At 41.4% G+C, this 109,481-nt stretch overlaps 9 protein-coding genes across 13 annotated transcripts; 4 read left to right on the plus strand and 5 right to left on the minus strand.

The window, feature by feature from the left end:
- Positions 1-648: 648 nt before the first annotated feature.
- Positions 649-7,004, minus strand: btc (betacellulin, epidermal growth factor family member). 3 transcript variants are annotated; one of them, XM_079178668.1, is made up of 5 exons: positions 6,781-7,004; positions 5,909-6,016; positions 4,396-4,516; positions 4,218-4,244; positions 649-3,015 (listed from the first exon to the last, which is right to left on the minus strand). In XM_079178668.1, exons 1-5 carry the CDS (start codon positions 6,818-6,820, stop codon positions 2,868-2,870), a joined length of 444 nt encoding a protein of 147 aa, XP_079034794.1. In that variant the 5' UTR covers positions 6,821-7,004; the 3' UTR covers positions 649-2,867. The 3 variants fall into 3 exon arrangements, with proteins under 3 accessions (XP_079034794.1, XP_079034793.1, XP_079034795.1); XM_079178667.1 differs by having other exon boundaries at positions 4,098-4,244; XM_079178669.1 differs by lacking the exon at positions 4,218-4,244.
- A 2,098-nt stretch (positions 7,005-9,102) lies between these two features.
- Positions 9,103-10,690, minus strand: gng10 (guanine nucleotide binding protein (G protein), gamma 10). The gene is made up of 3 exons (XM_079179535.1): positions 10,540-10,690; positions 9,381-9,508; positions 9,103-9,291 (listed from the first exon to the last, which is right to left on the minus strand). The coding sequence occupies exons 1-2, from the start codon at positions 10,618-10,620 to the stop codon at positions 9,383-9,385; spliced, it is 207 nt and encodes a 68-aa protein (XP_079035661.1). The 5' UTR covers positions 10,621-10,690; the 3' UTR covers positions 9,103-9,291; positions 9,381-9,382.
- A 1,165-nt stretch (positions 10,691-11,855) lies between these two features.
- On the plus strand, positions 11,856-14,493 carry nxnl2 (nucleoredoxin like 2). Its single transcript, XM_079178593.1, has 2 exons — positions 11,856-12,518; positions 13,573-14,493. Exons 1-2 carry the CDS (start codon positions 12,217-12,219, stop codon positions 13,739-13,741), a joined length of 471 nt encoding a protein of 156 aa, XP_079034719.1. The 5' UTR covers positions 11,856-12,216; the 3' UTR covers positions 13,742-14,493.
- Positions 14,494-17,283: 2,790 nt separating this feature from the next.
- On the plus strand, positions 17,284-43,718 carry csgalnact1a (chondroitin sulfate N-acetylgalactosaminyltransferase 1a). The gene is made up of 8 exons (XM_079178997.1): positions 17,284-17,419; positions 26,312-27,618; positions 29,997-30,213; positions 32,219-32,320; positions 39,586-39,764; positions 40,051-40,145; positions 40,392-40,473; positions 41,716-43,718. Exons 2-8 carry the CDS (start codon positions 26,799-26,801, stop codon positions 42,009-42,011), a joined length of 1,791 nt encoding a protein of 596 aa, XP_079035123.1. The 5' UTR covers positions 17,284-17,419; positions 26,312-26,798; the 3' UTR covers positions 42,012-43,718.
- A 1,708-nt stretch (positions 43,719-45,426) lies between these two features.
- Positions 45,427-57,637, plus strand: plpp1a (phospholipid phosphatase 1a). 2 transcript variants are annotated; one of them, XM_079179017.1, is made up of 6 exons: positions 45,427-45,863; positions 49,830-49,981; positions 51,471-51,751; positions 53,965-54,022; positions 55,212-55,388; positions 56,296-57,637. In XM_079179017.1, the coding sequence occupies exons 1-6, from the start codon at positions 45,806-45,808 to the stop codon at positions 56,410-56,412; spliced, it is 843 nt and encodes a 280-aa protein (XP_079035143.1). In that variant the 5' UTR covers positions 45,427-45,805; the 3' UTR covers positions 56,413-57,637. The 2 variants fall into 2 exon arrangements, with proteins under 2 accessions (XP_079035143.1, XP_079035142.1); XM_079179016.1 differs by lacking the exon at positions 49,830-49,981 and adding an exon at positions 48,239-48,393 and having other exon boundaries at positions 45,430-45,863.
- A 1,276-nt stretch (positions 57,638-58,913) lies between these two features.
- On the minus strand, positions 58,914-74,939 carry mtrex (Mtr4 exosome RNA helicase). The gene is made up of 27 exons (XM_079178694.1): positions 74,825-74,939; positions 74,326-74,460; positions 74,176-74,239; positions 74,014-74,076; positions 73,767-73,879; positions 73,170-73,344; positions 72,930-73,020; positions 72,585-72,709; positions 72,022-72,120; positions 71,741-71,855; positions 71,506-71,637; positions 68,754-68,833; positions 68,223-68,333; positions 67,536-67,637; positions 66,159-66,284; positions 65,382-65,532; positions 64,863-65,035; positions 64,707-64,775; positions 64,487-64,612; positions 64,283-64,393; positions 63,984-64,172; positions 62,614-62,777; positions 61,697-61,802; positions 61,245-61,301; positions 60,989-61,151; positions 59,896-60,000; positions 58,914-59,546 (listed from the first exon to the last, which is right to left on the minus strand). Exons 1-27 carry the CDS (start codon positions 74,923-74,925, stop codon positions 59,494-59,496), a joined length of 3,099 nt encoding a protein of 1,032 aa, XP_079034820.1. The 5' UTR covers positions 74,926-74,939; the 3' UTR covers positions 58,914-59,493.
- A 97-nt stretch (positions 74,940-75,036) lies between these two features.
- dhx29 (DEAH (Asp-Glu-Ala-His) box polypeptide 29) lies at positions 75,037-84,936 on the plus strand. The gene is made up of 28 exons (XM_079178496.1): positions 75,037-75,325; positions 75,966-76,039; positions 76,215-76,328; positions 76,435-76,564; positions 76,657-76,796; positions 76,878-77,021; positions 77,130-77,256; positions 77,353-77,511; positions 77,869-78,043; positions 78,297-78,417; positions 78,506-78,889; positions 78,981-79,247; positions 79,402-79,545; positions 79,733-79,909; positions 80,106-80,246; positions 80,338-80,479; positions 80,582-80,702; positions 80,842-80,926; positions 81,092-81,180; positions 81,388-81,516; positions 81,673-81,748; positions 81,878-82,102; positions 82,251-82,387; positions 83,173-83,263; positions 83,361-83,645; positions 83,719-83,850; positions 83,963-84,059; positions 84,317-84,936. The coding sequence occupies exons 1-28, from the start codon at positions 75,163-75,165 to the stop codon at positions 84,361-84,363; spliced, it is 4,116 nt and encodes a 1,371-aa protein (XP_079034622.1). The 5' UTR covers positions 75,037-75,162; the 3' UTR covers positions 84,364-84,936.
- On the minus strand, positions 84,777-93,541 carry pstpip2 (proline-serine-threonine phosphatase interacting protein 2). Of its 2 annotated transcripts, XM_079178497.1 has the most exons (14): positions 93,480-93,541; positions 92,434-92,534; positions 90,315-90,389; positions 89,417-89,451; positions 89,198-89,304; positions 89,048-89,110; positions 88,391-88,489; positions 87,780-87,825; positions 87,480-87,559; positions 87,303-87,401; positions 86,269-86,365; positions 86,017-86,101; positions 85,855-85,892; positions 84,777-85,673 (listed from the first exon to the last, which is right to left on the minus strand). In XM_079178497.1, the coding sequence occupies exons 1-14, from the start codon at positions 93,510-93,512 to the stop codon at positions 85,621-85,623; spliced, it is 1,011 nt and encodes a 336-aa protein (XP_079034623.1). In that variant the 5' UTR covers positions 93,513-93,541; the 3' UTR covers positions 84,777-85,620. The 2 variants fall into 2 exon arrangements, with proteins under 2 accessions (XP_079034623.1, XP_079034624.1); XM_079178498.1 differs by lacking the exon at positions 88,391-88,489.
- A 4,779-nt stretch (positions 93,542-98,320) lies between these two features.
- On the minus strand, positions 98,321-103,232 carry LOC306710112 (Golgi phosphoprotein 3-like). The gene is made up of 5 exons (XM_079178502.1): positions 102,846-103,232; positions 102,192-102,323; positions 101,796-101,910; positions 101,307-101,467; positions 98,321-100,739 (listed from the first exon to the last, which is right to left on the minus strand). The coding sequence occupies exons 1-5, from the start codon at positions 103,041-103,043 to the stop codon at positions 100,476-100,478; spliced, it is 870 nt and encodes a 289-aa protein (XP_079034628.1). The 5' UTR covers positions 103,044-103,232; the 3' UTR covers positions 98,321-100,475.
- Positions 103,233-109,481: the final 6,249 nt, after the last annotated feature.

Below are 109,481 nucleotides of genomic sequence, written 5' to 3' on the forward strand. Positions count from 1 at the left end.
TTCAATAAAAGTATACAGGGTAACATTTACTTAAAGTATCAAAGGTAAACGTTCTCATTATGCAAGCAGCTCAATTATTATTACTTCAACATGAAAATAGCAGATGTTTTAATGTCATGTCTGGTTGAGGTGGAACTAATTAAGTTTAGTTACAGTAAGTCACAGTAGTTAGCCACAGTAACTCAGATTTACTGTGTCATAAATGATGTGCTCATTTTAGGTTTCTGAAACCTTTAATTAGTATAGTATTAGTAAGTATTTAGAACCTATAGCTGCTGGATAAATGGAGTAAAAAGTAAAATATTTGATAGTATACATTAGAAATAACTCTCGTACCTTCAAATTGTGTTATGTTACGTTCCTGTCTGTGTTCAGCATTATAGAAGTTGTAATAGGTGTTCTACTGGCCTCCAGTGTTACTCATGCAAACTACAAAACCTGCACACATAATCACGTATTGATTTGATGCAGCACACATACCCACAGTGAGTTTATGAAAGAGTTTTTTTTACTATGTCTCAGCTCCAAATCAAACATCTACATCAGCCTGGTATCTGTTGTTCTTATCAGCCTTCAGACACACCCCTCATATAGAAACTCCGGCATTCCTCAGCTGTCACTCTTTTGAAGACAGCCAGCACACAGGCCACCTGAAATTGGGTCAAAGATCCTGACACCTTTATTGTAAACAGAGCAGAGAATAGATGTCCTTCAGTACAAAGCTGTAGGCTTTTGTTTCCCAGTTGTGAGGAAAAAAAGATATATAACTTATTCAAGGTGTTTTCAGTATAATAGGTGCATTTCAATCCATTCTCCTCCTCCTCCTCGTGTCATTGTTGCCTTGGCAAATATTTTTGAAATGAGCTGACTCTTTCAGGCATTTTGAGGCAAAGCAAATCACGATAGCAGAAGCCGAGCACACATCAGTCTGGTCTTAGCTTCTGTCAAATTAATTAAGGTTGAAGCACTAAACAAACACATAGAGCCAAGTGCCTTTTAGGATTCAATTCTAGCAGTGACCAAAACAATACTTAACGAGGTTTTTGAAAGGGACTCAGAAAATATAAATGCAGCTAAGCCAATACTGAAACCCTGAAAAGTAAAGCAACAGCCAGCAGGTACATTAGCAGGAAGAACAACATTAAGTTTGACCTTTACCAACTGCTTCCACCTGTTCACTTTCCATTGTGATGCTATGAATCTCATGCATTCACATCTTCCCGTATTGAATAAGATACATTTGAAACAGTGTTAGAACCAAGGACAAGGTCAGAGAGAAGATAATTCCCTTGTACCAACAGGGAATCAGTCACAATATGTAGCAGGACGATACTGCATAATGTTCACACCCTCACACTGGAATGTGTTGGCTCCTGCGACACTAGCTGGTAGTACAGCACCATAGCAACACAACAACTGTAACCAAAGTATGATCACGTGAGAGGGAGCCTAATCGTTTCTTAATCTCAGCATGTCTTGCTCATTTGTTTCAATTATAATTTTTGCAAATACTGCAGTTTAAAACTGACACTAGAACCAGGTTGTCAGTAGTTCATGGAGACGTTTACGTGTGACGAAGTACGAGTCTGTGGTGGTCTTCTGATCTTGAGCTCATGGGTCTGTGATGAGATGAAAACAGTCTGCAGACTGAGTAACGTTTCTTAGAAATCGCCACGTAGCCTTGAGTTAGAAACACTACGTAATGTGGGTCTCACTGCAATAGAGTTGAACTGTTTTATGTTGATCTTTTTCCGGACAAATTATTTAAATGGTCAGCACATATACGGTCAACATATTTATTGATAGGTGGCGTATAGACAGCGGGAGCAGACTTCACTGAGTCTGCCTTCTTCCTTCTACATTTAGATGCAATTGATACACATACATACACGGTTAAAACAACCCTGTGAAAGGCTGACAGTTTGGAAAGTGTCTCATACAGTGGAGCACTTTCACCTCAGTTGAGCCTCCACACACAGGCTCGGCTGTTCTGCCTCTGTAGCTCGGAGGCTGCTCGGCTCCAAATATACAGTTCAAAAAAGCCTCCGGCACAAGTTCTCCTTGTCCTCCTCCAACCCAGGAGTCCAGTACTGCAACCGTGTAGTATCCAGAAGGCTCTGCTTGCATTTGTAATGTTGATGAGTAACAATATTCTGTGTGGGTTCACATGGAGACGTTGTGGATAGAGGAATAAATAATGATGTTTGTGATGTAGATCAATAGTTTACCGGTGTGCTAGCGTTGAACTAAGTAGAAACAACATGACACATAGATACAGCATACTGAAACAGTATTCTGTAGCTGCTGGGACTTGTAATATTGCACATTTCTATACATTAAATGATCTATCTATGTGACAGTGGAGTGGAGTGTCCTTACACAGTCCCATTCCTCTCTTTTTTCAGTCTAAGTGTCTCCCACGCAAGCTAATAACCTGATCACCTGTTATTGCCGGCTGGCAGCTGGTGCCACAGCTTTTTTCAACAGAGCAACAACTGATTGAGCGCTATGCAGTCAGCAGCTACAAGCGCCTGTTGCTGCACAAGCATCGGGGAAAAAAACGTCCAGCTCAACGCTCGCCTCCAACTTGTGTTTATCGTCTTCTTTGTTCTGAAGCTTCATCAAATATCCAGACAAGGCTGCCATTTAAGAGGAGGGTGCAGACTCCTGTTCTCCAGCTGGATCTAACACAGCCTTTATCCACAAAATGTCCCTTCTCCATTGTGCAGGATTCAGTCCTGTCCTGCACAGAGGCACCTCCTATGGCACGCTGCCGTCACTGTGAGACAAAAGGCAGCAGCTGTCACATGAAGGACAAAATCCCTCATTGTCTAAACAATTCCCAGACTTGTGGTCGCGCACACTTCTCATACAGTGTTGGTGTGTGGTGGCTCTGCGGAGTCTGCCGTTAAGGTCGTGTGTGTCGTGCCGGTGTCCATCATGCGGAGCTTCTCTGTCCCGTTCCTTGGTTCTTCCCTCCGTCTTCCCCTCCGCCAACACAATCTGCACCTGCGACTGACAGAGGCCTCATTTATATGCAGCAGTAATGGCAAAAGCTGTTCAATAATCATGCCTCTGTTTTAAATGAACAACTCAACGACACTGGGAAATATGCTCATTCACTTTCTTGCCGAGAGTTAGACGAGAAGATTGATACCCCTCTCATATCTGTGCACTAAATATAAAGCTGGAGCCAGCAGCTGGTTAGCTTAGCTTAGCATTAAGACTGAAATTAGGGGGAAACAGCTAGGTAAGAAAATCCACCTGCCAGCACCTCGAAAGCTCACTAATTAGAATGTTATATCTAGTTTTTTTAATAGATAAAAACATACAAAACCAAAATATAAAAACCCGATTGAACAATAATTTGACAAAAGACTAACAAATATCTTTTCTTTGCTAAAAAGTTGAAGCCTGAAATCTTGAAGGAAAGGTTAACTACAAATTACGATGTGCATTTTGGCAACAAACATCCAGCCACCTAGCTTAACATTCTGTGACGTGCGCTGCTAACGAAGGATGAAAGCCAAAGATTATGTTATTAAGAAAACCAATTTTACAATCAGTTTATAGCAATTCACTTTTGGATTCTGGGTCAATTTCTGATGAATTTGCCAACTATGACACCGAGTCTCGTTCACAAATTCAACAAAGAAAGGCATTTTGAATTTGATACCGTGCGGATTCGAGCCTCTGACTGGCCTCTTCTAAGTGGCGACCCTTGCCGAGGCTCAAAGTTATTGTAGTATTTAGACCCATTTGCCCAAAAAACTGCATTGTTTTGTTCAGAAACAGAAACTAAGGAGAGTCTTGTGTTTTTATGTTTTTTAGAGGTGCTGGTGTGTAGATTTTTATTAACTTTGGACATAGCCAGGCAAACTGTTTACCTCCGTTTCCAGTCTTTATGCTAAGCTAAGCTAACCGTCTCCTGGCTCTGGCTGCATCTTTGACAGGAAAGAGTGCGGTATTAATATTTCTCATCTAACTCTCGTCAAGACAGCGAATAAGCACATTTCCCCAAAAAGTCAAACTATTCCTTTTGTATACATTGGTAAATCACTTTTTTTCCGCAAAAGCACAAAAGCACAAAAGCTTACTGTGAACAAAAGCAGATGAATACAATGACGAGAATGAGGAAAACGAGCCCTGCGACGATGCAGGCAATTATGATTTGTCGTTTCTCTCCTATCTGCCAGTCTAGGTCCAGATATTCACACCTTGAGCCAATGTAACCCTGCTGACACCTGGCACAAATAAAGGGGGAAAAAATACTTTAATTTATTTTATGCAACAGACAATAAAACAATGCTACAGCCTCTTTCATCTGTGCTGTTATAACTCTAGTTACAGTTTCACTCTTCTTGATCACCATTATCTCCAGCAGACGTCTCTGACCTGCATGACGGTGTCTTCTGTTCTTCAACGTAACGACACTCCCCGTGGATGCAGTAGGTTGTTAGTTCCTCGGGACATTTTGAAAAGTGGCCGGTCCACTGCTCTGTATCTATTGTGCCAGCTGGAGAAATGAAATGACAACATTTACAATTAGCTTCAGAATGATTGTGTTCAGACATTTCAGTCTAACAACATTCCATCATCTGCATATAAACTAATTAACAGTGAAAGTACGACTTATAAAAGGAATAGTTAAGCTTAAATGTCAAACTATTTCTATTTCTATTTCGGTGTGTCACGTTCTGTCAGCTCGCTTCCTTTTACACCCTCACTTCTGGCATGGCTTGGTGGTATAAATAGACCGTTTGCAATACGATCCTGAGAGAAGTCCTGGTGAATCATTGCCGAGAAAGGCCTAGTGTCATCAAATTCTCATTAACCATGTGTCTCAAATATTACAATTCCTCACTAAGTGAAACACATGCTGAGGTGGGATACAGTTACAAAACAATATCCATTCTCTCTGACTATCTCTTCTCTCTAACTTGCTCCACAAAACACACCCTAACACAGCTACTAGGCCATAATGCTGAACTTCTGACCCCGACATTACACATAGTGCTTCTTATGCTAGAGGCTGCTGCTATCTTTACAGCCCATTATCGGCTGTTCAGGCTCCCTCATCAATGAGAGCGCTCCAGTTGTTCGCTGAAACAGGAGATGAGGCTGCCATGGCCTCATTGTTGAAAAGGAAAATATCCAGTTTCAAAGTTCAAAGGAATAGTTTGGAATACGTGTTTATTTGCGTTCTTGGTGAGACGTTGATGACACTCCGATGTCTGTTTGCTAAATATGAAGCTAAAGCCAGCAGAACTTGGTTAGTTTAGCTTTTCTTAACGGGAGAGGAATAAACACGTCCACCAGCACCTAAAATAACAAACTAACACGTTATATTTAATTTGTTTAATCTCTACAAAAAATATACTACTCCAAAAATGACAAGCTGTGGCTTTAGAAGAGGATTGAGGGATGAGTTGCCACTGTCTTATTGTGAAGTTAACCCGCTGTTCATATTTAGCATACGGACATGCGAGTGGTATCAATCTTAAAGAAAGCAAAGAAGCACATGTCTCAAAATGTTGAACTAGCCTTTTTATATTATTATTGTTTTGATAAAGCAGCTCCTAAATCATTTGTTCACTTGTAACAAACATTTTATTGATTTTTCCTAACAAAGGCAAAAAAACTGAATTACAAGACCAATTTGTTGAAATTGGAGTGAATACTTAGAGTCAGTGCCTCTGCGGAGGAGAAGTTGCTAACTTTAATTATTCCTCTGCTCTCCTCCACAGTTAGCTGCCTTGTTTCTTTCCCCCCTTTTAAGTGTTTCAATGCGTAGGTGTGTTTGTGTATCTGTGCTTTGCCCATCTTGCAATAAAACATCCACTTTAAAACCTCAAAGCAATCCTTTATGACACGGCCCTGCTCCCCCTCACCACCTGTCTATATCTACCTGTGCAATTGTCTCCGTCGCCATGATGATGACAGAGGGACTCAGTTCGATTGGCAGACTCGTCGGTGGCATTCCCTTCTGCCAGGGAGCATTTGCATAAGGCCAGAGCTGCAGCCAGAAACACAAACAAAAAGCCGATCACTCACACACATAGGCTGCACAATCACAACAAACAAATACATGCACGTGCACAATTGTGCAAACAAATTGTAACCAATTTGTGACCACATTGCACATAAATAATAGGATCTACAGAAGAGATGACGGGGAGAAACCCATGATCACAATCACAGTTATTAAAGAATAGCTACTGAGTCACGATGACAGCCTTTTAGGGTTGGAGGTTTCTCTCGTTCACACCCACTTTTGTCTCTCTCTCTCACACACACACACACACACACACACTTTGACTGCTCTAAACAAAAAGCATATAAACTGCCCTGGCCACTCTTCGAGCAGACATAAAGTTTACCACAGACTGTAGATCTACGTATACATATATGAGGATATTGTAACGTCATATTTAATTCCACGTTGGGGACGACTGTTTTGACAATGACTACTAATCACAGGCGAATTATTGCTGGTGTATTCATTCAATCATTAACCAACACTGAAGTCTATTGTACAAATATAGCTCATGGGAAGAGCACTGTATTTAAATCCGCATTACTTTGAAGACACATGGATGATGAAAAGGTGCGGCAACGATCAAAACAAGATAAAACAAACCATATGTCCCTTGAGAAGAACACCATCACTAGAGGCAGATGTTAAAAATAACAATTATATGTAATTGCCAGTCTGCCAGTCCTGTGTTTACAACCAACAAGAGGCGAAAGGGAACATGATGAAAGAACGGTCGATCGTACCTGTTACTATCACTGCGTAGAGTCTGTAGACCTTCGCCATCTCCTCACTTGATAAAAGCGCTCGTCCGGAACATGAAAGTTCAGTGTCATTGACAAATAGAGATGAAGCTGGATTAATCCTTCCTCAGAGGTCGATGACCTTTGAAAAAGGTGTGGACAAGCTGTGGAAGTTCCCCAGTGCTGTTTCGTGTTGTGGTCCTTCATTGATGGCAGTTAGGCTCATAGTCATCCAGGAGAGCTTGAGGCTATATGACCAGAGCACACACACACAGCCCAAAGTGTCTGTCTGGACTGTGAGTGGACTGCACCACCGTGTGTGTGTGTGTGTATGTGTGTGGGTGTGTGTGTGTGTGTGTGTGTGTATGTGTGGGAATGGATTCAAAAAAGGGGTGGCACTGAAACCCAACTCTGCTCTCTGCTCCCCGCCCACACCTTTAAAGGAGAATATGACTCCATTGAAGCTACGCAGGTTATTTCCTCTTCAAAGGACTACTGCACCTTTATACCTGCTTTCCTTTTCTTAAGAATGAGGCGGCAGGAGAGAAAAGCTCATTGACAATGAACAACAGCCAGTTTAACAGCAGAGCAGTTCAGGGTCCATTTTTATTTTCCGTTGTGCTGTCATCTGGGGGAACGTGCACATGCATATGAAGTTTACTGGTCCAGAATCTGGACTTCTTGATCTAGACTGATTCCTGCAGGGTATGAGTCAACTGATTTAATGTGAAAGTTCAAATGGTTACAACTAATACTTGTACTTTACTTGAGTATTTCTATTTCCTTCTACTTTATACTTCACTACATTGCAGAAGGAAGTATTGTACTTTTTACTCCTCTGCTTTTTTACAGCTGTAGTTATTAATTACTTCTGCAAATTTGGATTTTTACAAACAAAACATATGATTAGCTTATAAAATATTAGGCATTAATATGATATAGTATAAAAATTCTTGAAATGGTCTCTCAATAAATCAGTGATAAAGATCTTATAATATCACGTTATAGCGTTTCACTCACATGGATTTTTTTCTAAATCGAGTTCTTTAACTTGTAATAGTTAAAGTACATTTAGCTGATAATGCTTTACTCATAAGTAGCATTTTCAATGCAGGAATTTAACTTGTAATGGGGTTTTCTACATTATTGTATCGCTTCTTTTAGTGTAGTAAAGTATCTGAATACTTCTTCCTGGCTGGGGCTGTTTTGGGAGAAATGAAGCGTGACCAGCAGATGGCATAAGTTGACACTTTCCTTTAATAATTTAATAACTAATTTGAATTTTGATGATTTTAATGTGGATATGAGAAAAAGGCCACTCATTTAGGGGAATAGAAAACATGAGAAACAACAGCATAGGCAGTGGAAAACAAGTTTTGAAGGAATCAATTGATGTGTTAAAATGCAGTTTTACACTCAGGTAATTTATCTAAAGCTCCAGAACAGAATCTAGTGCAGCCAATGTAGATATGGAACACTTTTGTCTTTCAAACTTCATGCATTTTGCATGTTATTCAGGGTTAAAATGTACAAAATTGATGTGCAAAAGATTGCTCTCTGGTTTCTCAGATAATGTTAAGTTTCTGCATCCTGTTCTGTTTCTGCTCATTCTCATGCGAGAACTTCTAAAAAGCAGGAACATGTGATGCACTCAGTGTGGTGTAGGCTACGTTTAAACAAAGGTTGTTAGGAAAGGAGGCTTTAACAAAGGAAAACTATTGAGACTCGTCCGAGAAGAGTACCGAGAGGAAAAGGAAATGACAAAGTAGAGAGCTGTCTCATGACTGGCTCGACCTCTTTAAGGCTCATGGAAACTGTTTGTGGGGCAATTGCCTACATCTACAAATATATGTTGAATTTGATACAGAATATATGCAAATGAATAATATTAACAGACACATGACTAAAGATCTATAAATAAAACATGATTCATATCCTATTCCCACACTCTGATTCATGTCTTATATATAACCATGGCCTTGAGCTCGTAAATAAGGTCCAAAGTCTCTAAAGGTTCAAAGTGAAGTGAAGTGTGACTCTCTGCTGAGTGTCTTTGCAGTTTTGAACAGGAAGACGCCGTTTCCTCTCTCTGGCTGTGCTCCCAACTTAGACTGGACATCAGGAAGCTACAACGCCGAGAGATTCCAAGGCGTGATTTAAAGCCCGGCTATAAACATCCGCTTTGTAAAATCCACAGATAATTACTTTTAAACTATGCCACTGTCCACTGTGTGAAAGGTAGAACACACTTGTTCAGCATTAGCTCCCAAAAGGTATCTAAATAAAGACTAAGATGCCGTTTCTGTAATGCTCTTTAATGGGTTAAAAAAAAAAAAGCTAATTCTATTGCTGTAGCAAAAAAAGACATTTATTTAAAAAACAATTTGTAAAAGCTTATCTTTCATGTGCTTTTCTTAAAAAAGAAACACACATGAATAAAAATGGTTACAAACAAAATGGAATTTATTTTCTTCTGTGAGTGAGACGCCACAGTTCTGTCTACATCCTCTTCCTCTGCAAAAAAAAGTGCAAATCTTTTTATTCCTCATTTCAAATTCCGACATATTACAAACATATGTTACCTAGAAATCATGTAAACTGACCGTCACACCACAGCACAGGAGCGTGGCTCTCTGAAGGGGTTGCTGCCTGTGGGGACTCCCACCAGCAGGGCGTCTTTGCCTGCGTTCTGCAGACAGTACTGCTGGAGCTCTGCAGCCGCCTGGGACACCTGGGGAAACAATCAGGGACAAATGTATTTATATGGTACCACTTACTGATATATTTCTGTATAAAGGATTTAGAGTTATTAATTAATGGCTTTGTTTAATGGCTAATGAATAATTTACTAATGCTTTATGCCAAATAAGAACAGAGTTTCCTAATGTTTTGATGCTGCAGCATTTGTATTTCTAACTAGCGGTTTAGTTCATTTGCTGTAGGCTTATTATAGCTTATTACCTTTTATTAACGATAGTATACTAACGAGGGGTCTCCCTAATGAACTAACGAGCTGAAAGCATGATTGATGCTTGAGGAGGATTTCCCCCAACCCCAAAAGTTTTCATAGGATTTTAAATCATCTATAAAGCATCAGTAAATTACTCATTAACCATTAATACATTCATGAATTAATGCTTTTAAATCCCTTATAATAGCTTTCCATGTTGTACATTTGGCCGGTTGTTAAATTAGCATTTGAAACAACAATAAAACAAACAGAAGATAAAAGCTATAAGGAGTAAAGAAAGCGACTGTAGAACATGTGAAGTAAGTAATAAAACAAAGAAATTATAGCAACAGTGAGAGCAACATAAAATCACATTACAATAAGTAAAATAAGATTATTTACAATTACTTTATACAAAACACACATTTTGACATCGTACACATATTTAGGCTCTGTGAGATGCTATTTTATTGTTTTCTACAAATAGCTAAATCTGACATTTGTCACAATTCTAATGTATCAAAGTGTATTTTGAAATGTTTCATTGGTAACATAGTATGAGGTGCATGTGCGGAATGAATAAGAGTACAAAAACAAATAGTTTAAGACAGTGTTGGACGACCGTGCTGTCACAAGACAAGTTGGTGGCTGATAAATGAATACATTTTATAAAACAAAAGCAAAAGATGATACTCTAATGTGTCGAATCTAATACAAGCACGGAGACAAAACGAAGTCAAACAAATGAAGAAAAGCTCATTAAACCTTTAACCCTCCCGATCTTTAGATTTATAATCTTTTCCCGTCTTTACCTTGATTCTCTCCACACTGGCCTCGAGCTTCAGTTGTTCGACCAGCCGTCGCATGTTGGATAAATTGGAATTAGAGGTCATGTTGGAGGAAATTGTTTTTCGGGAGAGAAGAATTCCTGACAAAAAAAAAAAGTCCCCTTCAGTCTTTCAACACAGGAGCTGACTGCACTAATGGGAAGCGAAACGCTGGAGGAGAAAGGCTGGATGGGTTTCTTTCCAAATGACCTCAGTCCACTTCAGTATAGAAACAAGGAAAGGTGGAAGTAAACACTGGCCTCCAAATCCAGATACACTTATTCAAGTATTTAGGCATATTCATCTTGTAATGTAGACATAGTAGTGTACTTGCTCTACATTGCTGTTTTCCCAGTGAAGAAATATACAGTTTAACTTTAAACTGCACCACAGATACAGAGAAAGAGTTTGAGAGAGGGGGGAGACATAGACAAGTAAGGAGAACCAGACAAGGAGGACGGGAGAGAGAGGAAGTTTTGTTAAAGGAGCGTCAAAGGAGGTGGGAAAAGGGGGAAAAGGGGGAAAAGAGAGAGGGGAGATGAAGGAAAATAGCAGGAAGCATAGAGGACAAGAGTATGCAAAGGAGGAGGAAATGAAGGAGGAGGAAAAAGGGGGAGAGAAAGGATAAAGGGGAGACTTTCGATTCCCCTCCTCTCTCTTGTTTTACTTCCACAAATGGGAGGATGTGAGAAAGATGAGGAGGATGTTAAGAGAGCAAAGTAGGAAGAGGAGGCTGGTTGGAACAAAAAGGAGGCAGAGAAGAAGGTCTTGATTAGGAATGATAATAATTTTAAGAATTGAATTAAACCAAAATAACAAAAGGATTGAGCTTCAGCCTGATAAACTATATGTTTACTGTAGGTTGTACATTTCAAGTTCTTAAGCTTAAACCTATGTTTCAAATAGTCTAAGTTACACATTAGGATTTAGGTTATTCAAACATTACAAATCGGTCAATATTGAATAGGTAATATAGTAACTCATAACATGAAACATGGCAATCTTACAAGCACACTAGTTAGCAATGAGGTTCAGGTTACATCCCACAACCTTCCTGTCTGTTACTGCTAGCTGGGAACACAATCAAGACTCAGATATGTGTTTGAAATACATGTTTAAAAGTTGCTTTTATTGTTTCAAATACAGATTAAACCAGAGATAATGAGAAAGGAAAATGCTTTCATTTGTTCTTAGTAACATATTTAAACAAAGTTTGTGTTTCAGCTTTTAAAAAGCCAAAACATGTAACACTTCCAGTTGATATCACGAGAAATCTTGTATGACGTCTACTCCGTCCTGCAGTTAGTATGTTCGTTAGCTCTGCGCATGCGCATGTCTGGGCTGCCTGAAAGTGCTGCGAGATGTCGTGCTGCAGCTGAACTGTAAATTACTAGCATACGAGCTGCGTTTGAATGCAGCTCCCCCCCCCCTACTGAGACCCACATGGCTAATGAACTACAACACGGTCCGCTTGTGTCCTCATTGGTCCGCGGGTGATTTATCAACAGGATTGGCTGTAAGTAGCTTTTGCCTAAAGGTAAACATTACAGGCCAGTAGGAGAACCAACGTCCGAGGTGTTGAAACGAGGAAAGAATGAGCTACAGCGACACAGGGTGCTGTCACACTCTTTGATTCAACGCGAGTCTGAGGCTGTCGCAGACATGGTGGAGGTATTCACCGGGCGGACACTCGTGAATAAAGACGGGGAGTTCGTGGATCCCGACGAGGCGCTGAGGAATAAAGTGGTGGGGATCTACTTTTCTGCAGGATGGTGTCCGCCGTGTCGGGACTTCACGCCCATCCTGTGCGACTTCTACACGGAGCTGGTGGAAGAGAGCGACCCTCCGGCTCAGTTTGAGATTGTTTTCGTCTCCTCCGACAAGTCGACCGACGACATGGTTGAATACTATCACGACATGCACGGAGACTGGCTGGCTCTGCCCTGGACAGACGAGTACAAGCAGTGAGTTTCACAATCTGATGCAAAGGTTGACGTTGGTGAATGGTTCCCTTGACTCTTCTCTTGTTTTACGTCAAAAAAGCACACTTTGCTGCACTCGCTTTTGCTTTGTTTGTCTTTATATTGTTCTGAGGATTTCACTGTGTTGCCTGAACAGCTGATTAGTCAGTGCTGCAGCTTATGTAAAATGCTTACATGGGTCAGCCTCTCAGGGATTAGGGTCAACTAGCACTACAGACTGTCTCCGTTGGTCTGTTTAACTTCAAGTTCGTGGTTAGTTTTTATTCATTTTGTATTGTTTGTCTCAAGTGTCGCGTAACATTTAGTCTATCTCGTTTGTTTTTGTTTTCATATGGTGTTATTTACACATGTTTAGGGGTTGAGGAATCATTTACTTCAGTAAAAGTATAAATACCACAATGAAAGTCCTAGTTAGTGAAAGTGTTACCAGCTAAAAGTACTCACTTTGAAGGCAGCAATGGCCTGACAGTGATATGTTATTGTGTATTATTTACTCTTGTGTGAAGCTGGTCAAGTTAACTTCTTCATAAATCTGAATAGATTAGAAAATGTCAGGAGATGGTGAAACAATTCCAGGCGCCCGAGGTGATGTCCTCAGATGTCTCATTTTGTCCGACCCAACGACTAAAATCCCCCAAATATTCAGCTTCAAATCGTATTCGAGTAGAAACCTTCAAGAAAGTACATTTGAGATGCTGGAACCAAAAACGTGTGAAACAGTAAATTCTACAAATCGATCAATCCACTAATATATTCAGTATTTAAATATTAGAGTTGTTCAGGGGGAAGCTCATTTTATACGTTTTCTTTCTTTATTACAGGCATTTTTCACTATAGGTGTCAAATACATAAAGTAAAAACTGTATATAATGGAAGTATTAAGTTAAAGTAGAAGTATTTGTACTTGTATTCCGTACCTGATCTGCTTTAATACGTTCCATCGTCGTCCATATCATGTTTTGTCCACCAAGCAGAAGACGTTTGCAGTTGTCACAGGTGTTTGTTTGTAATGAAGTCCTTTCTTTGTCTCCCGCAGTGAGTTGAAGCAGCGCTACACGATCACAGCAGTTCCCAAACTGGTGATCGTGAAGGAGAACGGCGACGTGATCACAGACAAGGGCCGCAAACAGATCAGGGACCAGGGCCTGGCGAGCTTCAGGTCCTGGCTGGACGCTGCAGAAATCTTCCAGAACTTTAAGGGTTAGAAAGCAAAGACGAGGAGAACGTCGGACCTTCTTCTCACGACGGGCTACTGTAGCCACCAGAGAGTTGAGCAAAACCAAAATATGATAACTCCATGTTAGCTCAGTGGTCCTTAATGTGGGGAAGAAGGGTCAGAAGATGATGTGAAAGAGTAAATTACATTTCTGTTACACAAAATGTGTTTATTTATTCAGATTTTAACACTATTTTTCTGCTTTTTTTCCGTCAAAGACTGAATATCATTTACTTCTTAAGCACTCTTAAAATCCTTTGAATGAAACGATGTGAGAAGGAGAAATCTAACTTTGGTTGGGTTGCTCATAAATCCTGCTTTAATGAGTTGTTTACGAGCAGATATGGGTTAGCTTTAAGGGTTCAAAAGGGTTGGAAACACTTCTTTTAAACATCCTATGCATTAAAGACAAACCTCAGGCATATCCACTATGGTTCATATGTTAAAATGAAAATGATTTGCTTTTAAGGAAATTGTGCATTTACTTTGAATAATACAAGCCAGCTACTGTAGTTCCTTCAGAAATCTATTCAAACGTTCTTGCTTGTGCACTAACGAAACATACAGGCCGACCTTGCTTTATTAAAGAGCTATCTTAATATGCTTTTGTACAGTTAAGGTTTGACTTGTAGTTCTACTTTGAGCTGCCCGTGTATTTTTGTATATTTTATTTTATATGAGTTGTTTAGATGGTTGTTGTTATTATTACAAAATATATAAATAAATATATATATTCTGAGATGTATTGTCCTCTGTTTTATCCCACACCTCTCTTCTGATGTCTAATGTGTTCGTCCCGTGTTTTAGGAACAAACCGAATGATTCCCCGTTGCCTCGTTAAGAAGCCGAAAGCCCGCGGGACGTTGTTTCCAACACGCTGGCACATCCACATCCTCGGTCCTAATTGCTCCCCACACCCCCTCCACCCCCACACCCCTTGTGCTCGCTGACAAGGCTTTTATCACTTTGTATATGAAACATCCCAACAGGCATGATGCCATTATGATGAGCGTGCAAAGGCCAGTCTCTCAAGTGCCGGTCTGCTTTTGTATTACATCAAATGCTGCGAGTCATCAAAGACTCAAAGAACAGCGCGCTGCGCCAGGTAGACGCCCCGAGGCTTCATCCAGGATTCACCTCGTCGGGGGACTGGTGCTTCTCCTCGGGTCGGTTCAGGTGTGTTTTACGCCCTCGCCCTCGATCACAGGTCTCACAGGACTTCCACGCCTCACAGTCCATCACTGAATGAAATGATGCAACTCTTCAAAGTGAAGGAGATATGGTGGGAAATGAAGCCGAACATTTGCCAAAGACAACCTATAACCGACTTAATAACTCTATTGATTGACTTAGCGTCGTTATTTCTCTGGTGCACTTTTGTGGACGCTGCAGTTCCATAGTGGACCACGTGGGGTCACTGCTGTGTCACATATGAGAATAAATAGACTTTTCACAATTGAACCTGTGTTGAGGACAGTTTGCTCTCATCAGCCACAAGTTATTATTCAAAGCAGAGTGTTATTATATTTCTTAAAATGTATTCAGAGAGGATCTTTAATTCTCCGGTATTGTGGTCAGTCATAATCTGGTCATATAGAACTATCGGTCTGTCTATCTTATGATAACTTCTTATGAATAGAAGTTACATTATCCTGTTGGGTGTAAGGGTGTGTGTGTGTTTGCATTATCATATTAGCTTCAAGAGTACGTGGTGTGTCTTGATGTCCGGCTCTATAGAACAAAAACATGAATGTGGCCGAGGGGGTCTTATTAGAAAGTGTTACCAAATTAAATACTGCCCATATAATATGAATATAAGAGAGCTCATAGAGGCTGACTGTGTGTCCTATAATGGAAATGTTAGAATGTAAAGCGAGTACATTTACTCAAGTACTACGCTTAAGTGCTTTTTTGAGGTACTTTATACTTCTGTGCAGATTCAAATTGATAATACAAAATGTAAACAACAGATACATTATATTAAGATAACATGTTATTGGTCCCTATAGGGGGAATTCAACATTACAGTGATGAGCACATTCATGTTTCACTTACAATCCAATAATATGATAAGCCTACCTATTCTGAAATGGGCCTTTTGGTACGTTTAATGTATTTTAATGCAAATTCTTTTGTTCTTTTACTTCTAATAGAGTATTTTCAAGCTATTGCAACTTTTACCTAATAATTAAAATAACTAAGTAACGACTTCCTCCGCCACCGTGTGATGGTAATAATGTAATTGAATGAGATGATATATTAGTATGAGACTACAATAAGGAAGAAAAAAAAAAGTGTTGTTTTTTTATGCTTCCTGTCTTTTGACAGAGAACCTCTCAGTTTAGAATAGGATGGATCTTTTTGTCGACTTCACATTAATTGGAGTCAGTCGGACTTCGTGTAGTCTTTAGAAATGAAAGGCAGCAGTGTTTCCTGCCGCTGTAACGGCGTCTTGAATCAACTAACAAGGCTGTCTTTATGTGAGAGCGGGGCGGAGGGAGGAGGAGAGCTGGTTGGACCGGCGGACCCTTCACTGAGAGAGAGCGCTACCATCAAGTTCACCACTTTAACATAGAGAACTTCCGCTCAAAACCTTCAAAATAAGACGCATATTTGTTGACACATTGATGACTGGTTTATCTCTAATTGAGCTCAAACCAATAACCAATATCTCTAGGACAACACAATATTGTACATTTATATGTCTGTGAATTACATATTGGCAACAAACAAGTTATAGCCACATCAAATATTAAACATGAACTATTTCCTTACTTGGTGTAGTTTTCGCACCTTGTCCCCTTCATCAAATGCCCCAGCATTAAGCAGTTGTTGATCAGTTTGGACCCTGATTAAAAGTAATAAATAGTCAGTCTATAAAACAGGTTTTTCCAAAATTGTGATTCACACAACCATTGATGTCCTTGAGCACATGGTCATAAAAGTGCACTAAACATATTAGGCTGATCAGTCCAGTTGTATACAGTAGGCCTAGAGTTCACCATCCTCCTTAATCACAGGTGAGCACTCATCTAGAGACACAATTCAGTGTCAAAACAAATGATAAATGCAAGTAATACCTTTAACGAATTTACATAACTCTTCTTTTAAGGATAAATGCAATACATTTTTTTGTAGATTATTGTATGTTAAAAAGCTATATATTAGTGCTGATTAGTCATTTACATAAATTACATCAACTGAAGATGATGCGTGTGTTAATGGTAATTTCTACAGGTATTATAGACTATAAGACTACAATAGGTTGTAGAGTTATAAGTCAATAGCACTGATTGGAATAGTTCAACATTTTGTGATACACATTCATTAGCGTTCTTTCTGAGAAAGAAAAGCCCAGCATCATGAACAGGCTGTCAAAAAAAATCCATTTAAGCCTCTTAACTTAATAACTGTGTTCCAGAATTGTAGCCAGTAGATGTCTTTTATTTTGAAGGCAGCACTCCTCATGTTCCGGCGATCGTCCGCTTCTCTCCTGCGGGCTTCACGACACTCGGCGGTACAAGCGCTCACACCCGCTCCCGCGCTCCGCATGTGTCGGCTGTGGACCGGTGGAGGACTGCAAGACCCCGACGGGACCACCGCAACCGGGACAAAGACAAAAAGCTCCGCGCATGATGAACTGAAGCAACGGCTGCTGGAACAAGAGGTAAGTTGACCGGGTGAGAGTGCACGTTAACACTATGAAGCAACGCTGATAGCCACGAGGAAATAAAACAATAATAATGATCACAACATCGTAATAGTTCGCGTGTGATTAGTTTGTAGTCATCATGCTCACCCTGCTCAATGTTAACTTTATGTGTATTTATAGCACATATCCAGCTACTTTTTGTGACTAATCATGAAAAAAACAGTTATCAATCATAGCCAAATTATATCAAGGATGTTTTCCATAATGCACTTAATAGACACGCTTTGACTATGAAGGCAAACAAATTGTCTAAATATGAATAGGCCTATAATTTACTTTTTTTGTGTGTTTCAGTTGCTTGCTTGTTTTCACTGAGAGAGGTTTTGTTCATCCATCGAGTGGATAGCCTATACACGTTGTTCTGACATATTTAATATAAATGAAACCGTGCTTATATGCAAATATGATTAAAGACCAGCCAGGTTATCCATCTGTGAGTCATGTTTTAGGTCACTTCAAAGCAAAATCGCATGGAGGAATTAACACAAAAAACAGAAAAAACGCCCACAATAATTTCTGGTGGGTAGACCCAGATAATAAAATTACATGCACTCAGTGAAAGTGCAGGCTTCTTTTCTGCATCACACACACACACACACACACACACACACACACACACACACACACACACACACACACACACACACACACACACACACAAACACATGCACACTAGCTGGGGGTTTTATCAGGGAAATGGTTCTAATCCTGCTTAGCGCATTCACTAACAGGCACCTAGCACCCTGAAATATTTGGTTTGCAAGCTGGCAGAGTTGTTTTGCTCATATTGGAAGAATGAAACTGGAGATTATGTGGGATTTGAGGTTTGTTAGCAAGCAGAGAGGAGAAAGACTGGGGAGTGCACACATGCTGTTATGCTCAGGGTAAATTACTGTATAATGCTTTACCCTGTATTAGTGATCAACTGGGAAATTAATGTAATACTCAATGACATGTGCGTCCTGTGCCTGGACGATGAAGTTGCCCCCTTTTATTAGATGCTCGATACATGTGTGTCCTACATGTGTGTGTGTGTGTGTGTAGTGCATGTCTATGGGGGTCTGGGAGTGTGCGTGTGTGTGTGTGTTGCCGTGCAGACTGCATGTACTCTCATGTTTCACAGATCAGATAACGGCGATCCTGCTGGACATTTTAACGGTGCTGATGTAACGTCCCTGCAGCGTATTGAACAAATTACCTCTGATGATATTACAGTTGCCCTTGCTCAGTCAGATAATGCCGGTTGATGAAATTCGATTAAATTGAATGGAGAGCTTATGAACGACACTGAAGGGTTTATTGCCTCCAGGAGCACACTGTCAGTTTCACTCACGTAAACCAGTATCAGCAGCAGAGGTGGAGCTGGTTCAGTCACAAGTATTCCCGTAAACAAAACCTGTTTAACTGCTCAGAGCATAAGCTACACCTTTTGCATGCAGAGTTGAGAAATGCCTCAGTTCAGCGTGGTAGTAATGTCTGTGTGGCGGTTAACTGTCCAGGGGGAAGGGGGAAGTAATGAGCTCTGGCCCTCGCTGAACTTGGCTCGCACTTGCTAACGTCTTTCACCACTCATTTGCCAAACACCTCCGTCGGATAATGTTGCACCAGTGGCGAGAATATTGCAATTACGATGGTGCGTTGCAGGTGAATGGCTGAGGAAAAACAGAAGCGATTTTGTATATACACACTGGATTCAATTTGTTTGCTCCACCTCTATTATCAGCTCTTTATACATTTCCACTTGTAAAATCAGTGTCAGCAACTGTGAGGCTAGTGGCACAGGGAGTGTCTTACTATACAAACTGAGATTTATTATATTGCACCATAATTACGCGGAGATGAGCTGTGCCCTATCAGAAATGCATTGTGGTCTGTCATTGTGTTTTGCTGAACGAGGGAGTGCCCAACAATTTGCACCCTCGGCGCAGACATATATATATAGCGCACTGGAGAACGGGGTTGTGGCTGTTATTGTGTTATGGGTTCATGGAGGAGATCAATCTGTTCTTCTGACTCCTGCAGGCACTCAAATTCATGTTTGTGTTCATTTTGAGTACAATTCAGAGCATATGACTGACAGATACTTCTGTCTTTAAATGCTGACAAAGCACATTTTCATATTCTTAATAAGAGAATACTCCGCTCCGCTATCCTCTTCTTCTTGCTATTCATCGGCCGACATATACACAATATATCTGTGATTAAACGCATGATATATAGTATTATATTATATTATATATATATATATTTCTTCACCCTAACACCTAACATAAACAACTATCATATAATGCACTTTTATATTAAAATCCATCTCTTTTCCCTTACGGCTACCAGAAATGAAATGTGATTTGGTTGGTGACTGGCAAACTCCATCCTCTTTATCTAACGTCAATGAACATGTACAACAGCACTGAAGATTATATTCACTATTGATAAATTGTCTATTAAATGTCAGAAAGTAGTAGCATCGATCTATCATCCATCCATATATCTGTCTGTCTGTCTACATTCGCTGCTGCTGCAATGACCCATTTTCCCCATGAGGCCCATTAAAGTTTCATCTGATACCGTCTAACGTAACTGGGAAGAAATGGGAGCACTTTGAGGACCAACGCAGAGAAAGGGAGAAGGGATGAGGAGGAGGTGGAGGAGGAGGGCGGTGGATGTTAACACAGGGCTCTTGTAGTGAAGTAGAGGAGTGTAATGTGGGTTTTTTTTTAAGGGCCCTCCAGATGGCACGTCGTCAGGAAGGTTCCGGGGGAAACCGGCCCCTAATGAATGGTAGGGAGAATCACCTGAGGGGACAGGACACATCAAAGAAACCTTTCTCCGCTCCTCTCTCCTTCGTTCTCCTCCCACAAGCTCACTTTATACTGACTTCTTCGTTTTCTGCTCTCACACCAAGTATCTGATCTACCCAGTTAATAATTACCCCCAAGTCGTCCGTGGGCATATCTCTCACCAGCCTTTTTTTTTCCCCCCACTCATTTTTAAAATGTATCTTAATTAATCTCTCGTCTCCTCTCCTCTCCTCTCCTAGTTTTCCTCCCTCGAGGACATTCCTCATTTTTACGGTGAGATAGCTGCAGGGCAGGTTCAGACAGAGCTGTCTGAGAAGGAGCCCCGACATTCACCGAGGCCTGAACGTACACAAGCGCACTTCAACATCCTTGACCTGTAACGAACACACAACCCAGCAGAGGCTGTAAGGAGGCAGGGTGGAGAGACATGAGACGGGCAGCACGGCGCTGTGGTTTATCAGGTTGTTTGTGACGATCGCGAGAGAGAGAGTGGATGTGTATGGGAAGTTACATCATTGTGAGGTGACGTGTGGTGACTGTTCAAATCAGTCAACTCCTTTAATTTCACACATCAAGATCAGTTCACTCATCATTGTTGAGTACGGAAGCAGATGCATCACGTCTCTGGTGTGCTCCGTCTCTGATGATGTGAAAATGTTCGGCTTTGTTTCATGTATCATAACAACGGCTTGTAAATCAGCAGTACTAGATGTTCCGGTAACCCTTTTTTAAATGAAAAATATATGACCACCACCTGCTGGTAGAGGCGCAACCCGTGCGTGATGTCGGCCGTTAGCTAGCCAAGACACGGGCGACTGTGAAGTGACAGTCGGCCTTCATCGCTGCTAGTTCTCTGATGGCGGTTTGGTGTGTGTGGACCTTCAAACTAAAATGTGTGGAAATCTGGTGGTCATGGAGTTTAAAAGACCTGGGCCTTTTATCAGTCAGGGATGGTCTAACAAAGAAACGCCGTTGGTCGCATGATGTTAAAAGTTGGATTGAGTTTGACTGCTGTCAGGGACTGATATCTTAATTTCTACAGTGGGGTACAAGGGGTTATTAACGAGAGTCCCGCCATGTATTGATTTATAGTTCAGCATCACATTTCTCTACAAGCACCACCACAACACTAGACAGATTTATAGTGCATGATCAGGCTGTAATGGGCTTTAGTTGTTTCTCTACTGCGATATGACGTCCCCCCTCAGTGCATCACTCACCATGAGTCCATGCAGCCAGCGCATGCATCGTGTTCCGTTTGCCCTGACAGCCGTTAGCTGTGCAGAGATCGAGCAGGTGAGCAGGATGTTTGCAGTGGAAATGGCTTTGCTAGATCTATGCACAACTATTAATCCCGCATTCCTATTTGTATTTTTCCCTCTCAAGTGTGACACTAAATCAATGGAGTGGTCCTTTTAAACGGATTAACCTTGCATTGCAAAGATTATTTAACGTTGGCAAACGCTAATGCAGAGTGGATGTTCACTGTGACGGATTGCTCAAATAAAGAAAGTTTCATGAGTCTGCTAATAGATTTTCATACCCCTGCAGAAATGAATGGGGATAAAATGGAAAACAATACTATTAAAAAACGTCTTGAAGATGAGGTCAGCAAATTTGCAATATGGAAACACACTGATAAGATCCTTTACAGCAGATACAGCCGCTTTGTGGTTTGTGGTCTTGTGGTCTGTTTTCTCTTTTTTCCTGTAATTTCTCTCCCACAGTCATAGACACATACACAGAGACACACACACACGTATACACACTCACATCCTCTCAATTAATGCATCTGCAAAGTGTGTCTGCCTCTGAAAAGAACATAGACTGAACGGTGGACTCAGTGCCTACATTATTCTTTATATATCTGAATATATTAAATAGCAGCAGAGCACAGAGAGAATGGGCTATTTAAATCCAACGGCCGGCCTTAGATGCTACATTTGCCATGATGAGAGGGTCACAAGGTTGCTTCTCAAATGCCTCAGACGTTTAAAAGTCAACCCGTGTAGACTGTAGTGCAGAGAGGAGCACAAACACACAGTGATAATCTGTCACCTGAGTGGGAGTTCTGCTGCTCTAGTGTGACCGACAACCAGAAGAAGTCTTTCTGTTTTTTCCGACAGCAAACTTCTGCAGTTCCTCTTTTCTCACAGCCTCTTATTTTCACAAAGATAAGCACATATAACAGTTGTTAAGAGTTAATATTTCCTTCTGCAAATGGAACAGATAAGGGCATACACATAGAGACACTCTAATTGATGCACACACAAATGCCCCACGGGCTGGAAGTTGCAGCAGGAGGGGAGGAAGTGATGTCGGAGGCTGAAACAGATGCTGCAGAGCTCTGTTTTGGAAACATCTCCGGCCACCAAACGCTAAATCACTCTCTTTTTCTTTATGACAGCCTGATCGTTCGTTTCATCTCTCTGTCTCTGGCCCTCTTCCCCCTCTCGTCCCTGCATCTCTGTTCCTATTTCTAGATGAGAGAATGAAATATGTGATAGGGGAGGTGAAGTGCATTTATCAGTTGTGTCCTCTCAGAAAGTGGAGGAAATGTATCCTCTGCCTTGTTTGTCTGTTGGTAAGAAAGTCTGGCAGCGTTTATGTTGCATGTAGATTCATTAGTTCTGTTATGCAAAGAGGGTTCTGGTAAATAGAGATCTTATCTTTTATAGCGGATGTACCATAAACAGGTTGAAACACCAGAAAACCGTATGGTGCAAAGTTAGAGAGGGAAGTCACAGCTTCAAATAGCGGGAACTGTTCAATTCGTATGTCAAGTTGGCTCCAAGTTCTGTTTCTGTTGATATTTGCTACTGAGAATATTCTGTGAAATTGTAATAATATATTGTTGGGGGAAGTCAGGCAGGATGTTGTGTTAACGTGCAAACCGCAAAGTTACACATTTAAATGACGTAATTTCCTCTCAGTTTGGGTTTACTGGAAATCTTGACTCGCGAGGCTTTAGTATCTCATCAACAAAGTGTAATATTCAGATAACACAGAAATAAACTGTCACTAAAGTGGAACACTGTGACTGGGAAACTGCTTCACAGTGATAAGAAGACTCATCGTATTGTTTTGTGGATTTCTTAATCATTTATAATTGTTTTACACAATGTGTAAATGAAATATCACATAATAAACACGTGTTCTTTCAGTACATACTTAAAAGATAAGCATGAGCACTAGTACGGTAACACAAAGCAGGAAATGACTGTTTCGACAGCGCACCACCAATGAAATCAAACATGATTATTCAGCTGCCAGTGTTCCTGTGCTGCTGCCATGCCTATCCCCACGGGGAGTCAAATAACCAGGACTGAATCAACTCATTCATTCCCGCTGAGACTCAGTGGTTTGACTGTGACTCTCTGCTCATAAATCTTAGTCACACCGGCCGCTTTTTAAGTGATGAATCTTTCTCTTGTACCTTTACAACGGGGGTGACTGCTTTGCCACAGAGCATCTGTACTTCTTTTGTGCTTGTGATGCATTTGGCGTTTGTTTCTATTAAGTAACACATGTTTCAGCAGCAACACAAGGGAATAAACATAATGCTGTCAAATGCAGATACGCATCGTTGTTGTTTTCAGGATCATGATGTGACTTTAGCATATTTAATAGAACATCAATCATTTAAAGGAATTATTCGTTATTTTGGTAAATATCCTTCGTTTATAATTATAATAATTCGTTTTCTTGCATATCGGTACGCTAAATATGAAGCTACAACCAGGAGACAGTTAGCTTAGCTTAGCATAAAGACTGGAAGCAGGGGGAAACAGCTAGCCAGGCTCTGTCCAAAGGTAACAAGTTTTTGTACGCACTAAACAACTCTCATATAACGTGTTAATTCGTGAGCGTTAGGTTCTGGTTGGTGGATTTGTTTTAGCTTTATTTTTTTGATATTTTTCGTTGTGAGAGACGTCTTAGCATGAAAGAGATTTTAACAAAATGTGTTAAATTACTTTTATCATTAGTTGTTGTGTGAAGATAAGCATGTTGCCCTGCCCCTAACTGAGGCTTACTTTAGTCAAAAACGCAAAGTAGTGCATTTCTTGCCCAATAAAAGACAATATGACCTTCACATTGTCAGAATTGAATGCACACTTTAATTAGTTTGAATGTCTTGTGGTTCATGGCATCAGTTCCAAGGTGTAGCGTGTTACAGTAAGTCATAAAACCAGGAAAGTCAAAGTCATCTAAGTGATGTAATTATTCTAATGTTCCCAGCTGGGAAACAAGACTAACAAGCTGCTTGTGAACCAACCAAAAAAAGTGATTAAACTGTCACCACACCATTAGTGTGATGCCATATTTAAGGACTCATATAATGACATCACGAATGATTTCCTGTAATTGAAAGGATGATCCTCCATCACTGTAGCCATATTTTGCTCTCCAGCTTTCGCTCACCCACTTTTTCCCCGAGCACCCTCTGCTCAAACATTTCCTAAGTCTGCTGTAGAGGTCCTGTTGGAGAGACGCCCTGCCTCCCCGATTCAGCCGTCTGTTAGAGCACAGTCCAGTATTCACTCCTTCCACATACTAATCCTTTCATTAGGCTCGGCTTCAGGCGGCCCTGTCAAAGAGCTGACTGTGTGGGGAGTGAAGGGAGACTGATTCCGATACACACAGATATATTTACAGATATGTACTCTAACGCAAACACTGAAACACCTTCCCACAAAAACACATATATACTCAGTATATGCAGACTCACATTCACACATCTAAATACACATAGGGGAACTCCTCTTTTCTGTACTGGTCTGGGGTGTAAGACAGCGTCTATACCTTCTTATATTTGTGGTTTGTTAATGATCAGATCATGATCACATTTCTGGCTTCGGACCCCTTAAAATGAAGCAACATCGACTCTTTTTTCATCTGGGATTAAGGGTTTTTAGAGGCCTGAAGAGAGGCCTGAAGTATTTTGCAAGACAAAAGCAAAAGAAAGAAAAACATGATGCTGTGAATCAGAAATATTATGTTATTTATACATTTTTTCTTATTCCCTTAATAAAGGAATAATAGAACATTTGGAAATTATTTTGTGGTTTCTGAGAGTTAGATGAAGAGATTGATTCCACTCGTCTCCACACTAAATAGAGTGCTTAGCTTAGCATAAAGACTGAAAACAGGGGTAAGCAGCTAGCACGGCTCTGTCCAAAGGCAACAGAACTTGTCATAGTGAGATTTTGATGTGACTCTGTATTTTCTTATCTTCGGACAGAGCCGGGCTCGCTGATTACCCCTGTTTCCAGTCTTTATGCTAAGCTATGCTAACATGCAACTGGCTGTAGTCTTATATTTAAAGTAATAGTTTGACAGAACAGAAATGACACAAAAAAACTCCAGCCAGGATGGGAACCACTGATGTAGCCTTAGCAGTCATTCGAACACCACATAAACATGCTTCATGATGAGTGTAATGGTTTTAAGTACGCAAGGGTGTCATTTAAGAAGAGATAATGTATCTCAAGAGATGCTGTGTTCAATGAAAATTTCTTGTGGACAGGTGTTGTAAATTAGCATTTTGCTACAAACACTTAACACAGTGCATCTGGGCTTTGTGCATAAATGTATGTTACAATTCTAATGCTACTGTGATGTCCATATCAAATAAAGAGAAATTGAAATTGAAATTGAATTGAAATAAATTAAAAATAGTTGGCTGTGTGGCATAAAAAAGTCTCCCGCTGTACGCTGTAGGTATATATAGATAGACAGATGTGTCCCAGTGACTTTCCTCTGTATCCACTGAACACACACTCACAATAACAAACACTCATCTGTTCACTTCTAAGCCCACACCCTTGCACTCTGCCACATATTCTCAAACCTCGGTGACAACATTGTTTTCCAGGAGCTGCAGTCCTGAAGGAATGCTTAATTTGCCACCCTAAAGTTGCATGTCAGCGTGGTTTGGCGTGTTTCTGACTTTTAAATGACACAAGCAATGTTGATGTGATGGGAGTTTGTTGGAGATCAAGACGTGAAGAATGACAAACCTCTCTCTTTCTGTTTTCTCTGTCAGGAAAACGACATGAGGAAACCACGGCTCACCGCAGAGGATTTGCTTTCTCATAAAACGTAGCATTATTGCTCCATCCGTCACAACCGCTTCATCTGGGCCGACGCGAAGTGGACGTTATGGACTGACTTAGGGAGTCAGCGAAAAAGATGAGTCACATATGAGTCACATGTGAGTGATAGATGATGTAACAATGCGAGTCTTCCAGCTGACCATGGAGCTAATTGGACCGACGGAAAGGGAGAAACTGCTTTTTCTCGTACGCTGACTTTGCCAATGTCAAAACAAGTTACGATCTCAGGCAGTGGAGAGGCAATGACCTAATTCAGATGAAATGACCTCATACTGATAAGTAGCCGGCCTCGTCACTGGGTGATGGAACATAATCACAAATGGACTCTTATCTTCGTGGCTGGAGTGTGTGAGGTTACATGATATTTCTTTGTGTGTGTGTGCGTGTGTGTGTTTAACTCAGATGAGTGAGTTTTGAATGCTACATGCAGCGATGTTGCGGCGTGGCCTGCTAGCCTGGGTCTCCCGTGTCGGAGGCGTGCTGGTGCTCCTCTGCTGCTCCCTGTCGCTCCTCTATGTGATGACCTGCAGTCCACCGCACTCTGACGACCCCCTGCTGAGCCACGCTCTCCCCCGTGCCGGACCCAACCACCCCAGCCTGGGGGGCACGGGGCCGGGGATCGGAGCGGGAGCCGTTGGGACAGGAGGAGCCCGAGCTGGGGCTGCTCAGAGCGGTGGACCCCCCGGTGTTCAATCTTATCAGGTGCTCCTCCAAGAGCGTGAGGAGCAGCACCGCCTCCACATCTCCTCCTTGAAGAAGCAGATAGCTCAGCTGAAGGAGGCTTTGCAGGAGCGTAGCCAGCAGCTGAAAGGAGTGCAGGAGAGCCTGAAGAGAGCCACTGGGGGCCCAGCGGGGGGACAGGAAGCTGGGGCTGGGTCACAGGGAGGTGATCTCGGGGAGTCTCAGGGAGCCAGGAGCCAGCAGGCAGACCTCCAGGATTTCCTGCGGAGCCAGCTGTCGAAGGCCGAAGTGACCGCTGGAACTCGATTGCCCAGCGAGTACGCGGTGGTGCCCTTTGAGAGTTTCACCCTGCAGAGGGTGTACCAGCTGGAGATGGGGCTGACGCGTCACCCCGAGGAGAAGCCCGTGAGGAAGGACAAGAGAGAGGCCCTGGGGGAGGTGCTGGAGACGGCCCTGCACAGCCTCAACACGCCGTCATCCCAGCAAGACAGCAGGAGCGCAGCAGAACAAAACACTCAAACAAGCAAAGTGTACACACCATCTGACTTCGTAGAAGGTGAGAACACATCAGATGTCTCCAGGAAGTTATGTTTATGGACCTCTCTGTTGCAACAGTAAATATGTTTTGAAGGACATTTTTTGTCCAATCTTGCAATAGAATATTATCTCTACAACATTATTACACTTTTGTATAGTTATTTTTAGGCACTCGTCTCACTTGGTTAAGGTTAAGGAAAGATATCGGTCTGGTTTAAAACTCTTTTAGTACGAGACACGTGTTTATTTATGTTTAACTGAACCTTAACCAAAGTGATTTTGTTGCCTAAAGATTTAACCATCATGAAATTCCTTAGCCAATCAGAGTACATGTTCGGAAAATACAGATGTTTATGTTGGACTGTGTGTTAACGGCAACCTCACTCTGTCTACCTTGTAAATCATATCACACAACGTAACTCAGAAAACAAATTACAAACGTCCTGAACTACACTCAACCTTCTTCTTCAACCTTGGGTTGCTCTGATCTTTTATTTTTTCCGTACATGAATCCCTGGAAGATCAGAAATATGTGTGTGTTTGTGTACAAGTACAGCCGGGATATCCTCCTTGTTTGTTCTGCTCAGCTCTGATCCCAACCTCAGGAAATTAACTCAGATGCTCCTCATTCATAGTGGAGCATCTCTTCAAACATGGCATTTTAGTGTGTGTGTGTGTGTGTGTGTGTGTGTCTGTCTGTCTGCTCTTCTTGAGGACACCACCTTCAGTGTGTGTGTGTGTGTGTGTGTGTGTGGGGGGGGGGGGGGTGTTAAAGTGAGCAATATGGGCACCTGGCTTGTAGGAAATGAGCCATAAGTCACTGTATGCAGCTGTTGTGTGGTCCTGGTTAATGTGACAGTGTGTGTTTACGTGACAGTGAGTTTTATAGATACATTTGTGTGTAAACAGCCTCCACAATTCCTCCACAGAACAGCAGGAGAGTGCAGCTAGCTTTTAATGAAATAGCTAGCTCCTGCTCATATTTTTGGCTCTTAATGCTCCTTAATGGACTCCCGACATTGATTTTACGCAGATCTTGAACAAGCAGCGATTTATCCAACCCTAGGCGGTCTAGATGGCCGCACTGACAAAGGCATCTTCAGGGAGCCTTCAGGGCAGCATTGGCAAGCTAGTGAGCTGAAACTGAACACAAATAGAGGAGGTATGCAAAATGAACTTGCCAGCCACTGAGTTCTTTCCTTAGAAAGGGACAGAATAAGTGCAGTTAGACGGAAGGACAGAGACAGGAAGTGAAGGCATTTAGTCTAAATTGCTCAGCCTATTTACTAAATGACTGCTTATCGTGTCCCATCACAGGACGTTTGCTAATTTAACAGGAAGGCCTTAATCCAAGTTGCTGTTGTTGCCCACAGACATCTTTCTGTTTTTCTGACTTGCTTTCACTTTTTTTTCTTTTCTGTCTGCTCTTTTCATGTCATCCCAGCTCTCTCTGATGGTACTTTCCAGTAATGTGTTTTCTTCCTCTTTCCTCTTCTTTTCTCTCAGGTCTCACTTCTCACTTTCATTTCCCTTTTCTTTTTTCCCCCACAGACCTCAGTAGGTCCATTTTCAAGTAATAATGCTTTTAATAGCAGAGTAATTGAAAAAACAACTTCTCTCTGGAGGAACAAGCTGACGTAAGGCCTGCAACAACAAAATTGGATGACCGGAATAGCCTCTGTGTGTGTGTGTGTGTGTGTGTGTGTGTGTGTGTGTGTGTGTGTGTGTGTGTGTGTGTGTGTGTGATTGTGTGTGTGTTTGTGTGTATGTGTGTTACGTATGTGCAGTTATGTCTCTTTGCCAAACAGCAGCAGAGTGCATGGACAGTGGCTCCTGTGGCATGCTAAAAATGATGTTCCCTTAGAGAATGCTTATTTTTCAGCTATCTGGGAACAACATGATCCATGGCATAAACACAGAAATTCTCAAGGGATTTAAATAAAAGCTGCACCCTGGCAAAAACAAGAAAACCCAAATCACTGCGATAAAGAAAGAGTCAGAGAAACTTCAGGCACAGAGACTAAAATCGGACTTTAAAACTCACCAGGTGCAACAAAAATCAAGTCACACTGTTGAGACATCGTTGAAAGTTAATTTTGGTATGTAGGCGAATGTTATTATACATGATATTTTTTCTCTCAAAGTTACTAGAAGTTAAATTTATAGTAGTTGTTTGTTTGCAGCTGCAAGATTTAAAGGAATAGTTTTGAATTTTGTGAAATACACTTTCTTGCCAGTACTTAGATGAGAAGATTGATACCATGCTAAATAGATTTATATTTTTTCTTTTAAACAGGCTTGTACACTGAATATACTGAAAACGATCACTGGCGCTAATGTTTACGCTATTTAAGGTTTTTTGGTCATGAGTTTGTGTCGCTGTCTCTCACCCATCAGGTATCACCCGCACAGAGAAGGACAAAGGGACACTGTACGAGCTGACCTTCAGAGGGGAGTCAAGTAATGAATTCAGACGCCTGGTCCTCTTCCGTCCCTTTGGACCGCTGATGAAGGCGAAAAGCGAGAGGGTGAACACAGCCAACATCCCGATCAACATCATCGTGCCGCTGTCCAGACGCACAGACAAGTTCAAACATTTCATGCAGAACTTCAGGTGAGACTCGATGATTGAACCTCTTCTCAGGATTTTGATTTTGTTATTCTGTTGCCAGCTGTTGATTGCAAAGTCACACAAACAATGAGGCATAAACAGAAGCACCACAATGAATTATTCAGGACGGTTTGTTGTGTCACACGAAACTCAGGAAAGTGTGATACTGTGTTATTCAAACCCAGCTTCTATTTCAGTTTTACATTTTAATTGGGGTAAAGAGGGCGATATTAGAGGACAGAAGATGAACATCAGAGAGACTTATAATTCCTGTTTTGGGACTGCACACGCAGTGTTATCAGTTCATTTATTCAGGTGCCGGTAGGCATAATTAGAATGTAAACAAAACTGATTGATTTAAATGATTCATACAAGAGAGCATGAATAAAGATACCCTCACAGATCCCAGCCCACTTTTCATCAGTTACCACATGACCTAAGGACATGTAATTTCACACATTATTACATTTTAATGCATAGAGCAATTACGCATCTCAAATAAACCACATTATATCACATCCAGGCGAGTATGTATGTGATTAAACCAAGGACATTGGAAGAATAAAAACTATAAAGGACTAATTCTCTGCAAAGTGAAATTAAATATGAAAAAGTAACTGCTATCATTGAAAAAAAAAAAATCCTATTTTGACTAGCAGTCAAAACATCATCAGCTAACAGCAAAGCCTGCTTTTCTCATCTCCGCAGTCCATCACCGTCAGTTGGAAACATCTTTCTTAATGTCTGTGAGTTATTGGACAGCTGCTGCATGCTTATCACAGCTCTTTTTACATGGTAAATCCTGCTTAGTAGCAGTGTAGCAACCCATTAAAATGGCCCCCTGGGCAGACCAGCAGCAGTTGATATACAGCATGGCAAGAAGTGTACTTACTTGAAAGACTCGGCGAGTCGCTGAGCAAACACTTTACCCTCATCCATATTAAAGGGGTACTGGGAGAAATTGTGTGTGTGTGTGTTTGTGTTTAGGAGGTGATAACGGTGAGTAACTGCGAATATATCAAATATTCTTTATTCACACTGATATACAGTATTTCCCAAGTGCATAATATAGAGATACAATGAAATGATGCAAACTGCAAACACTTGCAAATGAGCATTCTGCAGTTTAAAGAGCAATATTGCTACTGATTCATTATGAAATAACTATCTACTTTGTGGTGCCAGTGACACAAATCTATAAGCATATAAAGAAAGGATTTAACACAACAGCATCTATAGTGTCCTTAAACATTTTGTTACCCATGACTATTTAATATCCTCTGCATATATTTAGTCATCTTTAGGTATCTAGTTGAGTTTTATGAGACAGTTTTCCCCATGTGCTCCTGGGCAAAACTCTAACAAATGTGTGTGTGTGCTGTGGGAGAGGAGGTGAATTATCTTCAGCATATGTGTGATATATTTGACATTTCTCCATCAAAGTGCCCGCAGGCATCTCCCACCTGGTCTCTCTTTTGCTCACGCACAATCTCTCCCCTGTGCTTTAACACAGTGTAAGAATGAGTACAGAGTCAGGATTATAACTGAGAATGAAGATTATTGCCATTAGCAATTCAATTATTTATTTGTATCATTATAAATTAAGTACCAGAACCGTAGGTGGTGTTGTTGTAATGCATGCTTTGTCCAACTAACCCAGACAGATCAAATTCATAGAGATATGAAACGGAGAAAAAGTAGTAAACCGTCACATTTTAGAGGCTGAAACCTGTTAATACTGGACATTTTTTCTTGCTTCATAAACGATTAATCAGTCAATTATCTCAGTTCTTGTTGGACTGAGCCAGTGTCAGCACTTGAAAGAATAAAACCTCTAAACCAAGGCCTTCTCTTTTACAAACCCTCATTTATCCACAGTGCTCTTCCTTCCTGCTGAGTTTGAGAAGGCATTCATCTATAATGTCTCTTCCTGTGTGTGTGTGTGTGTGTGTGTGTGTGTGTGTGTGTGTGTGTGTGTGTGTGTGTGTGTTTTTGTGTATACCTACAGGGAAGTCTGTGTGCGTCAGGACGGCCGGGTCCATCTGACGGTGGTGTATTTTGGGAACGAGCAGATGAGCGAAGTCCGCAGCACTCTGGAGAACACATCCAGGTGGGTCGGAAGCACAGCCAAGATCAGTTCTTTGTGTTACAGGCCAAACACACAATACGGGAGGCAATTCATGTAATTAAATAAACACTGCCGCAGTCACGCGCCCGCTCTCAGAAGCAGACACTGTAAAAAATATTTCCACATCAGAAACCTCTTTTCTTCACATTTTTCTAATCTGTCCCTCTCTCTCTCATGACACACACACACACACACACACACACACACACACGCGCACACCTCCTGGCTCGGCGTCCTGCCACAGCCAGTCATCTGTCTGATGAATAATGGAGCAGCGCTCCACCCACGCTGCGGAGCTGAGAGCCACCAGCCAACACAGATGAATTACAACATGCCTGTGATCATCCCTGACTCATGCCAAACCTCTCACATGGACCTCTCGACACTCGCACCTCTGCAGACGATCGCTGCCGGCTGATCAGCAGTCAGATCCACTGTGGCCGTAGTTTCCCCCGAGGGGGTTACTATGGTGATGCTTGTCGATTTCTCAGCCCCGAAGGTTTTTGTTGCGGCCTTGATACAGTCGGGCTGTCTCTGGTGTCACACAGCGCCTCTTTATCCCTCTGTGTGTGTCTGCCTGCTACTGTCGCTGAGGGGGGGGGGGGGGGGGGCTGTGAAGATGAAAAAGAGGCAGCGTTAAATACACTTGAAGTGAAGCAGATGGCAAATTCAAAAAAGAAGGAAAGAAGAACACAGAAACAATAAATCTTACGGATTTTAGTGTGGAAGAAAGTGGAGGTACAGTCAGTGTCCGTTAAAGCACACTCGGCACTTATTCTGCCTTGAACTCTGTGAGGCTTTTTGTATTCCTCTCACAGCCTAACAATGCATTCCCCAGAAATGCAGCAGCTAATCTGGGTGTGAATCAGGGCCTGTAATCATCTCTGTACTCCTACTTTTAGTCTATCTGGCTTCCAGACTGTGGATAAAATGAATGGGAATCATCACTGGAAGAAGAAGTATCTGTGGTTCCATTATGTTGGACCCAGAAACACACACACATACATATATATCGGCGTATGGAGGAAGATGCATGCATGTGTCCAAACGTGCAATTGGGCTGCAACTGAGTATTATTTTCTTAACTGAGTTCTCTAACTTTATGTTTTTATGAAAGACTTGATTGTGTAGTCTATAAAGTGTCAGAAAACACGATGTACAAACTAGTTATTTTTTAGCATAACACAGCTTACACCCAGCAGTGCTTTGAGCTAACGCTAACCACAGCATGCTAACATACTGCACTCACAATTAACAGGCTGATGTTTAGCAGGCATAACGTTCACCGTTTTAGTTTAGTACTAAACATAAAGTACAGCTGGGATATGTCCTATATAAGTTTAGGACATATTGACCTTTTGGAAAGGTCAGAGATCACCAAAGTTGTGACGATCCATCCTCTGGGGGATATGAATAGATGAACCAAATTTCATGTCAATACATCTTTTAGTTGTCAATAAACTTCATGGGGGTGCTAGAGGCAAAGCCATTAGGATTCAACACCAAGCACAAACCAATCTTTGCATTTGTGAAGTTGTATTGAACCCAGTTTGGGTAATTTTACTTGATAAATGAATCAATTACAACAGTTGTCTTTTATCGACCAACTAATCAGTCACACCAAATGACCGATCGTCTCAGTGATATGCATGCAAATAATATCAAATGATCATTTCATTCAGCTCTTGATCCAAAGAAAACAAGGGTTGAGGTCAGACAAAACGTCCTCACTGTGAAGGTTTAAAACTCAAATTGGGTCACACAGAGATGCAGTTCAAGTGCAAGAACACACACATACAGACACACACACACATACAACCACACCCACACACCCACTTCACTCACAAACAAGTCAATATCTTTTCCCAGCAGTGATGGCATCATTAGTGGCTGATCTGATTCTGCGCTGCCCTTCCTACAAATGTAATTCACCTCTAGAAACCGGTTTGATCAGCGTCTCCTCCCAAACAACCTCAAGCTATTTGTTGTTGTTTTTTTTAACCTTATGCAGTCACACTTCACCGCTGAAATCCTTTCAAAAGAGCATTAATACGACTAACACCAGCCAATGTTAACTACTCAATGCAAATTCCTAACAAGAATCTGAATTGTCCTGGATCTCAGCCATCTTTCTAGCCCACATCAGCCCCTCTTCAGGGATTAAATGACGATACAACATGTGTGGGTTTTCAATCGTGCTAATTATTTGGGAGTATAAATCAAAAGCCAAACCAGTTCTACTGTAACAAAAGCCAAAACAGCGCAGAGCAGAATATAGGAGATAGAAAAGCACCAGAACAACGTCTTCAAGCATTCTGCCAGACACCGTGGCTCGTTTAAAATAGATAGGATCAGCTGCTGAACTTTCAAGTATATCGCTTACACATCCATACTTCAAAGACTGAACTCGGGCTCAAACCGTCGGGGGAAATGTACGTTTCTCAGCCTTACATGCTCAAGAATAATGATCGAGAACAACGTTAGATAAAGAGGAAGAGCAGATGGAAAAAAGAGGGAGGGAGACTGTGTGTAACAGGGAGAAGAATGAGTGATCTGTTTTAAAGAGATACCAGTCGATACATATGAATAAGTACTGTGTGTGTCAGCCGCGGATGAGAGACGAAACTGTGAGAAAGGAAGTCAGAGGAGTAGTGTTGAAGATATGATAGGAGAGCAAGTCGGACAAAAAAAGTCAGATTTTCCGAGGATGGAAATAGAGCTTCGACAAGGATATCAAAGGAAGTAGAAGGTTACGATAAAAGAGAAGGAGTATGAGATCATTCTGTCACTCATTCAGCTCGAACCTTTACCTCAACTTGTGCCAAGCCTTTCATGTTATCGTGGCATTTCTCGCAGTTCCCAGACGGGAAACCAAACCGTCTGACAAGGAAGCGAGCGGGAAATACCCAGCAGAAGGTGATTGAGAGATTATGAGTTGTTGAAATGATAAACAAATCATATAGGAGTTTTGAAGGCTGTCAAATATTCATTTTAAAGAGAATCTTTACAAATTGCCAGTACCCATTCTGCAAATGTCTCACTGTTAATATAACTGGATTAACTTACTTGCCTGAGGGCTGAGCCTGAGAGTGATCCCAACAAGTCTACATTTTTTATAGCTTGCACTTACTTCTTTCATTTCATGCACTGACTGCTGATTTCCCAGCTCACTGTAAAGTTTTTTTTTTTCTTCTGCACTGTAGCCCAAATACATTAGCCTCCCTGCTCTGTGAACACCAGACAGGTGACAGACAAACGGGGAAAATTTGTTGTTTAAAATTGATTTTAGGAATTAAAAAAATGACAGGTAGAAGAGCGCTACCAGCTGACATCGCTGCATCAGAAAGGGATGTTGAAGAAGTGAAAACAGTTTTGCCTCTTTAATTGAAATGTATTCATGAGGCTTCAAGACTTGACTGAAGGCGACACAATGCAACGTCATTTGCATAAAGTTGAACATTTTTCAACTTCTATGCAATTTTGTGCTCCCACAAAGAAGAAACAAAAAAGAAATGCAGTGGAGTATGAGGAAGTTCAGCCTTTAGTCTTGAGCTAAATGATAACGCCAGCATGCTGACATGCAGACTTTAAGCAGGTGCAATGTTTACCATGTTCACCATCTTTGTTTAGTACTGTAGGTCAGCATGATCACATTTGCTAAAGTCCAGCTGAAGCAGATGGGTTTGTCATTGGTTTTGCATGTATTTCATCATAGACAAATTCTGACTAAATGATGACTAGAGGAAAGATTAAAGATCAACAAATTGACTAATGTTCATCCGGAGGGGAACATGAATGTCTGCACCAAATCAGTCCAACAGTAGTTGAGACATGTCCCCCAAAACCACAGACCTACTTCATGGTGGTGCTATAGAGGAATATCCTCTGGGGGAAAAGAATGTGTTTACAAACGTCTGGGCCAACCCATCCAGTATGTTCAGATATTTCACTGGATAAACCTGCTGGTGACGCCAAAGTAAAAGTCAGGGGATTACCAAAGTCATTAAGAGCTATCCTCTGGGGAAAACAAAAATGTTTTACTAACATTTGTGCCAATCCAAGAAGCCTGGACATGGCCACAGACATAGAGGCTTACAGCCAAGACTTTTCAAGTTCAGTGAGAACCGTGTCGGCGATCAGTCTTTAAGCTATAAGCACACACAACCAAATACATGCAAACGGTTACAAAGAGGCACATATTTACAGAGAAAGAAAATCTGGTCTCCCCTTCCTGTCCTTAGCAGAACTAACAGGATAAGGACTGCTGCTGTGACACAACATGACGGCTCTTAACAGGCTTCTCCCTCTGACACAATTTCAACAGTTTAGCTCCTTCTAGGTACCAGCCATCACGCCCACAGTAAACACATTGGACTTTTTCTGGCTATAATAATAAGGGAGCTGATGCCTGTGATGGAAGAGGGAAGAAAAAGTAATTTAGAAAACAAGGATGTTCCAGGATTTAAGCAGACCTTTTCACTTGGCACACCATAGTGCCCATGTTCATATTCTTGGTTTTACATTTTAGAGACATACAAACGTCTGAGAGGGAAAGATATAATTACATTTTCCCCTAACAAATATCTAAAGTATTTAGGAGAATAGCATTTAATGAATTGTTTACAACTACATGTCCCTTGAAATGTAAATATGCACAGCCGAATTTGTAAGTCATTGCAGGAGATTCACGTACGCTCAAATGTGAGGCTACCACCAGGAGACGGTTAGCTTAGCTTAGCATGAAGACTGGAAACAGGCAGGTAAAGACCTAGCCTGAGTCAGTCCAAAGGTTACAAAATCAATTTACATTAATCAGTATCTTTTTTGTTAAATGTATAAAAAAATCAAGATGGAAATACAACTTTAGCTGCGGGCAGGTTTTTATTTATACCTTTGAACAGAACCAAGCTACATGTTTCCCTGCGCTTCCTGTCTTTAAGAGATATATCTCTTAAAGACAGGCCATATCTCGCAGCCACTTGTCCTCTGTATCTGCTCGTCAATTTAGTTTCCCTCCAAAGTGAAATCAATTAAAGGGTTCAGTGAAATTCAAAGTGACACAAGCATGAAAATGATCCCACTTAACTGTGCCAAAATGTAAAACGAGACCCCAAGTAGACCATAAATCTGTTTTAAAGGAACAGTTGGACATTTTGAGAACTCAACTTATTCTCTTTGTTGCTAATCAATGCCATCCCTCTCATGTCTGGAAATGTGATGCTACTACAGCCAGCAGCTGGTTGGCTTATGTAGACTGAAAACAGCAAAGTTAACAAAATCTGCATACCAGCACCTCTAAAGTTAATTTGCAAGAAATAAGCAATATATTTATGCCACTGAGGCACCCCTCTCTTCAGCTCTGACCGATGAGCTTCCCGCCCTGTTAAAGTTGAGACTGAATCAACACGTGAATGTAGCTGCTACAGCATCAACATTGTCTGAGACAAACAGAGCTATTGTTCCCTGTCTCTCTGCCATCTGTGGACAGTTTAATGCCAGCAGGTGGGTCAGCCTCTCCTGGGACTCAGACTGTGCCGACTGTGAAACAGATTGACTCTGCAGACAGACGTGGAGAATTGACTGTAGACTTGTTGACTGACAGCACATAAACACATATTGACATGTACAAAGATGTTGTTATTGTTTCTAGATATTTCACCCAAAGTTGTTCGAACAGATAAATAAGACGCCCACATGTTTATGTCTCTCTGCTCTGACCAGGATCAAAAGGGTTTATTATGCATTTTTAAAGGGAGAAGCTGAGAGGGTAGCAGTGAGACGAAGGCTTTTTACACAGTATTACACATGAATAAATATGCTGATACAAACTATTCACGCAGACATCCACACTCACACACACACAGAGCAGTCAAATGGAAATGTGGGAAGCATGATTCAAGCTGCCTCCGGCAAAAACAAAGCGAGACCATGTTTCCTCTGGTCATCCTGGTTTCCTGTGACAAAGCTGTGTATGTCTACCTGCTCTCTCTCATGTGTTATGTCACCCGGCATCACATGAATGCAGGAGGAGGTTAAATCCTGTTTGTTCTGCCTCGAACACGAGATGTGTGAACCAGTTTTTTCTCAGTATCTTCTATCTGAATGTGAGTCTGTGTATGTTGTGCATGCGTGAGTAACGGATTAGTCACTAGCAGTTTGAATTTTTATGGTTTAGGGGGGGGGGGGGGGGGGGGGAGGACATCTGGATCCAGCTGTTTCTCTTTGCTCTCACCACATCCTTGGAACACTTCAGGCCTGTGAAGGAGGAAGCTTTGTTGTCCCGTGCAATTTATTTTTGGTTTGAGTTTTAAGTTGTTCGGGTTTTTTTGTATATCATGATCAGAATCCTGGAGAAAGGAGCAGGAGTTTAGAACGGGGAACATGTTTTGAGGAGTGAAATGAAGTCAGTCCACAAATATTTTATGACATAATAATTGGGTGGAAAAGACTAAAGGCATGAAAGCCACGAAACCAAGGATTACCAGGGCCAAATCAACCCATCAGAGAATCCAGGGGCATATATGTACTGTGGGCCCCTGTGGACCCTCAGGTTCCTCCCACTTTGTGTACTCCGTAGATCCAGTATATATGGCAGCGTCATTATATTTAGGCCCTCAACTCCTATTCTCAATAACTATCCGGCCTAATGTGTGCCGCGCTGTGCTAGTTTGTGGTAATTTGATTCAACACATATTTATTTAGGAATATACACAGCATCAACTGAAATAATAAAGATATTTAAACCGGATTTTGGCACAAGACTGAGCCTCAGGATTTTGTAATAATGCAGGAGCCAGCTTAAGGCCCACATCATTTCATTTATTAGCTGGTGCATATTACAAAACAAATTAACTGACAAATGTAATAAAATGCAATTAGAAGAACAGGAGAACATCTGAGTTTTTAGTTTAGATTTGATATTCAGTATAGACATAAACTATTGGTGAATGTAATAAATACATTAAAAAAGTAGTAAAAGGACAAGGAATTAAGTTTCTGAGAAATACTAAGAATTATCTAATAGTATGAAAAGTTATCCTCCATGACATCCTCCAGTTTATTCTCTTTCCAGTTCTGCCAGTTTAACCAAGGACAGTTTGAAGGATTTATTTTTATTTTGAATACACTTGACAAAAATGTATTTTAATGTATTGATATATTCATTCTGTGTACGTTCTATAAACAAATTGACTGCTGGTTCTCTATCTAACCTCTCTCTCTCTCTCTCTCTCTCTTTCTCTCTACAGGGAAGTTAATTTTAAGAACTTCACTCTGCTGCAGCTGGACGAGGAGTTTTCTCGGGGACGGGGTCTAGACGTCGGGGCCCGAGCCTGGAAGGGAGGCAACGTGCTGCTTTTCTTCTGTGACGTGGACATCTACTTCACCGCTGACTTCCTCAATACCTGTCGACTCAACACGCAGCCCGGTGAGACATACTTTTGCCTTTTTAACATATACAAGAATGCAATGGCAGCTATCTTGAATTATAATTCCAAAGGATCAAATTGTTGTTATGACTGGTCAAAATGCATTGGTAGATGTCTAGGTGAATGGGTGAATGACATGTAGTATAAAAGCACTTTGAGTGGTCGGAAGACTAGAAAGGCGCTATACAAGTACAAGTCCACTTACCATTCATTAAGTCTTAAAAGGGTTTGCCATTCACATCAAATCACTGCCTCGTCTGACTCCTCTGTTTCGCTCCATTTCAGGGAAAAAGGTGTTCTACCCGGTGTTATTCAGCCAGTACAACCCCACTCTGATCTACGGAAGTAAAGAACACGTCCCACCTGTGGAGCAACAGCTGGTAACACACCAATAAAATCCGTAGTCTACCTTTTTCTTTTTCGAACACTCAGCAAGCCACTTGTGGAAAATATCATGATCAGTGCTGTGTTACATGGCTGGGAGGTTTAGAAATATTCCCCCTCTCCAGCTGTTACAAATCCACAGAAGCATGCTCCTGTCGATGTGCCTCTTGTGTGTGTGTGTGTGTGTGTGTGTGTGTTGAGCTGAGATATTTCTGGCCATAAACTCTCTTTTTCCCCTGCAGGTGATCAAGAAAGACACAGGGTTCTGGAGGGATTTTGGTTTCGGCATGACCTGCCAATACAGGTCCGACTTCATCAACATAGGTAAATATTTGCGCTGCAATCACACCCTCATTAGGAATGCAGGAAATCATAAACAGTTGCTCTTGAGGGTTGATTATCTGTGCAGAGGCGTTTCATAGCGCAGGGTAATAAATTGTCTTCTTAGATTCTAGATGCTATGATAATGGTGCCATAGCGTAATGGATATGAAAAACCTCATAGCACAAGTGGTTCAATATTACATTACTTTTCTTAAATGGGAAGAGATTTTATTATATTACTCTGCATGAAACAGCTCTGAGCAGCAGCGGCAGCATATATTAGCATATCTCCCAGCCCTGTGAGCTCTCTATCGGTATATTAGTTCAGGAATATTGGCTCTCAAGACAGATTTGCATCAATTTAGTTTCCCTCCAAAGTGACATCAATTAAAGGCTGCAGTGAAATTCAAAGTGTTTTATTGTTTAAGGGCCAAACACCCACACAAGCATGCAAATGCTCTCACTTTAATGTGCCGAAATGTTAAACAAGCTCCAAGTCAAACAAAAATCTAATTTGAAGGAATAGTTAGGCATTTTGAGGAAATAAGCTTATTCACTTTCTAGCAGAGTCAAGTGCATTTACCTTTATACGGAGCCAGGCTAGCTGTTTCCCTGTTTTTCCCCTCTTTATGCTAAGCTAAACTAATTAGCTTCTGGTTGCAGCTTCATAATTACCAAACAGACACATCAATAGACTCATCAAACTCTTAAAATAAAGGGAATATGTTTGTTTCTCTAAAATGTTGAAATATGCCTTTAAAGGCACAATTAAGTTGTGCCATTTAATGTTTTCAGAAATGATGATGCAATGTGTTATTTAGGCCATGAGTGCGTGCACATTAGCAAATGAACAATTCATCTGTTAGGTTTATTTCTTATCTCTGTTTAGCCCTGGAGCATGAGTGCAAGAAGGGAGACAGAGACGCACAGAATAATCTAAATAAAACTGCAGAGAGACACAAAGTGTGAGCAGAAACAGACAAGAGTACTTCACGCGTGTAAAGGTGCAGGTTTAAACATGCCAGGTCGAGAGCTGTCTTGCATCATCGCCCCCTCATGAAACAACAAACCAGGCGGAGTGGAGAGAAAACGTCTTATGATCACACACTGTAAACTCTAATCAGGATTCATGAACCTTTATCAGGAAGTGAACACAGCGCTGAAGACATAAATAACATAACAACACATACTATAATGTTATCTTAGTTTTATTTTATGCTGCATTCTGCTCTTGTACCTCCAGGAGGTTTTGACATCGACATCAAAGGCTGGGGGGGCGAAGATGTCCACCTGTACAGGAAGTACCTCCATAGCAACCTCCTCGTGGTGCGAGCACCGTCGCGAGGCTTGTTCCACCTGTGGCACGAGAAGCACTGCGCTGATGAGCTCCCTCCGGACCAGTACCGCATGTGCATGCAGTCTAAGGCCATGAACGAGGCCTCGCACGGCCAGCTGGGGATGCTCTTCTTCAGGCACGAGATCGAAGCTCACCTCCGCAAACAGAAACAACAGCAAAACTCAAACCCCAAGAAGTCATGAAGACTTCAAAGATGGTTGAATTATAATCACCGCAATGACTGCAATCAGTGGAAATGACTCAGATGAATCCAACGGATCTGAACTTCATCCGATTTTGAAGGAATAGATCAACGTTTTCTGAAAATATGCTTATTTGCTTTCCTGCCAAGAGTTTGATAAGATTGATACCACTCTCCTGTCTAAATGTGGCGCTAGAACCAGCTGATGGATTAGCTTAGCTTAGCATAAAGCATGTGGAAACAGGGTGGAAACGAGCCTAACAGAAGGTGAAAGAAGCAGCCTCTACATTATATCTCTAATCTCTAAGTGTAAAAATGACAAATTGTAGTTGTACGGGTGGATGCATGCTGGACAATTTATTGGCGGAAATAGTTGAGAAAAATATTTAGTTTTCTTTGGAGAGAGCCAGGCTATTTTTTCCCCCTCTGTTTCCTGTCTTTATGCAAAGCTAAGCTAACTGTCTCCTTAGCATAAAAATATAAGAGTGGTATCAATCTTCTCATCTAACCCCTCAGCAAGGAGCACAACATGTCAAACTATTCCTTTAATGAAAAATGTCAAGACTTTTTACTTTTCAAGGACTTTGTTGCTCTGGAAAGGACAACATATAATTAATATTAATTAAAACTGACTTGAGGGATTCAACTGGAGTTGGACATTGATCAACAGATCTCCCGTCTGAAGAGTCAGTATGTAATTTAACGCCCATTTGTATTTTCCTCTTTAACTGCAGGAAGGCCTTTCAGATAGAAAAGACAGCGCCAACGTTTGAGCTACAAAGTGTGTCTGAACCGCGTGCCTTCTGTGAATTAAACCTGAACGCTGTCCGTTCAGGCTGGCCAGTGAAAATTGAAAGTACATATTTGTATGTGTAGGGAAACAGAGCCACCTAGTGGACTAAAAGTGAAACATGTCGGTGCGTAAACAATGAAGGACTTAAAGCCTGGAATGGCCAAAACATATTATTTTTTATAAATTATTCATTCCTTTATTTATGTTTGTTATTATTTCTGATGCAGTTGCTGCATGGACAATATTATGTGTGACCATTCACTTCTCTAATGAAGTCAAAGAAAACATGCTGGGATGACAGTATCTGTGGGTGTTTGTCAGTAAAAACGTTTTTAACAATAAGCGTTCTCAATATGAGACGTATGTAATTATGCCCAAAATATAACTACAGATAAATATATTTTTAAAATGTATAATTTAAAGAATAGACCATAATGTAGACTAATTTGTGTTTTTTTTGTCACATAACTCATTGGACACATAATTAGGATTACTGACTGACAGTAATACTGTTCACTGTCCTGACATTGACGATGACTTAATAAGTCAGAATGAGACTTATTGATCTTAATATTTTAGTTTCTGTCAATGAAATTACATTACATGTATTACCGAGCAGTCAGAGAAACTGGAGATGTTGTAGATTTAGAGCTATAACTGCCTCGATGGTTATTTTGTATTAGATTTAATACAGTCTCCCATAAATCTGGCTCCAGCACTTCAATCAAAAGGAGCTGTACATTTGGTGGATGACCAAAGATGTGAAAGGAGGCACTTTGTAAATCGTGTTTTTTTTGGTTTACCATTGGAACATTCCTTGTTAAAAAATACATTGAATGCCTTTGAAATGTAAGTTTCAAGTTTATTTTTTCATTTCATGTAAATGAGTTGAATAAAACATATTTGTGCATTGCATGATGTTTAATTATGATGTGTTTGCTTACGCCATCTGCTGATATCAAGTCTTATCCAGCTTTAAGGTGGAATATAAGACAAACATTGTAGAGAATTTTTAAATTTGTACTTTTACTTCTTGCCAATCCCATTATGATGAATTTTAGAGTATATTAATATCATTAACTTAATCTTTTAGTGACCAGTTGCGGAAGAAAAGTATGGAGACCCAACGTGTTCAGTATTTAACAAATAAATAAAACATTTTGAAATAAATAATCATACAAATAGATAGACAAAATGTATATGATCATGAAATTGTGACATAATACGCTCAGCTCATTATTATGTTAAATGTTATATTTTAAGTTTAATTAGAAGCTCAATTAATTTCAGCAGATTTTCTAAAAATCTGTTTTATCACATTTTTCCCAGTGGCTGTTTTAATTCACAATGACACTTTTAATCACAAAGTCTTCACTTGTCAATCAAGACGAACCGGCTAAAGACAGTTATGAGAGAACAAAAGAAAGATACAATCACACTCTTAAAGGGAACAATAGTGTCCATTCACACAGTGCTGTCAATCACTTTGCCTTATTAAAACTTCTCCCAGCACAACGTGGGCTTGTGCTGACTTTGCTTGATTGCTCATTTTTCTGTTAGATAAAGGACACGTTTTGTCACAAGTCAGGTGAAATATGACAATTAAAGCAGGTTTTTCTTGCTGTAATCTTCACTACTGGACTTCCAATGGACAACATCCACAGTCCTCCTTCTGTTCAAATGTATTTAAAAGTGTATCTGAAGTTAATGAGGCTTCAACAGTCTGAGCAGTACAGTTCAACAGCACCACAGACTGCAGCCTCCTCAATGAAACTGTCCTAAAACTGTCCAGTCAAATCAAAACCTTATTATAACCTTCAAGAGGGTAATAACTGTTGCATTAGACTGCAATAGTTTTGTTTTAGTGTACCTAATTAACTGACAACTGAGTGTATCTAATGGAAATAAATAATTTGAATAATGATTCAGGATTTTGAGCTATCGTGTATTTCCAGAAATATTTCAGTATTGTAGTGTAACTTCACCTCCAAAGCACTAGATGGTGTCAATGAGCTGATAATGTCTTCATTCGTGTTCCTTTAGTAAGTGTGCACGGCGTTGGTGTTTATGGTAAATGAACACCACGAATAATTAAATGCAGACTTATACATACACACACTGAGATTCATATTATGGCAAAAAAATACGTAAAATGAAGTGTAAATGAACGTTATCACATTATCTCACACATGGGGTGAATGTAGAGCTGGTTGTTCTCGCAGTACATTTGAAGTTAGCCCAATTTCTCATTGGATGCATTGTTTCTATGGGTTAGTTCACCAGTGCCTTTTTCCAATTCCCTGGGTGACAAGTGTGTGGGTGAGTTAATCAAATCAAACTGTAACGTGACTTTAGTCTTCTGGGTTGAAGTTAGGAGTCACCATGATTATTTGTATTATCTGGAATAAAATAGGACATCTCGGAAATCCTTTAAAAACAACAACAACAAAAAAGAATAAATGACAGGCTATTGTTTTACTTTACTACAATAACGTGCTATAGGTTTGAAGAAACACGCTCACTGCGGGAAGTTTACAATAATTCATCTTCGTATTTCCGATTTTTTCCACGAACGTTTGAAGGCAGCATGCAGCCTTGAGCCCCCCGGGAGCTTCCGGCTCGACTGACCGAACAGGTGTCCGTCCAAACGACCCGGTGCTTCGCTGGAGTGACTGTTTGTTTTATTCATCTGCTTCAGAAACCACCATGACAGACTTGTGGAGTTATCGGCGCTGCTGCAGTTCACCGCGCCCCAACAACAACAAACGCATATCCTCTTGATTATGTGCTGTCCTACGGCCCGGGCGTCGACGTTTTATTGTGTTTCTGCGCCGTTTGCAAGCACTTTCTGCACCCCCACTCGACCGTAGAGAGACGCAGCAGCAGCAGCAGCAGCGGCAGCAGCGTCGTCTCGAGGAGGGGCATCCCCCTGCTGGTGTTTATTACTGGAGAGGACGCAACACAAATCAGAGGAGTCGAGTCAGAGACGGACAAGCGCAAACATGTTCGAGGCGAGAGGAATCCCCTTTGTCCTGCTCGACGTAGTCTGTCTGATCCTAGGTATGTATGTCAATGCTTTTTACTGACTTGTTTGTATCATAAGCCGATTTGTGCTCTGATATAATCCTACTGTTTGGGGTATTTAACGACCTGCCATCACGTGAAGGGAAGGGAGTGGTGAATGTTCAGCTGCACGCGAGTGTCAGTCACTGTAGTTAAGTTTATATTTTAACCTCCAAGTTAAGTGTACCAAATCAAACGTGATGTGATTTGCGATACCCTGTGTGATATCTTGTAACGTTTATATATTTTCAATCAATAATTCCATGTTCTTTGTTTCCAGTGTATGCAAATGAGTGCATGTTTCAGATGCTCATAGGCAATCTAATAGTTAATATTGTTATTTTCTTGAGTGCAGCAATATGTATTAATCCACATATGCATGTCTGTCTATAAACACACGTGTGGATTTGCTCTTTTATTCAAGGTGTTATGAATGGAATTGATACCCAGGCTTATGTTTTAAACCGACTCACCCACGGTTCCTGGTTCGTGGGAGAGCACCTGAACTCATACCAGACCTGAGACTGTGTTCAGAACATTAACGTATTCGCTCTCCTACTACTGTTTTGAATGTGAAACACTTATCTAAGTCCCTTTTAACATCTGATTATGAATGATGTGGAGAAAATACTGATGTGGTTTTTCTACAAAAGAGTTGAATTAGTCCTCCAGAATCTATGGATATGCAAATATCTGTTTATGAGTGGAGAGAGGTGTTTAAATATTGCTTAGCTTCAAAGGCTACGTACTCATTTTACAGTGCACGAGTGCCGTTAGCAGGGAGAACCAGTATGACTGGACCGACCCATTTTTCCCGTTTGGATGACTGATGCAGAAGCAAACTGGATTATTCTGCTAACGATAATGCTATAATTAGATTATAACCGAGCATCTGCAGTAGTCTGTTTGCAGACTGAGGCAGCTGCATGTGACTAAACACGCACATGCATGGAGTCGCCTGAGGTTCGACTCCAAAGCCTGATGAATGTGAGAGAACAGAGATAGTTTTTGTTTCTTCTGAAGAGCATAAAGTCCTCTGAGAGGCTTTTGTCCTGGTTTTGCTTCCACAGTTTTTTTTAACACAATTACTGAGATGCTCAGTGTTATAATATACACTTGTCATGTGCTTGTCTTGGGAAGTTAGTTGCACAGTTATGAGAAAGTTCAAGTGTAGCACGGCTTCCTGCTGCAGTTCTGAAGTGACTTGGTGGTCCTGCTGCTATGGCCCGTGTGCGTTTCTGTCGCCACTTTCTAACATTTTCAGCTGTTGCAGCCGATCAATTTAGTGTGGCACAGCTGACCATGTCAACAGCTGCACGGATGGCAGGCCGAATTAGAAAGTAGTTTATGGGACGTTTGTGTATCTTCATGCCTTTGTGTGTGTGTGCTCTGTGGATTGTGTGTTTGTTAATGTGCATTACAGCTCGTTTTCTGCTTGAATAGACCAAAAAAAAAAACATGCATTTCCCCGACTTTACACTGAGCTAAACGGGCCAAACCAGCAGAGAAACGACAGCAGCCTTACATTCAGACTTTGAACTGTCAGAACTCATTAACATAATCTATTATCTTTATGGTATTTATCTGTAGGGAGTGCTTATGTCCACAGCTCCCTTCACACCAATGAGTCAGTGCGCCAACAACAACAAAAAGCTTCTCAATCCTCCCTGCTGGAAACAACATCATTCTTTGGTGTGATGACGTTTACTGTGTTAGACATAATGTTGCAGAGCATCTGACTGAGAGCAGTAATGCACTTTGTCTGTGGCTCAGGGTCAAAGGATATGACTTGCAATATGTTCCTTATTTGTGAACATTTCTCACGAAAGGACCAAAACTAACAATGAATTGATCTTCAGCTGTGTATGTAGCCGGATGACTGGGAGGGGTCAATCCCACACGTCATGCTCATTGTACTGTACATTTGCACTACTGCGCCAAATTTCACAGCTGAAAGTAGTGCCAAATAAATGCTCTTATTTGTTCCTGCGTGAATAACAGTTGATAAAAACTTCAGTGCCCAGCATTTGTGATCCGTTTGTCCATCTTCACTAGGAACAAATGGGCTGACTGTATTAAGAGACAATAGCTCATGGCTGTTTTTGGCCATTTCACCGAATTTAATGAAGAATAAAGACTTATCCTTTAACTGGCCTGCTCTAAAGGTTGGGGGTCTCTCATTCCTGTCACACAGATTTAATTATGACGCTAAAGAGCACCATCGTCCTCTCACGTCAGAAATTCCCTTCTATAAGAAAGACGACGGATTCAAAAGACCTCGACACTTTGTTTCGCCACCGTTCTCTTTCTCTGCCATGCTTCTTTCTCTCCCTTTTTACAGCGGTAACATCTCCTGATCTCTTCGTCCACAGGGGGTCTGCCTCTGGCAGCCTTTAACCTGGGTAAGATCCGCCCCTACCAGAGGGGCTTTTTCTGTAACGACGAAAGCCTCAACTACCCCTTCCACAGCAGCACAATAACCTCCACGGTGCTCTACACTGTGGGGTTCACCCTGCCCATTAGCTGCGTAAGTAGGCGTCAAATCAACGGCCGGTCTCATGGCGAATATGTTGACTTGTCAATCGCAGGTGTAACCAAATTACTTGAATGCATTCCAAGGCGTACCGCAGGCGCTACGCTCTGGTGTGCTGCACGCTAGTTTACTGGCACACCTACACATGGAAGGCAGCCATTATTATAATAAATGACCTGTGATGGCAAGTCAAAATGTGCTCTGTGAGACCGGTCTGATGGGACTGATAGACCAGTCTGTTAACAGATCAACACACCTCCAGAGCCTAGTTTAGGAAGTATTCACAATAGTTGGCTTCTTTTAATTGTTATAATACAGAGGCTGTTAACAATAGCACACAGCTCTCTGGTATTGAAATCAGATATGCACCGTATGTTTTATTTAGTTTTGCAGCGTGAGGCTTGTGACATTATTCACCGACATCAGCTCTTACAGTTGTGTATCAAGAGCTGAAAGGAAAGATGTCCACTTAAAAACAATTCATATAAAACAAAAGTAGGTAAATGTTAAATCATGTTGCGTAACGCACGAACATTTCAACTGTTCAGCTTATTTTGCATCTCAGCTGCTACTGCTGAATTTCCTAATGTTTCTGGTGATTTTAATCATTCTATTAGTCAATTATTATCTTCAATGAACTCAAACTCAAAACATAATGAAATATGGATGATGTGAAGTGAGGACAGGCATTTTGTTTTTTGCTTATATTTGAATAATTTAGTTGTTAATGTTAATTGGGTGAACTTTCTATTGCTGTTGCCACGCGTGCTGCGTGCCTGTTTCTTTATTTAAATAGCTGGAATGCTCCTCCTGCTTTTGGAGAAAGACAGATGCAGCAAGTGTTGCTGGTGTGCGTGCGTCTGCGTCCTGTTTTTGCTTTGTTGTATCAGTGATTTATCTCTTCCATCTCTTGACTGTAGTATTTCTGTTTTATGAGTAATCTAAACCCCAGTCTGTCACACTTAGTCTCACTTTAAACAACTCGCTGCATCGTTCCTCGTCTGCCGGTTGGAAAAAAATGTGGGAATTTAAAAAAACGGAGAGTTTTAGGAAGAGGCACGGTGTTGGTTTGCCAAAAAGAATAGAGACAAAGAGGAAACGTCGAGCAGGACCGTGTGAGAGAGGAAGTGAATGAGAAGCGTTTTGGTCACTGTTTCCTCTCACTCGCTGTGGGGCTCAATAACCATCTCAGAAATGTCACTGTTGTGCTCTCATCTTTGGCTTTTCTCCGTGCCATCACTTTAACCACTAATACTTGCACACTGGTGTTCCTTCAGAGGATGCAACGTGTCGTGCGACCCCCCCCCTCACATGGCTGCTGTCTCCTCCTGTTGCATCATGGGCAGGGGTTCTAAGGGCCCAGTGACATGTACTTGTAACCTGTATTTTGTTCCTTTTTTGTTTGTTCTCTCGTTGCTTCTCTGCTATAGCTGGACTTCCATTTGCAATACTCACTGCGCAACACAGTCCGTACCGCCGGGGCTTTTTCTGTAATGACGATTCAATCAAGTACCCCCTTAAAGACGACACCATTTCCTATCAGTTGTTAGGAGGTGTTATGATTCCCGTCACAATACTCACTGTAAGTGCATCTGCTAACGGTTCTCTATTTGACTTGTCTTTTATATACAGCTGATCTGCATCCTCTTTCCCTAACTTATCTCTTCTCTCTTAAATCATGGTTGTTAAATACATGATTCTGTAACACTCTAGTCTGTTTTGAATTGCTTGCATCAGCCACCATTGCCATTAACTGTGAGTTAATTTGCTAACTGCATGTTGTAGAATTATTTTTTTTCCCAAACTGCAATATTTGAAGATGAAACAGAAGGGTGACCTGAGGTCAACCTTTACTTTGAAACTCGGCAGCCCGAAATCATTCTGCAGCTGCTGCACCAGTTTGCAGACTGACAGTAAATATGACAGATGTGAAACTCTTCACAAGCGACGTCGCAGTGGTGACTTCGGTCATTTGATGCTGAATGGAATTGGAAAAAAACGTGACAACTCTTAAAGAGAAAAGTCAGTTCAGTATAAAACTCGAGAAAGTATCTTTTCACTGAACTCTTGAAAAGTTTTACATAAACGTTCCATACTGCATCTCATCTCTGTATTCATTGACATTCTTTAGATGCAGTAAGTTAACTTAAAGCAGCTTTATGAAGAACTCCTTTAATCTTTAGTGAGCCATCGTTCACTTATTGAAAGATTGTAAAGTTAACAGAGCAGTAGCAACAACAGCTTTATTTTTTTTATTGTAAGCCCACTGAAATCTTTTGACGATGAACAAACACGTGCACTTCAACCACGACAGGGATTTCATTCTTCTGACGTGTTTTAATGCAGTATGAACGCATACGTACAAACTCCTCAATCTTTACTGTGAGATCTAAAAAGATCTAATAATTGGATCAAAAAAATTGACATTATTTTAAGTGGACATCATCCTGTGGCCAATCATATTTTACAACAGTATGTGCTATATATTTGTCAGATGAGCATTCCTCTATAATGTTATGGAGATTTTATTCAAAGGGATTGTTTGACACTTTTAGAAATAATGCTTATTTGTGTTTTTGCCAAGAATTCGATTTTGAAGATCAATACCACTCATATCTGCCCGTTATATGAAGCTACAGCCAGCAGATGATTAGCTTAGCTTAGCATAAAGGCAGGAAGCAATACAAAGTCTGCCTACCAGCTGCTCTAAAGCTCGCTAATTGACACGTTCTGTCTTGTTTGTTTTAACAGTTCAATAACTGAAGTGGTGCAGGTACCCTGACTTCATGAGGAAAGCCTTCACCCTACATTGTTTAGTCTTTATGTTATGCTAAGCTAACTGGCTGCTGGTGGTAGTGGCTATTTAGCGTGCAGACATTAGAGTCCTACTGATTTGCAAATGCGTGTATCCCAAAAGGTCAAACCATTCATTTAAACACTATTGCGCAGGTATTAGGGAATATTTCAGGCTCTGGAGTTGATTTCATTCAGTTGCATCTTTCATTTTCATTTGTAGTTTTTTGTATTTCTGTACAAACCTCTAACTCTGTATCCTTTCCTCCCCCTTACAGATGATATTTGGCGAGTGCCTTTCAGTTTATGTAAAGCGCATCAAATCCAAGTCTTCTTTCGGCAGCTACATTTCCTGTGTTTACAAAGCCATCGGCACGTTCCTCTTTGGCGCCGCGATGAGCCAGTCTCTGACCGACATAGCCAAGTACTCTATTGGCCGCCTCAGGCCGCACTTCCTGGATGTGTGCAAACCTGATTGGAAGTTAATCAACTGCTCATCAGGGGCGTATATCGAAGAGTTCACCTGCGGTGGAGACGCGAAGATGGTCAATGAGGGCAGGTACGTATCGCTTTACCTCAGAACTTGTTTTACGGCATTTGGAAATGGATGGATGAATCAACCAGCAACTTATTCTGATTATGGATTTTATGGTTTTAGTCATTTTTCAACATTTTCTGGTTCCAGGTTTTCCAATGTGAGGATTGTTCTTTGTCAGAATCAGCTTTATTGGCCATGTGTGCGTACGCATACAAGGAATTTGACTCTGTTTTTTCGTTGCTCTCCACGTACATACACAGAATTTACAAACAAACGGAAAACAGATGTAAGCAGATACATGATAGTAATTTTAATATCTTGGGGTTTGTAGAATAAAACAACCATATAAAATCAAAATAGATGCAGAAGATTGTAACAGTTTCCACTCTTCTTTTTTGGTATTTTATCAAAATTTGATCAAGAAAATAATTGTCAGATGAATTGATGATGTAATCACTAAGTGCAGCGCTGGATTAACTAATGAATGATTTTGTTCAGTTTGATTTCAGATGCTTGCTGCTGAAATGAGCCCCTCATTTAAATGTGCAGCACTCTGGGTTTTGGTTTTGTTGCCTAACAGATTAGTGAAATCTGACAGAAAAAGCTCTAAACCTCTGTTCACTCCATTGTTTTGCAACACGCTCGTGGTGTAAGTACAAAGAGCAAAGGTTAAATGTGTCCCTGAACAGCCTACGTACACTTGGCTGATTTAATGATGGCAATGGAAGGACTGTTATGGCTTCACACTGTGAAGTTGTGCAACTTTTAGTTTCTGGTCAATATCTGCACACGGAGGATGGAAAGGTAACCGGGTGTTTTAGCGAGATGCGTTTGGAACCGTTGGCAGCACAGAAGACCAGAAGGATTGAATAATATGACAGGAATGTAAAGCTGGTTTGTGTCCCTTATCGGCTCAGAGCAGAAGGAAGCGTAGTGGGCGGGGAGGATATCCACTTCTCATTCTGATGAAGGCACAGGCACCAAGACCTCAGTAATTATAGAAGCGGAGGCCTAAACAGTGACATCAGTGGCCTGCTAGTCTCTAATGGAGAAAAACCAGCCGCAGGAGAGGACGGAGCACGTCGGGCAGCCTGCTCAGGATCATCTTACTGTAATATGATTCCTCTGTGGCTTAGTTTCGTTTCCAGAGGAGAGAAGAGGCGTCCGTGTGTTTGTTTGCCTTTGAGAGAAAGCCCAACTTTAGGTTCTCAATGGTTGAGTGTTAAAAAAAAAAATAAACTTTGTGAGGAAAGGGACACCATTTTTTTTCAACTCAATGGATTCTGTTAATATAGAGCGAGTGGAGCCCTCACAGGGTCGGACCATCCTGCAGTTTTAATGCGATGCCACTGAGAGGTCAGCATTACTATTTAATTTGCCAGTTGGGGTTTCTAACCACGGGCCTTTCTGATCAGCCTGGATCGTCCACTAACAAACACTCTTGGTGCTGAAACAATAAGTAGAATAAACACTGATTTCAGCTTCTTGGGAGATTTGAGGATGTTCTGCTTCACTGCTTTTACACGTCTTAAATTTACAAAGCAGGCGAGCTGAAACCACACAGCTTTGTGACGGACATTGTTTACCTTTTGTCTGAAATGTCACAGACAACAGCTGCTGTATAACCGTTCATGTCCCCAACTGCAACCAACTTACGTAGCTGTCAGTGGGGCCCGGGCGATAATTCAACGGGATCATATCGCGATGGAATTGTTTATCGTGATACGCAACTACGGTAATGATGATAACATCCACATGCTAACTCAAATCCCACAGAAAATCTGATCCTTTTTGCACGAAAGGTCGAAATGAAATGAGAAAATACTTTTATTTGGAGAGTTCACGGGATTGTACAAAAATAGGCTTTACTGCGTGGTTATTTAATGTAGACTATGTGTTAAATTACCAGCAAACATGCTACATCAAAATATATATATATATATATATATATATATATATATATATATATATATATATATATATATATATATATATATATATATATATATTAAGACATGCAATGACCTGTATCGGGATAGAACACAACGTTCAGCCCTACCCGTCGATGACTATCGTCTCCTCCTTAAACTGCCAATACGGTTGTGCCAGGATGATGTTTGTGTGTCTAACTAATGAATAATATAATAACGTGTCTCAGTGTCGTCATATTTGTTGTTGTTTTTTAAATATTTAAGGAGAAAGTGTTGAGCAATGCTGTTGTCTCTCCGTTGCAGGCTATCCTTCTACTCCGGCCACTCCTCTTTTTCCATGTACTGCATGCTGTTCCTGGCTGTAAGTACATAAACTATTAACTCATTGATTTGCAATCATTATACACCGGAGCTTTCAACCAATTATTGTAAACAATATTTTTTTTAAATGATTTTCTGTCTCGTTAACTGGCACATCAAGCTCCCTAACAAAATGCGATGGTCATATTAATAAGTCAAGCTTAAAGGAGTAGTTTGACATTTTTTTGAAATACTGTTATTTTCTGTTTTTCTGAGAGATAGAAGAACCAGCCTAGCTGTTTCCCCGTTTCCAGTCTTTATGCTACGCTAAGCTAACGGCCTCCTACGTAGCTGTAGCCTTTAATTTAACAGACATTAATGCTATCGATCTTCTCATTGGACTCTCGGTAAGGCGACTGAGTATATTTCCAAAGATACAAAATTATCGCTTTAAACTGCAGCGCTTGGCGATTTCTTTAATACGCCTTTGATGACAGTTTTCCTGCTCAGAGAAGCATCCGTGTACCCTCTGTTGTGTTTGTCCAGAGCTGATTTTACTGCCCAGCCCTGCTAAACTTTAAATGCCGCTGATTCATTCAACACCAGCAGATATAAATAGATGCAGGGACAAAGTCCTGGCACCAACATAAAGCTCCCGCTCCCTCTTCCTTGAGTGGAAATCCAAGTATGAGCAACAGCAGCTGACGTTTTTAAACGTTCACCTACAAATCCAGGGAGTGTTCTTTGTGTTAAAGGACAGCATTTGCGTAGTTTTAGTTGTTACAGGAAGAGCAACGTGGATCTGGATGAAGCGGCTGAGCTTGCTTGTCCTCGACAACAACAAAAAAAAAGAACAGATGCCTGTTTTCAATACAAACACAAGTTCTGAACATGACGTTCAGCTGATTCCTACTTGATAACTCATCGTGCTCCACAGGTGGTGGGACATTTAATGATCCGATCTGTATGTTTTACTGATTACTTGTATCAGTTGATTATTTTAAGCTCAGTTTGACAAAGTGAAATGTGGCCTGCCGCAGATTTCTAATAATGACAATAATCTGATCATTTAAGAAGAGGAAGTTTGTTTAAAACGGTTTCCTGCTGGATATATTTATCTCTGGTGTGGTCACGCAAATAGAATTACAATGAGTCATCTGCAAATCAGTGCAGCTCACTTTCCCACCACTCACACAGTGCTGCATCCCACAGTGATCATCCAACTGTCCTCTTTCCCGTGTCTCTTTCAGCTCTACCTGCAGGCCCGACTCCAGGCTGAATGGGCGAGGCTGCTGCGACCCACGATCCAGTTTTTCCTGATTGCCGCCTCGGTGTTTACGGGATTGTCAAGGGTGTCTGATTACAAGCATCACTGGAGCGATGTGCTGACGGGACTCCTGCAGGGGGCTCTCATGGCTATCCTGGTGGTAAGTGATGGGTCTTAAGCTTTTTTTTTTTTCATTCATTTGGGGGCATTATCTGCCTTTTATTAGATGCACACTCTCATATCTATCGGTGAAATATGAAACCAGGAGATGTTTGGCTTGGAATAGCATGAACACCGGATGGAAGGGTGGAAACTGCTCGCATAGCTCTGTGCATGATCTGCTCAGTACGGCATTTAGAGGCAAAACACACACTTCCATCAATCTCTCGTGTGAGAGAACTTTGGCAGACAGATGTGTGTCCATGTATGACCTCATCGCTCACAATAAGCAGCCAACTGAATCAAATAGTTTCCAATGCCTTTGATGCACGACCACAGGTAGCTATGAATGGGGCTACAGGATATTTAAGATATGATTTATCATTACGCACGACTGTGTCTGTTTGGTGTCCAAATTCATCCCTCTATATATGGGAGCAGTGGGCTGCCCATGACAGGCGCCCGGGGAGCAGTTAGGGGTTCAGTGTCTTGCTCAGGGACACTTCGACACAGGACACGTAGCAACCAGGGATCGAACCGCCGGACGACCCGCTCTACCCAGTGAGCCGTGGTTTTATGGCATACCATACAATGACTTTCATATTCCCTTTTTTTTGGTGACATACTATATAATGATTTTCTTTATGACTTACTGTATTATGAAATTTATTCTGCCATGCTATGACATTGAAAGAACCAGGATAGCTGTTTCCAGTCTTTATGCTGAGCCAAATATCTCCTGGATGTATCTTCATATTTATCATACAAATATTTTTCATCTGACTCTCTGCAAGAAAGGTGAATGCATATTTCCCAAATTAGAAATCTAAACAAAGCACAGGTGTAAATAGTTAAATCAAACACTCATCTATGCCTTTTTTGTTTTATTCTCTTCCTGTATCTTGCAGGTCTTCTGCGTGTCTGACTTTTTCAAGCCACGCGTAGATGTCCGTAAAGATGTCGACCTGCCACACACAAACCTGCAGGAGACGACAAATGGAAGCCACTTTGAGAGTCCCAACTAAGCGACTAAGAGACAAGAGGAGGAGGACGACCCCTCTCTGCTCCGCCCAAATGCACACCCAGGATCCCAGCTCTCTAGCCTTTCATCTCACACAAATTCTCATCCGACACCCCCCCCCCCCCCCCCCCCCCCCCACATGGATTTACATTTGGTTCTTACCTCAAGTCAGCCAGTGGATGACTCTGCATCGGGCCTGTCCAGATTTTAAGACTATCATTTTTTTTTCTCCACCTTTTTTGAAGGAACGGGGTGACTACCTGTCCAAGCCTTGTAGATATGCCTACGTGACTGAGACAGATGTAGGTTAGGGGCTAGAGATTCTGTAAAGACAGGAACCATTTAGCATGCATTTATCTACTGAGCTGGTGGGAAGACTTTACTGCTGCACGCGCCCACTAAAGGGTCTGACCACTGCTGGGGGGGGAGAGAGAGAGAGGAGGGTTGGAAACCTGTGAATGTAACCTTTGCTTTGTGCTTTTCCTGACCTGGAGTCCAATCTGCTCAACGATCTGTTTTAGGATCAGTTTCTAGGTGGACTCCAGCACGCCTGAGACATCTGAATCTCATAACTTTGCTGCCTTTAGGTCCAGTGTTAATTCAGGGGCCATTAATAAGAGGAATGTTTGCCTCTCAAGGCTAGAACGTGCTGGAGACTAAAGCTGATCCTAGACCAGAGGGCAGCACTGCGTCACATCTGGAGCTGCCGACTCCAGGCCACTGCTGCCATTGCTCTCCAACTGTCTCACCTAATAAAGTCGAGGAGGACGCTTGACTTGCATCCTGTTTGGTTAGAGAGTTGAAGAGTAGACGGTCAGTTTGAGTCCCGTGTTGCCTTTGCTGGACTGCTACTGCTGCTATCACAGCTCCCTGTGTATCTAAAAACTAATATAAACATCAAGTGAACAGACAATGTACTTTTGTATACTGTGTGTGTGTAAATAACTAATCATCATACAGACTTTTATAGAAAGTAAAACGTGTATAAATGTCAAATAAGAATAAAAAGGAAAACAAAAGCCATTTTACTTATTAACACAGGAAACGTTTGTATTATGTCATGAAACGTCATCAAATTAAAGCATGACTCGTTTACTTTCTCAGCCAGATATATCAAGAATAATGTATTATGAACCACTTTGCTCATGTAAGCGAAAATGATAAAAGCATGAATGTTCAATGTATTCTGACAATGCAGACGCATTCACCTGAATAAAAGACAATTCTGTTCACAACCGAAGTCATTTATAACGTACAACTCTCACCGTGGATAACATGAATCAACTGACATTTCTTTTAACATTTTGGGAATAAACGGCACACTATTTTCTTCCTTTAAAAAGAAAAATTTGAGGTACCATACTTTTACGGATATGCTATACTATTACTTTTTTGACATACCATAAAAAGACCTTTTTTATTTTTTCGACATGGTACGCTATGAATTTTTTCATTACTTTCTTCCACATACTATACTGACTTTTTTTTTATTCTCTGTGATATACTATAAACTATTTTTGACATTTATTGGAATATATTATGACTAAGCCTTCTATAGTATAGTCATACAGTATACTTTTATGGCATTTCTTGTGACACTCTAGACTTTTTACCTTTTTGACTTTTCACATACATATTTATAACTGTTTGAAAAATGTGATTTTTCCAATTTTTTATGACATGCATCATTGAATTTATTTATTTGTGACTTTTTAGTGACTACACTGACTTACATGGAATACTACAATATGACTTACATTTTTTTACTATGACTATCTGATATTTTTAATGACATTTTATACTGACTTTTTGTGACATATCGTACAAGGACGGAACTATATTTTGACTTTTTCTATGACACTTTTTGTCAGATACCTTTGTATGACTATTATGATTTAGGATAGCCGTTTTCAGACTTTATGCTAAGCTAACTATCCCCTAAATGTAACTTCATATTTATCATATAAACATTAGTGGTATCAATCTTTTCCTCTGACTCTCTAAAAGGAAGCGTTGAACATGTCAAACGAGTCTTAAGTAACTGATCGCCCATGAATGATTTTATTATATTTTTTGGAGCGATGGGAACATTTTAATTTCTTTGTGCTTTTCCTGACCTGGAGTCAATCTCCTCAAGGATCTGATGTGGGATCAGTTTCTAGGTCGTCTCCACCCAGAGAGGGACTGTGTCTGCTGCCTCAGGTCCAGCATAAATTCAGGAGCTAATTAGAGGAACGTTTGCCTCTCAAGGCTAGAACGTGCTGGAGACTAAAGCTGATCCTAGACCAGAGACCAACACGGCTTCACATCTGGAGCTGCTGACTCCAGGCCAGTGCTGCCTTGCGCTCCACCCTCCTAATCTAATATAGTGAAGGAGGAAGCTTGACTTGTATCCTGTTTGGTTAGAGTTGAAGAGTCAGTTTTAGTCCTGTGTTGCCTTTGCTTGACTGCTGATAATACAGCTACCTGTGTCTAAAGAACGAGTAGAATCAAGTGAACAGACAATGTAGTTTTTTTTAATAATCTGTATTTAAAAAAACCAACACCATACTGAGGTTATTGTAAAAAGTGAAATATGTACAAATGTCTAAAATAAGAAATAAAAAGCAAAAATAAAGCCATTTTACTTCAAATTAACAGAAATTAAGTGATTGTATTATGTCATGAGCCGTCATAAAATTAAAGCACGACTCGTTTACTTTCACAAAATAATGTCAGATTATGAACCAATTTGCTGATGTAAGCGAAAAATAAGAATGAATGTTCAATGTATTCTCTATACAGAAGCATTCAAATGAAAAACACTTCTGTTTAATGTCATTTATATATTTAATGGAATTCTCACCGTGGATAACAGAACTGAACTGAACATTACAAAGTTGAGAAATAAAAAAATAAAATGGTCACAAAAGTGAACTGAAGGACAGATAAATTAAAAACCAATTTAACATTTAATCTCAGTGGGAAAAATGTGAGACTAAAACAAAAAGTGGAGGTTCAGGAGATCCATCAGGGATTAATCAGAACTAACAGCAGCATTCCTCCTCCAGTGCTGCCCGTCGTGTGTTGAAAAGCTGAAAGCTCGTTAAAGGTAGAGACTGGCAGCAAATACGATGTCTCTCTTGATCTTCGTTATTCCTGCAGAGACACGGAAATTGAGAGTAAACGTTATTTATTACATCATTTATAACACATTTGTTTCAGGAGCTTTTAACCTACCGTAGTTATTCCAGAAGAATTTACCGAAACACTGTTTTATTACTGCAGTACTTTTTACAGCCATTAGAATGACGACTCATGTATCATCAAATGGCTGAATTATGTCTCAAACTTACTTAAAAAGTAAGTGAGTGTTTATGTCTTGGTTTGTCCAACAAACAACCCAAAGATATTTAAGCACATAGAAGACTAAGACAACCAGCCATGTTAAAAAGTGGCTTTAACAATCGGCAATGGATCTTCTGGGGATTAACTTGATGTTTCTCACCTTCAGCAAACTTGTTCTCCAGCTCAGTGTTGCCTATGGCTTTGGCTGCAGAGCACATCTGTCTCAGGACTTCTTCCAGGCGGCGCATGCAACGGATGATACTCCCTACAGATACAAATACACAGTGTTCAGTGTGTGGGACTAATGTTATTATTTCATAATTCAATCTAGCAATAATTCATACAGAACGTTCAATGTGAGAAGAAGGATATCTCGGAGGAATGTAGTTTCACTCCTTGCAGATCCGTAGTTTCAACATATTTCTTTTCATAATTTCTAATAACTCATTTGGGACTAATAATGCGTTACAATTAATTAACTGCAATAAACTGTGATTGATGCCAAGATGGTGCTTTAGTGCGTGCAATTTGTCAACAGGCAAACAATCCAACATATATGGAGAGTTACGATTCCAATAATAAATGAATTAATAACAGATCTATTAATATCTACTTTGGTTTAAATGGAGCATTTCTTTCAAAAATTCTAATTTTCCCAACATGTAAAATGAAGTGATGGTTTCTCTGTGTCTCACTCTCTCTCACACACACACACACACACACACACACACACACACACACTCACACTCACACACACACCAGAGTTTCTCAATTGAACCTTCCTCATTATGATGACATGTAATGTTTTACAGCTGAGGTCAGTGTTGGCAGTCAGAGACAGAAACTAGGAGAATGACGGATTTGGGCCTGTGTTCAAATCAAACATCACATAATCGATCAATCAGTGATCCTCTGACAGCCAACTGTACATGTGATGGTGAAGAAATCAAAAGGCAGAATGGATTCGTAAAGGGCATGTTGTACCTCAGCGGTGGTGGAAGAAGTATTCAGATTCTTTACTTGAGTAAAAGTACACAAGTATTGACAGCTAGATATACTTAAAGCATTTAAAGTGATAGTACTCGCTCTGGAAAGTAACTATAGCTGTCAAATTAATGTCGTGAATAATGAAGTACAACTCAATTTAAATGTTCGAGTTAAGAGCAAGAGCCTCAAAATTGGAATTGTAAAACAGGAAAGTGTGTGTTTTGACTTCCTGTCGTCATCGTTGGATATTAATACGACTGGCACACCTTCAAAGACGTCCGTCATCTTGCAGATTTGAGCAAACGTGGCGCCGTTAGCCCAGGCGAACACCACATCCATGAGGTGAGGCTTGAACTGGTTCAGATAAGTCTCCTCGTCCACCTCCAGCTTGGCGTCTGCAGAAACTTTGGCGATGCGCTTCGCACACTCCTGAACACAAACAACAGCGGTCACGATTCCACCAAATCCAAATGCATATTGATGAGAAACAAATTGATTCAGATCACGTTTCGGTCCTCTCACCTGCATTTGTCTCAAGGGAGCTGCTAGTTGTTCGGTCAGTTTTGGCATCTCACTGGCCTGCAGGACAGAATGACATCATTAACGTTGTGATAGCAAACTCCAAACATTTGTTTTACAGTTTGTGTTTCAAACTCCATGTAAATGTGATGTTCTTTGAACTGAATATAGGCCCACTGGAGAAGAAACTAATGTTTTAACATTCAACATCAAAATGAGCAGAATAGAGGAATGACGCTTCAAACATTTCATCCTACTTTCCTTTGATAATAAAACAATTCACAGCTTCAGACTAATTCACAGTTAGTCAGCTTCAGTTGTCAGCTGGTCTACATTAACAGCTGAGGACGAGAGGGTTATATGTTCGTATGGAGAACTAGAGGGTTATATGTTCGTATGGAGAACTAGAGGGTTATATGTCTGTATGGAGAACTAGAGGGTTTATATGTTCGTACATTCTCCTGGAAGACAAAGCACGACAGCAGGGCGGTGGCTTGTTCCGCCGTCAGATCGTTGAAGAGACCGTTGAACACCATCTCCGTCAGCAGGAGCTCGTCAGCACTGGAAGAATTATTGGATGAGATGTTATTACTTTATACTTGCATCTCTTCCTTGTTCTGTTAAAACACTTCAAGTTGCTGCATGAATGTGGCCGGTTAGAGAAGCTAAAGACAGATGCTCTTCATGTTTCAGCCCTGGATACATACAACATGTCACCAAATAAGAAATCTAGAGTTCTCTCAACTATCTCATCAATAACAGACAAATCGAGGCTGTGGGCAGAAGTAGACAAGCCACTGTTACTGCGATGACACCTCATGTAAGATAAACCCACGTCAAAATAGTAATTTATCTCGAGGGTTTCACTCGATTTCACCAAGAAATCTGTCCTGCAGATCCTGTAGAACTGGTTATTTCTATATTCTATTAATATAAAGGTTATAAATTACTAAACGTTAATTTTTAAACTAAGTTTAGTCTAGCTGGAAGTCCTTTCTGTGCCGTCATCAGCTGCTCAAGAATTAAACAAAGACTTTAGAAGGAAAATCAGAAACTAAGCCCCAAACCTCTGCTCCATGAAATCTATTAATCTCCATTATCATCACATCCTCATGTTTCATTACTTAGCTTATCCACGCAGCAGTTTCACATTCAAGATGGCCGACAGACAGAGGCTGTACGTTGTCTTTTTCCCCTCAAAAGCCCTGTGTCATCATAAACTATTTCAGACTATTGCTTTAATACTGAAAAACTTCTACATTCACACAGACTGCCTCCATCTTCTCTGCTTTCCTCGTCAGTGTCTGTGTGACTCAGAGAACCAACACTTCTACCGATCGGTCGCTCGGTGTGCGCTCCATCCTTCCCTCACCTGCTAATTTCACAGGCGACCCTCCCTTTCATCTCGATGACATCGGACGGGCTGGCGAAGCCGAGGCGTCGCAGGACTCTCTTCCTGCACTTCAGCTTGTCCATCTGCAGGACGGTCCGAGCTTTCTTCAGCTCTCGCTTGGCCGTTCGGACGTCTGCTGCAATCTAAAACACAAACAACGTATTGTTAAACCTAAACCTTAAAGCTCTTTCAGGGTTTCTAGAAAATACTTCAGAACTCCCAGATGTTTTGTGCGTGAGATCATTTGAAACACTACAATAACTTTCATAGTGAAGGAGGGGAAATATTTGAGTTATCTGCCAACAGATGTTCAACTGCCCGTTTATCTGTCCACAATAAAGTCCATTATCAACTTTGAACCTTTACCCCTCAAGATTACGACACGCCAAAGACGCAATCGCATGCTCAGAAAGATTTCACCAGCATAGTTTACTGCTCGAAGAACTCGGAGGAGTTGTAGCATAACGTCTCCAAACTGGCGGTTGCAGCTTTGGTCTTCATGGCATCAACCATGACGTGTGGTGTTAGGAAGTCGTAGTGAGTTGAGACTTGCTAAACAATCGTGGCAGGTGTGGTACGAGCACTGTAAAGGCTAATAAGGAGGTCAGCTGCAGGAATACGATGAAGGATTAGCTGCAGAGAAATGCCCGTAGAGGAGCAGGTTAATCTCTTAATCTGCCAATCAAACAGAGTTATCCAGTTTAGACTGCACCGCATACCCCATCATTCCACAACACACACACACACACACACACACACACACACACACACACACACACACACACACACACACACACACACACACACACACACACACACACACACACACACACACACACACACACACACACACAGAGTGAGATAAATGTTTACGCAGCTTGTCAAACACGGTCTGGTTTGCATACATCACTCTTTGCCTTTTTAACCTTTCCAAATACGAACCGAATTTAACATTCGGACCTGATCATTCAGTAAAGCAAGAGCACACAGATGCAATAATGTGCATATTATTTTACATATAAATATATATATGGGTTTTTTTCCCTGCTATGTGACCTAAAGGTGAGGGTGAGGCCCTGTAGGAGTTACAGCCTTGCTTTCTTCCGGTGTTTCTCTGTGTGAGTACATGTGGCCCGTCTGGCAGGAAAAGACAATAGAAGGTTATTGATTGTAATCCAACAAAAGATAGTAGATTAAAGTTATTAATATTTCAATGGAAAAACCCCCACTGTGTTAACTTTGTATTTAAATGGGTTCATTGCAGTTGGACATTTGGCAGGTTTTTCTACCGGTGACTTGTGACGCTCCCACACACACACACACAGAGACGCACATGTACGGTTTCTCACCAGAGCTTTCTTCTCACAGAGGGAATACACAGACTCCAGGTTGGGGTCGCTGTGCAGAGGGTGGGAGTACATGCGGTGCTCAAAGGCCTCCACTTTCTGAATAACTTTCTTCAGCGCAGGATCTTTGATGCCCATGTCGTCTACGGGGTCCAGCAGAGGAACACCATCTGGGAAACGTTTCTGCACCTCCTGCAGACAAAATGTTTTGAAGGGAAAGAGAGAGCAACAACTTACGTGATGATTTCGGTTGAGTTCCCCCAGTTTCATTATCTTTGTTTCAACATGGCTGCCGTTTGTACCTGAATAGACTTGAGAATGAGCTGTCGGTTGTCAAAGGGCCTCAGGTCTTTGGGGATGTAAAGGCGAACTGAGCTGATGGAAGTCAGGAGATGAAGCATCACTGGGACCACCTGGACGAAAACAAAAGACAGTTATACTCCCCCCTGACTACAGACACATGTATTTGTGTATGAAATATGCAGATGTGTGCTTGTTGAATCCACCTGCATCTCTCCGGTCTCCCCTGGAGCAGCAGGTTTAGCAGCCTCAGTCGCTGCATCTTTTACACAGTCTTTACTACAGTGGACCAAAACCTCCACCACATACAGCGGCTCCGAGTCTGTACTGGTCTAAATGAGGAAATGCACATTAGTCACAGCCACATGGAGATGGGATCACGTACACGTGTGTGTGTGTGTGTGTGTGTGTGTGACACCAACCTACCTTCACATTTGTCTTCTTGCTAAAGTTTACAACAACTCCCCAGCCAAAGTCTGCGTCTTCATTTTTTACCTGTGGGAATTGAATCGGAGAGCCATTAAATGACGTGTTGAAATGAATAATGAATGTGGTCAAACTGTGAGAGTGTGAAAGCTCTACCTTGACAAGCCGCCCGGGCTGCAAGAAGGGCAGGCAGTATTTGGGTTTGTGGGTGAACTCTTGTATCTCTTTACCCAGCTTGGCCAGCTGCTGTCGGATTTTAAAGTATGTGACCACACCCTCTTCATTGGGGATCTCGATGCTGTGGTACTGCTCCTCATACTTCTTCATTTCTGCACAGAAACAACAGGAACGTGATTTAAGCGGAAACTAGAGTCAGGCCACAACGGGAGAGGAAATGAGATTTTAGCGAGTTCCAGTGAAAAACGTTTCTTTAAGGTTTTAATAATAATAATAATAATAATAATAATCTAATAATGAAAGATGTCTTGGTTATGGAATGAAAACAGTCAAAACTGTGTATTTTAGTCTTTAGCATGTGTCATCAAACAGCACCGTGTAACATTTCTAAAATAAAAAAACAATGAAATACAGCTGTTGCTAATCCGTTTCCTCTACAGGTTTCTAGCTACTCAGCATTGAGTGTGCTGTATTAAATACGGATGGAAACATGCTTACTCTCCACAACACCAGGCAAAGCCCTGTAGTGCTGGAACTGGTAGAAGGACTTCTCCAGCATGTACTCCGGGTTGATCTCCTCCACACGCAGCAGGTTGAGCACCATGTTGTAGGTCAGGTGGAAGGCGCTGTTCAAAGGGTCTGCTGAGCCCTGAACAAGCAGACACAACAAAAACATCATTTCATTATGATGATATACAGTCACATGTTTTGATAATGTTGTTCGAACTTTACTAAAAAGTGCCAAGAAGGTATGAGGTCTAAATAAATGCTGGCTGAAGTCTGAGACACTGAAGTCTGAAACACTGAGCGAGATTTAGCAATCACAACCTCCGGAAACACGGATATGAGCCGCAGCTTTCTCCAAGGATCCCTGGGAAACAGTTTTACATTAACACAACCTCTTCCAAAAGCCATATTTATAGCAGCTATAAACGTGTCAAATCAAAGACAAGAGGCTGAGAGACTCTAGCTTCGCTGGGACTGTGTGTTGCTGAGTGTTTGACAGCAGCAGCAAACGGCGCGATGATCCATAGAGAGGACGACTTAAGAGTCACTTTAGCAATTTACATTTAATCATTCACACAAATTCTCAGCAAGGCAGCGGGGGGGGGGGGGGGGGATTATGTGTCATTGATGGAATAGTTGGGACTAGTGTTGGGTTAAAGAATGTGAGGACAGCACTGAAGAGGTTTGCAAAGGTGTTATTGATGACCAGCAATTGGATGCAGACAAATCCCCACAACGAGTACGTGAAAAGCACGGTATCCACGGTACCTTGAGCAGCTGTTTGCCCACAGCTGGACTCATCTTCTCGTCCACCATGAAAATAACGATTCCCCTGTCGTCCATTCCTCTCCTACCGGCTCGCCCGGACATCTGGATGTACTCACCTGATGTAATCTGGACCACATGAAAACACACAAGGCAATAAGAAGAAAGACATTCGTTAGTGATCCTTTTAATGTTTATTTATTGATACGACAAAGAACACCAAAAAACGGGAGAGGCAGTGAGCGAAGCGTTGTGATGATGTACTAAACTAACACATATTTGAGTGAGAATATAACCAAATGTATTGAAGAATAGACAATGTGTTCCTCTGTGTTAGAAACATAGAAATCTAGATGAGCAATCTGTCTCATGGGGAAGAGACTGAAGCACATTTCCACCTCCGGGGACTCTTCTCTGTGTCACATGATTCTGATTCAGTTCCACATATCTGCTGGTCCTCAGGGCAATAAACAAGCAAAATAAGAAGACTGAAGAAACTATTTTTGTGTTGGAATGATCCGATGCCATGGGGATCAGCTCTTGATTTGAAACACAGTGCGTTTCAGGAATTCAAATGTGCGAGTGCCTGCGTGGAGCTTTGGCACCATCGGAGGCACCAGATGTTCCTGATGAACCTCTTGGAGAGAAATCTCCCCTCTCTCTCTCTCTCTCTCTCTCTCTCTCATTCTCTTCAACTCAGTGTGAATGTGAGCTGGAAAGCCATGTGTATGAAGTGAAGATGAAGGGTGCTTCTACGTGACGGCAGCTCCAAACACACACACACACACACACACACACACACACACACACACACACACACACACACACACACACACACACACACACACACACACACACACACACACACACACACACACACACACACACAGCTCTTATAAACAATACGTGGCTGTTTATGTGGCACTGCAGGCTGCGGGGCTCGAGGACCTTATAAAGGCCTCAGAGCAACACACTGTGTGACAACTCCACACTGCACACAGACCAGAGCTGTTGTTTTAAAGAGATAGCACAGTTCATGGGGAGTTTTATCATTTCATTGGTAGAGTAACAATTGGTAGAGACTAGCCTCGCACTTTGCCTCAAAATGCAGAGAAACTCTTCCACGGATGGATTCCTAGCTCACATAAACTAGACTTTTTGGGCTCATCTTTCTCCTTCTGTGTGTTCACAACCACAGCTATTGTTTTTTAATTGCAGTCCCACGACATAATGTACTTGTTAATATTCTGCATGCAATGCGGGATGAGGGGGGGAAACAAATCCCATACATGAGGATCTCCTCTTGACAAGATATCTTAACCGACTTATTACGTGACAATAGCAGCGTGCGAGTGTGTGTGGGTGTGTGTGGGCTCTTACAAAGCGGTGATTCTTGCCGTCAAACTTGCGTGCGCTGGTGAAGAGCACAGTGCGAGCCGGCATGTTGATGCCCATGGCGAATGTCTCTGTCGCAAACAGGGCCTGAAAGGAGAATAAAGAGTTGGCGTCAAGACGATGTCATCGCAATACTCTGTCGTTTTCAATCCCGCTGAAAAAGGTCTCCTGCGGAGTTTTTTTGGAAACAAACTAACATCTGTTTGCATTCAATGTCACTTACCAGCAGGCATCATGTATCTAATAAACAACTCCAAAAGAGATAGTACTGTACTGAATGGGTGAATCTTAAACAAATGTGGGCACATTTAAAGAAAAAGGGAAATCTTCAAAAGTGTAAAAGAACTTCAGGGATCTTATGCACCAATCTTAAAGCATTTCTAATGTTGCATTGTTTACATCCGTGCTTGCGTGTTAGCAGTCTTGTTGGCGCGTTACTTCCACAGACTGCTGATCAGTGGAAGAGCCTCAAATTGGCAGCAGGACACACAGGTCACAAGTACACTGCTCAACCAGTGGTCAAAAACCTTTATTGCTCTTGTACATACAAGCAAAAGCAGTGAAGAGTTTTGTATCAATTCCTTGAACATCTTTATAAATCAAATCATTGCGATACCTCTGCGAAGGGATACATCTAATTTGCTTAAACGTGTGTTGATGAGCATGTTGTACCTTTATCAGGCCTTCAGAGAAAAGGATCTCTATGGTCTCTTTAAGAATGGGCAGCAGGCCTCCATGATGGATTCCTATCCCCCTCTTCAACAGCGGCAGCACATGCTCCACCTGAGGAATACAGAGAGCGATGACAGACAGAATTAGTGTTTGCAGTGTTACGGTTTAGTGAGCAGCTCGTTCATACGATCACAGCCAAAAGTCCCAGAGAGTGGAAGAGCATGTCTAACCTCCGTAGTGGAAAAGTGTGGGCTATGGTTGGCTTTGCCGTAGTGGTCTACCCACTAACAAGTGTTACCTCAACACGGCTGGTCTTCATAATGTGACTCAGCACAGCAGGGTAGAATAACAGGAGCACAGTGTTGACACTGTGCAGCCAGTTACAGTAAGGCAGTTTAACTGTCTTCTCTTAGCAGAAAATGATTCTGAAGGAAATGCTGAGGTCTGTTTTTTCTGTGAAAGCAACGTGGATGGTTGTAAAAACCTTCTCTCGCGCGTTTGTGAGGAGTGCGAGAGTTCAGTCCTCCTCACCTGAGGGAGTTTCTTGTCTTCGTCAGAAAGACAGTCCACTGCGTTGTTGAAAACTTCCTCCACCAGACGCTTCTCGTCCTCTGGAACAAACAAACGGTGCGTCAAACAAATGTCTCCCCGTAGCTGTTCAGGAAACTATCTAAATATTAGCACAAAGACATTTCTCACATCCTTAACCCGTGTGTCTCAACTACTCCTCACCACCACCCCCCCCCCCCCCCCCCCCCCCACCACACCCCCCCCCCCCACCCCACCCCCCCACACAGACACAGGTCATTTCTAAATGTTTCAAATATAACGTCTCTTGGCGTATGTGGTTAATGTTGAACAACGGGGAGCGTTTTTTGGGAATTGCTTGCAGGAAAAATGTAACCACAGAGGGATTGAGCAACAATTTATGCTGCTACATTTGCTTCAATTGTGTGTTAACTCTAGATTTGATCACATTCAGTTTTACTAACATTTTTAAAATATTCATATCGTTCAATTTGAGACGGATCCAAAAGACTGAAGCTGAAGTTTTATTACAAAAACAAACAATGTTTGGAAAGCTGTTGAATGCTGCCGCATGTTTAACTAACACTATGTTACTGTGATCTGTTGAATATGAATGTACCGACTGTTTGCTGTGGCTGGGTGGCTCTCTGTCTCTTAGGCACTGGTCATTTTTTATTCATGAAACCATTCTTGGAAAGCGTCCCTCTTATGAGCCGGTGTTATTCAGAAAGTTAGGACTTCCACGAAGTCTGATGGCCCAAATGACTTCAATGTCAAAGGGACTTATTTTAATGGTTTAATAAAGCAATACCAGACACAAACACACACTGGGGCCAATGTATCAAACAGATATAGCTACGTCGCCCAAGCTAGATCCATGGCCAGTAAAAATGTAACAGCCTTTAAATCACACAGAATCATATAGACGTTGCTCGAGCCAAGTGTCCAATAAAGCTCCCCTAGAGGCTGCAAACACACCAACACATGCTTCAGAGCCACAGTAGCAACGAGCCGGGAGGCTCAAAGAATAAAAACATTAGGGTACTTCTATCCACCACAGCAAACTTCATCGCTGGAGTTCTCCTTTAAGTCGATAAACGATCCTCTGTGGAGCATAACAATCTAAACCAAACTCACAACTATGCGACCGGTAACTGCTGAGGTATTTGGCTCTGGACCGGACTGCTGGTTGGACAGACTTCATCGCCCTCAGGCTCTTCCCATTAGTGGCAAAAGCAACTATAACGCTGCTGTTCTACCAAAAAAGCTCCCCAACAACACAGTCTGGCTCTGTGTCCACCTGTCTTAGCATGAAGCGACCGAACTTGTCTGCTTGATGCTGCGATTCTGCACTCAGGTCAGTTGGTTTGTGATTCGGCACCAGCCGGTCCCCTGACTCCAACACAGATCTGCCCAGAAACTGTGTGTCACAGCACAAAGCAAGGGGGGGGGGGGGGCTCTGTCTTTAGTGTTCATAAAAACAGACCGAGAAGAATATATAGAGGGACGAAAGAGAACACTAAACAGAAAAAGGTAAAAGAAAGAGGATGGGGGATGGAGGCCAGCCACATGGCTCCCTGTCCTCATTATAACCCACCTACGCACCCAAACAAAGGAGCTCCATAACACCAACAACCTGCCTGCAAACATGCTGGTTAAACAATCTGCCTTCTCCACTGATTGCTAGAGAGTAATGGTCCCTGTGAGTTTCTAAATGACAGAGACGTAAAGAAAGAAACGCACACGCATTGTTTTGAAACTGATGGTTAAGTAATTATTTTCTGTAGCTATAAAAACATCACATTCCGTTATGTGGATTCAAACTCCTTATTTTATTTCAACGTTTTTTTTTCCTCGATCAAGTTAAATGTTCTTCAGTCTAATGAAATTATCCGAGTGCTCTTACTGGATGTCATGCGCTTCATTTTCTAAGAAAAAGTCAAGAAAACTCTCAAAAACATGAAACAGTTGGCAAAACTTGGCAGCATTGACAGAAGTAAAAGTGTTCAGTGTTGGAAGCTCAGCAGTAAAATAAACCTCATTTATTAAAATGTCAAAATGGAGGCAAAACAAACCAAGATGAGGGAGAAACAGAACCAAAGAATGACTTCATGCGCATGTTTTGTTTCACTGAAAAAGAAGCCTGAAGCAGGTGGATGTGAGCCAAGCTCGATCTACTGCTGGATGATCTCCCACCGCGCAGAGTTTTGTCCTCATGAGGCAACTTCACTTATCCAGTGGACCAAACAGCTGCACCAGCTGTGCAGACACAATAAGCCACATTCATGGCACTCGCTCAGTGGGGAGGATTCACTCAGCTCCACTTGCCAACGATTTTGCCTTTTGGTGAGCGGTTTCGCTAGCCAAAACGTATTTGTTTTGGCTTTTTCGGTGTGCAAAGACGATCTGCACACCGACTGCGAATCTAACCACAGATGTAATCCGTGTTCAATGTGCCAACAGCATGACTTTATATCTGACAACTGACGGGAAAATACAGCCCACACTAAAAACAACGTGGTTTAGTTAAGCTTATCAGAGGGACATTAAATCAAGGAGACATTTGATTACTCACTACTGGCCAAATAAACAGGTGGGAATTACTTTAACCTGCCATAATAGACATAATAGAGTATTACGCGGTCATGCTTGACTTGCTGAATTACCACTCTTGTTGCAAAGCACAGGTTTGTCGACAAACGAATTACAAACACAAAGGAGTTGTGATAAAAGCACACCTGTATGCTACACACACCTCTGTTGAAGTCCAGCTTGGCCACCTGCAGAGCGTAGGCCTCACATTCCTTCTTGCTGAAGCTGAAAATGATGACGGGCTGGAAGTTTCTCTCCATGATCATCTTTACTATCTTGAACACGCTGGACGGCCCTGAGGAAACCATTCATGAGAGCACACATGAATGAATGAATACTGGTGTAAATGACTGAATTTAAGATGTTTACACATGTCCATCTTATAAACCGACACACACCTCTGGTGCCTTTCCGCCCTCTCGGGTCCCACTTGGCCCCTCCGCTGCCCCCAGAATCCCCTGCATCTCTCAGCACCTGCATGGCTGTGTTGAAATTGTCATCTCTGAAGTCTCCCTGAAGAAAAGCAACACACACACACACAGATGTTATGTAGCCTATCATGTATGTCGTGTGAAGACAGATGCTGATTAATGCATCACATGTGGTCTGTTTCTAGTCCGACTCGTTTAGGATAAATAAGCCAACTCTCTTTCAGAAATCACTTTGTAGGCAACCGTACATTCTCATCAACAACCAGGTGGAGTCCATCGCCTCCTGCTGGGAAGACGTAGTGTTGCAGTGGAGTGGGACGGTAGTCGGTGTAGACGACATGGCAGGGCTACAGGAGACAGAAACACTTCATTAATTATGGAACAAAATGAAGACAATAAACCACAAAGAAATGTTACCCTGATGCTTTCATGAAGACAGATAATTGTGGCTCCTCATATTACAAACAGGACGAGGTAAATTAAAAGAATACCTCACCCACAAAATGATTATTTGTATATAAATTACTCTCCGCATGTTATCTTTCTTATTCTTATTCTTCTCAAACAAGCATTTACTATTACTATCCACCACTACCGTCTAATGCAATCACAGGCTCACTACTCGAAACGCACCAGCTGCTTTTGTTTTAGGGGTTCTCTGTTCACCATGAAGGCATTCAGGAAAAACAAACATTCTCTTCAATCATTTGAGGTACTCTGCAGCGAGTTATTGATGTACAAATAGTCATTTTGTGGGTGACGTATTCCTGTAAGCCTTATAACTATAATATATGCCGGTACAACATCCCACCTGTTTGTGTAGGTGGGTAATCCACTCAGCAAACTGCCGGGCGTTGGGGATGGTGGCTGACAGGAAGACGTAATGCACGTTGTCAGGAAGAAGAATGATGGTCTCCTCCCAAACCACACCGCGCTCTGAAATACACAGACAGCAGAGGCATCTGTTACAAACTAAATGTTAACACCATGGAGCTTCTATTCATAAATTAGTGACTGCCGCAAATAATCTTGAATCACTCAAGCGTGACACCAACGAATGAATCGGCACCACTGGTTTGTACACGAGGACTGATGTTCCAAACCACACTGAATGTCAGTCAACAGTGTGTCTGTGCAGCTTGTATTCTGTGCTCACCTGCATCTCTCATGTAATGGATCTCGTCAAAGACGACCCACGCCACCTCCCTCATGATCTCAGAGCCTCGGTACAGCATGCTCCTCAGGATCTGGGGGAAAAAAGCAGTTTATCATGTTAAAACAACCTCTCAAGAGATGCTTCTACTCCCAGTTGGACACCGAGCCTGCAGGAGTCTTCTAAAAACCACCGTCCAATAAAGGTGATACCATAATGACTCCACTTTATCAGACGTCTTACCTCTGTTGTCATGACAAGGCAGGAGGCAGTGGGGTTGATGGTGACGTCGCCGGTCATCAGTCCCACATCCTGGAACTCTTCGTACATCTCTCTGTACTTCTGGTTGGAGAGGGCTTTGATGGGGCTGGTGAAGATCACTCTCTGTTTCTCTCTGAGGGCCAGTGCAATGGCGTATCTACACGAGGAGGACATAAGAGATTCACTGACATGACCGTGCAACTGAAAGCAAGTCAAATAAATAAACAAACCAATATTTCACCTCAAAGACAAGTATGACTGCTGTCAATGTGGGACTTTTCTACCAAGAAATATGCATTCCTTACTCCCCAAAACAGACAAGGAACAAACTCTGTTCTGTACTCAAGGGTGAGAGTAACACTTTACATTTACTTGCCTTACTGTAACAATTTCATATCTTTAAGTACTTTTTTGAGTATATGACTACTCTATATGTTGACATAATGTACTTTACGCTGCAAGTCTAAAAGGTGTATTTTCTGTACTTAGGGTGCATGCACCTGCATGTTTTGGACTCCAGACAAAGTTCAACAGTACAGTAAGAAATTCATTTTGAACACAACTCCTGAAGATACTCACTCGGCGCAGACAGTCTTGCCAGCAGAGGTGTGAGCGGACACAAGCACCGACTCGTTGTTGTCGAGACATAAGATGGCTTCACGCTGGAACGGGTCAAGAACAAAAGGGTACTCCTGCAAGACGAGCAAGACGCGTCAAAACAAACATCCAGGTGCAATACTTTCCCTTGTTCTCCAACAAGTATACACACAAGATATTACAAACTAAATTCCACAAGTAAAGGACACAATTTAAAGACGCGTTATACCTTGGCTGCTTTCCCCACTCTCGGTTTCAGTGGTTTGTACTCGTCACTGGCAGGCAGTGCGACCTTTTGAGGAAAGACGGAATTGGTAACAATCAACGTTTTGACATTTTAAATTGGAGAAATTCGACCATGTGTCAGTTTGCTTGGATTTGTTTTCTTTACCTCATGTGAGCATCCCACAGTTTCAACTTGCTCCACCTTCACTTGGGGCATAACCTCTGCAAGACTGTGAAGTAAACGAGTAAACTAAAGTTACTTTCTATCACCTAAGCACCATGTACAGAAACAGTGTTGAGATTCTAACTCTCTCACTTTAGCTCAGAAGATGTCTCGTTTCGGGGTTTCTTCCCAAACACCATCTCCTCTCCACCGTCACTGTCAGCCTCCCTCTTGACTGCGGCAGACGGAGCAGCATCCTTGTCGGTGCCATTATTATCGATAACGTTCCTGTAAAAAGGAAAAACACAGAACCGTTGTTACCTGAGCCTGTCCTGGTTTAATATCACATTAGCACTTAAAGTTGCACCTGAACGTTACATGAACAGTTAAGCTAACGCTAGCTTGTAACTTTGAATGTGCCCGTATTAAAATAATGTTGAACATTAGCTACATTATATTTAACTAAAGTAAATATTCAGCATACGTTTATCCGCACAACCAGGTGCTTTATTTTAAGTTTCAATAAAGAGTTAACTAACGTTAACGTCAGCTAACTAACGTAGCACAGACATGATGCTACGTTCAGGTACCATCGACTCGTCTGACCCTTCAAATAACAAACATTGTTTTGCAAAAAAAAACAAGCCTTTACCCGATGTCTGCTGTCAGAGAAGCAGGGATCTTTTTACTTGCGGTGGTTTGTTGTTCATCGTCAAACACGCTGAACAAGCCGTCTCCAAAAGCGTCAGCCATGATTGTTAGGCACACTTCCCACAATACAACACGAGGTTTGCTGCTCGGTATTACTTCCGGTACGGCGGCTGGGTTGTCCCAAAGTTACCCAACCCGACGTGAAGCCGGAGAGCAATACACGTTAGCGTTATTTGCTAGCCCTCTATTCATAACCACAACATTTCAGGACTTCGTCGATGACTTGGTATCACATTGCCGCATAGAGCAGCCACAGACAGGCAGCGTTGTGGTGATCAAATGGGTGGAAAGAAGAAGAAATCGGCGGTGCAAGCGGCTACTCTAGTGGCCCCATCAGCAGCAGCAGCAGCGGGCAGGACTGGTGCTGCTGCGGCGGAGGATCCGAAGAAACAGGCAGCCAACAACAAGCCGGCCAAACCAGGAAAAGACAACAAATCTAAAGGTGGTATTGCGTGGCTGCTGGTTTCATAGTTCGACAAAAATACACACAGTAAAAGCTGAAAACGGTGTTGATATGGTAATGTTCCAGGCTGTAGTTAGAGCTGCTATATTGGATAGGCGTCCATACTGTTGTGTTCAACCCTGTATGCAGTGACTGATGGTATATATTAGTGTAGGCTGGTGCTTATTCCACTGTAACACCTTTTGCAAATGACACCTCAATGTAGTCCCTCGGTGTATTCTTAATGTAAGTCATTTGTCATGTAACAAAATACCAAAAGCTTTCAGGTTACATCATCAAAAATGCCCCTCTCTTACCTTTCTTTATTTCATGTTATGGAGTGTGACACCATCCGGCTGTGAGACTTTGGGTTCTGGACACTTATGATGGACAGTTGGCTGCCCATTAGACATTTTCAGACTAAACAGTTAATCTTGTAATAAACAGAATGCATATTTATTGTTGTTGTGCCGCATAATCTGCATAAGAGTGTGTGTCAACATGACATTTGAAAATAAAGCTTATTGAAACAATTGAGTCAGTGAACATGATGGTTAGGAGAGCATGACATTTGGCTCAGCATCAACATACATTGCTTTTAAGTGACACAATTCTGTTTTTTTTGTTTTACTTCCTCCAGCTCCAAAGACCTACAGTCTTGCCAACACTGCCCAGGTTGACACGGGTGGAGTCACAGACAAGTCGATTCTTAAAGTAAGTTGTTGTTTCAGTAACTTAACTGTGTATTTAATCTGTATCTCTCTCTCTCTCAATGCCAAGTAAATGTCGCTGCTGTAACATGTTCTTACTCGTTTAACAATCAAGTGTGTTGCACGCTGAAAAGCATTCAAAATGTTGATGATGAAGCGGATTTGACCCTTTAAAACAGGTCGCTATCCAAGCTGAACTAGAGAAGAAGATCATCAAGCTGATCAATGACTTCAGAGAGGAGAATGGGGACAAAGGGCCCATATCCGGCAGACTTACGAACAAAAAGTTGATGGTAAAAACAGAAATCCTCTCTCTCTCTTCACGGTTTATACACACATATACACATCTGTTTCATGACCGAATCTGCTGTATTCAGGTGGTCTTGTTTGTGCTTGCAGGACCTGTACACAGCTCTGGAGAAGTTCAACTTTAAGAGAGAACACATCGAGGAGGCGATGAAGAGCAGTGTGCTGTACGGCGGGGACCTCCACTCTGCTCTCGACTGGCTCTGCCTCAACCTTAAAGATGGTAATAGGGCGTCGGCAGTCATCAACACGTAGCTCTTGAGGACACGAGGCTGTTAAAAATGTGACTTTCTTAATTTGTTGTCTTTATACCAGAGGAGCTGCCAGAAGGTTTTACCCAGCAGATGCAGGAGGAGAGTCAAAAGAGCAGGCCCAAGTTCCAGCCTCCCGCTCAGCAGAAACCTGCAGCCCCGAGCCCCAAAGCACCCAGCAACGACTGCAGAGAGCCCACCAAGGTTTGTGTGTCTATTTACGAGTGTGCGTTGTCTTAAAAAGATGCGTGCCGTAACACTAAATCGAAACTTTGTGTTTGCCAGGCCACAGAGAAGGATGAAGCTGCAAGCATGAAGGATTGGATCTTAAGGTATGCAGAGCAGAGCAGTGATGAGGAGGAGGAGGAGAAGGCAGAGGAAGCGGGGAAGAAGACCCACAATCCTGAACTGGAGGAAAAGTTTGATCCAGTGAGTAAAAAAAAAAATCAAACTATTTCTTCTTTCTGTAGCTTCTCAGCTCTTGTCAGACGTAAGAAAGTGGTGATAGTGTCGTAAGTGTTATTTCTTGCTGTATAGAATGACAGGTATTTGGCCCTCACTGCTCAATTGTACGACGCAAAAGACATGGCAGCTGTTGCCAAGACCAAAGGAGACAAGGCGGGCCAGAGGATGGCACAGGACAGGATACGCATCATACAGCAAGGTGAGTGGGCTCTAACCATTACGTGTAGAGATTAAACCATGTTTCCCTAACTCCCCATTTGACTTATATGGAACACGTGTATATTTCTGTTTCCAGAAATGAAGCCACTGGAGTCCCACCCTGTGTTCAATCCAGCTCTGAAGGTGGTAGACGCGCCTGCGAAGGAAAAGAAGATACTTCCGGTCAGCGAGGAAAAAGAGGACGTCAGCTTCGGCTTATTTGAACAAAAAGAAAAGGCCCCGCCTGCGGCGAAAGGTTTGCATCTCGCAGATAAACACCATCTGAGCCAAGTGGCTTTAACAGAACAAGTTGAAAGTGTTTTACAGGATATAGTAAACATAAAACTGAACACTTGTAATTCAAGCCCAATAAACTGTTTACTACCTCTCTTATATATGTACACACATAGATCACATCCATATCACTAACTATAGCCAAACCTGGGATTTTAGCACATAAAGCCATATGAATCGGTATTTAATATACTGCTGTATCAAACCATTGGATACAAATTTAGAACATTTGTGGAGCCGTCTGCACAATTCTGTCTCTGTACTAAGTTTGGCTGCAAATTCATGATGACAGAGATTTACATTTTACTTTTTCCTCCAGCTCCAGTTGCGAAAAAGAATGAGCCGAAGGACATTCGCAATTTTGACTACACGGCTCGTAGCTGGACGGGAAAGTCTCCCAAACAGTTCCTCATCGACTGGGTCCGAAAGAATCTGCCCAAGAGTCCACCACCGGCGTTTCACAAGGTTGCTGCTGGTAGATACTGGAGATCCAAGTAAGTGTGTGTCGTACACAAAGACATGCATTCTGTTGACTGTAGCTCCACAATATAATCTCCATGTGCTGGAAATCCGTTTCAGTTGACTTCTCACACAACTATAATCCTTTGCTGTCTCTATTGAAGAATGAACTAACCCTGCAGTAGTAGACTGTCGTCCTATTTGAGATAACTCTGTTCTTCATAATCGGCGTATAACTGCTACATCTAGAACTATTTAGTATGGATTTGATGTCTTTGCATCCAACAGGGTGCGTGTGCAAAGGACTGAAGATGTTCTTGAAGTTTGTCCAACGATCTTGACGGAGGACAGCATGCAGGCTCAACATCTGGCAGCCACGCTGGCACTCTACACCCTGATTAAAGGACAGGTAGTGCATGTAACCAGGCAGAGTTCCTCTCATTCTAATCCTGATCCTCCTGTAATAACCACCATCCCTCTCAATCTTTCTCTCTCAGTCAGTGCACCAGCTCCTTCCTCCAACCTACAGAGACGTGTGGCTGGAGTGGAGAGACAGCGATCAGCAGCAACAGGAAGAGAGTCGCACTGCTGCCAACAAGCCCCGAGACCAGTTCATCTCCCGGCTTCTGACCAGACTCAAACAGCAGCAGAACCAGGAACAAAGCCTGGAGTTGGGATCCCAAGGCCAGCTGGGGCTGGGCAGTGCTGGGGATGAAGAGCCTGAAGAGTCCTGGGAGAACCTGGCTAGTCTTGATATTGGGGAGGGAGGTCAAGAACTGGAGGACAAGAGTGAGAAAAGAGGGAGGGGCGAAGGGGCACTTGAGGCGTCCAGAGAGCTCTTAATGAAGCTGAGGAAGTCCCCACTGGCCCACAAACTGAGGGTAAAAACACATCAGCATCGTACTTTACCATATTAAAGCTATTTTAATCCTAAAGATGCATAAACTGAACCCAAGTAATTCCACCTTCAAGGCACAGCGAGAGCAGCTTCCTGTCTTCCAACACCGGCACCGTGTCCTGGAGGCTCTGCAGCGCCACCCTGTGGTGGTGGTGGCCGGTGAGACGGGCAGCGGAAAGAGTACCCAGATTCCTCAGTTCCTCTTGGAGGAGCTGCTAACGGGAGGCAAAGTGGCGAAGCCCTGCAACATCGTGGTGACCCAGCCCCGCAGGATCTCTGCCATGAGCCTGGCCTGCAGAGTCAGCGAGGAGATGGGCTGCGAGGATGGACCGGGATCAAAGGTTAAAAATACATTTCTACAGAGACATCTTCTTTTTTTGATGGGCCTGAATATAAAACCTTTAGCTTAGCTCTTGCGTAAACCATAATGTAGCCTGATAGGATGCGCTGTCGCCTGCTTTAATGAATTTGTTTCATGTTGAAATCGGGTTTCAGTCGTCGCCGTGTGGATACCAGATCCGGATGGAGAATCAGTCTGGGGAGTGGACCCGCCTGCTGTACTGCACCACTGGAGTCCTGCTCAGGAAGCTACAGCATGACAGACACCTCAGCTCCCTGACGCACATCATCGTAGACGAGGTACTGACAGTATCTCATCAAACACCCTGTGTGATGATGCCATGTTAGCAGTGGCCCCTCCACCCTTAGGTGTAAGGGACACTCTCATCATGTGCTCTCATCTAATCCCTAACAATCCACAGACCTTTAGTCAACGAAGTAAGTGCAAGTCTGTCCTCACCTCACCTCTTCACCTCCATCCTCTCAGGTCCACGAGCGCAGTGTCCAGTCAGACTTCCTGCTGACCATCCTGAAAGATGTTGTTATGAGGAGATCAGACCTGCATCTGATCCTCATGAGCGCCACAGTGGACTGTAACAAGTTCTCCAACTACTTCAACCGCTGCCCCGTCATCAGCATTCCTGGAAGGACCTTCCCAGTGGAGGTAAGAGGAGCTTGTGTTTCCTTGTATACGTAATTCAACTGTCCCTTTGACTATATTGAAGGCTTTGGAAGTGGATATTAGGGATGAGCTGCGTCTGGTTTGCAATAAATCCCATCACAGATGTATTTCAGTGACATTTTAAGGGCATGTGATAGGAAGCAGGATGTTTTCAATCTTGTGTTTTCTTTTTTTTTAGGTGTTCCACTTAGAAGATATAGTGGAGCAGACGGGGTACATCCTGGAAAAGGACTCGGAGTACTGCCAGAGAATTCTTGAAGACGAGGAGGAAGTTAGCATCTCTATCACACAGAAAGGTGGCAAGACGTCACAGCACCAGGTAATGTCGGCTCCCTGCAGCAGGAATACAGTATAACTGGTAGTGGAGTTTTATCCATGGATGTTACCTACTGTACTTCCGTCCGTTCCAGGAGGTGATATTGAGGGACTCCTCCGGCTGGGACCTGGGTCCAGATCTTGACCACTTCAGCAGCAGGACTCGGCAGGTGCTGCAGTACATGAACCCTAATAAGATCAATATGGACTTACTGGTGGACCTCATCGACTATCTAGGTACTACACATAATCATGCTTGTTTCAGCCAGCACAAAGTACATAATCCTGCATGTTTAGGTCTTGTGTGTTAAATTTGCTGTAATTTTTGTCCTCTGCCAGACAAATCACCACAGTTTGCGGAGATGGATGGAGCCGTTCTCGTGTTTCTCCCCGGTCTGGCTCACATCCAGCAGCTCCACGACCTGCTCTCCTCAGACAAGAGGTTCAGGGACAAAAACAGGTGACATGCTCAAACTGATCGGGTCCATGATACACTCATAATAGTCCTGCACCGAACACGGAATGGTGAAGCACACAAACTGTACAGTTCACTTTTTCACCAGGCCTCTCTGTTTACCACTTATGTCGGGCTGTTTTAGGTACAGGATCGTTGCTCTTCACTCCACTCTCTCATCAAAGGACCAGGCGGCTGCCTTCACAGTGCCACCTGCTGGATTTAGAAAGGTACTTCTGAATGTGGCGTAGTGAAGCATTGACAAACAGGAAAATGGACAATCAAGCTGATGTCATATGATTCAAGAAAGTCTTTTGAAATCATCTTAGAAAAACAAATCTGTTCACTGATCCTTAACATCCCGACCGCTCTGCTCTGCTTTGTGTCTCCTGTAGATTGTCTTGTCGACTAACATTGCTGAGACAGGTGTGACTATTCCCGACGTTGTGTTTGTCATCGACACCGGAAAGACTAAAGAAAATAAGTAAGGGCTCGGGAACAATATCAGGAGAGAGTGTTGCATGTTATAGTATTGATATTATACCACCTTCTATTAAGAAGGTACTGGAAAAAGAGGTGGAACCACCGAGAGATGGACATTCCCATCGCGAGAAACATCCCACCTGGCTAATAATTACAGTGATGGGAAAACACAAGTGATGACTTAACTCCGGTCTACTGTGTTGTTCAGGTACCATGAGAGCAGCCAGATGAGTTCCCTGGTGGAAACCTTTGTTTCCAAAGCGAGCGCCTTCCAGAGGCAGGGGAGAGCGGGACGTGTCCAAAACGGCTTCTGCTTCAGGCTCTATCCTAAGTTCAGGTATGGAGGTCATCATTCATTTTTTTAGAGATGGGTACGGCAGGGAAACAAGTAAATTCCCATTAAATGTAAAGACGGTGTTCATAAAAAAAGACTACACAGTACATGTTTTGTGTGCTGATCTGTTCTGCTCTTGCTGGACCCTCTTGATCTCAGGTTTGACTCCTTCATGGATTACTCCATTCCAGAGATACTGCGGGTCCCACTGGAGGAGCTCTGCCTCCATATCATGGTATAAAATCACACTCAGTCGCACAGACACCGAAATATAAACTCACAAAAGGCCTTTGACCTTCTACCACTGAGGAAACATTATTTAAGCTTCTGTTCAAGGCGCTCTTCACTCCCCTCTCTCTGGTAGAAATGTCAGTACGGCTCCCCGGAGGACTTTCTGAGCCGGGCCCTGGATGCCCCTCAGCCCCAGTCGGTCAGTAACGCCGTCAACCTGCTGAGGAAGATCGGCGCGTGTCACCCCGACAATCATCTGCTCACCCCTCTGGGGCACCACCTGGCGGGTCTGCCCGTCAATGTGAAGATTGGCAAGATGCTCATCTACGGAGCTATCCTCGGCTGCCTGGAGCCCATAGTACGTCCCACTGCCTTATTATTCAGAAACACTCTGACTATCAGTATTTGCAACTGGTTGAGGATTATGTCTTGGTATTCTATTTTGACTAATGTCTCTATATTAGGTCATTGCTGTAAATTACTTATTAAGAAGAGGTTTGTTTCAGGCAACCATTGCGGCAGCAATCTCTGAGAAGTCTCCCTTCTCCACTCCGATGAACAGGAAGGATGAAGCCAACCTGGCCAAAGCCGCCCTGGCATTGGCCAACTCTGATCACCTGACGATATACAACGCATATCTGGGGTAGGAACCTTTAAAGACTTCAAACACAGACTTGGGATTTTCATCTAGGAGCATATTTGGGATTTCTAAAAGCCTCTCAGATTGATCACACACAAGTATTGATTCAAAGTCACCGAGATGCTTTTTAATGAGAATCCAAGCCATGCAAAGTGTAGTAAGAAGAGGAAGAGTACGAGTACAAATCAAACTGTCTTAAGAGTTTTACAAATATCTTCAGGTCTTGAAGAGCCTTGTATTCAGTTCTGTCAAAACAGTCCTGAGAAGGTATTAAAAAGTCTTACATTTCCTTTTAAAGGGGTCTTGAATATTTAACTTGCCTGCTGTGGGCCCTCACATTAGTTTCAAATGTGTTATATGTGGTTGCAGGTTGCCTATAAAAAAACAAGTGAGACTGGTACAACAGTGGATTGTACATGCATGAGACTGTTCGGTTCTTTTTTTTGTGGATTTTCAGTCAGTAACACTGCAGACGATATTGCAACTGTTAGCTTCAGTAGCTAGAAAGCTCATAGAATGTAGAGAGTGCTGCTGCTTATCTGGACCCGGGTCCAGTTATTTGATTAACTATTTTACTAGAAATTATTGTTATGTACAACTGGGAAGTACGGTCAAAATATTATAGTATTTCAATAAATGTACTTAATAGATAATTGTAGCCCTTACTGTCTTTGACGGATGTCGTAGTTAAAAATATATCACATTTAATTCTATGTCGTATTTGAAAGGTCTGAAAAAATATCTTCTCTCTGATAACCCATTTTTCTGTTTGCCTGTCACACCGTTAGGTGGAAGAACTCTCAGACTGACGGACAAAGAGCAGAAATGTCCTTCTGTAGAACACACTTCCTCAATCGCACAGCTCTCATTACAATAGAGGTAACACACACACACACACACACACACATGCACACATCTCTAATCTAAATAGACCTCCTGTCTCATCCTGTGTGTGTTTGATCCATCTTCTATCCAGAGTGTGAAGCACGAGCTGATGAGGATGATGGAGCAGGCGGGTTTTTGGTCGTCTCGCGCCAAGCAACAGGCGGCGGCGCTGTCCAAGCACCAGATCTCCGTCCTGAACGCGGTGCTGACGGCGGGGCTCTACGACAGCGTGGCCCGGGTCCTGGCCACCCCGTCTGTGGATGTGCTCGAGCGAGTGGTCTGCACGGTGGAGACGCCCCAAGGCAAGGCTCAGGTCCACCCCTCGTCTGTGAACCGCAACCTGCAGACATACGGCTGGCTGCTGTACCAGGAGAAGGTACGAGGGGGAAGAGTGTGTGGTGTCTGCTCGTCTCGAAGTCACATTTGTGCTAATCAATGTTAATCCACAGGTGAAATACACTAAGATCTACCTGCGAGACACCACCCTGATATCTCCTTTCCCCATGCTGCTGTTCGGAGGCGACATCGATATCCAGCACAGAGAAAGGCTCATCTCACTAGATGGATGGATCCACTTCCAGGTCAGAGGTCGCCGGGGTTTGCTCGGGAGTTGTCAAAGCTGTCCAGTACTTTGTAGGCCAAGGAAATGGATCTTCTTCCAAGTTTATTTAATTCAATCCATTTTGCTTAAAGGCTCCTGTGCGGATTGGTGTGATCTTCAAACACCTGAGGAAGCTGATGGACTCTCTGCTGGAGAAGAAGCTGGAGAACCCGAGGATGAGTCTTGAAGGTAAACGCGAGCATCACAACACGACAAATTAACACTTTTGTTCAATGTGCCCATGGCTGTACGGCAAAATCATGACGAAAAATGTGTATAAATACTGAATGGCTTAGGTTTTTATCCATTCTTGACAGCAGTTAATAGACAGAAGTCATTTAAGTCGCTCTCTACAGTTTATCAAGGCATGACTAAGCAGTGCTTCTTATATGTGGAAATATGCTATAACTACTAGATGAGCTGAAACCTTCCTCTGTCTGCTGTAGGTGAGAGGACCATCCAGATGATTCTGGATCTGATCAAATCAGAGTGATGTCGGACCACCAAAGGATCTGATTGCCCCAGAAGAACCTACATCAATACCTTTTCTTACACCATCGACAGACCTGGTATTCCGGATGAACGCCTGCAGACAGATGTGGACATCCTGAAGATGAACTGATGCTAACCGAGAACTCTTACTCACATTGAGGAGAACTGTATCGTATGAAATGCGGAAATTTGAGAGCAAAAAGTAGAAAATTATGTTGACAAATGTGGTGGAAATAAAGCTGTACACATTTTTATTTGAATCTTTCATTGTGTCACAGTTATAAAACACAAAAAGTACTGTCTTAAACATTGTATAAATAATAAATAGCAGGTGCGGATGCAGGCAAACAGACAAATAGTAAGAGATGCAATTGGAAAGAAGACGATAAACTAGGAGTAGAGGAACTTTCATACTTGCAGTGCAGAGAAAAACTAACTTTATTTGCACAAAAACAACACCAGGTCAGCTGCACAGTGAAATGCCATTCAATCCTTTTACTCCAGTTTCAAACTTAATCATAGTTTGTAGTAATTTCTACAAATGATGTGTTAACATAAATAAAGCAAAATGAAAGTGCAAATATTCCAAAAATTCTCAAGTATTCAGAAAACATTGCATGTCATCCTCACACATATCTGTTTTAATTACTTGAATGTAAATCTAGGGCATAGAGCTGAATTTACCTTTCTTATAATAGAAAATTAGCCTGTTGTTCAGCACATAAAACCGTCAAACGGCTATCATGCAGGTTGAGTGACAAAAAAACAGGACTTTCATGGAAAGGAATAAGCAAGACAGGGTCTTTAGTGATCCACATACTGCACACTGTTACAAAATGAGAGTGTGTGTGTGTGTGAGCCTTCCAATCACAAGTTTCCAGTCAGCTGACATGCTACTCTCACATCTAAGCGGAATTGAAAACAAGTGAGCAGATCTCAGTTTACCCTGTTTCGTGGATCTCTAGTTAAAATTTGAGAAAAAGCATAGCTCCACAAAAATACAAAACTGAAGCTACATTAAGATGTACAAAACACTTCATGTACTGTTCTAATTATAAAACTGGTACATTCAAAACACCACACAACCTTATCTAGAAGAAACGTGTGTGTACGCAGTAATGACACTCATTTTCACACTCATTTTTATCTGGTTACAGGAAATCACAAAAGAGGAACTGATGAGACTTACATAAGCTCTCATTAGAAAAGCGCCAGCGCTGCATGGGATGTACAATAACTTCTCCAGCAGATCTGCATGTTAGTATTGGATAACACTGTACCCTGCGTCCTGCACCGTTGAGTAGATTGTATCTGCAACCATAGATCAACACAATGAGGTGGTTAAGTATGAAAAACAGAAGCGTGCGGAAAACTATCCAGACAACAAAGCCACAAACTCCCATCTGAAACTGCCCTTTGCTTCATACCCACTGCCAGACATTTTTTTGTTGTAAATATCAATACGAAATAAAATGTAGATAAATAAACATACCTCCACTGTTGTTTGTTGGATCAGGTAAAGGCCCCCTCCTGCAAATTCACAAAACAAGGTAAACAATAAGTCGGTAAGTGTTCTGAAAAAATGTGGTTGAAATACTAAATGGAAGGATAGATGCATTAACAGACAGGTGGCGGTGCTCTCTGCTTCGTTTACCTGATGATTGGTGGAGGCAGTTGAGAGGGCGGAGCTACAGCTGGAGGCCTCAGACCACTGTAGAAGTTGTCATACACAACCGGAGCTGTTGAGAGAACACAATCAAGATTATTCACATACTGAGCAACTGATCAAACAGTGCATGTGTGTGTGTTGTCTGATACCTTCCTGTGTATGTGTGCTTTCAGCATTCCAGCCCTGGTTGATTATTAACGGCACAGTATTGTGAATGAGTATTCCTTTAATTCATACCTGGTGGTTTGTCACCGGTCCGCCTCAGGTTGACAAAGTGTTCAATATCTTCCTGGACATCACACTGCTCCAGTGACTTCCTCACTTCCTCATACAGCTATGCCCGCAAACACACACACACACAGACAGGAAAACAATGGTCAAAGTCCAATCAAGAAATGTTTTATAGATATGCTTGGAGGTTTGTCCAAGAAAGTTTTTCTTAGTTCGCAGATGAATTTAAACCTGCACGAATTTGACCACTAGGGGCAGTTTAACAAGCTGTAAACCAGGCAGCAAGTCTGAAAAGTGAAGCCCACAGTGCACGTGTCTTAGACTTAAATTCTCTCTACTGGCTATCAGGGGGCGACTCCTCTGGCTGCAAATAGAAGTCTGATTGTATAGAAGTCTATGACAAAATGACTCTACTTCTCACTTGATTTATTACCTCAGTAAACATTGAGAACATGAGTTTGGGGTCTCAATTGCTAGTTTCAAGTCTTCTTCAATATGCCACGATGTTCATTTAGTAAATTGTAGTCCCATTGAGAGTAAAATAGATGATAAAACAGGATATGCTTTAGGGGGTGTGGCTACCTTATGATTGACAGGTTGCTGTCATGTCGTTGTCCGGTCTGGGAGTTGTCTGTGTTTTCGTTGAACACTTTTAACAGCGTGTTTTCACTTCATGAAAGTTAATCGAAACCATTTTGGTCACCTGAAAATGTCTTATTCAGCATTTGGTCCGTTTTACACATCCACCAGGTAGCGAGCAACATAAGCATTCATTTTAAGTAAAGTTTGGGTCCACCTGATGAATGTAAATCCAACATTTACTCTTCTTTTAGCTCTGGTTTGGTCTCCACCAACTCCTGAGGAAAATATCTGTCTCTTTAGCTGCTAAACACTCCTCTATGTTCACCAGCTAGTTGCCAACTGTGTCTGTCTGCTGGGTGCTTAACAGCGTAACCACCCATGCAAATAATTATCATGAGACTCTGCAGTTTAAATACTGATTATAGCAGCTTTAAAGTTGCTGTAACTGAGGGCCTTACCTCATCGCTGGTCACACACTGCTGGGATAGCTGGTTGAGGTGAGTCCAGACTGTGTTTCTCAGACAGTTAATGCGCTCCATTGCCTGTTTCTCAAACATCTGTGAAGGAAAACATTTAGCTCATTTACATGATGTATGTTAAATTCAATCTTTCGGGATGTAACCAAACAGTCTCACCTCACAGGCTTTGATATGTTCCTTCATCCATTCATCTCTAATCTTTCCCACTATGGTCACATTCTGATGGTATAACCTGTCTGCCAATCAAACACATACATCAAACAGTAAAAAGGTAGTATAACTAACCAAACACACCGTATTAACCGCTACGGTCCCTCATGTGGCGTATCATGTATCAGCACTTAAGCCATACTCAAATCAATAGTTATTACAATATCATTAAATTCTTCAAATCTTCAAGGCACCCAGCACATGATGCGCTAAAGATGTCTGTGGCAGTTTAGTTTTTTAACTTACCTGCTTCTTCTGCAGTCTGCTTTGCATTCTGTGCTTTTGAGAAGAGCTGAAAGGTGAAAAATGAAGAACACATGAGTATGAAGTCTCAGGTTAACATGTGAGAAGTAACAGAAATGACCTGCACACATAAGGTCATATGAACATTGTCAACCTGGTGCCTCTCAGACATAAGTGACCTGATACACACAGTACATAGAGGAAGTCTGAGGAACAAAGACAAAACATTTGTCATATATTTGTCAAAACAAGAAGCTATATCTACAACAGCGCCAAGATAGGACTCGTCTGAGCACATTCCTCCACCAATGTGGTGGAAATCACTCAGTATTTTACAAAATTATGAATAATTACTACAGGCAGTGCGTTAACAGCATTTTGGTGTGTAAATAAGTGCTGCTATGATCATTTATATGGGGTTTATTAGTTTAACAACTATTATTATTACTTATAATCTTCACATTATTTAGTCTTTAAAATGCCTATTGCAAGTTGTCTTTTTTATATATTTTGTATCTATATACTGTGTTTATAGTTAAGCACCAATCACTAACACAACATTCCTTGTATGTGCAAACATACTTGGCAACAAACAACAATATTTTCCACTGTACCTTATCTATTTGCTTGGTGTTGTTGGTGTTGGTGTTTCGATTCACGTTCTGATCGGCTTCTTCTTTATCTCGGCATTTCTGCTCATACGTCTTCTTTGACTGGGGACGGCATCGCAGTTAGCGTTAAAGCTTTTTAAAGAATTGTAAACTGTTCATCACCGCAAATGATGGAAACGGCAAAACGTTGAGGAAACAAGTACAGAAAGACAGCAGCACCAACAGAGCTTGACTGAGGATGTCAGCGGTGTTCTGTACCTCTGGGCTTATTGTCATTTACATTTAATTGTTGCACAAGTACTTCTTCTTTTGGCAATGACTTTGATGGTATTAAATGCTGCTTTTGTTCACGTCCCAGAGTGGGCAACACAACTTCCTCATCCAAAGAGGAAGCACGGGGAAGGAATGACATGCATTTTCACCATTTTCAGAAGAAAACTGAACCACGAATGGAGGCTTGGTACTATCACTTTAAGGCTTTTAGATATAGATAGCAGAGTATTTTGGCTTTGGTTTGGTAGGTCAATTACTGTTTATCATTAATGCTTAACAGCTCAGCTTATTAATAACACACTACAAGGAAAAGAAACAGAAAAGTTCTCGAGGGAAAGTCTAAAAGTGCCTGTAAATGGTTAACTCTGTATTTAAATTCTTACTTACATCCAGTGTCTTCTTGAAATGTGCAGACTTCTGTTTGTGGAGAGCATCGATCTGTTGTTCCATCTGAAACGACAATGTTGCATCGAGTCAACAACTTGCAGAGCTGCCACAGTCTGCTCGGTGCACCACAGCGCTGATGAAACCGCCGACCTTTTTCCTCGCTTCTTTTTGTTTTTCCCTGAATTCTTCCAGTTTCTTGGCCTCCTCCCTCATGCTCTGAGCCAGTTGTAAGTGTGATAGACTCACATGTTCAGTCTCTGCAAGGGCAAAAAAAAAACACGATTTATATTCTGAGCCAAATATAAACTAAAACAAACGGTAAATGATGGCGACTGAAAGGAGGCTTTATCAAAAATGTTAAGTACTTACGTAATTTGAGCATGTCCAGGGATCGTTTTAATGTGCTTAGAAAGCAAAAGAAAAGCAGATAACAGAGGGATTTTATACAACTTCAGTTAAGATACTTTAAAATCCACTACATAGGACTTTGGAGCTCTATCTTTATGATGGGTCCTCGATTTGTCAGTTTCCCGACTATCAAAAAATAAATCAGCTTTACAAATATTTTACAAGGAAGGAAATGCACTCAACATGTCTGTTAGAGCTCAAGCAGGGTTTCTGCAATTATTAATTATTGTTTCACTTTTTCAGTACTTTCCTAATTGATTTAATTAATGAAATGAATGCAACCTAGAACCAGAATAAGTGGATGGATTCAGAAAGGCTTTAAAATACCCCCTACAGCCTTTCTTATAATTAATTTGCTCTTACTTTTTCAGACTGACATAACCTGCAGATACTTCCAGAGTTCACATAATGCTTTTACAAAAAACACAGGGTACCTGGTATTAATAAGCTACTAAGCTTTTAATAAGTAAATAATTGTGTTTCCCTCTCCCCCATTAGTCCTCCTTCCTCTTCAGAAACAGAAACAAACGGCAGAGACAAAGTCACACTGATCATGTGACAGAATGGGAACTAGACTTGCTGAAGCGGAAGCCGCAGGTAAACACTGACACACAATCAGACACAATCAGACAGACTAAAACATTATAAGTGAGAAATTGCAGCAACACATTTTAATCCACGTTTCTACCTTCAAACTGTGAACCACAGAGTCAAACTTATTATTATTTCTGCATCCAAACTAAAAGGCATTAATGTCCGTTCTGCAGAGACAGGCTCACTCATTTGGTTTTCGGAGGCTCGTTGTAAATAGATGTGGTCAAACACATAATAACGGCATCACAGCACTGAGGTCGCTTACTTCATCTCATTGTGTCCACACACCTTCTTGGACAATCCAAGGAGATCTTTGGCGTACTTCTCTTCAACTGATGCCCTGAAAAGAAACATCCAGAAACAAAGAACAGGGCAACCCGTTAGCTACACACAACTTGGTCATTGTTTTCAGCCAGTGGACATGTTTAGAAACAGACGTCACAAATAAGATAAGATAAGATAAGATAAGATAATCCTTTAATAGTCCCACAGCTGGGAAATTTGCAAATAAGCGTGCACATTTTTCATATTTGATGCAAATGCTCACATCAAACATGAATGTATGACTACATTCATATTGACGTACATCGTATGCATGGAAGCGCAGATTCAAAACAACCTTGCTGCCTGTAGTAAGTTTAAATCAAAAGCATTCATACATGTTTGGAAAAAGACAGGGCAACAAGGAAACCAGGAAATAACTGTTGGGACTCATTTTTTATTTCTAATGATGTGATTTCTTTATAATTTTATCTATTGAGTTTGGATAATCAGGAACGCCACAGAAACTCAAACAACAAGGTGCAATTTGCCGAATACACCACCACACAGGCTTTCTGTGTACGGACACATGTTGATGTTGTGATAGGACACGTAGCACACATGCAGTCCCTGATCCAACGGTCCATGTTCAGTCAATGATATATTTCTAGTATGATCTTCTGTAAATCCAAAGTGAATATGATGCACATTATATGTCCACAATACGTTCTATCATTTTTACATATTTGCTTTATTTATATTCTATATATTATTTATGTATTTGTTGTATATATATTTATATTCCATACATAAACCTCAGCTGACATAAATAAATTGGGTTTCTTACGAAATACCAACTCATATTTCTAGCGTGTGTGAGAGGGTGCCACTGAGAGAAGTGTGTAACAGTATTTGGGGAACTCTTGTGGCTTTAAAAGTGCTTTTCATTCTTACATGAGGAAAGTTTCAGTTATGTTATTGTGAAATATCCTCTTATGATATATCCTTAGCTGTGTGTTTTATTATACTTGCACTTCAGTCGAAGCAAATAGATGAAAGGCAAAGCGTATGCCACTGGCTGCCAACTCAAGGGGACAGATTACTTATCACATGAGGAAGGAGGAAATCTAAATTCAAATGTCAAACTTTGTATGACTCCGTTATAAAATCTATCTCGATGATGTTTCACACACACTTGCTCTGTTCCTCCTCTAAGAATAATCTATTTCCACTGGTCTACCACAATGCAGTAGTGTGCAGGAATCAGTGCTAATTTACTTTTGGATTTAATCTAAAAGTACAAAAACCCTTCCAGAATATTACTGTAATCAAACTGGAGTGTGGCTGTTCATTTCAAATGCAACACATTATAAGAAACAATTATTTTGGTGTGTAGAAAGTAGTGCATTTGAAGCTTTCTGGCATTTAACAATGTCATTGCAGGTTTATATTCAGCAGCTTTTTAGACCACAACATTGACCGATTGTAGGCTATTGCCAGTACAATTATTTGTCGCTAATTCTAATATATTCTCATACATTTTCCTTGAAGTGGCACTGAAAAAAGGTCAAACCTCACATTATATTACAGACCAACAGCATGCTATAACATTCTTGAAATTTTCAGAAACTCAAGAAAACCTTGTGTATGCATTTCCTCATCTCTTTCTCTCAGCCTTGTCACTAAAGCCTATACTTCCGATTTCTGGTGCATCAAAGTGTGAACTAAGTGACTTCAGCCTCAAGAGACATTTGATCTGTCATTGCAGTCTTTGATTGCTCCATGTCCACCCACACTTGAGATGTTCGCTTCTTAGACTTGTTAACCTACTCAATTCTCTTTACTAACAGTTCACTCAGCTTTCATTTTCACCTCACTCTCTTCATCTGACTCTCTCAAACCTTGCAAATACAATTAACTGTATAGATCTTTTTTTTCAGCTATACTTGTATGTACAAACCAGTTTTCTGTTATCTTTTTTAGCCGCGTGTCTGTTTCTACCTTGCTGTAAATTGTTCTGTGTGTACATTGAGTGCAACTTCAAACCAGAGTCAAATTCCTTCCTTGTGAACACACGCTTGCCCAATAAAGCTGATTCTGATATTGATAGATCATGTCATTACCTGGCCTTCATGAAGTCCTCCACCTCCTTGCACGTCCTCTTGCCATCATTGAGATACTGGATGATTGCATCATAGCCTCCAGTGCAGGTCAGGTCAGAGTTCTGTCAATAACATGGACAATATTTCATTCTGACCATCTTATTCGGTTTTAGAAATTGTAGTGAAGTGGGGGTTACTTGTTTCGATTATATGTCCAGTTTATGGATATATGTTGTTAGAATATTATTACTTCAAAACAGATAGCTAACAGACGTTAGGGGACTAGCCGCTATCATACCACCACCTGTTTAAACTCTGTCTCGATTCTCACGGTGGAGTTCCCAAGACCACGCCACACACAGACATAAATAAACACTTAAACATTAAGGTCTTTGCCACAAAGATGTAAATTGATGTTTTGAATTGTACTTGTCCATGATTTAGGTAAGCTGAGCGTACCAGCCTATAATCATCCTCACCTTGCAGATGTCAAAACCAGCGAGTTATTGACTTTCTCTCTCTATAATAGATATGAAGCCATGTAACTGCATCATTAATACAATTATACAAGAAGAGTCTATATGGAAATTTACTTTTTTAATAAAGCAAGTGGTGGAATGTAACTATGAACGTTTACTTAAGCACTGCACTTGTTTGAGGTACTTGTACTTTACTTGAGTATTTCCATTCTATGCCACTTTATACTTCTACCTCACTACATTTCAATATTTTTAAATACTGTTCTTTAATACACTAGATGTATCTGACAGCTGTACTAATAGATATGTTGCAGATAAAGGTCTGCAACAAACTACAACAATAAAATGCTATTTACACATTAATGCACCAGTAGAAAATAAGTGATATAATATATAATAAATAAAAGGTCCACTTGAATAGAAAGAGAAACTCCATTGAAACATTGAGAAATTAGCTACAATTAGCAAAACACGTCCTTTTCATGATTGATTTTCCGAAATAGTGTTACTTTTTTCGACCAAGATGATATATATATAAATTATTGAAAAATAATAATTAATACAAAATTAAAAAAAACAGACACTCACCCAGAAGAAATCCTTAAAATGTAGATTCTTCATAATTGTAAAGGACGAGAGGAGAGTGTGGACAGGTCTGATAGCTGACTGAAAGTGTTTAAGCAGTTCGGTTATTAAAGCAACAGTAACAATGTGGGCTGGGCACCCTTTCAATGGACGCATGCGCAGTATGACAGATATCAACTTCTGCCATGTAACTTCTGTCGCGTCAGGATTGTCTGCACGTGCACTTTGCATCCATGCTTTACAGTTTTGGTGACTATAATTGAAATAAGGTATGGATAATATTGGACAAATACTGTATAAATAATAACATTAAAACGTTCAGGCATGAGCTGGAAAGATTTAGACTTAACATTAATTATTCCTGTGATTTCTGATGTTTGAACAATTTTATAATTTTTTATCATTCAAGCAAAAGATATGTATAATTACTTATTATTATCATCTATGGTTTTTTAATTGTATCTAGAAAAGAATGTCAAATGCTCATGCTGTGGTGTTTAATTTATTAGATAGATAGATAGATAGATAGATAGATAGATAGATAGATAGATAGATAGATAGATAGATAGATAGATAGATAGATAGATAGATAGATAGAAGTTGAATTTGAGTGCCATCTGGTGATTGATGGAGGTATGTACAGGGTGTATAGGTTTGAAGTAAAAAAAAAAAAAAATCACAAAATATAACAGAATGGAATATGCTCAGTGATGTTAGAAGTTTTCCGATTTTGTAAAAGTAGCAATAAAAGTAGGCTCATTCGTGGCCTTTATTTTTGCAGTTTAATTCTGCAAGAATCAGCATAATTGAAAACTTTGCTTGTACTCTCTTTTTTAATTAAAGATGTACACACTTAATGGAGCCTCATGCCCGTCATGTTCTCTGTGGTAGAGGAGGCAGGTCATTTATTTCCAGAGAAATCTTACACAATACATTTTCCTTACGACAACAACACAAATGTTTGTTGACATGCTGAATCACATGACTAAGCATTACATATGTACAAATTACTCTGAGAAGCATGTTCTTATTGAGAACAAGCTCTCTCTCTCTCTCTCTCTCTCTCTCTCTCTCTCTCTCTCTCTCTCTTTCTCTCTCTTACTATGTAAGATGTGGCCATAAAAGACGACCCGGGGTGACGTTGTTCAACACCGCTATCAGCAGCGAGGACCGCACCTTTTGCAACCATGTGAGCATTGTGCACAGCAGATGAACTAGTTTGTCCCTCGCGTCCTTTCATTTCTCCTTATACGGACATCAATAAGTTCCTTTCACAACTTTTTTGTATTTTGTAATCCTCCTCATCCTCCGGTCATTCTGTAACACTTCACCTTACATGGATCTTTTGTTGGTGGCGCTCAGATCATATGACTGTAATTTCCCTGGTACTTCCCCATTTCTGCTGTAAGGAAGAGAGGTATGCCCCCGCGTGCTCATGATGCCGGCGCTGTGCAGAGTTTAGAGAGTTCACGACATATCCTATTTCAGGGGCGACTCACAGGAGTTTGAATAAAATGCAATGCACATATATATATATATATATATATATGACGTTACAAACCTTCAGTCAGCTCATGGAGTATTTTGGTCTCCACCCTAACTTAATGAGAGACTGTGCTGTTTGAATGAAATACCTCTCTGATGTTGAATGAATGCAGCCAGTGAAAGTCGACCTCTGATGTAATTTGATTGTCAACAGTTGCACAAAGAACACCGTGGTTCTTTACTGGTGTTGATGATTTCTGTTAAGCATGTTTTCATGTCAATAAAAAAAAAAAAAATCTATTGATCACATGACACGGTGGTTATTGTGAATATCCAGTTTTTCTGTTTACATGATCCCTGAAGTGACACTATAATGTTATGACCGTGCTCTACCTCCTGAATAACAACCACTGTGTCTATATGTCTTATCACTATCGGCCTATTGGGACGCAAAAACAGCCCCTGGTGCTCCTGTGAACTGTTGTTGTGCATTCAAATCGTGCTCATACAATACATCTTTATGGTGCATTATGTAAGTGAAAGCTAGTACTTAACGTTCAGCCCCTGTGTGTTGGACAACGTGGAGTGTCGTGTTGAAATCTTGCTACATATGACTCACTGCAGCTGTAGAGTTGTTGATTATGCTTTCTATGCAAAGCTGCTTGTGACCTCATTCCATACCTCATACGTTTTTAATGTCTGTTTGTGTTTACTGAAAGTCCTAATATGGTCAAACCATATTACATTTCTATTGTATTTTTCTATATGTGCTCACATCAGCATGTTTGTGTTGATCAAAACGTCATGTACAAACACTGCATGTGTTATGTACTATATGTGTACAACAGGTTAATAAAGATTAAAGATTAAATGTGTACAACAGGTTAATAAAGATTAAAGGAGCCTCATAACAATATTGGAAACAGAGAAGTCTGCCTGAATGTGGGAGGAACTTGGCCGTGGCTGACGGGGAATCCTCGGCCGTAAAGTTACGTCACTCAACCCAACAGTATTTAAGCCACAGGCTGCTATCAATAGTTGAAACCTGTTCCTTCTTGTCGAGACACAACTGCACAGCTTTAAAAGCACGGAGACGGAAAACTGAACCTTTAAAGCTTCACTTCTTCTTTTCCGAACAGGCAGAAGCACTATGAAAATGGCTGGCCACGGTGAGTAACAGAGAAGATTTGATTGAATTTCAAAGAAACTTCATGTATGTATCTGTGTATTAGATCATGGATACTCAAAATCTTCTGCCCTCAGATCTTGACGCCACGATTGATCACTGCGCACATGAGCTACGTCAGATTGGAGACAGGCTTTTCTGGAGATTCAAACTGCTGGAAATACTGATCAAGAACTACAAGACTGTGACTAAAATCAAGTGAGACAAGACATCGAAGTACACAAAAGAGGAATTGGATTTTCGCTAAACTGGAAGGCATTCAGAGCCAAAGCAGAAGAGTCTTCGGCCTCATCACCGGAGGCGAAATGGCGGCTCACAAGTGTGACGTAAGCTTGTGGAAACACGCTGACGTAGACGTTGGCTGTTGAACTGTCGGTGGACTACTTTCGTATTCAAGACTGGAGCTCTGCAGAGAAAGACAAACGTGTGGGATGCTGTTGAGACCCTCGGGTGACCGGAACTAAAGTGGAACATTGGAATGGAAGTTATGTGCCGAAAGATGCTCACTATCACATGTACTCTATACATACTTCTGTATATGGACATTTACGCATGTTGTGCTCTATCAGCTTGTCACGTTTATGTTAACTGATGAATCGAGGCTCAGTTACTTAAAGACTCTCTTTTTCAAATGGGAAGCATTTCATGAGTTGCTTTAAAGATATTCAATAAGTCTTGTATCTGTTCCTGTGGGCTTATAGTGGTGAATGCTACTGGCTGTAACGCTGCAGATATACTATTGGTTTATTGACACTTAAAGGAATAGTTTGGTTTTTTATGAAATATGGAGTGAATTAGCTTTGTGTGCTTACTTTATTTGCATAAGACTTCTGGTACATTGTGGTATGAAGCTAATACATTAAATACACCTGCTCCTAAATCCTCACTGTGTGTTCAAATCAAACCAAAAGGAAAGAAAATGCATATTTCAACCTCATAACAGGAATGGTACTCTTAGTGCCAAGTTGTCTCAGACAATCTGAATTACTTTATGTGGGACCGTCATGTCCAAAATGCCGGACATGATCTGAAATATAGTCCATTGCAATGATCAATAATGTGCATAGAATTAAGTGGAATTGCTTTATTAAATTGATATGAATATTTTAATTTGTGTGTTTGTGAAAATCATTGCTAGTATCTTCTAAACTCAAGACATTTATCTTTAACATAAACTTGACTTTAAAAGGACAAACTCCCTAGTTCACGCACACACAATGTACATACAACCACACACACAAAAACCCTTCATACCATTTAACAGGGATGAAGCCCCTCGTGTGACCTAACTATCTAAAATACTGCATTAGAAGACTAAAACCCTGTGAATCACCTTTGTTACTGCACAATCCATGTTGGCCCACATCAAAATGGAAAATGATACTTTTCAAACCACATTTCCTAAAGTGGGATTAATCCAATTTGATTAAAAAAAACTAATTCAAAGTAAATATACACCTTATTATAATGAATAAATAAACAAATATGTCATTAACATATCTTGATACAAACTAGCAGGGTTGTTCTATTTATGAGAAATAAGGTTTGTAACCTGAACATAATCTTGTTCATTGACCTGGGTGGTCTACACCTGGACAGGGTGCCTCTTGTTTGAAGGCTGCTCCCCTCTAATCTATGATTGGACATTTGAGAAGTCATGTGATATTGACAGCTTGATGAAGACCCGCTGGAGCTTAGGCGTCCCACATTACTGCAATTCACCCGAAGCTGAGAGTTAGACGAGAAAGCATTTAATCCGTTAATTATTTCTCTAATTAATCCTTTAGTCACAAATAGAATCACAAATTCCTAAATCTTAAGGTAACGTCCTCAAACTGCTTGTTTTGTCTGACTAACAGTCCAAAGCCCAAACATAGACCCATTATACTGATGCAAAATGTAGCAAATCCAAATGACTTAACAATTGATTATCAAAATCATTATTTTTCTGACTAACCCATCATTTCAGCACAAGATGAATCTGATAAACTAAGACTAAGCACCTGATATTTGTATGATACATATGATTATTTAAGGGACTATTATAACAGATCCAATGGTGGAAAACTAAATCAAAAAGATGAAATAAATCCATACTGTATGTATATATATATATATATATATATATATATATATATATATGGAATAAAAACAACAGCAAACCAGTGCTAAATTCAGGCACTTAAAGGATCCTTACTTTATTTTGTGTGGTAATACAAAAGCATACAGAATTATAGAGGACAGGAGAGAAGATCCCTTTCATTAAATTCCATTAGATCGTAGACATAAAATGACTAATAATTACATACAAGCCTTTTCTCTGTAGCTACATCCACAAGTACCCCAGCCCTCCACCGATAGCATGCATGGTCTCTTTGCTGTAAACGCATCTCAACAGTTCTTCAGACCTATTGGTATTCTGTTGGTAGAAAATAAAAAGACAGACAGAACTACGAGTACGCCATGAAACAATAGGCGATGGAACTCCGAACACAGAGCGCACCGATTAGACCAGAATGATGTTTGCAATCATTTCATGTTGAAACAGAAGCGTTCCCAATCGACACGCTGGAGATGGTTTTATTTCTCATCGATTGCACGTCGTTGGAACAGTTTCAGTCTTCACCAACGATTCATCCGGGGCCCAAGTAACCCTAAAATCTGCATGTATCAAACAATATAACTACCAGATAGAAATAACATCTAAGTATGACATACAAACCGAGAGATACAATATATAGCAAGAGGGAGACTTTAAAAGGGTCGGCACACCCAAATTACAAAAGACGTAGATTCACTTGCCTCCGTTGGTTTCTCGTGAATCCACAGAACATGTCAACAGATTTCAGAGAGATGATATCTTTAGTGCAAAGTACTTCTAAGGAAACTGTTCACAGTAAAGATTGTGGATTACTGGGAAACTCCAGATGTTGAATGAATTTTTACTGCTCGACAAGCATCTTAAAAAGGAAATTCCATTTCAAAACCTAAATAAAACCAAAACTACCTCCATGGCTTGATACCACTAGTGTTGAATTAGTTCTCTTTTTTTATAATTTGGGTGAATCAACCCTTTGTCTGAATTTAAACTAGCCCATTTGGCTAACATTTCCCACCCCGTTTGTGTAAGAAGCCGCTGATGATCATGATGTAAATCTTGTGTATCTCCACTCACACTTAGCTTTTCTCTATATATACCCAGAGGAATGATTTTAAAGTATGAATAAAGATCAACAGCTGTAGACAAAATAAATGAGATCTATTTTTTTTTTTAACCCATGGTTGCTTAGGTTCATAACTTTCAACCGTCGTCATCTCAAGAACTCAACCCAAGAAACCCCCCCTACGAACACGACCCTCCCTACTATCGACTGTGCAAAATAGTTGATAAATGGCAGGCGACTGTAAGCATCGATTAGCAACATAAATAGAAATGGAAGACTAGTCTCATTCTGTAAACACAGAACGGACCCATTGCAACTAGTACGATAAAGAGTTGTGTTAGACTCTAGGTTTAATTCTTCATTTGGGTTAAGAGTTTAGGAGGGCTAATGATGCAGGCCAGTACCTAGTTATTTGTGTCCTCCACTTCCTCCTCAAAATGCAATGAGGAAGAAAAGGAGGAAAGAGAATCGAATGAGAAAACAAGAGTGACTCGGTAAAACATTCAGGCAGTCTGATCGAGCAGTAACCCTAGAACGTGTACTCCCAACAGGTGGGGTGGAAGCAGGAGACCTGCTGAAGAGCATCGATAGCAGTGGGATGCGCTAACCTTTATCCTTGCATATAAGCATGTGGGGGCGGGTGGGGGCGGGGGGGGGATGGAGACGAGACCAGGATTTGATTCTGGCCAGACCTTGTAGGAACAAAAGGTAGCGATGATGTTCCCTTAGTGAGGAAGGGAATCTTGGCCCCCCCAGTCAAAATCTTCATATTCACCAGGACTACTGCTGCCACCTGCTTTTGTTCTTTGATGCCATCTAACATGAACAGAAACCCATCTGTCGGTAGTGCTGATGAATATACGTATATCCAGCCTCGCAGCAGCAGATAATATACCTCACTGTGTGAAAGCAGCCAGTCGTTTTGTTTTTATTCGTTCCAACCAACCAAACGTTACTTGGTGAAAGCCCACCACCATTCAGACTGCACTGGGTTAATATGGACTGCCACCAAAATGTCATCCGGAGTAGATGTACAAACAGGCACCCCAACCAAAATAGATTGTCTCATTAAAGTGAAGTCTGTCTCATTAATGTGAAGTCCTTCAACCAATTAAATAACACAGACCATAGCCAGATCTTCCAGTCCAACCAATCAGGTGCTTTTCATTTAGTAAACGCGGCCACAACGGCCCACATGAGTTCGTTGACGTTGGGCTTCGCGCTCTCCTTCTCCGGCTCCAGCTCCAGCAGAGTGTGGACTCTCTTCATGCCCAGGTCGTACTGCTCGTCCTGTAGCGGGGCGAAGGCGTTCTCGAGGACGTCGGACGAGTGGGCCAGAAGGATCAGGGACAGAACCCGCTTGTCCATGCGGTGAGGATCGTTGACCCACTTCTCCAGAACGGATTCCTGGACCTTCTTGACGAGGCGCTGTAGGCAATGTTGACATGAGTTTTAAAGCCAGTATATGCATGAAACCACATGGAAAAGGAGTAGTTCAACATGTTGAGAAACACATTTATTCACCTTCTCATACTTAAATATGAAGCCACAGCCAGCAGACGACTAGCTTAGCAAAAAGACTATAAGCCGAGGGAAACAGCTTCCTTTACCACATTATATCTTTCTTGTCATTTTTACACAAGTCTTTGAACAAACCTGATATAAAGCATACGCTAATGCTACCTGTCTTTGTGCTAACCTCAGCAGTATGCATGCTGTAGCAGACAAAACATGCACTGTAATTTCAGTTTGCGTAGGACGAGAGGAGATGGGCTCTTGTGTTGAAAATGGACTACAGCGGCATTTCACTGTGCAGCCCTGTGTTGCATAATGACAATAAATTATGCTTGAATCCTTGAAAATACAGCCTGTGTCGTAAAGTTTTACGCCTCTCGTTCGAGAGTCCCATTTGAGCCATTTTAATTCCGTTACTTGCGAAGCTTAAACGACTTGATTAGGCTACAAAAGAGTCACAAAACACCCCCACCGTCTTACCTGTTTAATGGTGCTGTTGGTGAGCGGATGTGTGGTCATGTCAAAAAGCAGGAAGTTTTGTTTCTCTGTGGTGAGCACACCTTTCTCTACCAGGTTTTTGGCCAAACGTTCTCTAACATTTCTCAGCTGGTAGTGCAGCTTCAGGGGATTCCAGGTCTCTCCTAAAAGACAGCATGAGATCTACTTCAGGTCTTTGAAACACACACCGAGGCCACACGGCCAATGCCACCTAGAACACTTTAAACGTCTAAAGTGGCTCACTTTGGTTTATTTGTAATACTGTTAATGCTGCCGCTTCAAGCTTATTATTAAATGTGTTTTAATATTGTTAACGTAAATCCCCACGAACTCTGATTTTATCAATGAGTACGTCTTCGTCAACTGAACTGTGACAACACAAAGAGCAAAGTCAGCTGTTAAAATGACGTCCAGCAGGTGACATAATGACTATTTCAACTGTAAGGTTTGGTTGGTTATGTCTTATCTCACCGCTCAGCAGCTCGATCCAGCTCTGGACGGTCTCTGGAGGCTGGGTCTCTTTAATGTGCTTCAAGGCCTCGTCCAGCAGCACGTCTCCCGTCGCAGCGTCTGACTTGCAGATCACCTTGGCAAACACGAGGACACGTATTTGAACTAGAATCAGTTTAGGAGTCACTTATGGCTACACTCACATCCTGTGTGAACAGGAGCCACGAGACATTAGCACACATTGAAAAGAGCATGCCGGCTCAGGCCATTTTCCATTTGAAAACGCATATATTTTTGCCTTGTTCACAACATATATATATATACTCATAGTATGTTCTTTTAAAGAAAGGGATTCATTTCATAGTAAGAAGACTATTACTAATCCCTTCAACAAAACAAGGGTATCAAGTGTCTCACCTTTCTGGAGAGCAGGCTCTTTCGCCTCACACCGCAGGCCTCCAGCTGTAGCCTCCCTCTGAGGGCCAGCTCCACCAGCATACACCCGCGGAGACCGGAAGAAATACAGTCGTTCCAGAAAGACGTGTAGCCCTAAGGAGGAGAAAGAAGAAAGAAATCAGCCAGGGTGCAGCAGCGCGTGTGAACTTAGCTGACGTGTTGGTTGGAATTTTAGGAATTACTTCCAGGTTGAAAAGGAGTCACACGTCGGTGCTGGCAAGTTGTCAAGAAAAACTGCCAACAAGCTACGTAGACAGTACACTGGTTCATTCACGTAACGTCGTGTAGTTGATTTCATTCAGCAAACCGGTTTAGTAGCGACACCATAGTGTTGTAACATAGCGTTAATCATTCCCTTAAGGCACGGCGCATTCAGTTCAACCACAGGCTAACGCTACTTGACCTACCTAACCAGTTTAACGTTAAAAACCCTTTGAACCAGGACTCTTTCAACTGTTGTGTTCAAGCAAACATGGGCGACATTTTGCCTAAATAAACGAAACTTCACTTTTTAGCCGTTTGCTCACGCAAAGTAAACATTGCGTTAGCTGACGTTGATGTAGCTATAGCCTTGTTGACGGATTAAAACTAGCACGCACACACACACACACACACCTCTCGGTCCTTGAGGCCCAGGAGCAACACTTCCTCCATCAACGTGAGCCTGGTTTCCTTCGAGTCCCCCTTCTCGTTGTCGTCGTCCTCCTCCTCCCCGCGGCGCGCTTCGTCCTCCTCGTCGGCGGAGTCCCTGTCCTTGTCGGCGGCGTTGCGGCGCTGGACGAGGCCCGAGTTTCTCTGCTTGAGAGCGGCCATGGCTGGTGCTGCAAAACGGTCAAATCCCAAGAAATGCGCCTACCTCGACAGACCAGAAAGCTACGCAGCATGTAACCTGAATGTTAAAAAAGGTGAGATCGGGGGAAACGGTCGACCGATCGAATAAACACAGCCGCTGACGGTGAGCTCAGCTCGGGATTCCTGCATCAGCTCTACCTACTTCCTGATCCAACATGGTGGCTCTGACGTCGATTGTCAGTGAACTGTGAACGCATCTCGCCTGTTGCCTTCACGTGCCATCGGAAATACTGTACATCTGACAGTTTGACACATTTAACACACATTAACACAGTGATTAAACTATCATTTAATGTTAAAAAATAATAATATGCAGATTTGTTTGGTATGCTATTTAGATAGATAGATAGTTGCTTTATTTTTTTAGAGTAAAAAATATTAAATATAAAAATGCAAAATGCTTTTTACAAAAAAAGTGAAAATTATGAAACCCTCCCAAAATGTCCTACCAGTTCATACTTGAGTTTCAAAACATAAACTGTAAGCTGAGAACAATGACATTAACTTAAATATGTTTGAGTGTAGTGTACTTTTATTTATGTTTATCTACAATGTTGCTGACAATAAAGTGACTACAACTCGTCACTTGAGCTTTTACAAATCAATGGTAGCCTCCTTCATCAAGCAAGAGCCTTGATTTATTGACTGTGCCCCTTCAAATGAGTGCAACTGTGTGAATGTTCAACAAGGTATTTTTTGAAAAAGGTAGCATTGCTTTCAGCGAAACATTTTTTTGAATGGTGATTTGTTTTATTTTAGAAATTTTATCTAAAAGACATATTTACACTGACAGGATTTAGCTGATAAAACAATGTTGACAGCAACCCCCTTAATGCAAACAGTAACGCATATAGCCATTGCCATGTGTACTTTGAATCAGCTTAATATTCAGAAAAATATAAAGACACACAGCATAAACAGTTAATATTTTTCAGAACAACAAGCCACAATGCCATATAAACTGTCAGCACAAGGTGGCAGACTGCGAGTAGGAAATAGACTTCTATAGTGGGCTGTTTATTTTCTTCTCCTTTCTTATACTCTGATTCAGGAAACTGATTCTGTAGAAACCCTCAATATAATATATATATATTTTTTTTTATTGAGTTGGGATGCACAATGCAAACACTGAGTATATTTTAAATTATATATTTTTCTGAAGACAGACTTCAAATATACTTAACAGACAGAGAGTCCAACTCAGTAATGTCAATTTATTACAATGTTTGTTTACTATTTATAGCTGTGAGGCTGCATCGAGCTGCAAGTTATTATAGAACCACTTTATCTTTGGCAGAGGTCCATTTTTGATGATGACGTAGCAAAAAAACTCCTAAACGCCCTCCACTTAACCTCACTCCCCCTCTGTCTCCTCCACTTCAGTACTCTTCTCATGTTGTCTTAGTTACTTTGTGGTATCGAGCATGGATCGGTCACGAGTGATGACAGCAGGGAGGAAAGGAGACGTGTCAGCGGGTCTTGTAGGTCTTTTTGCTCTGCGGTGGCAGGAAAAGCACAGGTGTAACTTAGAATGTTAATGAGGCAGCATTCACATAACCTGGGCCTTGGAACTGGAACAACTTAATGAAGTTCAGCTGTTATTAAAGTTACTAGTTGTGTCTCAATGTTGCATGTGATTCTGCATTCGAAGGTGTTTTTTGAGTGTTGCTGCTGCGAACATTGAGCCAAAATTCAATCTGACAGTAAGGACGAGTCCCACACTCGCCTTGGGAGGCGTAGCAGTCCTTGTATGGTCAGTTGTGTCAGGTACCGGAGGCTCGATCCCCACCAGCTGTGAAACATTTCCAGACAAGGAGAATGTATTGTGCACTGGAGACTTATGACTACTCCATTTATTGTTATGCTGTTTCTGAAGGATTTTTACAGCACCTCCAAGCTGTGATAAATTAAAGAATTAAACAAAGGTGATAAACAGGATTCCAGTTCCTGAAAACAGGAATATCTATCATCTCTCTCATTATGCGTCTCAGTGGTAATGAGTAAATAGCCTGTGACACACTTCTGCTCTGGGGCCTGTTGTACCCCTGTACAACAGTTGTAGTTTTGTTGCTAATGCAAAGAGCATGCTGATGAAGTATTGCATTCTGAATTTGAAAACATTTGAATAAATTGATAATTAATTGTAGATGGCAAGTGTTTAAGACCAAACGGCTGTTCAGAGATATTTTTCTTTATTAATTAAAACCCACCTCATATTTTTCTGGGCTTAATAAAAGTATAGACCACATCCAATCACTGGCATAACACAAGACTAAATTGTTTTAATACTGAGCTTAATTTCCAGTAAGCTAACATTGATAAGCTGACATTTATTACCAGCCCTGTGAGCCTGAATAAAATGTGCTGCAGGAAGTTTTGGTCTGTAGCTTTGTTAAAATCTTGACAAGAGAGTTTCATCTTGTGCCTTTTCGTGGTTCGTGACACCTTAAAGCCTCAGTTAACCCACTAATCCTGCTCCGTGAGGCCCCTCAAGGATCCTGTTCAGAGTAAGGTGAGAATTAGTTTTCGTACTTGTGGTGGAGATGTGGTATTCTGTAAGCTACAGTGCATACATGTATGTTATAACTCATCAGCTTTTTGTGAGCTGAGACCTTGCGACTGCGGATCTTGATGCTTTTTCTTCGTTAGCCTTCTAGCTAACTTGGCTAACATGCCTAAGCTAACTTCACTTTAACTTGTTAACCTTTTTGTGTTTTTTGTATTCATTGAAGAAATACTTCAGTAAAAATCCTGCATTCAAAATGTTATAGCTGTCAAATAAATGCATTGGAGTAAAAACTACTATATTTCCCTCTGAATTGTAGTGGAGTAGAAACATAAAGTAGCATGAAAATGAAATACTTAAGTACATTAAAAGTACCTCAAATCTTTCCGTAAGTACAGTATGTGTTGCATAGTGCATACACTGTATATATTGAAACTGTTTAAATAATCTCTACTTTGTTCATTCTTGATGATCCTTGCCAAGAAAGCAATAAAATATCACAAACAGACTACAAGTAGCAACCACTGTCTTCTTCTCTGACGTTAAGGAGCCTGTAAGTGTGGCCCTAAAAATTCCTGGGAGAGATAATTCTCCAGACGGTTGCAAATATGCTCTGTGTAAACAACCATCTCTTCCAGCATCACGGCCAAGACAGTGGTCTGCCTCTCTGACCATCTAGGTAGAATATTTGAACACAGTCCAAGGTTTGCAAGCATTACAGCATTAGTCCTGGAACGAATCTAATTCATCTCCTCATTTTAAAGACAGTGTGGGGATGTAAAACAGTATAGAAATGTTTGATATTGCAATACCTGCCTGATCAGACTAAAACATTAGATACATATTGGTAGATTTCAATTAAATGTTTATAAAAAGCATGTAAATTAACACCCCATCTTTTTAAAATGTAAATATTGGACTAGACACAAATCCTTCTTGACGTATCAGCTAATCATCTGCTACCCCACTGACACTATTAATAAACCTTTGGGTCCCCGTGAAGCCTACCAGAGATGTATGGTTTCAAATGCTCCAAACAAAACATCTGTATTTTTCACTTTGTACGTTTTTTCTCACTGATCCTTCAGTTCTGGTCCTGACAAGAGGCCTAAATCACTCCCCAGAGCCTTGAAGGAGGCCACACTCAGGGCCATATTGGAGCCATTTCCTGTCTCTGGAGTGGGCAAAGGGTTGACCCACAGTGCCCCCTCCATATAAATGCACCAGAACACATTCACACACACACACATACACACACTCTTTTAAGACAGAGAGAACTAGGGGAGTCACTTACCATGCAGTAAGTGAATTACAGAATTTCTCAATTGGACGCTATATACGCCGCATCTCACTGAGGAATAATAGCTGAGAAAATACAATTATTTTTAATAGCTTGTGATATTCGAAAGCCCCAGTGAATACACGAAGGCTGAGAAAAAGCAGAATCACAATTTTGGGATCACATTGTATGTAGAGAGCTCGAAAATGAAGATCAGTTTTCTCGCAGCTTGTTATAATAATAATAAGAAACGAGATAGGAAAAGAGGCCGAACTGTATGGAAATAATTGGAGAATAAAAGGTCACATCTGCAAATTTCTCTTTTTGGAATTGGTGTGAAACAGAAGCTCAGTGCAATTCATAGTGCGCTTCCAAGGACATGCTGTATCAGAGGCCAGGTGGGCTACATACGTCAGTGTGCCATACACACCGCAGTAAGAACAGTACGAGTAAGAATACTGAACAAGAAAGAGAGTGAAAGACAAAGAATAATGAGGTGAAAGAAAGCAGAAAAATAATGTCTGTTTCAACATCAGCTCCAACAATGACGGGAAGTGCTTTGCCTTCGCCCCATTCACAGTGACATGAATAATAAACACAACAATGAGGCAATACGTCCACAGCTTATAATGCAATCGACCCACGAGTAATTTTACTTTACAGCAGAGGCTTGAATACATGTATTGAAAGCCTTGTATCTAGTGCACAGATCAGTCAATGGTCTTTTTATCATGTGCGTTTGTTTGGCTGAATGAAGTCATTGTCTCAGGATCAGCCAGATACAGAAAACATGACCCTTGAAAGACCAATTTTAATGTGCTGGAGTAATCTTGTTTGACATTTATGTTTACTTGCAACAAGCTTTATGGAGCTTAATAGTGAGTTTCAGCTCATTTCTTTAGCTTACCGCTCTCAGCGCCGTTTTCAGCTGCAGCATTGGTGAGCTGTTTTCAGAGAAAAGACTGTGAAAACCCACTTTACACTACCTGCTCAGCACCAAAGAGCAAACAGACATAGTTAGTGACTAGCTGGCGAACATAGTGCAGCAGTTAACAGCTAAAGAGACCGATATTTCTGAGACCAAAACCAGAGCTAAAAGAGAGTGAATATTCGGATTACATTCATCGGCTGGACACAACTCGCAATGAATGATAACTTTTAATGAACTTTAAAGGTTATACTATGTTGTCAATGTTGTTGTCACAGGGTGTTTTCACTGTTTGCATTGATCAGAATAACTGGTCATAACCAGACCAAGTATGGCTGTGTCTGCAAAAACACAGGGATTCATTTGATTTCTTATGACAAATTTCATTTTTTTCAAAACGTACATAGAAAAAAAAGACTGTGTGCGTGTTGTGGGGGTTGGAGCGGTATATAGGACCCTTTATTTTGTATTGTACGAAGTAAATAGCCGTCATTATCTTTTCAACCAAAAAATGAAAATGTTCGTTTTCTATTTAGTCACCAGATTTGTGTGATCCTCCCTTTCCTCTGTTCTCCCTGGTAGATTTCTGCAGGAAGTCTTTAACAATGGGACCCCTCCAGAGGCTCTGAAACCCAGCTGTAAGAAACTCACACACACACACACACACACACACACACACATACACACACACACGTAGGGCAGACACACGTGTGACCTCGTTTATATTTGCACATATACACACATCTACAGAATGCACGGGGAAAGTCAACACGCAGCCATCTATTACTGTGAACATGACGTAGGACCGTACATTGTTAGTACGATAGAACCACTGACCTGACAGGAGTCCAACATTATTCAGTGAGGAGACTTCTGATTAGAGACCACAGCTGAAGAACCAGCAGCACTGCTGACCTCATACAGTGAACATTTGGTTTATTTGCTCAGCAGAAGTAATGGACGAGTCAAGACACCCCTGCTAAGGTTAAAGCAAAACAACCAGTGGTGGAAACTAAATACTCAATTACTCAAATACTGTACTTTGAGATTTCATTTGAGTGCTTCCATTTTTTGCTCTTTTATATAGTTCTACCCCTCTACATTTCAGAGTGAAATATTGTACCTTTCCTTTCAACACTTTCACTTTTGATACCTTGAGTTCAGTTTCCTGACAATACGATCTAGAACGCAGAACTTTTACTTTTACACAGTTGTGTTGCTACTTTCAATGAAACTAAAGCTCAAATACGTCTTTCCTCACTGACAACAACGTAAAAGTGCCTCAAGTGTTGAAAGTACCCACTGCAGATTCAGCCAGTACAAGCTAATAATCCAGACCAGATGACTTCTTGTGCTGTTCGCTAGTTGTGGTCAGAGGCCAGTGGATGTTCGACCCCCCCCCACCCAAAAAAAACGTAATTTGTGGGTGAAAAAGTCAAGTCAAAGTGAACATGATGAGGGGGCATGGAGACCTCATGATCTTCATCATCATCATCTGGTTACTCAAGGGGAGATAGAGCACAGAAGGGTCAAACGCACATGAGCAGACACGTACATGATAGTCCCACAGAGGACCGCAGCACTTACCTGAGGAGACTCGACCTCCAGAGGGCCTGACCCGGACCGTTTTATGCCCTTCTTAGCCCCTGAATTCATATTCACCACGGGAGACCTGTCAAGGCGACC

This window comes from Pholis gunnellus (genome assembly GCF_910591455.1).
Source record: "Pholis gunnellus genome assembly, chromosome: 18".
NCBI lineage: Eukaryota > Metazoa > Chordata > Actinopteri > Perciformes > Pholidae > Pholis > Pholis gunnellus.

Excerpts from the sequence above, each read along its gene's own strand:
- nxnl2 (XM_079178593.1), top strand. The coding sequence starts at position 12,217 with ATGGTGGAGGTATTCACCGGGCGGACACTCGTGAATAAAGACGGGGAG. Across the intron at positions 12,519-13,572 it reads TGGACAGACGAGTACAAGCA|TGAGTTGAAGCAGCGCTACA; the intron begins GTGAGTTTCACA and ends TGTCTCCCGCAG.
- plpp1a (XM_079179016.1), top strand. The coding sequence starts at position 45,806 with ATGTTCGAGGCGAGAGGAATCCCCTTTGTCCTGCTCGACGTAGTCTGT. Across the intron at positions 48,394-51,470 it reads TCACCCTGCCCATTAGCTGC|ATGATATTTGGCGAGTGCCT; the intron begins GTAAGTAGGCGT and ends TCCCCCTTACAG. Across the intron at positions 54,023-55,211 it reads ACTGCATGCTGTTCCTGGCT|CTCTACCTGCAGGCCCGACT; the intron begins GTAAGTACATAA and ends TGTCTCTTTCAG.
- mtrex (XM_079178694.1), bottom strand. The coding sequence starts at position 74,925 with ATGGCTGACGCTTTTGGAGACGGCTTGTTCAGCGTGTTTGACGATGAA. Across the intron at positions 65,036-65,381 it reads TTTGCCTGGTGTTGTGGAGA|AAATGAAGAAGTATGAGGAG; the intron begins GTAAGCATGTTT and ends GTTTCTGTGCAG. Across the intron at positions 64,776-64,862 it reads AGCCCGGGCGGCTTGTCAAG|GTAAAAAATGAAGACGCAGA; the intron begins GTAGAGCTTTCA and ends CAATTCCCACAG.
- gng10 (XM_079179535.1), bottom strand. The coding sequence starts at position 10,620 with ATGACCTCTAATTCCAATTTATCCAACATGCGACGGCTGGTCGAACAA. Across the intron at positions 9,509-10,539 it reads CCAGTGTGGAGAGAATCAAG|GTGTCCCAGGCGGCTGCAGA; the intron begins GTAAAGACGGGA and ends TTGTTTCCCCAG.
- pstpip2 (XM_079178497.1), bottom strand. The coding sequence starts at position 93,512 with ATGAAGAATCTACATTTTAAGGATTTCTTCTGG. Across the intron at positions 87,826-88,390 it reads ACACCAAGCAAATAGATAAG|CTCTTCTCAAAAGCACAGAA; the intron begins GTACAGTGGAAA and ends TTCACCTTTCAG. Across the intron at positions 85,674-85,854 it reads TCCAACAAACAACAGTGGAG|ATACAATCTACTCAACGGTG; the intron begins GTATGTTTATTT and ends CTATGGTTGCAG.
- btc (XM_079178667.1), bottom strand. The coding sequence starts at position 6,820 with ATGGCGAAGGTCTACAGACTCTACGCAGTGATAGTAACAG. Across the intron at positions 6,017-6,780 it reads CTACGCAGTGATAGTAACAG|CTCTGGCCTTATGCAAATGC; the intron begins GTACGATCGACC and ends TTCTGGCTGCAG. Across the intron at positions 4,517-5,908 it reads CGACGGAGACAATTGCACAG|CTGGCACAATAGATACAGAG; the intron begins GTAGATATAGAC and ends TCATTTCTCCAG.
- csgalnact1a (XM_079178997.1), top strand. The coding sequence starts at position 26,799 with ATGCTACATGCAGCGATGTTGCGGCGTGGCCTGCTAGCCTGGGTCTCC. Across the intron at positions 27,619-29,996 it reads ACCATCTGACTTCGTAGAAG|GTATCACCCGCACAGAGAAG; the intron begins GTGAGAACACAT and ends CTCACCCATCAG. Across the intron at positions 32,321-39,585 it reads ACTCTGGAGAACACATCCAG|GGAAGTTAATTTTAAGAACT; the intron begins GTGGGTCGGAAG and ends TTCTCTCTACAG.
- LOC306710112 (XM_079178502.1), bottom strand. The coding sequence starts at position 103,043 with ATGGCCGCTCTCAAGCAGAGAAACTCGGGCCTCGTCCAGCGCCGCAAC. Across the intron at positions 101,911-102,191 it reads AGAGCCTGCTCTCCAGAAAG|GTGATCTGCAAGTCAGACGC; the intron begins GTGAGACACTTG and ends GTGTTTGCCAAG. Across the intron at positions 101,468-101,795 it reads CTGGATCGAGCTGCTGAGCG|GAGAGACCTGGAATCCCCTG; the intron begins GTGAGATAAGAC and ends GCTGTCTTTTAG.
- dhx29 (XM_079178496.1), top strand. The coding sequence starts at position 75,163 with ATGGGTGGAAAGAAGAAGAAATCGGCGGTGCAAGCGGCTACTCTAGTG. Across the intron at positions 76,565-76,656 it reads CTGCCTCAACCTTAAAGATG|AGGAGCTGCCAGAAGGTTTT; the intron begins GTAATAGGGCGT and ends TCTTTATACCAG. Across the intron at positions 80,247-80,337 it reads GCAAGACGTCACAGCACCAG|GAGGTGATATTGAGGGACTC; the intron begins GTAATGTCGGCT and ends CGTCCGTTCCAG.